Source organism: Perca flavescens, chromosome 16, assembly GCF_004354835.1.
Source record: "Perca flavescens isolate YP-PL-M2 chromosome 16, PFLA_1.0, whole genome shotgun sequence".
NCBI classification, from domain to species: domain Eukaryota; kingdom Metazoa; phylum Chordata; class Actinopteri; order Perciformes; family Percidae; genus Perca; species Perca flavescens.
The window spans coordinates 18,157,626-18,260,608 of record NC_041346.1 but is presented as its reverse complement, the minus strand read 5'-3'; the positions used below and the strand labels follow the sequence as shown (position 1 = coordinate 18,260,608).

At 40.6% G+C, this 102,983-nt stretch overlaps 7 protein-coding genes across 11 annotated transcripts in view; 5 read left to right on the top strand and 2 right to left on the bottom strand.

The window, feature by feature from the left end:
- Window positions 1–4,779: 4,779 nt before the first annotated feature.
- Window positions 4,780–16,804, top strand: brd10 (bromodomain containing 10). 2 transcript variants are annotated; one of them, XM_028601931.1, is made up of 10 exons: window positions 4,780–5,358; window positions 5,919–6,651; window positions 7,167–7,367; window positions 7,442–9,030; window positions 9,218–9,279; window positions 10,384–10,473; window positions 10,907–11,022; window positions 11,559–11,776; window positions 11,974–13,986; window positions 14,244–16,804. In XM_028601931.1, the coding sequence occupies exons 2-10, from the start codon at window positions 5,930–5,932 to the stop codon at window positions 16,052–16,054; spliced, it is 6,822 nt and encodes a 2,273-aa protein (XP_028457732.1). In that variant the 5' UTR covers window positions 4,780–5,358; window positions 5,919–5,929; the 3' UTR covers window positions 16,055–16,804. The 2 variants fall into 2 exon arrangements, with proteins under 2 accessions (XP_028457732.1, XP_028457733.1); XM_028601932.1 differs by lacking the exon at window positions 4,780–5,358 and adding an exon at window positions 5,369–5,484.
- Window positions 16,734–23,666, bottom strand: mlana (melan-A). 2 transcript variants are annotated; one of them, XM_028601933.1, is made up of 5 exons: window positions 22,955–23,666; window positions 18,588–18,680; window positions 18,310–18,406; window positions 17,883–17,990; window positions 16,734–17,124 (listed from the first exon to the last, which is right to left on the bottom strand). In XM_028601933.1, the coding sequence occupies exons 1-5, from the start codon at window positions 23,023–23,025 to the stop codon at window positions 17,056–17,058; spliced, it is 438 nt and encodes a 145-aa protein (XP_028457734.1). In that variant the 5' UTR covers window positions 23,026–23,666; the 3' UTR covers window positions 16,734–17,055. The 2 variants fall into 2 exon arrangements, with proteins under 2 accessions (XP_028457734.1, XP_028457735.1); XM_028601934.1 differs by lacking the exon at window positions 22,955–23,666 and adding an exon at window positions 19,885–20,680.
- Window positions 22,909–44,412, top strand: LOC114571120 (nipped-B-like protein). The gene is given in 48 exon segments (XM_028601930.1): window positions 22,909–23,153; window positions 24,210–24,358; window positions 24,894–25,059; window positions 25,552–25,652; window positions 27,808–27,916; window positions 28,002–28,144; window positions 29,453–29,571; window positions 29,664–29,754; window positions 29,886–30,407; window positions 30,510–32,072; window positions 32,292–32,414; window positions 32,673–32,819; window positions 33,130–33,201; window positions 33,299–33,388; window positions 33,486–33,586; window positions 33,698–33,784; window positions 33,911–34,130; window positions 34,386–34,537; window positions 34,642–34,722; window positions 34,857–34,957; window positions 35,072–35,201; window positions 35,295–35,377; window positions 35,496–35,628; window positions 35,740–35,883; window positions 35,979–36,065; window positions 36,324–36,538; window positions 36,639–36,741; window positions 36,833–36,931; window positions 37,216–37,362; window positions 37,736–37,870; window positions 37,967–38,065; window positions 38,164–38,217; window positions 38,345–38,453; window positions 38,569–38,705; window positions 38,983–39,123; window positions 39,241–39,334; window positions 39,662–39,816; window positions 39,911–40,001; window positions 40,135–40,308; window positions 40,442–40,632; window positions 40,789–40,896; window positions 41,340–41,540; window positions 41,655–41,801; window positions 41,938–42,146; window positions 42,148–42,312; window positions 42,422–42,596; window positions 42,684–42,872; window positions 43,351–44,412. Coding segments are annotated over 47 exon segments (8,121 nt in total). The 5' UTR covers window positions 22,909–23,153; window positions 24,210–24,294; the 3' UTR covers window positions 43,705–44,412.
- Window positions 44,413–45,846: 1,434 nt separating this feature from the next.
- Window positions 45,847–60,515, top strand: nup155 (nucleoporin 155). 3 transcript variants are annotated; one of them, XM_028601907.1, is made up of 35 exons: window positions 45,876–46,038; window positions 46,310–46,465; window positions 47,373–47,510; window positions 48,227–48,323; window positions 48,499–48,569; window positions 48,656–48,748; window positions 49,693–49,956; window positions 50,046–50,119; window positions 50,241–50,332; window positions 50,446–50,543; window positions 50,641–50,808; window positions 50,982–51,082; window positions 51,885–52,055; window positions 52,168–52,278; window positions 52,513–52,607; window positions 52,696–52,781; window positions 53,012–53,153; window positions 53,265–53,331; window positions 53,450–53,565; window positions 54,006–54,109; window positions 54,314–54,447; window positions 54,623–54,814; window positions 54,989–55,127; window positions 55,219–55,354; window positions 55,455–55,608; window positions 55,700–55,804; window positions 55,963–56,117; window positions 57,363–57,492; window positions 57,584–57,697; window positions 57,800–57,920; window positions 58,006–58,116; window positions 58,492–58,628; window positions 58,776–58,882; window positions 59,556–59,699; window positions 59,977–60,515. In XM_028601907.1, exons 2-34 carry the CDS (start codon window positions 46,336–46,338, stop codon window positions 59,692–59,694), a joined length of 4,092 nt encoding a protein of 1,363 aa, XP_028457708.1. In that variant the 5' UTR covers window positions 45,876–46,038; window positions 46,310–46,335; the 3' UTR covers window positions 59,695–59,699; window positions 59,977–60,515. The 3 variants fall into 3 exon arrangements, with proteins under 3 accessions (XP_028457709.1, XP_028457708.1, XP_028457707.1); XM_028601908.1 differs by having other exon boundaries at window positions 45,847–45,931; window positions 59,556–60,515; XM_028601906.1 differs by having other exon boundaries at window positions 45,877–46,038; window positions 59,556–60,515.
- Window positions 60,516–61,743: 1,228 nt separating this feature from the next.
- On the bottom strand, window positions 61,744–62,871 carry ora5 (olfactory receptor class A related 5). Its single transcript, XM_028602249.1, has one exon. It carries the CDS (start codon window positions 62,869–62,871, stop codon window positions 61,744–61,746), a length of 1,128 nt encoding a protein of 375 aa, XP_028458050.1.
- Window positions 62,872–63,831: 960 nt separating this feature from the next.
- On the top strand, window positions 63,832–75,381 carry zdhhc8a (zDHHC palmitoyltransferase 8a). Its single transcript, XM_028602077.1, has 10 exons — window positions 63,832–64,195; window positions 70,454–70,575; window positions 70,675–70,832; window positions 71,286–71,458; window positions 71,558–71,660; window positions 72,531–72,622; window positions 72,711–72,840; window positions 72,966–73,080; window positions 73,428–73,540; window positions 73,655–75,381. Exons 1-10 carry the CDS (start codon window positions 64,092–64,094, stop codon window positions 74,945–74,947), a joined length of 2,403 nt encoding a protein of 800 aa, XP_028457878.1. The 5' UTR covers window positions 63,832–64,091; the 3' UTR covers window positions 74,948–75,381.
- An 18,727-nt stretch (window positions 75,382–94,108) lies between these two features.
- Window positions 94,109–102,983, top strand: part of arvcfa (ARVCF delta catenin family member a) — a 9,057-nt gene continuing 182 nt past the window's right edge. Inside the window, exons 1-13 of the mRNA XM_028602248.1 lie at window positions 94,109–94,565; window positions 94,653–94,836; window positions 94,933–95,050; window positions 95,814–95,979; window positions 97,000–97,017; window positions 97,162–97,233; window positions 98,193–98,320; window positions 99,198–99,348; window positions 99,431–99,623; window positions 100,013–100,124; window positions 100,525–100,612; window positions 102,218–102,294; window positions 102,498–102,983. The exon at window positions 102,498–102,983 is cut by the window's right edge and continues 182 nt beyond it. Coding sequence (XP_028458049.1) covers window positions 94,109–94,565; window positions 94,653–94,836; window positions 94,933–95,050; window positions 95,814–95,979; window positions 97,000–97,017; window positions 97,162–97,233; window positions 98,193–98,320; window positions 99,198–99,348; window positions 99,431–99,623; window positions 100,013–100,124; window positions 100,525–100,612; window positions 102,218–102,294; window positions 102,498–102,590 — 1,857 coding nt within the window. The 3' untranslated portion in view covers window positions 102,591–102,983. The remainder of the gene's footprint in view (window positions 94,566–94,652; window positions 94,837–94,932; window positions 95,051–95,813; window positions 95,980–96,999; window positions 97,018–97,161; window positions 97,234–98,192; window positions 98,321–99,197; window positions 99,349–99,430; window positions 99,624–100,012; window positions 100,125–100,524; window positions 100,613–102,217; window positions 102,295–102,497) is intronic.

The window sequence follows — 102,983 nt, the reverse complement described above, 5'->3', positions numbered from 1 at the left end:
TGTTTCAGCAGATCATAAGGTCTAACTTACCATGGTCCATGGCTGAAAATACAGATGAGCAGTAGTTGGCAGCTGTGAACTAAATATAAACAATAAGTTGACCTGAAACACTACTTTTTAAGCTACTTTTGTATGCTCACCTTTTCTTAAATGCAGGGCCACATGGAATCTGAGGATGCAGAATTCCACAGAACTTTCTGCTAATTTTTAAAAAATGAAATAAAAAAAAAATAATAAAAAAACTCAGAATAACTAACATTTCCACCCCAAGCAAAAAAAAGGCAGCTAAATTCTGCAGATTTTCCTTCTGGATCACCGCTTAAAACTGTAAAAAGAAAAAATAACAATAATAATTTGCAGATTCTGTTTGGGTCTGTTACTATCCGTGGATTCAGAAGAGAAACTGCTCCTTCCATATATTGGAAATACACTTGGAAGCTTTACATAAATTACAATATAAGAATTTATCCACAACAAGGAATACCAAGTCAGACAGTTATGATCTTACAGAATAGGACTTTTTTACCTTTTTTTTTTTTTTTTTTTTTTAAGACTTTAGTTGTACATAATTTCTCAAATATTTTGATAATCTTTTTTTAGATTTTTTTTTTTTTTTGTTTAGATGCTGCTCTAGTGCCACAGGTTATGTAACAACTGGACAGATAAAAGCTTATCGTTACCATGTGATGATGTTTTATCTGTTTGATTTGAGACACCATCACGTATATTATACAGCCCAAGTAAATTTTTTTTCCTTCTGTTTTCTGTCTTGAGCGGCTGACACAGATTTGCATCTTCTCCAGTGCTGTTATGGTACTTTAAAATGTCTAGGGTTGGCAGGTCTGATAGAACTAAACAAAAAAAAATCCCACAAGATCTGGACAGAGGTCACCATAATGCATCGGAAACAGTTTGAACACTTGAGTTGGTTTTGTGGGGAAATGTAGCCCTCTTTCATTGACTTCATCACGTTCACCTGTAACAGCCTTTGAGGCGTAGCCATGTTTAGTGTAGAGCTGGGACAATGGCAGATAACGCGCTGCTGTACACGTCAGTTTCTTTCTGTTCTGTTGACATTCAGATCCCCTTTCATTGGTCGCCTGTTTGTTTGTGGTAACGTCCTCGTTTTTGTTCAATCATTCAGGATTTTCTTCTCTTTTAATCAACAACATGCAAGTACAAATGCTACTATGGTCTTTAAAGCTAACTGTGATGTGCATTACTTCCACTGTTGCTCAATCTTGTTCAAAGATTATTTTCTCCCTGCATTGACTGGCAAGCTAATAGTCCTCGTTTATTTCTCTGCTGTGACTTTCTCTCCCTCTCCTCTCTCTCTCTGCTGTCCTCTGCCCTCCGTGAACCTACAGTACTAACACTTTTTTAGACGTCTTGTGGACGCTTGGCTTCAGTGCTGTGTTGTTTTTATTTTTATTGCACTGTATTGAAGAAAAAAGAAAAGTCGCATTTAATTTTTCTAGAATGCTTACTATTATCTATGTCTGTATGCCATTTTTCTACCATTTTAGTTGCTTCTCTTTATTTTAATCATTAGTCATTTTTATGTGGCAACCTCAAACATTTGCAGCATATTCCAGTCTGAGGAGTTTCTTTGCTTCATATTGTGATCTGAAATTTTATACATGTCATAATAATACTTGATATGTACCTAATTAAATATTTGGATTCCAGAAAAAAAAAAACCTGCTTCTTCTAATTTTGTCCTGTATCTTACAGATTGCATGAGGCTGATGACTTCTATTTTCAGTGTAAAATGTGAAGTCCGTTACAGTGACGGACGCTTATGTCCGCACCATGAAATTATATTCATAACTAAAGTGGTCAAGCAGACCATTTCCACTCCCACTCCTAAATTAATTACAGTCATGTTAATCACAGCTCTCTGACTAGGCTAACTAATGATTTGTTTTTTTTCATAGAAGATTAATAGTAAAATTCAACGGGAAAAGCAAGAAAAGACTTTTTTCTACTTTGCAGAAACACTATATTATACTAGATATTGTATTTTCCATCAAACTTCTGGTGGCGGATAGTTTGTTTTCATAGCTATTTGAGATCATTTTTCATGATTATTTCATGATCCTCTTTTCTTAATACAAATGGTAAATGTCTATTTGTTATGTTTCCTCCATAGACAGTCAGTGTTTCTTTGCCATGTTAAAAAATAAGTGAACTTTAAAGTTTTTTTAGGCTTTAAACGACTACCGTCTTCTGTCAAAAAGTAGTGGGAAAGACATTTCAAATGAAGCAGGTCTACAGCAGACACTGTGCCTACATATGGCATCACATAGGGGAAAGTGGGGTGAGTTGTGCCAGTTTTTACTCAAAGTGACTTTAAAGTGAAGCCATGACGGTAATGCCTTCAACTTAAGGATGTACATATATTTCAGGATGTGGTGCATGCCTGAGAACAATAACTTTGGATCTGAAATAAATTGTTTCAGAAATGTAGTTTTGGGAAAAAAGTGGTCTCGTGGCACAACTTGCCCCTGATGCAGGGGAAGTTGTGCCTTTGGGGGAATACATTGGGGTAAATTGTGCCAGTGATTTCTGAAGTAAAACAGAACATTTTAATGTTATGAACTGTAATGCTATATGAAAGCAAGACAAATTCAATACAAAATTACTAATTTAAGGTTTATTTAGATATTGTCACCCTATTAAACTCTTGGAATAGGTCACATTTTGTACAACTTAAATACACAATATATGATATTTGTGAATCATTTCAGGCAAAAAGGCTTTGGCAATAGATGCCTGTTGACATACATAGAATGCTGTCTGTCTATGTAACATAAGAATAAAGTGTATGGCTAATTTCTAAACATCCTATTGTGACTTAGGCAACTTAAAAACTTAATAAAACTTCTCTTTAATAACATAACAATAACACAAAACTGAAATCAGTGTTAGCTAAATTAAACAAATGGCAGGTAGGCCCAAGTCAAACACTGATGAGGCATGCCCATCTCCTCACTTCTCCAGATTATCCCCTGTGAGTATGTAGGTGTAGGTGGTCTGGATCTGGCCTACTACTTAACATCCCACTTGTCAATGCTGCAGGGGAATATAAACTTCTGCTCCCTTCTGACTGTACCACCAAGTTTTTGGGGTGTGGGTAGTTTCTTGAGCACATCACCTCTAGGGATGATTCCTTCATCACTGGCACAACTTAACCCACGCCCTTTGGCACAAATCACCCCAGACCCACAAGTTTGAAAAACTAGCATGATCCAGCAGTTAAGAGCTAACATCATGCTAACTCTCTAGACTCATTGTGTAGCCTGCTAAAGCACTAAAACGTGTGAAATGTTTTCAAACTTGTCTATAATTGTTCAGACACTACAATCAAAAAAACCTTAATTATAGAAATTTTACTTTGAAAGGAGCTAAAATGTGCTTACTTCTCATGCCATGTGTCTCCCTTCTTTGGAGGATGAGTAAAATGGATGGCTTGTGTATATATCTATGGCTTTTCAAAATGATGTGGTCACATCACAAATTTCTTCTATGGTTTTCCAAAAACAAGGGGTGGATCTACTTCACCCCCTGGCACAAATCACACCACTCTCCCCTAAGCATCATGTACAAATTACATTAATGTCAATCTTTTCCAATTTAACAACAATAGCCCTTTTATTACAGAATATATTTTGACTTGTCAGAGTAGGTAAAGCACATGTGTAAATAAAACAAATAATGGCTGAATTCCATTTAGCTGTTTCAGGGTCCTGGTATTGTGCATGCTGTCACACTGGTAGTATCATGACTTACTGGGATGCTTGAATTGAACGGAGCCATCGTTAATACTATTAGCAACACCTGGGCTTTTCCTACAAGTCAAAATGGCTGTGAAAAAGAGCCCTGTAAACAATTTTGCCTTGAGTTATTATTCCTGATCACACTTCTGCTCAGGTTAAAGGTATGCAGAGCAATGTTGGGAATAACATGAGGTCACCAGACTACTGTACTCATAGATTTCAGTTGTTCTGCCCCAAAAGGTGAAACAAAGATAACAATGGAAGACCCACCCTATCAAGCACACTCTGCACACATACAAAAAGGTCTAACAAGCCAAATCAAGAGTGTCAGCCAGGCTCCCTCAGTTCTTACTGTAGTTCAGGCTTCCTGGGGCCATGCGTTAAGCGGCATGTGTGTATGACTAATGGATGTATTAAGAGAACCACTGCACATCTTACAGTGATGCAACTTTAAAATCAGTGTACTGTGCCTCCTAGTGGCGCGAAGACACGGCGCATGCTCTGGATGTCAGCCCTGCTGCCCTTTTGTAAACAAAAATATATGGCCGTTGTTTTAAAACGATGTGGGTCGCTAAATAGATCCAGGGACACTGTTTTAAATCATTCTGGTTAACAATTAACCCACCCCTCAACCTACAGCAGTCGGTCTACAGCGGCAAAAACACAACGATTAGTGCCCTAGGGTACTAATAACGATTAGTGACTATAGCGACATCTAGCGGCTAAAAGTAAGTCATGCGTGCTGCTGAAGTTTACACTGTACGTGGAGTTCCCGTGTCTTCTGTAATTGAAAGACACTTAAGCGCTAAAGTTATGAATGAGAGTTTACAGTCTGATGCTGCTGATTCGTGCACAGGCGCCTTGCCGATTATGTGCACTCTTGTCATTGTTTTCGAATGACCGCTGTCTCGAGATGCTCCTCTTTGAGTGAAGATGGTGACACAATCACAATAAGGTTTATAATACAGTGTAAAGTGTGTGTGCGAGCGCGTGTGTCAGCAGTAGTTCCAAACCAAAATAACAATTTGGTGTGACATGCGATTAGACAGCTACGTCAGGCTGCGCACATTTGCATCGGACGCACGCAGGGTGGAAGTGAAGTGAACGGTACAACAACGTTAGTCTTTAAGCAAGCCAGACAGAGTAGTCTGTTATCTTTTTGTAACCCATAGGGTTCAGATGATATCTGACACATGGCGCAAATGTGTCTCTAAAGTGAACCTAGATTGTTTTATTTGTCTGGCTGTCAACTTGCAAACCTAGCTGGTTAGCCAAATGGCTAGTGATAATGAACTGTTTTGTATTGTCAGATAATCAGAATCAGTGTTACTTCGGCTAATGCTCCTTTAGCCATCTTGCTGTCACTGACATCACTCTGTGCGCTGACGACTTGAGATGTCTGCATACATTTTTATTTGCTGGACATTGAATTGCTACAAATGATTCATTATGGACAGCGAACGCAGCAATTGCAGGCCCCAGATTGGAGACAATAGCAAGCTAACCTAGCTAGCAAGCTGTCGTGGCTGCTAAGCTTGCTAAAAGCTGTCTTGTCTGCAGTTGCACTGACAACGTCGAGGTATGTTATTTAACCAGCCAAACTCTGACTCTGGTCAGTTTGTTTTGATCTTAATTTGCACGTGACATGAGACGGGACGTGATAAGGGAGTGCACTGTAGATCTCTCTATGACCCAGCAGAACAAAGTTTGTTTACTTATTGTTGTTTTAACTACCTTTAGCTAGCTCGCTAATAGCTAACGTTAACTTCAAGCTAGCTCGCCATTGATCCAGGGAAAAGGAAAAGTTTTCAAAGATTAAACAGGCATATAAAGTGAGTTTAACTGCTTGTAAGTTGGACACAATCACATTGTGATAAACATTCCAGTGTTTAGAGCATAATGTGGCTGTAATAATGTGAGCACCTGCCATGACAGGAATTGTAACCAAACTTAGCCTAGCGATCTTAGGTATGTTCCATCTCGGATCCCTGCTGTAATTTATTTTGACCTTGCAATATAAAATTCTTAGTAAGCACTGTTTAATTGTCTTGGTTTAGTTTTCCCTTGCATCAAAACTATTTTGGAGAGTTGTTTGCAACATCAATGTTCACCGTAGGTGACACCTGTTACCCACTTCAGGTGCCTGTACCATGGATCAGGTGGATATGACAGACCAGATCACCGCAGCTTGTAGCCAACCGTTGGTCCACAGCCAAGACCTGATTGTGGCTGACCAACACTCGGCACCCCAGCAGCCCAGCTCTGACGACATGTCAACACAATCCAAATGGATGAGCAGCTGCACTGAATACAGTGACCTGGTCATAAAGGAGGATAGGCTCAGTAATGGCACCTGTGAAGTTGAGACTATGGTAGCATTACACTGTCCTGGCGACAGTGGAGATGTAACTGCTGAGGGTGACCGCCTTGCACTGAGCAATGATGGCACACCAGAGTTTTCTAACAGTGACCTCTCTCTGCCCGAGGTGTGCATTTCCACCAACAGCAATAGCTTTGAGGAGGATATGAACTATGAGGTACAGCAAGCGTATAGGATATTCACTGGCTTTCTCTTGGACAAGCACAAAGGAATCACCAGCCCATTCCTCCATCCCATCGGCCACCAGGAGGCCCAGCATGGTATTGGAGGGGTCCGGGGCCGGGGTCAGGCACAGCTCAGGCAGTCGATGTGCTTGCGGAGGATGGAGGACAAGTTTATCAACCAAGAGTATGAGACCATAACAGAGTTTGTTGCAGACTTCAGGCTGATGTTGGAGAACTGTTATCGCTACCATGGGGTGGACCACTGGATCTCCAAACAGGCTCAAAAGCTGGAAATAATGCTGGAGCAGAAGCTCACATTGCTATCCAGGTAAACATAATGCAATTACACTGTTGAATATATTGCTTAGGCAAATTGGCAAATGTATAAAGCCATTATACAGCAGCAATAATAGAGGGCCCAACAGGTGTTTTCTATGTCATGTGCATCATAAGTTAATGTTGCTGGGCAACAAATGTTTGTCTGGCAAGGTTAGCTCACAAACATTTACTGAAATAGAAGATGCAATTTTTAGAAATAGCAGTATAATTACTATATTGCCATCTAGTATTTCTACATAGCATACATGTAAAGTGTCTATATTAGGGTTAGTATAGTAGATATTATATGTAGTATTTATTAGTATTATAGTATTTATTATTATCAATGAAAAAATGGGAGTCTGTCAGTACCATACTATGATCTCACAATGATGATTTGGGATTTACTCAATAACTTGTTTTAAAATGACTACAAGCTAATTCTTAATGCATTTTGAACAAATATTTGGCTGTTGGGTTACATCAGTGGTGTACACATTTTTTTTCCCTCTTCTGTCAAACCAGGACGCTGCGAGAGAGGACAACCTTAGCAGTGACTTCTAAAGGACGTTTTGGTGCAGAGGAGGAACGGGGTTCAGGGGGCACCTCCACAAGGAGGAGGTTGGCACCTCGTAGCCTGGCTACCATCATTGTCGGTGGGCATGAGTCTATCATGGTCCAGGCCCTACGGCTGGAAGAACAACAGAGGGCGAAGGAGGAGAAAAGGTAAGTGAATATTTGAGAGAGATTAATAGATGCTGTCTCGCCAACAATCTACTGTATGTTTTCTGACTTTTCAGGCAACGTGAGCTTGAGAAGAAAGAGGCAGAGGAAATGTCAGCCAAAGAGGTGGAAGAATGGGAGCAGACTTTGCTGTCACAGGCTTCCCCCCACACTGTGCACACACTTTGGGAACTCCCTGCTATAGGGCACTTCCTCTGTCTGGCTCAGACTGCCCTTAACCTCCCAGAGATTGTATTTTTTGATCTGGAGCGGTGTTTGCTGATGCCCCGCTGCAGCTTCCTCCTGTCAAAAATAATGTCTTCCCTGCTGTCCCCACCCCAGCGGAGGGCCACTCTGCACCGCCGGCCTGCCCTGCCTTACCGCCGTTGGGAGTCAGAACTCAGGCAGCGGGTCATGGGCTGGTATCGAGCTGTTGGTGCCTCCAGTGATCAGTCAGGTCGGGCTGAGCAGCTGGGACTCTGCCACCAGTTTTTCCGCACCCTTGGGGAGGTGAGTCCTTTGGAGGAGAAACCCTTTCACTTGCTGCCCTTCTACCAGCGAGTATGGCTTCTGAAGGGGCTGTGTGACCATGTGTATGAGACACAGAAATGTGTGCAGGATGCTCTCCTGGCCCAGCCCATCCATGAATGTAGAGAGTCTATTTTGGGCTATGACAGCAAGGAGAATGCCTATATACATTTTCCACATTTCTGTGGAGCAGACCTGAGGATCTACTGCCAGAGCCCCAGCACCCCCCCAGTCTTCCGTTTCCCTTCTGTATGGGTCAAACGGGTTGATATAGAGCCAGGGACAGAGGGTGAAGAGTCGGATGGGATGAAGGAGGAGGGGGTTACAAGTGACAGGGGCTGTTATGGAGGCTCAATGGACACAGAAGAGCCTGATGATTTAGGAAAGGGGAGAGCAGAGGTACTTGGGGGTTTCAAATGGGAAAATGGGGATGGAGAAGAAGATAAAAGGTTTAAATTGTGGTCACTGAAGGAGGAGGAGGGGTCTGAATCAGGGTCCTCTGATGGAGACTTAAAAATACACACTAACTCCTTATCCCTTTCACACACTAGTCCTGTTGGAGGAAGTGGTGTGGAAATGATTATGAAGGAAGAGACTGTAGAGTTGGAGTATCAATCCAAGCGACTCCCATTAAAACACGAGCAGGGCTTCTCATTGGGCTCAATGCGCACCATTAAAGCAGAGACACAGGAGCCCTGTCTGAGTGTAGGGGAGCACAGCTACACAGGCAGGTCACCTGCTCGCTTAGTAAATCTGGCCTCCCCAACCAAACCAATCAAAATGGAGGGAGGAAGTCCCAGTCAGGGACACCAAAGGTCTTCCTGTGTGGATTGTTGTAAAAGCAAAACTAGTAATCTTAAATCTGAGGAGCACGTCTGCTGCTGTGGCACATCAGGGCCAGCAACGCAGTTGTCTTCTGAGAGTTCTCAAAACTCAAGTGAAGAGAGGGTGAATGACAAAATCTGGACTAAAAAGAAAAAGCAAGGGAGGGAACAGCTGCCAAGGGCGAAAGGAGAGCAGAACCAGCTGCAACACGTGGCTAGGATGAGGCTGTCCCCAGCTGAGACTACCAAGTCTGCAGTGCGGAGAGTTGCCACAACAATCAAAAGAAAAGACAAGAAGAAAAAACATAAAACGGGTAAGAAAAAGTTCAATGTTGATCTTGGATTAATAGTTTCTTTTGGTATAACATCAAGCTCATTTGTGTGCATTCATAGCCAAAATGCCATATTGGATATTATCCTAATTTGCTTTAATGTTAAGTTTTTATGTTTTTCAATAGTAACTTGTTGGTTCACTGGTTATATCTGTTATCTTGTTGACAGGAAAAAAGCTTGAATCTTCAAAGAAAATTAAAGATGAACCTCCAGTTGAGCCATTATTTAAGGTAGTCACACTCATGCTGAAATAAACACTCTTATTTATTTAGCAGTCTATTTTAATGATGTGTATAATATATAAAATGTATAATAAGTAGAGCCGGGACTTTAACGCGTTAATTAAGATTAATTAATTACAGACTTTAATGCGTTAATTAATTACACAAAAAATAACACGTTAAACATTTTTTACGCATTTTAATCACACTTATGTTTGCACCGCGGGACGTTTCTCACTGGATGAGTTTCGGCGGACCGATTATACTGGAGCACCAACTAGCGTTCATGACTTCAGACCTGCTTCAGATGCTTCAGACAACAACAAACCACAGTGAACATGAACGAAGAAGCTGACGAGACCGCTTTGGTTGGCTCCGTGGATGGGAAATTTTGTTATAAAAAACGAACGGATGGAAGCGTCGATTAGAGCATGGTTGTGTGCAAGCTATGCAACAAGGAATTCGCATGTCACCGCAGCACATCGAGCCTCAAGTATCACCTCGACGCAAAACATTTAGCAGCTAGCGTGGACGTTAGCCTGACTCCGAGTGTTGGGACCCACACCCAACCTACACTCCACCAGATGACTGGTTTAAGGACCAGGGTAACTAAGTCTGAATGTACTTGAAAGTATTGTGTTTTACTTAAAAAAACATAGTTTACAGAAGGTCTACCTACCTATAGGCTACCTGAATTTTTGAAATGTACTATATTTCTAAGTATGCTATTGCTACACTTAATGGCAAAAATTGCACTGGTCTGCTGGACTTGGTTGAACAAAAATAAACAATATTGTGTTGCTTAAGCTTATGTATTGTCATTATTCAATGGTATACTAAAAATCCATGTGAAAAACATTACTTCTCACTGTTCTCAGGTCAAATATTTATGGAATTAAAATGCAATTAATTTCGATTAATTAATTACAAAGCCTGTAATTAATTAGATTAATTTTTTTAATCGAGTCCCGGCCCTAATAATAAGTAATCATTTAAAGGTCATTTTATAACTATTTTATAGTCATGATTTAAGTCTCGCCATTCTTCTCTCCCTCTTTTTTTCATGTCTCTCTTTATCAAGATTTTCTTAATTGATTTATTTCTCCTATGTAGTTGGTATGCAGCAGTCTTGAGGAGTTGCGAGAGCTGATCAGTAAGACAGAAGATGAGCTTGATGACTTGGAGAGCACCAAAAAGAGATTGGTAGGTGGAAATCATAGTTCTACTGAGAGGATTTGCTCACATGCTCCAAAGCCTTCTGTATTTGATTCAAGATGTTTGTCACACCAGTTATAAAAGTACAAATGTGTGATTATGCTGGGAGGCTCCTTTTTAAAGAAAAACAGTAAGTAGTAAAGGGTCATATTAAAATATAATCAATTATAGTATAACAATTCTTAGAGGCAATGAAAGAAAAACAGTAAATATAAAAAGACATAGAATGAAAATATATAACAAAATATAAGAAGCAATAAAAAAAAAAAAATATATATACACACACACACACACACACACACACACACACACACACACACATTCAAGGTATGTGGTGAAGAGTACAACGTGGTCAAACATTTTCTCACATTTTAATGTTGGTGACTTGACTAAGGTTTCCTTTGCATGTTTGAACTGACAGGGTCGGTGGTATTATAGGAGAGAAGCAGTGAAAGACCTCCACAGCACTCTAATCCGACTACTGAACGAGCTTTCACCCTGGGAACCTAAACTTGTTAAGGCCTACCAAAGGAACAGGTACAACTCATTTGACATTCAAACGATGATTTAATCAAACCGCCATACTATTTTTTTTTTTTTTTTTTTTTTTTTTGTCAAAGCTATGTCCTGATAAATATTCTTAGTCTTGTTGAGTTTGAGCTCAGCTGACCAGCACAAAGCATAATGACCACATTTTCGATTAATGAGCTCTTTGTGGGATAAAATTATTACTGGACAGTAGACAAATTCTTTTAGGGCTGCCCCCTCTTAGTCGTTTAGTCGACTAATCGGTTGTTTTTGTCTTAGTTGACTAAGAATTATTTAGTCGCCGCTTAGTCATTTCTTATGCTTTTTTTATACTGAATGACTTATTTATAAAAACATTTCTCTGGTAAACCCAAGATTTAAAGTGGTGCTTTTGCATGATTCTTTGTGGAGAAACTCAGTTTTACAGATTTGTCGACAAAATCAACTAATCTATTGGTCGACAAAATCACATTGTGTTAGTCAACTAAGAATTTATTTTATTTTTCACTGCCCTGCTATGTTTTCTTCTCTTGCTTCTACATCAGGCTTCGTTTGAAGAAGGAATTTGATGATTTCAAGAAGCACCCAGAATACAATAACTTTGTGCGTGAGGAGTGTATTTCATCATCATCGTCGTCTGACGATGATGATGAAGATGAAGAGAGGGGTTTGGGAAAGGATGTGTGTTCACTCTCGGACCATTATAGAAGATCAGAAGAGGAGGACCTGGAACATATGGTTCCTAGAGGTCTTTGGAGAGGAGGTAAAGTAATTAAATTAGAATCTAACTTTAGTTGCTGTAATGTAGTGATAAAAGAAGCTCCTAAAGGCTGCATTTACACAGTTTGAGCTTATTTAACTGTCCTAGATGGCTTTAAATAAATGTGACTACCTGTCTGTTGACCCTGTATAGATAATTGATCAGTGCATTCTTAACAGCCAACTCTATTATGTTCCCAGCCAGCACCAGGGAGTTTGTGGTTGAGTCTACAGGAGAAAGAACGGTGACATACGTACCTCCCAACCACCTAAAACACACTCTGGCCAGCACAGAGAAGCACGTCAGTCTGCTGCCAAGAAGTCAAACTGGCAGCAGTAGCGTTACTTCGACCTCTGACTCTGGGCCACAGTCTAGATCTGAACTGAGACCATCAAATCAATCCAGGGATTCAAACTCAGCATGGGCAGCAAGGGTGCCACCCCAGACTTCACTGTCACCCAAAACCCCCATCCTCTATCCCACCACTGGACTACCTAAGGGCTACACGCCCATCCCCACCCTGCTGGCTAAGAGTGTGGGAAACAAAGTGACCTTAATGAAACGGCCTGCTGATTTTACAGGTATCAACAATGTAGATAGACAGAGCAAAGGTTCTTTGGTCTCCCTGCCTACCTCTGCAGTGACTAACACAAAACATTTAAAAGCACAAAGTTCTCCATCCAGGTCCCAGCAGAACTCACAACAAATGCAGGCACAAGGACTACAACAGACAGAAGTACTAAGACAGCCAGGAACAGAAGTACTAAGACAGCCAGGAATGGCTACAGTGATTGCAGCTCTTTCTAAATCACCACAAGCCAAACCAACCCAGACTGTCCCAAAAAAACCTGTCCAAGTGGTGTACAAAGTACCTGAGAGGCTGGGTCACCTTGTAAGGAAAGACAGCAGCAGTCCAGTCAAGATCTCTGTTCATCCTGTCGTGGACCAGAACACTAGGGAGAAGATCATGCAGCAATTGGTGATCCTGCCTTCTAACCTTCTCATTCACAAAACTGATGAAAAGGTGTCTTCTTTACATAAACAGTCTAAGGGCATCCAGGTCCCAGTTTCTAAAGTGGCCAGCCCCTTCTGTATGTCCACCAATGTGCCTGGTTTCACTATTCCCGAAAACAGAATCCCTATTCAGCATGTGGCTCCCTTAAAAGATCCCAGGACAATGAGAACACCTTCCCCTCATCTGAAACAGGGTGCCCTAAACACAGCAGGGCTAAAGGGGGCACAACTCTGCAGTTCCAAAGTTAGCACACCACAAGATATCACGCCAAACCCCTCACCCATCACAACTCCCTTTAGCGCAGTTTCGACTGAGCCTCATAAATCTACAGACCCTAAACAGGAGCTCAAGACAGTGTGTATCCGTGACTCACAGTCCATCCTGGTAACAACTAGAGGAGGCAACACAGGCATCGTCAAAGTCCAGACATCCTCAGACCAGAATGCGCTTGGTTCTATGCCCACCAGTCCAGTCATCACCATCTCACCTCAGTTTAAAGCCTTCCTCGTATCCAAGACGTCACAGACTCTCTCTCCTTCTGCTCCCTCTCAGACTTCCCCTTGCACCATCCCAGCAGTGACAAGTATCTCATTGGCCCAACATCAGAAGCAGGTTCCTTCAGTATTAAAGTCCCCTTCCACTTTCACAACTCCCATGCTCACTGCAGTCACTGGTAGCATTCCTGTTACAGGCCCAGGAAGCCAAACTGCAGGCACTACAGTTGCCTCAGCTGGTGCTGGTTCTACAGTTGCAACAAAGATTGGCCAGCTAGCACAGACACCTGCTACTGGTTCTCATTTCCAAGCTTCATTAGCAAAAAACACTGTTGTTGTCCCATCACTAAGTAGTTCTGGTGGTGTGAAGCGGGCCAGTACAGATGAGAGATCCCAAGTTACTAAATTTATCCTAGTTACTCCCTCTTCTTCCTCCGCCTCAAATGTATCCCTTTCAAAAGGTACACCCTCTTACACAAAATCACTTACTAGTTCAAGAGTCATGTTCATCAGCCAGCCCACAGCAACATCGTCCACCATCTCTATGGGAAGCATTCCAAAGCAGGCAATAACAACAGGGGCTAGTGAACAGCTGCTGACTACTTCATTATCAAGTCAGACTCTAAAGATGGGATCAAGCACAGGCCAACCTGTTGTCAACTCCGAAGCATTGTCAAAGATCAAGCACATAACTCTGCCCTCAGGTGGGTTTGATGTGATGTTTTACCGGTATTCTTACGTCTGCTGTATCTTGTGTTTGATTCAGTATGTAAAGATTGCAACAATGGGACATTATCAATTTGTACATGTAGAATTCATAATGTAGTTGAAGGAATGTGAAGATGCTACAGTATTTAGTAGTTTCAGTATTGTTTTAAAGCTCTAATACTGCCCCATTATTATTCAGCCCCATTATCAATCTATGTAGCTATTGAATAAAATATCTCTTGTGTGTCTCCAGGGGTTCAAATCCAGTTGTCAGGGAAGACAACAACCATTGGACAGACCATTGGTGCCCTGTCACGTTCCCCTTCCAAGAGCACAAGAATGTCTGTCTCAGATACAGGTCGTCCGACAGCCACCACCATTGGACTGGTCACGGTTACAAGTTCAAATACCATCACGAGCTGTTCTGCCCAGATTGCCTCTTACGCTTCTCCAACCACCAGCTCTCAGCTCCAGGGTATCCCTTCCTTTACCATGATCTCCCAAACATGCTCTTCCACATCCACATCTGCTGCGGTCACTTTGCCTGCAGGAAACGTGATCAAGAAGGAACGTGGTATGCCTTCAAGTATACTGTCCAGCAACTCTCCTGCTCAGGTAACTACTACTGTGCAGAGTAGCCCAGCCCAAACCTCCACATCCACTCTTGTCCGTCAGCTTTCAAATATCCAAAGTGGCATTGGTGAGGTAACCATTTCCTTATCTTCCTCTCAACTTGCTCTCAATAAAACCCCCATCTCCTCTGCAACAACTGCCAATACCCCATTTATCACTTCTGCTACTGGAACAATCCAGCAGAGGATAGTCATCAACACCTCTACGCCCCTTGCTGCTGGCACACAGATTCTTCTTAACAATGCATGCTTTGTAGTCCCCCCCCAGGGTTTGGGTCCAGGCAGCCATGTCCTTATCATCTCTAGCCCTGCACCACAACAAGTGCCTACTGCCACTCGATCATCAGTACCTCCCCAAGGGGTAAGTCATGTCACTGTAGCCCCTCGAGCACCAGTTTTACCCCAATCCCCAGCCAGGCTGCCCGGTGTACCAGCTGTAAGTTCTCCTTTTGTAGCATGCACACCTGCTGTTGGTCCATCATTGCTAGCAACCACTCCAAATGTCACGCCAATTCAACTCACAGGAACTCCTAGCCTGGCGTCAACGTGGTTAACCAGTAAAACAAATGTAGTGTCTGCTCTGTCTATGCCCATGCCTGCTGTATGTTCATCCACCATTTTGCCTGCATTGTCAGCACCTATATCACCCATGCCTGTTTTACCCAGTCCATTAGCTGTTGCCCTGCACAACCCTGTCATACCAGTTCCCACACCCCTCTCCTCAGCTGCATCTCCTGTGGTAGCAGGCACACAAACTTTGCATTCTTCTCTTCCTGCCCAGCAGGTGGTTTCAGTGACAACTCCGGGCCCAGGCATACAGCCTCAGCTGACAGAAGTTGGTATTGCAGCACCCTCCACTGCTCTATCACAGGCACTAGTGCATATGGGACTAGGCAACAACACATTAGTCAAAAAAACAGTGCCTGCCGTAATGCAACCTGTGCTTGCTAGCACAAGGAGACCGGTATTGCCAACAGTGGCTGTCCCACCAATTGTAAGTGCAATGTCTAGGGTGCAGATGTTGCCCATTGCTACGGTTCCACCAATCGAAAACACTGTCAATACCTTGGAAACAGCACCTGTGGTCACAGGGTCTTCATCCAGCAGCACTGTAATAATCCGTCCACCTCAACCGATCACATCACTGAAGACAAACAACACCATCCACCCACCTGTCATTCTGACCAATCAAGCACTTGGAAAGCCCTGTCTGCAGACCACATCCTTAGGTATGCATACCAATGTAGCATCCAAGCTACTCATTAGTCCTGATGGCGCTGTTTTGAACCCAGTTCAGTGCCAGGTCAATGCAGTTGAGCTGAATGCCTGCCCCAACCCGCTGGATGCACTAGTGGTTTCCCCCAACAGTTCCACTGGAGCACTACACACACATGATTCCTCTTTACAGCCTTCACAGGCAGACAGAAAGTAAACCAATTAACTGAGACTGTGCCAGTGAGGACTCAGACACAGCCTTTCAGCTGCTTAGTTTTACCAGGGCGCATATCTATTGCTTGTAGTAATCCTGGGTTTAGTTGAAGAACTGCTTTCCATCTGTAGTTTGACTTGTAACATTTAGGATACAGTAGTAGGTTATACATGCTGGTTAGATCATCTTATAGGCAAACTGTATGCTCTATCAGACATACTGGAAATGTATACTGTGATGGTTTTCTCAAGTGAAAACCGGTGAGGTTGCCCTGAGATGAATGTTATAGACTTACTGATTTTTCGTTTACTTTATCACCAGTAATGGCACCTGTTAAAACAAAGCAGTAGAACGAGAGGGTAGATAAAATAACAAAATTTCAACTCAAGCTTTTGTAATACTTTTCAATGCCATTAGATACTGCTTCAATAAGTAACAATTGGGATACTATTCATTGGTACAACTAGCTCTACTTTGTCAGTTTGAACAATACAACTGTCTGTGTCCAGGTTCTGTCATATCGTCCTTTTTTCAACTTTGAAAACTACGTTACTTTTTAGAAATATAAATAAACTAATTGATGCATTTGTACTACATGTTTGAGCCCATATAAAATGTTTTGAAGTCACATTTATTTATTTTTACCATTTATAGATTTTTCAAAAATATTTACTAGGTACATTTTCATTGAACAAATGTGGACATTATTGCATAGGAATAAACAATACAACGGTCCCCAAAAAGTGTGTTTGAGCTGCTTCCTTATACACAGACTCTTGTGAAAGATTTTTTTTTTATTATTGAAACAACCACAGTATATACATTGTGTTCGTTAATGTGAATAATTTTATAAAGTGAGGGATAAAATAGTTTTACATATTGGTTTTGTTTAGCTACGAAACATAAGGAACCATATTGACAGTGACATTAGAAGAAGTTTAGAAGTTGTTCTCCAGTGTCTTCCTTTTGTCTTCAGACAACTGTCCGTCTACTACCGAAGTGCTTTAGGGGGAATAGGGTGGAGGCAGCGTCCCTGAGGAAATTTTTTCATAGGCTGGAGGAGCATTTGGAACCTGGAGAAAAGAGGAACAAATTCATCCATATGAAACGGCTGAACATTTCAGAATTTCCCACACTGATAGGGTCACATACAGTAGTGAATACTTAAAAAGATGTTGCCTTTTATTATGACTATATTATTCAAATGTACACATTAAATTCGGCATCATTTCTGGAAACTTTAGGGATTCTCTGTGGGTTTAAACAATATTGGTCTTTATATTGATGGACTCAACAGTGGGTCCAGCAAGATTAAAATAATTTTCTCTCTTAGAACTCCGGTAACTGCTGCAGTAATAAAGGATGGGAATTGTTGAAGGACATTGTGCTTTTGCAACTTCATCTCACATGTGAGGGTGCTGATCTGATCCTCCCTTCACGTTTCCTGTACACATGGATACACATACCTCCCTTGGGAATGAAACATAATACCTACTCCTAGTCTGGTGACACAATAATCTCCCCTTCAGGCATTCATTGCATCAGCTTCAATTGCTCTACATTGTGTTCAGAGCCCTGAGGCTTTGTACTGAACAAGTACCCTCTGTACTGTACAGAGTTTAAGTCCAACCACTAGTTAACTGTTGATTGGTGATATTTTATGGTGATATTTTAAAAATGAGAGCTACACTTTAAGTAGGCAAAATAATGTACTTCCTGTTTTTGACTGTTATCAATATTTTTTCTGACATAACAAATACTTGACTTGGGGACAGGGAGATATAATAGAGGGCCGGTAAAGTCAGTCATGGGGTAACTTCTTGTCCCTCACCGGAGGTCGAAAGCTGCCGAAGTCAGTTAGAGCCATCTTGTTATTTGCGGAAGATCCTGCCTCTGAGTACTGGCCTCCTGTGTGACCTGGTGACCCCGATCTAGGGCTCTGCAGGAGTTGTGAAAAAACAGCAAAATAAAAATGAGTTTAGGGTGATATATTGGGGGAAAATAGAGAACAGCAGAGTGAAACAATATACAAAAAGAAAAAGATATTTGAAAGAAGTTGTAAATCAGATTAAGACAGCATTTTCACATGAATATACCATATTATGTCAATGGAAATCACTTTATAGCATGTATGGAGGTTTGCAGAAAAATGTAATACGTATTTTTACTAGTTAGAATGGCTGATCAATTCTTGCTTTAAATATAGTTTAAATTAAATGTCAAGGCTATGCCTCATTAAAGGAGTATTATGGTCTCACCCTGATTATTTTGTAGCCACTCCTCTTCTTGAAGTACCAGCATCCCAGGATGAGGAGAGCTGCCAGGATGACCACCAGCAGAACTATACCCACTGCCCTGTGGTTCACAACACAATTCACAGAGAGAGATTTTATCTTACATTATTTTGGCATAACAGTGTTATGGTATACTACAATATAGCTACAATAGATTCATATAAGGAAGATGAGAATATTAAAATCTATGGTACAACCAAGGAATTGATCCCTGATTTTCAAAATAAAATAGATACACATACTCCTCAGCTCTGACGTATCCTCGTCTGCTGCTGGCAAAATAAATGTTGAATTCTCCACGAGGCATCCCGTCTGTACAATTACGCGGCATCAAGCTGAAAGTGAACAGAAAACTCACTTATAAACTGACCAAGTACATTGTAGTAACATAGTGAACAGTTTTATAAGACCATATTTCTTTCAGCGCATCAAATCATATTCCCCTAACATCAAGTAAATAAGGTTAAAGAATGGCCTTAATAATAATTAAACTAGAGTAACATATCAGGTGTCAAACCAATCTGTTGTATTGAACATTAAATATGACAATCAGGAACATTATTCACACACCAGAGTGCATGTACATAGTCCAGGCACACACCACCATGAAGCTAATTGATTTGTTGCCCTTTAGAATATAACTCTTTTTATTTTTGTAATAATAACCGAATAGTTTTTGTATTTCACTTGATAACTTTATAATTTTTTTGACATACTATAATATGACTTTTTTTGACATACTATAATATATACTATAGGCTACTATGACTTTTTTTTATTATAATTTTTTTACATAGCCTACTATACTATGACTTTTTTATCACTTTTTTCGAAGTAGCCTACTAAGACTTTTTTTAATCATTTTTTTGACATACTATTCTATACATTTGAACATTCAGATAAAGTTCAATTTGTTCTGTTTACTGAAATAAAATGGGCTACTTCATGGATTACTGCCCTCATAGATCCATACGCGTGTCCTGTTGCATTTTCATCCACTCTCTCTCCTAGTGTTAACTGATGTGCTCTCGCCCAGTGCTAATAGGCGCTTAAGAGTAGTCTTACAATTGGCTGACCAATGCTTGACAAATATGAGAATGGGCCTCCATATAGCCTACACATTTATAAGTGAATAACGAAAATGTGTATTATATTTAGAAAAAGTTTAATTTTCAACTAAACTTAGGTTGCATAAAATGTGTAACATCCGTAAACGATGTAAATGTAAACGAAATCGAGTACGAATCAACAGGTTGTAGGGTAAGATAGACTTAATTGATCCCACATTCGGGAAATTAAATAAAAAGTAATTTGACAGCATCACCTGTTGTAGCAGTATGCAAAGTATTAATTGATGCCATGCCAGTCAGTCTACTGCAGCATCAAATCTGTTTGTCCTGTCTGATCAAGTAATAACAATTTGGACTTCAGCTGACAGTAATATTCATTAAAGTTAACTCTGCACAATACAAAATATTCTACAGCTTATAATAGGGCTACATCTGCTATAAAAAAAACAACAACACACCATTAGCTTACCAAATTGGATAATTAGATGGCAGAGAGCAGTTCCTCTGGTTGGGATTCCTTCTCAGACAGACTTCGTCTTGAAGCTCTGTGTTACACTCCTCAAATATCTTCCCTCAGTATGCCGGAGAGCAGAGAGGGGCAGAAAACCCTCATGACCGTCACGGGTTAGAGGCTCATGGCTTAACCCATTGAAGCAGAGTAATTACCGTGAAACCCCGCGGCCCTCAACGCAACATTATTATCCACTCGTGAAACTACAGGCGTCAGCTGCTGGTTTTTCATAAAAAAAAGTGTGTGTGTGTGGCTGCAAGAGTATTGAGGCCACAATCACCCAGCACCAACTGCGTTGGTTGGGGCATGTCATAAGGATGCCCTACAACCGTCTGCCCAGCAGAGTGCTATATGGCCAGCTACACCAAGGCCAACGCTCTGCTGGAGGCCAGAAGAAACGCTTTAAAGACCAACTGAAGACAGCGCTTAAGAGGTGCAAAATCAAACCTGGGGACCTGGAGAACATGGCTGCTGACCGCAAGACCTGGCGGCAGCTATGTCTAGATGGGACCCAAGCACTGGAGGAGGAAAGGACAACAAAGAAAACAAAGAAGGCTCAGGAGGAACACACCCACATCCACACCCATGAAAGACAGTAACACCAATATCATGTATACATGCCCCACCTGCAATAGAACCTGTGGATCCAGGATAGGCCTATACAGCCATCAGAAAACTCACCGTTAAAAGACAGAAATGGATGTCATCATTGGATTCGATGGACAACTACAAGCAAGCAAGCAAGTGTGTGTGTGGTATTGTTATTCACAAATATCCTCATCCAAGAGCTATAGTAAAATTGGGGGGTCAGTATGCTATAGTTTGATGTTGATATTGATATGAAAATGAAGATTGTATCACAAAATATAGACAAATACCATACAAATAATATTGGGTAATATGGGCATCCTGCACAGTTAAAAAAAAACACTTTATTTTAGCTATTCTCTTATGAAAGACTGAACAAATTAATATACATAAAATGTTAGGCCTTGATATCAAAGTGATAGACTATCATCTTTTGTCTGCAAACAAGAACAAAAAGCAAAATACTTTCCAAACACGAGTGAAACACAACACTAAGCAATAGATCATCTTGTCTTTCTAAAATAATTGTAGTCTCAGTGGGAAATACTAGACTACTGCTGGAACATGTTATCTTCATACTATTTCCCTTTGAAACAAATTATTAATTCACCTTCAAAAGATTTATATTAAAGAAAAGAATGGTTATTGCCTAGACCGACTGCCAAGCCCTCAGTCTACTGGCATATTATAACTGAGACAACTTGTAATAGTACAGTGATATAAAACCAGATCATGATTCAAAAAAATGGAAATTTTTGTCACCACACTCTCATAAACAATGCTGTTGCTCAAGGCAGTTGCTGCTGCTTATCCATATATCGAGCAGTTTAGTGGCATTTAAATCTCCAAAAAGTAAGGTCAACCTTTTAGGAGAGATTGAGGCTCAGAATGGTCTCCTTTCTACTCATTCAATCTTTGAAGTGTCAAGTTGATATGGAGTAAAAAGTGATTAACTGTGATTGGTGCAAAAGAATGAAGTCTGCCACTCCATTTCAAAAGAGGAAAGGAAGGATATCCAGATGACTTTTATTTCCTCAGTTAACTGTATTGCTGTAGCATAGAACATCCTGAAGGCATCCTTTTGTTTGTTTCAGATAGGATTCAGAGTCTCATACTTCCTTTGCTCCTGGATAATAAAGTCCATCCTCTGACTCATGTTGCAGCAGCTCATTATAAATTATAAAATGTCTCTTATTGTTTTTGTTTGTTTTCATCCTTCAAGCTGTGCGAAAGAAGAACTGTTAGATGTTTTCCTCAGCTGATCAAAACAGGAGTGTCACAGTCTGAAAAAGGACAAGCTGAACAAGGAAGCATTCAGTCTGGAAGATAGGAAAACTTTGCTTTAGTTTGCAAAACTATTTAAATGTTTCTCCACAAGAGGGAGACCAAAGCCTGTTTATGAAATTGAGTCAGTATTGATTTGTCTCAAACTGTAGGCCTACTTCAGCGCTTCACCCAGTAGGCCTACATGTTGATCTTAATCTTTTAGGTACTTCGAATTAGTGAGTATTTTCAATTGGCCTTCGTGTTACAGAACTACACCTCTAAAGTCCTGTATCGTTTGGAGCATATGAAAAGAAAACATAACAGGAGGAGACAGCTTTGAGTAATGCTGGGTAAGTTTTTTATGGGAAGCAGTCAGCTGTTTGGCCGATTGTTCTGTGTTGATTGTGATGTCTACATACGTCACCTTTCAGCTGACCAAAGATTCTCTAAACCGTCTCTGACAAGACCAGTTTAAAAAATAGAGAGAACAAATTACCAAACTAAAATTATGCTAAACCTGAAAAGAAGACCATTTTATCATTACAAGATTTCATTATTTTCATGTAAAAAATCTTTTCTTTGTAAAAAAAAAAAAAAAGAAAAAGATGTAGCCTACCAGCGAAGTAACAATCAATGATCCCAATAGGTTGCAGAGGCTTACCAATGGTCATAGACGTTAACGCTAATTAGCCTGGCTCCTCACCGGTTTAGCGAGTTATTCCCTTTCCCGGTTGTTCCGGTCGGCATTTTGAAAGGGAGAGAAAGATAAGGGGGTAGACAATGTGGATCCCCCTTTTATTCTGTTCCTCAATTGTTTTCACTCTAGAAAATTAACCGGTAACGTTACCCACAAACATAACCTCCACAGTCTGATCAAATTCTCGCCTGATTTAAGGCAGGTTGCTCTCCCCCTAACGTTACCCAGTGAATGTTCACCGTGTGAAAGAAGAACCCCCCCCCCAGTCCTCCCGACTCACAAGAGCTGTTTGAATAGTGGGACGGAGAGGGAGCTCGATACTCTTCTCCTTCTCCAGCTCCAGCTGCCATCCTACTCCTGCTCCTCCCCCTCCTGCTCCTCCTCCACCAGAACCACTTCTCTTTCTCATCACATCCAGAGCAGAGGTAAATAAGCCAGATTCAACAATAACAACCTCTAATCAGACAAGTCGTTTACCTTCCTGAGTGTTTCCGGTTTGTCAGACACATCGGGCAGCCGTTGGGAACCGTAAAAGGGATCTGAATCATTCTGATTTGTGATGGGGTCTTTGCTTTGTACCCCAGCTGCCTCCTTGGCGTTGGGTCGGGGTTACGCTTCCTAAGGCAAATCCGAGGTCCGAGGTTTGTGAGCTAGAGATGCGTCGACGAAGGCCATAGTAAGTGTGAGGTGAAAATCTAAATCCATACACGACCAGTACGATAAAAAAGAGATACTAGCTAGTATGCTAACTGGTTTTGATGCACTCCCGGTGATGCTAGCTTAGGCAAGTTACAGCGCTTTGCCAGTTAGCATACGTTAGCTAACCAACGTTACACCTCCAGTTGTTGCTAGCCGGCTAACCCCGAGTTGATTTCAGTCACTTTAACATACGTTGCTATGCCGCTTTTAGCAAATGTAACGTTATACAACGTCATGCTAGTAATACATGAGTAATAATACAGTCACATCTGGTGTTAAGATAAGATAACGTAATTTCGTTGTTATGTGTTTGGACATCCCCGGAAACCTTAACTGACACTGTAACAAAAGAAATAATTTGAGATATAACTACAAGGTTTCTGACTTGCCTTTTGCTAGTAACGTTAGGTATCAGCTACGACAGTTGATATAAATCTCTCAAATACGCGTAGCGATGCGTAACGTTAGAGATGCACAGAGAGAGACAGAATCGTTGTAACTTTTTATCATTATTATTTTTATCAGATAGCAAGCTAGTTTGTCACCACTCGAGTCAACTTGCAATGCAAGACATACTGCATTCCTAAGAGAGCTAATACTGTTGATTGTATGTTTCTGCAGAAATTACATGCTCTTGAGCAGGTTGAAATATCCCAGCCAAACAATGCACACCCTGACCTGGAGCTGTGTGTCTGTAAAGAGGAAAAGGAACCAGGCAACAAGATGGTTTGGGCACCAGAAGCTGCTACAAATCAATATCTTGTAAAGGCATGCCCAGGCTTGCTATAAGGCCGTTATAAATTGTCTAGTCAGAGGTGCAGTTATGTTGGCAATGTAATAATGCATACTCATGAGCTGACACATTTTTAAATCTCCATCCCAGAAAAAGCACACTGTAGTTATATGGAAAAATCTTTGGCTATTTCTTAATACTCATAATCCCAATGAACAGTGCTGCATGTAATGGCAGCCATACCTTGTTGACAGTGTACATTCTGTAAAAGTGTATGTTGCCACTTTTTTGTCTTTGCAGTATTTTGGAGATGTGAGGAATATAAAGAGATTGGTGATATTGAGCAGCCTGTACATTGACACGACCTCTTGACCTCATCTTCAGCATGAATGGTGATATGCCTCATGTTCCCATCACTACTCTTGCTGGAATTGCTAGCCTGACAGACTGTAAGTGCAACATCATCTCTCTCTAATGCTGTTCACACAGCCTAAACACTAACACTCAAACCAAGATGTGGCAAGGTTAAAGAATACCTCACTGCCAAAATGTTATACTATGTGTAGTGTTTTAGTGTGTCTAGTATAAAGTGTAGAACATACAAGAAGCTAAATACTCGTAATTGTGATGCTTCTCACTACTGGGGATTCCAGCGCAGACAGAACTTTTTTTTTTAAAGTTTTGCATGTATTCTGAGGCCTTCAAAATGTTTATTCTAATTAGAAATGTTGTAATGTTTACCCAAAAATGTATACATAAACTATATCAAGCTGAAGTTACTGTAACACATCCAAAGTGTACACTGTCTAAAAAAAATATATAGAGATTGGGCCAAGATGTTTTTTTTTTTTTTTTAATTTAAATCCTTACATGCACAAATATTTTCACATACTAATCATTTTCCAAAAGACTTTTTAAATATCTTTTTCCTATCCTGCTTCCTTTTTTCATCAAACCCAACTTGTCCATCCATCATCCTTTTAGTATTGAACCAGCTGCCATTGCCTTCTCCTCTCCCTGCCACCACTGCTAAGAGTCTGCTCTACAATGGAAGGATCTCCGAAGAGGTCAGCAGCCTGCTGGTGTGTCGGGACGAGAATCTGGTAACTCAGCTGGCACATAGCCTTAACCAGGTCTCTACTGAACACATGTAAGTAACACTCACAGATATTTCACATCTTTCGAGAATTTAAATGTATTAGAGGAAAGCTTGCCAGTAGTTTATACTACTACTACTACTACTACTACTACTGTACATTAGGTTTTTAAAAGTGTGCTAACTCTAACATTAGTTTTGAATTGGGGAAGAAATCATTGTTAAGTCAACTTTGTTGTCAAAATATTACTAAATGTAAAATAGTAAATGCTTTACAAAGCGTTGTTTCACTGTTTACTTTAACAGTGAATTCAGGCATTGATGTTTTAATTTCTATGGTCACATTACTGCCACTGCTTTACCAGATAGTTCAGCTCATGTTCTGGGTTGTCAGAATCATGAAGGGCTAGTCTAAACTGAACGGAAGATGGTAATTGAGACTGGTAGGAATCAGAATGCATTAGTCAAAACTGGATTTAGGTCCAGTGGGCAGCTATTGGCTGCAATATGACTGTGGACTATACTGTACTTTTCTTTGCTTTCCAGAGAGTTGAAGGACAACTTGGGAAATGATGAACCTGAGGGTGACATGCCAATACTCCTACAAACGTTGCTGTCCAGGGACCCCAAAATCTTCAGGGACAAAAGTATGCCAACCCAGTACAAGGTTTGGGGTGGTAAGGAGGAGGCAATGAGCTGCGGTTGACTCTTCAGTTGAGCCCAGTGCATGTTCTTTCCCTGGCTGTACTCTTGGTTTTCACTGTAACTAGTTATTCACCTAAACATTTCCTGGATCAAATGCGCTACTGGTGCCTAGTTTTACTACACTGGTGGTTCCCTAACTGGGGGCAGAGCCATTGTAGCAGGAAAAATGTAGGGTGAAACTTAAGTTGAATAAACCTTTTTCACAGCAGACCTTTCAACCTGTAAACAGATGTGTAACTAATACCATCACAGCATTATTATTTTTGTATTTCATTGCAGTAATGACTGGAACCTGGCCATCATTGCTGTTATTAGTTCCACCTGTATTTTTTCTGCTATCACAATTCAAATTAAATTTTCTTGCTTCTAAAGGGATGACATAAAAATAAAGTAGTTCCATTTAAACCTGTTCACAATGCAGTTGCAGTAACCTGGACATTGTTTGTGGAAAGACACATTGCTCTTGGTTAAAAAAAAAAAAGAAAGAAGGGGTTTTGGGCATTGTATGCCTTTATTAGACAGCACCAGTAGAGAGATAACAGGGGAGAATGAAGGAACAAAGGTCCCCAGCACCCTAAACTCCGGGTGCACCTCAATGTTGAATTTTTTAAATGTCATTTTCCAGTGCACCAAAATGGAATTCCATTCATCTCCATCGTATTGGGGAGGAGGAAGAAACCAACCCTTAAAATATGTGTCTTTACACACAGAGATTAAATCTTCTATTGTTCTCCAAAGGAAAGTCTCCATGGGTTGGAATAAAGCTTCTTGTACAGTTTAACGTATTATGGTAAAAACAGCTTGTTGTGATTTTATCAACAGAAAAAATATTTAAAAATATATTTTCACATGAAATCCATACACAGCTCTTAAAGTCTTAGCTGTGTTTGTTTTGCTATCATAAATTATATCACTAATTGCCATGAACAGTTGCATATTTGTCTTTTAACCTTTGTTCAGAAAAGCCTTCTAGTTTTATGAGCAGCTGCACTAGATTGCAATTACAGGTAATTATAAGTACATAGTTTGCATACACACTTTCATATTGAATCGTTATTTGTGCAAAAGAGGAAAAAAGAGAACAGATTTGCGCAGTGTGTATTGTAGAGCTAGAGGTGCTGGCAACTGCAAGAAGATTAGAAACACCAGACAAAACTGCACACTCAACCCACAAAAATATATGATCAAAGATTAGATAATCAAGGATTATTTATGAACAATCATACATGAGCCTGTTTAAGCACTGAGCAAAACGTGTTGATCTTAATATTTTTTGTGGCATTTTAGCCGGCGTTAGAAACTTTGTGCTTCTGATTCAGGCAAATCCTGCCCAAAATATGTGCTCAATGTGTACGTGTCATCAGACAGGATCCACATAAACCTGCACCTTGGTAACTCACCATTCTCCTGCAGCTATAACTTCCTCCTTCATCACCCTGAACTACAAATAACTGTTGTGGTAATACATTTTATTTTCAGAATAAAAAGTATACAAGATGACCCCACATCTCCAATTATATGTATACATTACAGTGTATATATCACTGAAAGTATTACTTATCAGATATGTAACCCTATGTCACTACGTTTGCAGTCCTGAGGTACATACAGGGTTCATACGTTTTGAAAAAAACTGGAAAAGTTATGGAATTTGAAAAAGGCAAATTCCAGGCCTGGAAAGGTTTTGGAAACATAAAAAGACCCAGAAAGTTTTGGAAAAGTCATGGAATTTTTTTAACATAATAATGCATAACAATATGTCATTAATAAATGTTTTTTCACGTCATCTTAACCTCAACATTCTATTTGGGGAGCGATATTATGAATCCCACTATGAACCACATAAATTGTCATTCATTTTATAGTTAAACGTCTGAGGGTAAACTTCAACACAGATCTGTATTCTTATTGTATAATGTCCACTGACATTTTCAGGAACACATAGTCATGGAAATTTGCCATAAAGTCATGGAAAAGTATTGGTTAAAATGCGTATGAACCCTGTACATAGGCAAGTTTTCTTGCTGTAGAATTGTGTATGTTCAGCTCCTTGTTTGTATGACCTAAATGATAGATTTTATTATTCTTTTATCTTAGGTGTAATGCAACAGCCAATGATGCAACAGTACAAGGTGTCTCAGAATCAGGTTCATGGGAGTCCAGGATCAAACTATCAGCAAACCACTGTCCCCCAAAGCCCCCCTGGGTAAGGCAGTGCCAGCATACAGTCAGATGATGAGGACTCAGAAGTATCTGTATTTTTACTAAGACTACTTCTTACTCCTTCACAGATGCTTTACATCCCCACAGTCTGGATCAGGTGCTCGGTTCGTACAGAGCAGCCCTATACCCAGTCCCTATACTCCTCAGAGTCCTGCAGACTACATGCAGTACAATCCACCTAGTTATTCTCAACACCAACAGACACAGCAAGGTAAGTACAAAGTCAACTCAAGAAAAATGTGTCATTAGCTGCCTGCCACACCTCTGTGAGGAACAGTTAATAGCAAAGGTTTAATTTTAATGAATATCATAGAAGAGTTGTTGAATCTTCATTTTCTGTGCGTTTGTACTGGTTAAAAGAAACCAAGCTGGACAGTATTCAGCAGGAAAAGTACCTTGTAGTGATTGATGAACAAAAAGCCGTTCACAGGAGACTACATATCTTATAGTACATATTCAGAGTGTGGCTCTGAGGCGGGGATCACACATTGTTCCCTAACATAGGGGATACGCCTTATCCTTAAGTTCCTCCAACTATTCTTTGGAGGAAAACAGTTATTCTTTTTAAGATTATGTCTTTGGCATTATACCTTTATTTGACAGAGGACAGTGTAGAAATGTGGGAGAGAGAGGTCCCTCAAAGGTCCCAAGGCCAAGATTGAAGCTGGGACGTTTCCGTTATATGGCATGCGCTGTAACCATTGGCTACCAAGGCGGTCCACAATTATTATTTTTTTTTAAATGACACCACCTGCATGGTGTTTCAGACCTAGCAGGCCACAAGCCAAATGCTTAACTAATCCTTTAAAGGTCCCATGGCATGAAAATTTCACTTTATGAGGTTTTTTAACATTAATATGAGTTCCCCCAGGCTGTCTATGGTCCCCCAGTGGCTAGAAATGGCGATAGGTGTAAACCGAGCCCTGGGTATTCTGCTCTGCCTTTGAGAAAATGAAAGCTCAGATGAGCCATTTTGGAATCTGCTTGTTATGAGGTCATAAGGAGCAAGGTTACCTCCTCTTTCTCTGCTTTGCCCGCCCAGAGAATTTGGCCAACCCATGAGAGAGAGAGACATCATGGCTTTCAAACGAGAAAAGTGGCAGTTGGTCAAGGCCACACCCCCACCCTCCACCTTGCCCCTCCCACTCTCCTCCTCAATAGCTTCAGACACAGAAATGGCACATCCTAAGGAAATCTCATTGTGGGACTGGCTCTAGTGGCTGTAATTCTGCACCAAGGCTGAATTTCGGGAAAGAGACTTCAGATACAGTATTAGGGGACCACTAAGGTCTATATAAAAGCATCCAAAGAGCACCATGTCATGGGACCTTTAACATCACTAAGTTTTATACACACTTATGTGGAGTCAGTTGATAAGCTGACTCTTTCTTACTGTAAGATGGTAAAACTACAGCTGTCTCTAAAGGTGAAAAAGAAGGTATCTATCTCTCAGGGAGACGGGAGGCATTGCACGTCACAAATAATTTAACTGGATACTTTATTTCGCTCTCTGTTTTAGTTAGAAACATCCATGACAACAAGGTCTCTGGTCAGCTATCAAGTACTTCATCTAATCACAATGCGAGACTAGGCTCGGATGAAGACTACATCAACATGGCTCACAGGCTGGGAAATGAGGTAATGCAGAGAATCAAGGTATCTTGAATTGGATCTTGAACTGGCATATGTGGACTGTTTAAAGGGATGATAAATGTCTTGTGTTCCAACAGGAGAATAACCCCTCCATGAGGGTTGCCACGTTTCCAGTTAAATCACCACAGTCTGTGTGTTCCCCTGCTGGGAGTGAAGAGACTGCAAAAAGTATGCTGCCTTAGCAACAAGTCAATTCTTCATTTTGTGGATCAACAATAATGCACCGCTGTACAACTCATTCTTTGTAAAGATTTATTGTGTGCGCTGATTTTTTCTTGAATTTATTTGTGTTTCAACAGGGTCCAGGCCTCCCCTTATCATGCAGTCCCCTCCACTTGATGTGCCGCCAGGTGCAGCACCTGACCGGCTACTCACCTCTGCCGACCGCAAAAAGAAGCAGAAAGAAAGGAGTAAAGAAGAAACTGAGCATATGGACACAAATGCCTCATATGACATTGTCAGTTCTCCATCAAAAGAGTCCGCCAGGCTGACTTTAAAACTGTCCCGAGTGAAGTTTTCAGACATGGATCAATCTGCAGACCTTCCTCTTAGGCCATGTGTCGACTCAGACCATGAAACTGATTTGATGAATAATAGTAATCAATTGTCAAGGACTGTCCAGGACTTATCACACACAATTGGTGCTGTGGAGCAGGCAAACTGTCAGCAGGTTCCTGTTCGGCCAAATACCAAGGAGTCTGGAGTCGTCAGTGGGGTTGTGTTTGAAGATGCTGAGATAGACACACTTGCAGAGATTGAGAGAATAGAGCGTGAGTCAGCCAGTGAGAGAGAACGGTGGTCTAAAGAAGTCCAGGATAAAGGTATGGTGTGTCGCCCTTTGCCCTGTGCCTTCTTAAATTTTAGTCATGGCTAGATTTGTTTGTGTTTGTAGTAGATCTCAGCTACATTTTTCTTTATTGCAGATAAGCCATTGAAGAAACGGAAGCAAGACTCATATCCTCAGGAATCCGGAGCTGAGTCAAGTGATGGGCCTACTGTACAAGGGGGCAACACTGACAGCAAGTTGACACCCAAGAAGACGAATGCCGCAAGTAACGGTGCCAGTCGGCCTGCTTTGATGGTCAGTATTGATCTGCAGCAAGCTGGCAGAATGATAGGACAGCCTGTAGTGGTCCTGGAAGCACAGAAGTTGTGTGAGGACCACCTACGGCAACTAAAGTCAAAGACTGATGGAAAGGTAGATAAAGTTGTTGAAAACAGACCTGGGATCATCAATCAGCATGCTGACAGCCCCAGGAAGTCTGGCTCAGATGGGCAACCAGAAACCCCCAAACAGAAGCAGGAGGTTCGACGTGAATCCAAACACAGACATGACAGCAAAACTGTCAGTGGCAAGGGACACTCCGTTGACAGACGGCCAGACGCACCACGTCAGAAACATGACAAGCATTCAGACTTGAGCCACAAAGAGGAAAAGAACCACAACAGTCACCGATTGCATGTCAGCCAACCTGAGACTCCAAAAACCATGAGCAAGGCGGAGCGTAACTCCAAACATGGAGAAGACAAAGTCAGGGATAGAGATAGGGCTAAGGACAAAGATAGAGAAAGGGATAAGGATAGAGATAAAGACAGAGAAAGGGTTAAGGACAGAGATAAAGAAAAAGATAGAGATAGAGATAGGGTTAAGGATAAAGATAGAGAAAAGGATAAGGACAGAGATAAAGATAAAGACAGAGAAAGGGTTAAGGACAGAGATAAAGATAGAGATAAGGACAGAGATAAAGAAAAAGATAGAGATAGGGATAAGGACAGAAATAGAGATAAAGATAAGGATAGAGATAAAGACAGAGAAAGGGATAAGGACAAAGATAAAGACAGAGAAAGGGATAAGGACAAAGATAAAGACAGAGAAAGGGATAAGGACAAAGATAAAGACAGAGAAAGGGATAAGGACAAAGAAAAAGATAGGGATAAGGAAAGGGAAAAGAAGCACAAGATGTTGAGGGAAAACTGCAACAGACCCTCTCCTGACCGGCATACTAAACCTGACAGCCCTAGAGTGAAGCAAGACGGAAGCAGAAAATCCACTGACCTCAATGGTCGACAGAGGACAGACAGTTCCAGCCTTCAAAACTCCCAAAATAAGAAAGAGAGGAAAAGTGGGGATGGCAGCATTAGCTGCCCAGCTGGAAACAAACAGCAGTCTTTGGAGACAAATCTTAGTGAGTTCCCCTCGTACCTGCTGGGTGGCAAGTCAGGAAGTCTGAAGAACTTTGTGATTCCTAAATTGAAACGGGATAGAAAAGATAAAGATCCCCAACTTCCAGACCAATTGATAGAGGGCTGGAGCATTCCCCTGGTCAGGCTGGAGAGAGTGTCATTGGTAGATAACTTAAACAAGGGAGCTAAACCTGTTGTTGTGCTCAACAAACTCAGTATTGATGAGGTAAAAAGGATCATTAAGGAAAGCAAGAATGCACCCAGCTCCAGATCCAAGAACTTCTTTGAGAAATCAGGGAGAGGTATGATTTACTTTGTTTATTAAATATGTACGCAAAACTGTAGGGGATGGATATGTGCAATGTGACTGTGCCCAACTTTCGGATTGTTGATTTTAAACCACTGTTTCACAGTGTCATTAGTCCCAAAAAATAGCTGTAGATAAATGAGTTACCGATTGTATTTCTTTTGAAGTATAGATTATTCTGTGCTGAAAACTAACTTCCCTCTTGTGCTTACAGAGATGGTTTTTTGTGAGAAGACGAACAAACGAAAGCACAGCATGATCAGTAAGAAATCCAAGTACACTGAGGTGGATGAACATGAAGATGATGAGAACAATGATGATGACTCTGACAACGAGTGTCAGTATTAAACCCTTAAACTTCATATTTGTCGCACATCAGACTAATAGAAAATCTGTCAAAAGCGCTGTGCTGTCGCCACTTTGGACCGAATATTGTTTTACCATGCAGCAATCCTGAAGATTAAACAATATGTACCTCGAAATAACTTTATATTGTAGTTATTACATTTGATTTATTTATTACAGCAATACGTGGTGCTAAAAGCTTAAATAACTTGATATTTTCTGAATTATAATTTCTCTGTTATTGTTAAAGCTGCAAAGAAAAGGTACAAGAAACATCACAACAAGGCATGGAAGCCGGAAGAGAGGAGGGGTTCTGGTGATCACCGGGGGTCTGGTAGCCGTCACCGTGAACCAAGTGATTCGGATGAAAGCTGTCCACCACCAAGCCTGAGTGACGGTACGTCTTTTTTGCATAGGCAAAAGAAAATATATAAATAAATGTTGTAGACAACCTAGGCAAAAGGCAAAATATTTTAATAAATTATTGTTAAGACAACCTAAATGATCATTTTATCAGAGAATGCAAATTTTGATTCCTGTTTCTGATGGCTGTCATTCAAATCATTGCCACTTGAAACCAGTGATCAGCCAGACCTATTCCCTGGATAGTTGGATTACTACACCCAAGTCTTTCCCCGTTAAATATTCACTGCTTTAGGGTGAGTTGCTGCTGTCAAGGATTTGACTAATGTTTTCTTTTTGTTCAGCTGCCAGAAAATCAAAGAAAAAGGAGAAACAGAAAAACAGGAAAGCATACGATTCCAAGCTGACAACCGAGGGTATTGTGATACTACCACTTTGAGTTATTTTACAAATATGAATGCATTTTAAAACTAAATATTTTTATGAATCAATTTGTTTGCATTTGTTAAACAGAAAAGATGGATTCCTCCACATTTAAGAGATTCACGGCCAGCATGGACAGCATTATTGAGAGCCTTGAGGACGTGGACCTCACTGCCACAGGTAAACATAAAGTGCGGCACAGTTTCCAAAGTTCATGACAATTGCTGAAGTGTTGAGTTTAAAAAAGTTAACTATATAACGTTGTGCCCTCACACAGATGAGGATGAGATACCTGAAGAGCTCTTACTTGGAAAACACCAGTTGAGCGAGCTAGGCAGTGATTCTGCTAAGATCAAAGCTATGGGCATCTTTCACAAGGTTTGTGCAATGTCACATGATTACACTCAGGTTGATATTTAGCTGTTGTAAAGACCATCAATTCACAGCCGCATCGTTGGGAAAGTAATAAATATTTTGTTATACCCACAGTTTCCGTCTAATAAACTGGTGAAAATGTTGAATATCCTGGAGAAGAACATTCAGGACAGCGTCAAACTTTCCACACTAATGAATCATGTAAGTTGCCAGTTGGATATTATTTTTTAGCAGCGGAAGTGATGTTATTTTTCTTACCTGATTTTCGGTTCGAGCTTTCCACCAAGTTTTTTTTTTTTTTTTTTAATTGTTTTTTGAAATCTGTAGGATAATGATTCCATGGATGAGGAGCGGTTGTGGCGTGACCTTATCATGGAGCGGGTGGCTAAGTCTGCTGATGCTTGTCTGACTGCACTCAACATCATGACATCTCCACGCATGCCCAAGGCTGTTTATATAGAGGATGTGATTGAGAGGGTGTTGCAGTACACCAAGTTCCATCTGCAAAACTCTTTGTACCCTCACTATGACCCGGTCTACAGAGTGGGTCAGCACAGTTTTCTTTTGTTCTTCTAAATTGTTCTACAAAATATTGCCAAGATCTTGAGCTTTTTTGTGTTTGCAAATTAGCAAGCTGATTAGGCTGATCCATGTTGATTATCTTTGCACCTATTTAAAAAATAGCTCTAAATGGGGGAGCACCATTGTTAAAAATTGGCGTTGGTAATTTGCTGCTGATGTTTAAAGTGGTTTACTTATCTTTTATTCAACTCTTATTTTCCCTTTATCTTCCTAACCTAAGGTGGCATGCATACTTCAAAGTCCAAGAGAGCAAAGAGTTCCACCCACAAACAGAAGGTGGTAGTCATGCTCTACAACAAAGTGTGTGATATTGTCAGCAACATCGCAGAGCTCCTGGAGATCCAGCTGTTAACTGACACCACTATTCTCCAGGTGAGACTCTTAATCTGGTCTGACGTCATTCAAATTCATGACCCCATTTAACCTTTGACTCTTGATTTCTAACATACCTGACTGCTTTTGTGCCTGACTTTCAGGTGTCCACCCTGGGTATTACACCTTTTTTCGTGGAGAATGTCAGTGAACTGCAGTTATGTGCGATCACACTAGTGACAGCAGTAAGTCTGCCATGGCATGCAATTTTCGAATTATTTTAGCAGTGAATTTTGCTATTGTTTTTTTCCGATAACACGCTCCTGCACAACATCTTGTTATGTTTTGATTAAGTTCTTTGAATTGTACTCTTCCGCAGGTGTTCTCTCGTTACGAGAAGCACAGGCAGCTCATTCTTGAAGAGATCTTCACCTCCCTGGCTAGACTGCCTACTAGTAAACGCAGTTTAAGGAACTTCAGGTAACTACATCTTAAATTAAAATTTGCTCAATAAAATTGCATGAATTAAGAAATTGATCATTGAAGTCCTCTGCTCAGTAAACCTAACGATACTTATGTCTCATAATCCCCCAGGCTAAACAGCACTGATTCGGATGGAGAGCCCCTGTATATCCAGATGGTCACAGCACTCGTTCTTCAGCTCATCCAGTGTGTGGTTCACCTTCCCTCAGAGAGGGATGCAGAGGATGAACATAATAAGAAGGTTACTACCAAGATTGAACTGATATAAACCACATTTATCTAATAAGGTGTTTTGATTTAGAGATTGTTTTACATATTGGGTACTTTTTTCTAGATGGATAAAGATGTCTTTATCACAAACACTTATGAAACTGCCATGAGGACAGCTCAGAACTTCCTATCAGTGTTTCTCAAAAAGTAAGTCATTGATCTGAAGACTATTAAAGGGGGGATATTAAAACTGAGTGTCCTTACACTTTTTCTTCTGCTGTTCAAACACATATTATAATAAAAGATTGTATTCTGTACGTGTCAGGTGTGGCAGTAAGCAGGGAGAGGAGGACTACAGGCCCCTGTTTGAGAAGTTTGTTCATGATCTGCTGTCCACAGTCAACAGGCCTGAGTGGCCTGCAGCGGAACTGCTGCTCAGTTTACTGGGCCGGCTGTTGGTAAGTAGCATACCCCACTCCAAAGTCTCATCACCCATCATCTGTCCAGCAGAAACAGCTGCTGATGTTTGTTTTCGTTGTGACCTTCCCTTTCCCCTTCTTGTGCTCCAGGTGCACCAGTTCAGTAACAAGCAAACAGAAATGGCGCTCAGGGTGGCATCGCTGGACTACCTCGGCACTGTCGCTTCTCGCCTGCGTAAAGACGCTGTCACTAGCAAAATGGACCAAAAGGCTATTGACCGCATCCTTAAAGAGGTAGACTAGATAATTACTGACTTATTATAACCGATGCAAATTAACAGATCGTGTTGAACTGCTTTTGAGATGCTCCTGGCTTATTGATCTTACAGACTGAAGGTAGTGATGAGATCCAGCAACTCCAGAAGGCCTTGCTGGACTTCCTAAATGAGAACATGGAGACAGATCCCTCTCTAGTGGTGAGTGTTTCATTTTCGTGTAGCTGTGTATTTACATACTGTAAATCATTATGGTCACATTGATGATTCCTTAAGGACTGGATGCTCATTGTATACATGCAGTAATATGCACTCCTTGTACTCCTGTTACTTAAAACTGTGTCTGCTTGACACAGATGTATTCCATGGTTCCTTGGTGTCAAACTGGTATTCAGCTCTATAGTGTGCCTTAAATGTTCAGCGTTTTTCATTACATATGTATGCATTTCTTTCATATAGTTTTCCAGGAAGTTTTATATTGCCCAGTGGTTCAGGGACACTATAAGCGAGGCAGAGAAAGCGATGAAGTCTCAAAATGACGATGAGGACTTGAAAGGTCGACATCATTCCATGGACGTTGACTCAACTGAGGAGATTATGCAGAGGGCTGAGACACGAAAGAAATTCCTGCGCAAGGTCATGAAGACGTCCCCATCACATTTCAGTTCTCTGGGGTAAATAATACTTCACTCTGGATCATTGCACCAATTTGTTACACAGTTTGACTTTTTCACCAATCCTGGTATTAAACGGTCCTCTTGACTTTTCTTTCAGGATAAACTCCAACACAGTGGACTATGTGGACTCATGTCTGATTGTCAGATATCTGGCCTCCATGAGGCCGTTTGCACAGAGCTTTGATATTTATTTATCACAAGTAAGAGGATTAAATCAAATGAACGTCAGTGAGAGATTGTATTGTGCTGGCTGTCACAAACATTTTTTCTCTTACTGTTTCTCTTGTATAGATTCTGAGAGTGCTGGGTGAGAGTGCTATCGCAGTCAGAACTAAAGCCATGAAGTGTCTGTCTGAGGTAGTAGCTGTGGATCCAAGTATTCTGGCACGGGTAAGTCATCCTGTATTGGCTGCTACACATCGCTCAGACCACTGGATTGATATCACTCAATGTTTTTTTGTTTGTTTTCTTTTACCGATAAAAACATAATTTCTTTGGAAAATAAATTATGTTTTTATCGGTCCTAACGGGACATTCTGTTATAGCCTGTAGAGTGTTAGCCTGGTGTTGTGGCATTACCAGGCAATTTGCCAGTTTACCACAGTCACACTTGCAGCCATAAGATTTAGTAATGTTTATCTGTGCTTGACTAATCTCCCTTATTTGCTTTGCAGTTGGATATGCAGCGTGGGGTTCACTGTCGTCTCATGGACAACTCCACCAGTGTGCGAGAGGCAGCCGTGGAGCTACTTGGCCGTTTTGTGCTAAGTCGACCGGAGCTCATTGAGCAGTACTATGACATGCTCATTGAAAGGATATTGGTAAAAAAAAGCTTCCCTCTTCACCTTTATTTAAAACCTTACTGTGAGCTTCTGTACCATACAGAAATGTAACCGTTTTTTACCAGGTGGTAAAGTTTAAATTGATTTGGCCACATCACGTGCCCTCTTAGGGGTTTGTGGAAAGGAATAGGCAACATGTATCATAAGACAGACTCAAGTGGAAGTTGACTTTAGCAAACTGACAAAAAAGTTGATTTAAAGTGCAAAAGTTCAGCCGAGGTTAAATAATCTTTTTCCCACACTGCCACCTAAAGATCAAATGAAGAATTGCAACCATTTGGCAGTTAAAAGTACAATTGAGGAATGTATTTCTTCTTGTCTATATTGAGTTACCCATTTCGTCTTTCCACAGGACACCGGTATTAGTGTAAGGAAGAGGGTCATAAAGATCTTGAGGGATATTTGCCTGGAGCAGCCTGACTTCCACAAGGTCACCGAGATGTGTGTCAGGATGATCCGAAGGGTCAACGATGAAGAGGGGATCAAGGTTTGTGTTTATTTTTCTGTGAGTGCTGCTTACAAGTGTTAGTTTTTAGTTTTTGATATACAGCTTATATACATAAATATGTTTTTTACCATGCAGAAACTAGTGAACGAGACATTCCAGAAAATATGGTTCACCCCCACACCCAGTCATGACAAAAATGCCATGACCCGGAAGATCCTGAACATTACAGATGTGGTGCGTACTACCTAGGCTTGTGACAAAAAAAGTTCATCATCCAAATAAGAAATATTTTGGTGTAATCTGACTCATGTCATGTTTTGATTTCATCCCAGGTGTTGGCATGTAAAGACACAGGCTATGACTGGTTTGAGCAGCTTCTCCAAAATGTGAGTTGTTTAACTTGTATGGCTGTTTGATATCTCAACTTCATCTTGTGGGTCTTTATGATAGCTAAGCTGGTATGTACATATGTTGTCGGGCATCTTATCTAACTTCTGCATGACCTCTGTTTAGCTACTGAAGTCAGAAGAGCAAGCTTCGTACAAACCTGCCAAGAAGGCCTGTGTTCAGTTGGTGGACAATCTAGTGGAACACATACTGAAATATGAGGAGTCTCTTGCAGGTAATACAAATAAGTGTAATAGTATGTTTGCTTACAAAATTTGTATTGCATTGTTATTGTGTTAAACATTACTGTGCTGCGACAAATGTCATTGTTTTCTGCTTTAATGTTTCAGACTGTGAGGACAAAGGGGATAACTCAGGTCGTCTGGTATCATGCATCACCACTCTCTACCTGTTCAGCAAGATCAGAGCACAGTTAATGGTCAAACATGCCATGACTATGCAGCCCTACTTGACCACCAAGTGCAATGTAAGTGCAACATCATTTTGTTTATTATGTTTTACTCGTATCACAAATTATTTGTTGAGTCTGTTGCCCACAGGACAAAAATGAATAACACCAACTTTTATGTTGTGCTGTAGAGCCATCTAGTGGCAGCTAAATGAAATCAACACAGGGTCCGTAAAACACACACATTCAGGAGCTAAAAGGGGGAATACAATTAATAAAGCAATTAGTCGTTATACGTAAGTTATTTTCCACCTCAGCTATTGACCGAGCAGCTGTCTCTGTATCGACATTTCAGACTCAGAATGACTTCATGGTGATATGTAATGTGGCAAAGATCCTGGAGCTGGTCGTGCCTCTGATGGAGCACCCAAGTGAGACTTTCCTCACTACCATAGAAGAAGACCTGATGAAGCTCATCATCAAATACGGCATGACGGTCAGTGTCGTTCACAGATAGCTCTAAAAAAACATGAACAACATGGATGTAAAACTACTCCTCTGAACATACAGATTTTATTTGAACATTATGTCATTTTTTGTGTCCGCTTCGCAGGTTGTACAGCACTGCGTAAGCTGTCTTGGTGCTGTTGTCAACAAGGTCACGCACAACTACAAGTTTGTCTGGGCTTGTTTCAATCGCTACTATGGTAAGGCTTACTATATATACATCCATTTTTAATATAAACATAAATGTCCTTATACCAGAATTATTATAAACCTTGATATGGAATGATTTGCATTTGATATTTTAATAACATGTCGATGGGGCTTGTAATTATCAACCTGTTCATTTACCTTTAAATGAGAAGTTACATTATGCTCATGTAACCGCATTATACTCATGTCTCAATTCACATCCAAATAAAAAATTTTATTGAACACACACCAGTTAGTGTTTTATTGTCAACATTCTTTGTTAGTTCACTGTAGAAGAACATAGTTAGTTTTCACTGCCCACATGTATTATTCTATAGGAGCTCTGGCAAAACTGAAGACACAGCACCAAGAGGACCCCAACAGCTCCACTCTGGTTACTAACAAACCTACTCTCCTGCGCTCACTCTTCACTGTGGGGGCTCTCTGCCGGCACTTTGATTTTGACCAAGAGGAGTTTAAGGGTTCTAACAAGGTAAACACCGGCAATTTGCTTAAACTATGTGAGCAGGACTAACTGTTGAACCTGTTTTGATGACTGACTCACTTTCTTCCACTGTGTCTCTTAGATTGTCATCAAAGACAAGGTGTTGGAGCTTCTGTTGTACTTCACCACTCATAACGATGAAGAGGTCCAGATCAAGGCCATCATAGGTCTAGGTATGTTGCACCTCATGTCAGACTAACATAAGATGCAATTACTGTCTTTTATACTGTTATTTATTGTTTTCTTTTTTTGTCCTTGGCTTAAGTTTTTTCCGAATTGATTCTAATAATTTTCATTTGTCTCAAGGCTTCCAGTTCATCATGCACCCAGAGCTCATGTTTGTGCAGGATGTGAAGGTTCTGTATAACAACACTCTGTCAGATGAAAACAGTTCGGTCAGTCTGAAGATCCAGGTGCTAAAAAACCTGCAGACTTACTTGCAAGAGGAGGACTCTCGAATGCAGGAGGCAGATCGCGAATGTAAGTTTAACAAATCCATTTTATACTTAGGTGACTAAGATTAGAACTGTATGTTCAGCAGTGTTAATCTACATTGTTTATTATGTAGAACATCCTCAGAACGATTCAGCTGATGTTTTTTTTTGTTGTTCAGGGAAGAACCAATCCAAGCAGGAGGATCTGAAAGAAATGGGGGATATATCATCAGGTATGAGCAGCTCCATAATGCAGATTTACCTGAAGCAGGTGCTGGAGTCTTTCTTCCACTCACAGTCCACTGCTCGGCACTTTGCCCTGAATGTCATTACACTGACTCTCAGCCAGGGCCTCGTCCATCCTGTACAGGTATGTTCACAGTCTCACCCAAGACTAAGATATATAAAGTACCTCTTACAAGCAATATCTGTGTGTGATTTTCTTTTATCTCATAGTTGCAACATTCTCTGCTGTTTTGAATGCATCATGAGCTATTCACAGATTTGGTAAACATTTTTTTTTTAGTGTGTGCCCTACTTGATTGCCATGGGAACAGACCCTGAGCCAACCATGAAGAACAAAGCCGATCAACAGCTGGCGGAGATTGACAAGAAATACTCAGGCTTCATCCATGTGAGTGGCTCGCTGGTTTATGATTGCCAGGACGAGGTGTAAAAGTGTATATTGACGGTTTGCTTTAACAGCGTCTATGGGCAGTGTGGGTATATTTTATTATGGCGGGAGAATTTTAAACAGTTAACGCTTCACAACACTTTAAATGCTATGAGCAAGGAAAACGTATTGTTACTTAAGGTTACAGAAGCATAGAAACATATTTCTTTATATATGTTTGTTATATATATATATATATATATATATATATATATATATATATATAAAAAAAAAAACATATATAACATTTCATATTGTACTGTACTGTAGTTCAAGTTCAGCTGATCCTAGACTTGTAGTCTAGGAAATACAGGCTTCACAAAAATCGTATTCATGGGTAGGATTACAACCATCATCATTTTATCTACATACATGCTAAGTTGTATCTCTCTTTGAATTCACAGATGAAGGCCGTAGCAGGGTTGAAGATGTCTTATCAGGTACAACAGGCCATAAATGGATCCAAAGGCGCAGTGATTCGAGGTTTTCGTCACGATGACTCAGACTCTGCTCTCTGCTCTCATCTCTACACTTTGGTCCGAGGGAACCGACAACACAGACGGGCTTTCCTCATTTCCCTGCTCAACCTGTTTGATGACAGCTCCGTAAGTTCACCTTTCTCCTTCTCTGTGTGTTGATGTGTAGGCTTGTGTGTCTCCAACCAGCCGCTATCCAAGCTTCAATGCTGGTCACGAAGTTTTACATTTTGTCCTCTGCAGAAAACCGAGGTGAACATGCTGTTGTTCATAGCAGACAACTTGGCCTGCTTCCCCTACCAGACCCAGGAGGAGCCTCTTTTCATCATGCACCATATAGATATTACTCTGTCTGTCTCTGGTAGCAATCTGCTCCAGTCTTTCAAGGAGGTGAGAAACTTTGTTAAAATTTGTATATGACTTTAACTTTTAGTTGTTTTGTTCATCATGGGATGAAAATCCAATCTTGTGTAATATATCCGCTGTATATTTGGTCTGTGTTTGAGAGGTTTTGTTCTCTGTGCAGTCTTTACGGAAAGAGCCTGTACAGCAGGAAAAGAAGATGGAGACAAAAAAGAAGAAGAAAAAGAAGAAGAAGAAGAAGAAGCTTCAGAGGAGAAAACACAGCTCTGATGAGGATGATGACGACGAGGACGATGAGCAGAGCAGTAGCTCATCCAGCAGCAGTGATGAGGATGATGAGGATGATGAGGTGGTCCACAGGCGAAAAAAAACCTGCAGCTTGTGATTCTGACGGTGACATGGAAGATGAGGATGTAGTGATGGACCGTCTACCCGAAAACTCCATTCCTCTGCTGGACTTTGCCAGTTCTTCACAGGGTATTCTGCTGCTGCTGGTGCTAAAACAACATCTGAAGAATCTGTATGGCTTCTCAGACAGGTAGGCCACAGCAAAAATGCCAGTCAATAAATCTTTCATCAACTCTTTCTTAGTAGTGCAGTCGTTTGCATGACACAAACTCAACCAAACTTTTTTCTTTGCGTCACAGCAAAATCCAGAAATATTCCCCGACGGAGTCTGCCAAAGTGTACGACAAGGCAGTTAACAGGAAATCCAAGGTGCACTTCAACCCTCGACAGACACTGAATTACCTGAAGAGTGACCTAGCCAACACGGATCTCAGCCACGACACCAAGAGGAACATTGTGAAACAGTATTTGGATGTAAGCATTCTGTGCTACGTTACGAGTTTATGTATGTATTTTTTTCAGTCTCAGGAATATGAGTAATATGTCGCTTTTATCTATTAGTTCAAGGTTCTGATGGAGCACTTGGATCGTGACGAAGAGGACGAGGAGGGTGAAGCAAGTGCTAATGCCAGAAACAAAGCCATTACTTCACTGCTGAAGGTCCCAAAATCTTTGAACCACAACCACCATAATCACACTCCTCCAGTGGAGACAGACGAGGAGGAGAGTGAGGATGAAGAGCCCCCTTCGGTAGGAATTTTAAAACTTTAGAGTCAAGATTACCCATAGGATTTCCATGTTAACTCACCTGTAATCAAAACTATTTCTGCATATAAACTGTTAACTCTGGGCATTAGTGAGGTCATGTGGATATCATATCCCATTTAAGGTACACAACAGAAGGGTGGATGCGGGTTAATAAGAAAGAGAAGAGAAAATGTTATACTCCGTTTAAAATATATATTCTGTATACCTAAACCGAATGTCAATATGACATTATATGACCTTCTAATGCCTATCACCTTCACAAACCTCATAGCGGTGTTTATGGATTTTACGTTTCACCTCATTGTTGTAGAGAGCCGATCAACTCTGCTGGCATTTCTACTGCAGCTGCTGTTCACACATTATCCCAACATGGAATATGTCTGTAAGATTTCTGTGTAATGCTTCCTGTGCAAGAAGGGTTTCTTCGTGTCGGAAAACACTCTGCTTCTTCTGTCCACAGCGAAAACCAAGGAAAGGCAAGGAGTCCGCAGAGGATACAGGTCACCTGAATGAGAGAGTAAAGGCCATGGACGTCATTGCCATCTGCTGTCCCAAATACAAAGACAGACCACAGATTGCCAGGGTCATCCAGAGGATCAAAACTGGCTACAGTATACACTGGATGACTGGATCTTATTCTGGGCCCTGGGCTGAGGTAAAGAAACGGGACGGTCGCAAAAAGGTGCCTTGGGTTGACACTATCAAGGAGTCAGACATTATTTACAAGAAAATAGTTTTGACAAGTGGACACAAGCTGACGAACAAAGTGGCACAGACGTTACGGGCGCTATACGCTGCCAAGGACGGGGACTAAAAGAATGAATCAACTGAAATTACTCAGACAGACACCCCTCACAGCCCAAATCTATGTGGATCCAATATGTTACAGAGAGAAAATGAAACATCTTTAGTTTTAAGGACCAGATGGAGGAAGAGTATTGTGAACACTGATCTGTTTTAATACAGACATGTTTAAGTTAAACCCAAGAAAAACATAAGAAGGAAATGTTTAGGAAAACATTGTGTGGGAGTTCCTTCGCTGTTGTGCAGCAACTTCGTTGTTTGATTTTTACTCCCACTGTATCATAGTTTAACTAAACACATGTTTATATCTGAACATAATTCTGTAAAAAAAAAAAAAAACTGAATGTTGGAAATTAGTGTATTGATGATGTTCTTAATAAAGTGTTTTTGGAGTTTAAACTAACACCAGATGGATTTATTCACTATTCATTGTTGACCTGAGCTCCAGGTCAATAATGAAGCTCCAACAACTTTTATCTTTCTTTTTTTTTTCTTGCTTTGAACATTTTGTTGTTTACCCACACTGTGTAATGGAGTATCTTTGATATAATTTATTTATGTCAAGAGCAGTGCAGTATCTGTGCCTATATGCAGGGGAAGTTATATTGTTTTTAATATAGATTTTGATGTTATACTGTAGAACACAGCAAGAAAAAAGTGATCCCTCGCTCTTCTGGTGGAACAAATACTGCAATAAATTTTTCTTATGTCTTTGTTACTTGTTTTTGCTTTTTTCCCCTCATCAGAATATTTATTGTATAATTTTCAAAGTCATCAGGCTTTATTTTTTTGACTGTACTGTGATTTCCTCAACTGTGTGACAGAGATCAGGGGGAGTGAAGCAAATCCTAAGAATTTATTTTTTTTCAGTTCTAATTGGATGGCAAACAGGTCAGAATCAGAATCAGAAAGGGCTTTATTGCCAATTACGGAATTTGTCATGGTGTTGTTGGTGCATATCACACATTCTCAAATATAAGAAGGATAAGAAAATTTGGAAATAAGTCTGATGGTGTTCTTCCCCTGATGTTCATGAGCTCTTCTCTGATGAATGAGATCCAATTACCATCGCAAAAAACAGTTAAAACACAAAACAAAACAAAGCGCACCAACACAACGTGGCACCCTTCATCGGCGCCATCTTGAGTTTATCCATGCCTCTGAAGAAATATTACCAGATCCTCTTGACTGGTTACTTAAGTCTCTACTCATGGGGCAATGTTTGCCATAACAAATAAACCCAAAAGATCATCTTGAAGTTGAAGGTGAAATGTCTTTAATGTCCCCGAGGGGCAATTTGATTCACAACATGTAGCCAACACATAAACATTAACACAAAGAAAACACATAAAACCTAAAATAGATAAAAACAAATACACATGTACACTACACTTAAAAGATGACAAGTATATGCTGTAAAATTGCAGGGATGGCAAATGACCTTACCCCACACTAGTGGTTGATGTACTGTGCACAATTTCTCTTTTCACTTTAGGATTTTTTGCATTTTGGTAGAGAACGATATATCTAAAAAGTTGTAAGCACCACATGTCTTGTACTAACGGTTCCTATATGAAATCAAGTTAATCAAGATTCATTTTTAACATTTTGAACAATCGTTATAACTAGTGGTTGATTGTATGTATTGTATAATACAGACATTTTTAACAGTAACATAAACATAAAAGGGGATATGAAAACATGCACATTTACACCATCCACAATTGTATGAATGTGCGTATGGTGAATGAGAATGTGAAGCGCTTTGTCCGGTAAGGTAGAAAAGTGCTATAAATACAGACCATTTAACAGTAACATACAACAAAGAGTAAATACCAAAGGGGTTATATTATATGTCTTGTTAGGGGAATTATATTTTTTTTATTTTTGCTGCTGAAATGATTAAAAACCAACTGGCTATATTTTTAGGAATGGAAAAAAAACTATTTATATTGGATAATGTAAGAATGAAAATGTAATGTATGATACATCTTTACTGCATTTAGGTCAACTGGCTATGTTGAATTCTACTTCTTTTTTTGATTGAATATGGTATTTTTAATACATTTTTAAATGTATATTTAAAACAAATGGTGTGGTAAATATTTCAGATAAAATTACGTTGACCGGTGGGTGGCAGCACAACGTTTCACGTGGCCCAGTCTGCGAAAAATTAAGGAGACGAAGAAGATGATTCACCGGAAAATAAATCTTTCACGTCCGCCGCTGTGCATGAGGTTGGCGGGCTGCTAGTTGTACATATTTGTTTAAATTCTGCTGCTCAACTGGTGAACAAAACTTCTTAGTCAAATACCTCAATATCACGCGGAGTCTTTTTAGTCGGGTAAAGCAACGAGTTCACTTTAAAACACTTTATTTTACACCTAGCTAGCATTTAGCTTGCATGCTAAATAATAAGGTTTCATGCTAGTAACGTTAGTCGGCTAACTAACCGGCGCTCTTCTTCCATCAGCTTTCTAACATTAGCTAGCACTAAACAGAAGATTTAACTTGCTATGAAGTTCGTAGAATATCACTCCATTATTTACAAGTGACGCCTCGCCTAACTTTGCTAATTCTCTTGTTGAACTCTGTTTTAACGGTTTAATCTGTAGGTAACGTTAACGGTGGTAGCTCAGCCATGCCGTCCAGCGCTGGACCCAATATCCTCGCCGAAGCGCTGGAAAACTCTTCCCGGCTGATTGACAGGCATCTTCAAGATGACCGCTGCTTTCCTGACCTGTCGGAGCTGCTCAGCGTCCCATCTCACAGTAAGTTACGTGGAGCGATTGAGCAGAAGAGAGCGACCTAACCGTAGCTATCAAACTCAGGTGTTTCTGTTTACACTAGGGCTGCCATTCCAAAGTAAATTGTGGGATAAAGTAGGAGGCTGGACGAAGTTTTTTTTACCACAACGTTGATTAAAAAGTAATGCATGTAATAAAGTATTAATCTTAATACAGACAAACGTTGTCATTGTTGGTGCTTTCACACAGATATAAGCACAACATAAGGAATATTTGAGTCATGATCCTGTGTAATGGAAAATTATGACGAAGAAGATAGAGATATTCACAGTCTAGTTAAGTTCTGAGGGCAATATGATTTAATTGTAATGCATCAAAAGAGGCAGTTGCCATTCTTGGACGAAATATTTTAATATGGCTTAAAGAAAGCAGTAGTTTGCAAGATAGATCAATGTATTTTCCATATATCAGCTCAACTGTGAAAGGATGAAGACCAAATACTTACGAGATTCATTTGCAGAAATAAATCCTCTTCTGTTTACACCTGTGTCATGCCGACATATTTTATGGCTTTCAGAACCTGTTTTCCTCTTGAGCATACCAGTTTTCTGGCACAAAGGGGAAATGGTTGAATACTTATGTTGACATTAAGCAGTTATGTCTACCAAAAATGACTTTCTCTATAATTTATCCAGAATAGACTACTACAAATGGGTCACACATTTGAAATAATGGCACAAGTAGCCTTGTAGCTCAGGTTATACAGGGGAAACAAATTTCAACTGAAGGAAAACGCAAGGTGGCAAAATATGTTCCTCTGACTTTTTTTTCTTTCACTGTTTGCTCGATGGTGGAATATGTTTGTTTACAATAGAAATGTATTATGATCCGAAAGTGCATAATCAGTCTTTAACTTTGTTGTTGTTGATAGATATGCCGTCCCTCTCTGGAGTGTCGGACATGGACTACCCCCTCCAGGGACCAGGTTTACTTAGTGTGCCAAATCTCCCGGAGCTCAGTGCAGTCCGCCGAATCCCTCTGCCACCTGAGCTGGTGGAGCAGTTCAGCCGTATCCTTTCAGTCAATCGGCAATTGAATGCTTTCACTTTCATCCCATTTGTTTTCATCAGACATAAGCCGAGGAATAGGTCCCGACATAGTTCGGAGTTTTCCTTTCAAACACGTAGCATAGAGCAGGAGATTGTCCGTGTCAGATTCGTTCTCACTTAATTGAAATACTTTGTTTGGTTTAGACGAGGGGTTGCGCTGGGTAGAGTGGGCAGCAGACAGGACATGACACGGATTACACCGTTCATGGAGCCGGTAGTAATTTGGTCATAAACAATGAAGTGTCTTGCTGTTTGTTGAATTTGTCTCACAATTTTGTCTTTGGCCCTTACCGACAGAAGTTGCAGATTCTCGTCTGTCCAGTTAGATATTTTCGTTGCAGTCTTCCTGTAAATCACCCTTGTTCTTCACCCTTGGGTACGAGCCGCATGTAACGTCATTTACACGCCCACTCGCTTGCAGTGAATTCTCCCACTTTGGGCTCAATCGGAGATTACGTGGATTTCATACTAGGGAGCTGGCAGGGTAAACAGTGTTTGATATCCAATCCAACTGATAAAGACATTTGCATTCTCACATACAGCTCTGCTGGGTAATGTCTAGATAAATTCCGGTTTGCAGTGCATGTGTGAGTGCTGCTATATAGAATAAATGTTAAGTTGATTGCTTTTGTTTAGTTTTAAGTTTAATTTGAGTTTCAACTTAACAATTTTACAGATATGCAATGTAATTGCATGATGGGAGTTTTTCCAGAGATCTCTCGAGCATGGCTTACTATTGACAATGACATATTTATGTGGAATTATGAAGATGGGTGAGTACATTTACCTTACTTGGGGACTGAGTGGCAATGTTCATAATGAGCATACATGAAACCAACTGAAGTGTGCACACACAGTGCACTTAAATGCATTATTAGTATTCATTTTTAATGAGTTGATGAATCTGGAGTGCAGACAATTATTTATTTTCTGCTATATTCCTTGCAGAGGTGATGTGGCATATTTTGATGGCCTTATTGAAACCATTCTGGCAGTGGGCCTTGTAAAACCAAAACAAGGTATGTGTAAACACTTAAACTCAGCACTGATTAAAATATTTACATTTAATTTGAGTACTGTTTATGAGTTGTGCTTTTCTTCTTAGGAATATTACAGCCACACATTCACTACCTCTTAGTATTGGCCACTTCTGTGGATGTAGTAATCCTCGGGCTGAGCTTCCCCAAGAGCCAGGCTGGTGAGTCCTTCCTTCATTTCTTATCAGTGACACTGCATTTGACTTGTTCCCTGTGATTATATTGATGCCATTGAGAAATATTCTCATTACGCTCATTAATTGAAATTTTAGCTTTAAGAGTTTAACCTCTTATTCTCAGTCCTCTGGGGAATTCTGAAACACGATAATCGTATCATGCTGCAGTACGATAAGATGTCCAACTGCTTTAAAGCTGCAAAGAACATGCATAACATGGCAGCTGGCAGCTAAATATTAGGGGTGGGAATCACCAGAGGTCTCACGATACGATATTATCCCGATACTTATGTCACGATACGATATTATTGCGATTTTAAAGATATTGCAATAGTCTGCGATATATTGCAATATATTACCTTTTTTCCAACTTCAGATTTTTCCCAATTTCAAATGATGTCCCGAAAGGACAATTTTGTCAACATCTGTTGTATCTAAAAATATACATTTCTCTGTTTGTTCATCACACTTCAGTTTTATTGGTGCAAAATGTGATTGTCAAGCAGACAAACTGACCAACACATATATCATAAAAGATCGATACTTGGCGTCTGTGTATCGATACAGTATTGCCAAGAAAAATATTGCGATACTATGCTGTATCGATTTTTTCCCCCACCCCTACTAAATATGTTGTCTTACGTAGTTAAATATGTACAAACAAGTGCCAGATATTCATAAGCTAGGCAAATGTGCTAGATAAGGATAGCCGCTGTACCATAACACTATCAAATTGTAACTATGTCTACCTTTAGACATGCACGCTGTCAAGAATCGGTACATAGATAAATGCTATATTTGATTGATATGGTACTTTTATAGACCTCAGGCAGATATGGAGAGAACTCGGGTGTCATATCCCACATATATTCATGTACTTGTATTGGTTTATCTGGGTAATCTTTGTGTCTCTCTTTCTTTTGTTATAGGGTTGAATGACAGCATGTCTGGTGGGATGCAGCTGCTACCAGACCCCCTCTTCTCAATCCCCACAGACAACACCTACATTCTATCCATCACCTCCACAGACCTGGGACGCATCTTCATGGCAGGAAAGGACGGCTGCCTCTATGAGATAGCTTACCAGGCTGAGGCTGGATGGCTGAGCCAGCGCTGCAGAAAAATCAACCACTCTAAAAGCTCTCTGTCCTTCCTTGTCCCCTCCATGCTCCAGTTCTCCTTCTCTGAAGACGGTAAGAAGAGGGACACAATTCTATTTGGAAAAATGTCCTTGATTAAATTAAACTTAACTGTAACCTTTTGTTGTCCTTGTGCTCCACAGACCCCATTGTGCAGATTGCTATTGACAACTCCCGCAACACACTATTCACACGCTCTGAGAAAGGTGTCCTGCAGGTATGACTTTTAGTAAATATCATGTCAATTTTTCACGTGTGGCTGTTTCTGATTACATGAGAAACAAATATGTGGTGGTTGTCAGTGTGCTGAAATAATTAACAATTTCTCTGTGTTTTAGGTGTACGATTTGGGGGCTGATGGGCATGGTATGAGTCGGGTGGCAACCATGTCACAGAACTCCATTGTTGCGGCTGCTGGAAACATAGCCAGGTATTTCTGGGTTTGTTGAACTTCAAATGTGTTTCTTTCACATCTGTCATTAATTCTCCTTAAAGGGAAGTAAGAATTTCTTTTCTTTCTCTTTAAAACATCGTCTTTTGCAGGACAATTGATCGTTCTGTCTTCAAACCTATTGTCCAGATCTCTGTGATTGATAGATCAGAGTCCTCAGATTGTCACTTGCTCGCCGTCACTCATGCAGGTAAAGATTAGTGAAGATGAGCAAACCGTAGGATACGTGTAGTGTAACATAAAATGTTTATACTTCATGTGTGCCTGTACGTATTCTGTTTCTGTAGGTGTGCGTCTCTACTTCAGCACCACACCTTTTACCCTTCCACACCAGAGACATATGGCAGTTCGACCTAGCCTGCTAGCTTTGGTCCATGTACGTCTGCCACCAGGGTTTTCTGCATCCTCTACCCTGCAGAAACCTGCAAAGGTCCATAAGGCACTACACAGCAAAGGTAAAACTATTGTCTGCTACTCATCAGTTTACCAGAAATACCCAATTGGAGTCAAACATTGTTTTTTACTTTAAGTTAACGTTCAGGTCAATGGTGCCCAGGCCCACCAATGGCAAGTATCCAGATCTGCCTGTAATACCATTTTTTGTCTTTTCTTTGTTTAAATCTTGCAGGTGTTCTGTTAATGGCTGCTTCTGAGACAGAGGACAGTGACATTCTGTGGTGCCTCAACCATGACTCCTTTCCCTTCAAGAAGCCCTTGATGGAGACTCAGGTTGGCACATAAGTAAATGGATTAAAGGTGCTCTAAGTGATGTGATGTGTTTTTTAGGCTACAAAAGTTTTTGTCACATACACATCTGCCCCACGAACCATAACAGTGTTCAGCCAATAACTGATAAGAAGGAGCTGGTTGAGTCATGAACGCACATTGTGGAAGTAGCCTACGTTCCAACGCTGCTGCAGTGATTGCTCAACCAGCTCCTTCTTGTCGGTTATTGGCTGGAACACTGTTTGTTATGGTTCGTGGGGCAAGTTGGCGCAGTTAGTTTTTATTGCTGTTTGTGGAGCCCAGTGTTTCCCACACAGACTATTGTGTGACGGTGTGCCTCACTATCAACACCGGCCACCGCACATTGCGTTTCGTTATTAATTTTTATTTTTTAAACTCTATTTAAAATGTGTTCTTCTGCATTTCCTTTCCCTGCTCTCCTCCGTCTCTCTGTCACTTGGGTCTCACTCACATACACACACGCACACACACACACACACACAGCTCCTCCCACTGTGCGGCGTTGGGGTTTTTTAAGCCCCGAACAGCGCGGCAGTTTGCTGTATGTGACGAAAAATGTTGTAGCCTAAAAAACGCGTCACATCACTTAGAGCACCTTTTAAAATTGTAGGTGTCAATATAAAGTGTTTTACTACCATTGGTTGTCGCTCTGTAAAGCAGATTGTGTATACAGGTGCTTTGGTCAGACCTTTAGCTGCAGATTGTTTTACCACCAAAAAGCCAGGCTACACTGTTTAATAGAAACCCTACAATATGCCTCTCTTTCTATTGTGTTCTTTTGCAGATGATGTCTAATGTAGATGGACACTCTTGGGCTCTTTGTGCTATTAATGAGGAGAGACCATCCAAGATATTTACTCCTCTGAACAAGGAACAGATCCCCATCACTGAATCACCTGTGGTTGTCCAGCAGCACAATATCCCTCCGCAGAAGTTTGTCCTTCTCTCTGCAAAGGTTAACTACTGCTTTTATGACCTGTCATGTTGCACACATGTTCAATCTTGTTGTCTGACAAAACAATGTCTTAATGTTGTATACTAAGTATAGACTCCTTGCTGTCTTGCAGGGCAGTCATATCTTCCAAAAACTGCGCCCGGTAGACCAGCTCCGTCACCTGCTGGTCAGCTGCGCAGGAGGGGAAAGTGAAGAGGTTGAGCGTTTCTTCAAGCTACACAGGGTACAAAGCTAAGATCTTCACTGTCTAATATTTCAAAATCCCCATATCATGGCCTGTAGCCTTAAACATGTGTATGATGTATGCATCGTTTTAGGTTACACGCTGCCAGCCGGCAACCTGCATGACAGACAAACACCATAACACAGGATTAAGGCATGCAGCCACAGACCAGTGTGCAGGCACACACTCACACTCACACAGTATATATTTAAGTTGTTGATCTGTTCTGTACAGGAGGAGCAGGCTTGTGCCACAGCACTGATCCTGGCATGTTCCAGCGCTGCTTGTGACAGAGAGGTTTCACAGTGGGCGACCAGAGCCTTCTTCAGGTCAGAAAACATTGTTTATACACTCACAGATTTACACTTACTCACACTGTACACAAACTAAAAGCAGTTTTTTCATTGTCATGATCAGATATGGAGGAGAAGCACAGATGAGATTCCCTGCAGCCATGACATCTCCCAGTACTGTTGGACCCGTGATGAGCTCTCCAGCACCAGGTAATTTATTAGTAAATACTGATATATAGATCAAGATTTAACGTGGCATCTTAAACTCTTGTGACATGGTGTAAAGCCTTATACACACATTACATTACCATGTCTGCAAGTATTTGACTATTTGGGTAAACAGGATACACAAACCAAATGTATTGTTAACATATTTCAAACATTACATTTGATAATTCTATCATAAAATACATGCGTAAACTTACTTACTCTCCCCTCAGGCATCGTGCCCCCAGCTTTGGCCACACCTTTCACACCAATGCATTCTGGGTCTGCCCCCATCACACCCATGTCAGCTGGCCCAGAGGTGATTTTCTCAGGGAAACACAATGGCATCTGTGTCTACTTTGCTCGCATTCTTGGGTGAGTAAATCTGGTCATTAGTTGTCACTTTTTAATCTGGTTTCTGGGTGAGAACAACATTTACTGAAAAATGTCTTTCTCCCCTGTTCCTTGCTAACCTCACTCCAACAGGAATATTTGGGATGGGAGTCTTGCTGTTGAGAAAACCATCAGTAAAGGAAATCAAACTGTCAACATAGTAAGTATCATAATTAAACCAGGGGTTTATTCAACCCTTTTTTATAGTGATTGTACGTTTTTAGAATAATGCTAGTAGTGGTTAGTTTAACACTAACTGTTATCTGTTGTCTCCACAGTTGGAAAGCAGCGTTGGTTCGATTGATCTGGAGTCAGTACTTATGGAGCTCTGCGGTCTGCGGGAGTTTCTTGATAAAAACTCTCAATTCAGTCCATCTGCTCTTGGTGCTGCAAGGTAAAAGCTCCTTCTCTGCTTCTTTAGTCTTACATTTTACTAATTGGTGTATTAATGCCTCAATAGGTTCTGTTAGTTCTCAAACACATTGGCACACACTTTTCCTCACCCTTGCTCAGGTGTCATCACGTGACGTACAGGACTTAGGTCATGTGATACAGGTGGTTGTATTTCTAATTTCTGGCCTGATCTAATGAGAAAGAAATCCATACTGCATTTTGATGATGAAAGCCTTCTCAAACTCATTATGACTGATTATGTGGCAGATACTGAAAATAAATATTTTTCTCATATATTACTTACTACTACTTTGTCACTGTTAGTTTTTTCTACATGAAAGTTGAACCTGCAAAGACAAGATTCAGATAGGCAAATACTCTTACTGTAACTGAGTCTTGTTTCTCATCCCCCTGAATAACATCGGTTATGCTACCTGTTAGTTTCAGCTCCCCTGCCAACCTGCAGCAAAGGCTGCTGGGATTTATGCGTCCTGAAGGAGCCAACTCTCAGCAGGTCCAGCAGGAACTCCAGAGGAAATATCACAGTGAGTTATGAGTGCAGGTTTCCACATTTTCTGAATATTCTCATGAGAATCAATGATCTTTTAAACCAACATGAATAGAGTAAATGTGGAACTTTGATGTACCAGCAAAAGACGAAGAAGTGGTTTACTTGGTGTTTCACTCTCACTGATGTGTTTATTCCTTTAAATGCCTGTAACTGTTTGTGTTTGCGTCTTTGTATCCAGCCAAGGCTCAGGTCTATGAGAAAGTATCGCTGCAGGGCATCCAGCAGTTAGTGCATCGCTCCTATCAGACCCTGGCCCTTTTGAAGCTTCTCTGTGATCATCAGTTCAGCCTCATTATGTCTGAGCTGCCAAAGGTACACGTGTGCACAAACACTTCTCCTGTAGACAACTGCATATGCTCATACGTCATCACTGCAGTATTCATCCACATGCCTTCCTTAATGTGATCTTGTTTTTAGCCAAAAACCCAGTGTACAATGTGAGCGCTCCCCTCATTGCTCACTCTGGCACCTTTTGCTGTGTTTGTAGGAGTTTCAAGAGCAGATGAAGGGAGCAAGTTTTAAGGATGTAGTGATTCGGGGCAAGGAGCTGTCTGGAGCGCTCATCACAGCACTCATTAATGTCTACATCAAAGATAATGCCTCTGTGGAGGCCATCAGCAATCACCTCCGGGACATCTGTCCCCTGCTGTATAGCAGCGATGACAGCGTTTGCTCCAAGGTACAACGCTTTTTTTTTTTTTTTTTTTTTTTTTTTTTTTTCTGAATTATCTTAGAACCTTTTAAAAGGTTCTAGATATAGTTAAATGTCATCAAAGTCATTAAAAGGTATTGATGTACCCACATTGATTAATGTGTCTTAATACGAAATTTGTCGCTTTTGTCTCCCACTCAGGCTAATGAGTTGCTGCAGGGCTCTAAGCAGATTCAGAATAAAGCAGATAAAGAGCGAACACTGAGGGAGTCTCTACGGCTCTATCAGCAGATCAGTCAACACACAGATCTGCCGCTGGTCTGCTCCCAGTACAGACAAGGTAGGGACACACAAGACACACTTTCTTTTTTTGTGTAGCTAATATGTGAAATAATGCTGTGATTTATTTTTTTGCTATTAAATTGTTGCAGTGCGTTTCTACGAGGGAGTCCTTGAGTTGTGCCTCACAGCAGCGGACAAGAAGGATCCACAGAGACTGGGGCCCCACTTCTACAAGAACGGAGAGCCCGAGGAAGACGGAGTGGGACAGCAGGCCTTCCAGGAAAGGTAAAGAAAGTAGAAAGAAGAAGCACACAGATGTGCGTCATTGATGGCCACTGTAGCCGATTGTCACAAACATTTATCACCCCTCCTCTGTCTGCTCCAGACTTTCGTGTTATAAGTGCATCACAGACACCATGCAGGAGCTGGTGAACCAGAGCAAAGCCGCTCCTCAGTCTCCCAGCGTCCCTAAGCAGCCTGGGCCTCCTGTAATGACCTCTGACCCTAACATGCTCAGTAACGAAGAAGCTACAGCTCATGTGAGTAAGAAGGTGACAGCAAATGATTATTTCTTGCCACAGCAGTGTACATGATCTGCATAACTGATGAAAATATGTTGTTCCCTTGTAGTTTGAACAGATCCTTGGGCTGGCCCAGAGGTCTCAGGATGAGCTGTTTCACATTGCTCTGTACAACTGGCTGATTCAGGCCGACCTGACTGACAAGCTGCTAGAGGTAGTGTATCTTTTATGAGTCTAGTTTTAGGAGTCTTCCAGATTTGATTGCCCCATACACCTACAAACTGTTTTCTGATTAATTGAGCTTGTGTAATTACATTATGTAAATACATGTGTAATCTGATAGCTGTCCTTTATCTGTCCATTGTTGTCCAGGTGAATTCTCCGTACCTGGAAGAACATCTGATGCATATGATAAAGCAGGATCAGAGTAAGGTGCACAACATGGACCTGTTGTGGCGCTACTATGAGAAGAACCGTAACTTTGGCAAGGCAGCTCATGTACTGGCCCGTCTCGCAGACATGCACAGGTTTGACACCCATCTACTGGATAATAAGTTTAATTCTCGTAGACCAAGCAGTCGGCCAAGAACTAGTGGCCAAAAAAAACAGCCAAACCAAAAAAAACTTGAACACACCGCAAAGACTACAACCGACGGCCAACCAACGGTCCGCTGCGACCTCTGGCTAGTAAGCTAAATTTAGCTTGCTAATTCCACCCAACATGCCTTCATGCTTCACTGGTTACAAAACAATGTTGTTAAATTTACAATTTAATGTACAACCTTTCTGTTTACATATTCTGTTATGTTTTGCACATTCAGGAAGTGCCATGCGCTCAGTGCTGTAGTTTTATGTAGCCAATTTATTTAGTATTAGAGCACTGCAGAATGTTTTTTTTTTAAGCTTGAAAAGGTATGAATTAAATATCCTATATGGCTTTAAAAGAAATGTATTTGATGCATCGAGATATTGAATCACTGACATGATAATCGTAATCGAATCGGGAGATCATTGAAGATTCACACCTCTAGTAGATACCGGGCACCGGTGTTATATTAGCACTGTATTTTAACATGTGCTGTTAACGTGAACAGAAAATTGCGTTGCCTGTATGTTATCATGGCAAACGCATGTGTGTGGAAAGCGGTTGCACAGCAGCTTAAATGTTGTGTTGCGCATGAACGTAGTGTTTAAACTTTACTGAGACAACCAAATAAAATATTGACTTCTTTTGAAATAAGATTTTCCTGTTTTGGTTGCCAAAGGGGGCACCCGTTACTGTCGAGCCCTGCTTACACAAGTAGTTATGTATCTTGTTGTAAGTTTGCCCTCTTATGGACATAAAGTGCAAAAAAGTTATAATATTCGAATGTCATTTTTGGCCCTATGTGTGTATTGCATTGGTCAGATGAAGCTGAATAGCCAATCAGATGGATTCCTCGCACCGACACTGACGCGGCCCAAAAAAGGCAGATGATGGCCGACGCGTAGCGACAGTGCGTGACATACCGCAAAAACTAGGGCGACAGACACTCACCCAACTTGGACTGACAGCCGACGATGTCCTTGGTGTTTCAGGACCTTAACCTATGTCCAGAAAATAAATTTATGAACAACCTCCAACACTGACTCTTCAGCAAACCCTGGTTACCACACATACGTTTTTGTATACCAGGTATAGACTTGTATGGACTCTTCCATGGACTCTTGCTAACTGTTTTTTAAAGTGAAGACATAAAAAAGTACTTACTGTTCATTCTCTTATTATGCAGCACTGAGATCTCATTGAAGCAGCGTTTGGAGTACATTGCCCGAGCCATCCTGTCGGCTAAGAGTTCCTCCTGTATCTCAGCTCAGGCATCTGATGGAGAGTTCCTTCACGAGCTGGAAGAAAAGATGGAGGTACGTATGCGGTGGTGATCACAGTGAAGGTAATCTAGGAGGGATCCGCCGTTGTAACCACTCAGTTCCTGTGTTTGGTTCCCCTTCCCAGCTGGTGCGTATTCAAGTACAGATCCAGGATACCCTGATCAGACAGTACTCCCATCATCCCTCAGTGAAAAATGTCATCTCTCAGTTGGACTCGGAGCTTATGGACATCACCAAGGTAAAGCTCAGCAACAGAACAATGATAAGGAGTTGGGGATTATAAATCATTTTCAAAGTGAATGGAAAATGTTTATAAATGCTAAATTGTTTTCTGGTGTAGCTCTATGGGGAGTTTGCTGACCATTTCAAGTTGTCTGAGTGCAAGCTGGCCATCATTCACTGTGCAGGCCACTCTGACCCAATCCTGGTGCAATCCCTGTGGCAGGAGATCATGGAGAAAGGCAAGTGAAATGTCAACACTTCGCAAAAATGTACCCATGCCATATATGATGTTGGTGTCGGTTATGATTGCTTTATCTTGTCTAGAACTTGGAGACACCGTGGCTATGAGTCCAGCAGACAGGATGAGGTCTCTCAGTTTGAAACTGGTATCACTGGGAAGGATTTACGCCGGAACACCGAGATATTTCCCTCTGGGTAAGCATTCATACCTTCCTGTGATTATGTTCCGTTTTTCTCTCGTTTGATTTTTCCAGCTAGCTGTTGACTATTTTGTTAACGTTAACATAATTAGATTTCCCCTTTGCGTCATTTATGTCAGCATGTCTCAGTGGTACAGGCCTGCAGGGTCATGCTGGTGCTCTAGGGGATTGCTTAATTATCCTCTCATTACAAGCAGCCTGATCAAACTTGTCTTATCTGTGGAGACAAAGATTAATTTTATGTACAGCCTTGGTATTTGCACGCATGCACAGGGTCAATTATGTCTGATGCAAAACATTTTTCCACAAGTAAAGAACAAATTGCTGAGTATGCAATGCTAACAAGTGCCGATATGTCCTGTGATTGTAGAGTTCCTAGTAAAGTTTCTAGAGCAGGAGGTGTGTCGACTGAACTGGGACGTGGGCTTCGTCACCTGCACCATGCAGGAGATTGGTGTACAGTTACCGCGTCTTCTGGAGGTCTATGACCAACTCTTCAAAACTCGGGTACGTGCTTCAGATAAAATATCATATGTCAGTGTATCACTTTTGCTTAAACTGATGCATATGATTATAAATAGCATTTGCATTTTTTGCGGAATGAGGATTAAATGGTCTCTTACTTAATCCACCAATCTGTCTCATTGCCTGTAGGATCCCTGTTGGCAGCGGCTGAAGAAACCTCTCCACCTGGTGGAGTGTATCCACGTGCTCCTGTCAGGATACGTGGATGATCCCAGCAGAGTGCCAACCTATGACAGGTAATCACTGGGCACTGTAGGGTTGGGCTTGTGTTTACAGAGCCATTAGCATGAGCATATGGTCCCTGGTTAAAATCCCTGTGACAGCCTAATGCTTACCCTACCAAAGTGTCCATGAGAAAGACAAGAACCATTCCCTACTTGCTCACTTTATTGTAAGCTTCTCTAGATAAATGAACTGTAGCTGGACAGATATAAAACCTTACTATGAGCTCCACATGCCCACTAATGTTTGTCCAAGCTTGATGCTTATTGATTGTGTCATGATAAATACTCTGAACTTCTCGTCACAGGGGTTATTTAAAGGGTCACATGTATTCAAGTCTTAAGTCTCATTGTCTTAAAATACTCACATGCCCATATGTACACTGAAAGTTTTATAGGTTGCGGTAATTGTTCCTCCTGTGCATACTGGCTGTGAAGAAATCCCTTCCTAAGCAAATTCAGTTTAAAAGATGATAGTTAGGGTCCTTTAAGTACAAATTTCTCTCGACCACAGCTCAGTAAGTAAACACTGTCTGGGAAATACAAATGGGGGATTTTGGAACAACCCTGCTTAATTTGATTAACTCAAACTATTAAATTATTAGTTTCAGCAATGTGCCTAGTGTGTTACTGAAACTGTCAAAACCTGCAATAAACCTATGGTAAACGTGTTTTCCCTCCATTTCAGACGCAGATTCACTAATGTGTGTCTCGACGACATCTGTGGATACCTCGTGGAGCTGCAGTCTCTGAGCCCAAACTCAGCCCTTCAACAAACCATCGGCAACTTCAAGTCACTGCAGGCGAAGCTGGAGAATCTCCACTGACGCTGGTAAATGACGTTGTTCACAGGACAAGGGACAGGTGACCTCTGGATCTTGCACTGTTGGCCTTAATTAAACAGTTGATTTAAAGTGTGATTACCTGATCAGCGCACTTTTTTGTAGTCCACTGTAGTTTGCCTCTTGTCCCCTTCAGTCTGATGTGTTGCAGCTTAGCAAGTGCTTGTTGTTAAGGGACAGAGGGAGCAGATGACTGTAGTCTTCTGATAAAGATGAGGTAGACCGAAGAGACAAGTTTTAGAACTTATTTAATACATTTTGTTATAGGTCCAAACAATGCTGAAATACAACTTTGGAAGCAAGACACTATTTGTCATTTGCATTGTGTGCAAATAGCTGTGTCTTAAAGATATCTAATCTATCGGTGTTTATAAAAACATGAAATCAGGTGAGTTTTCATATATGAAAATGCACTTATCGACGATTGATTTGGGATATTTTCATATGAATCTACTTGATGAATATACTGGACTAAAGCTTTTTGATCACAGGAATAATTTTTATTGTTCTACATTTGCCTCCAAACTAACAGTTAAGTGTTGGATGTTGTAATTATGTACATAATAACTTGGCCATAATGTTGTCTCTTCTGCCAAAGCTCATGCACACACTTAAACCTTTTTTCCCATATGTATTATTTACAGTGAGCATTTTATCTTCTTGGTTGATACATTTAACAGTGCTTTTGTAATTGTTTTGAATGTGAAACACATTTTTAACGCAGTTCACAGTACTACACTGAAAATTTTTGAGAAAAAACCATAAACATTTTTTTTATAAAGAAATAAATCTTGTCATTGCTTTTGTGTATGTGGATGTTTTGAAAACACTAGTTGTCACCTGTGAAACAACAAACTTGCGTTCTTAGGTACAGTTTTGTGTTAAATTTTACAAATGCATAAACAAATTGCTGTGTGTTGATAATGTGGCACTGCAGAGGGAGTGCAATAATGGACTAATGTCTACGGTTTGTGTTGACATGATTATCTTTAATTGGAAATGGCACTTAGGGTTTCTTACAGTCATCACTAAGGCAGTAATTGCTAAAGATTTTTTCCAATTAGCTGTGCACTCAACAATTACGGTTTGCTAAATTTGTAGCCTCATGAAAAATAAAATATCTTTTACTTGATGCGGGGTTGATTTCTCTTAATTACGGAGTGAGTTGAGGGCCAATAAAGTATACCATGCATAGTTTAGCATTACCAGACCTATCTCCTCAGCACTGGAGAAAAGTCTGGCTGTACAAGTTAACACTGTGGGATAGTATGGCGTTATATATGTTTTATTTCCAATCTCAATCGTCTTGGGCGGCACTCAGCCCCGGCTACAGTATGATACCTTTGCCAAATAGCAGAAGGGGAGGAGAATGCTGGCTGAAATAGCTGGCCAATGACAGGGTTTATCCCAACAGTACCCAATCTGGGAAGTCGGACTGTACCATACATAACGTTAACCAGATAAGACTAATATTGGAATCCGTGTTGACAATCCCACCTCTTCCATCAAATCTACGTTCACTTTTAATGTTTATAGTGTCTTTAGGCATCTTTGTGCACAACCGGTAGCTAGAACTCATTTTATGTTTGTGCTTTTGTAATCTGCAGTGTGAGCAGCAATATTGTATTTTAACCTCTACCTCTACCATTATGGCTGTCTGACAAACAGTTGAAAATTCTAAAATATTCAGTTTACCATCTCATAAAACAAGAAATGCAGCAAATGTCACCACTGAAAAACTAAGGAATGTTTATTTTACTTAAATGAATAATTGATTATCAAAATAGTTTAAGGGTTCATTTTCTGTTGATGGACTAATCTGTTAATCGACTAATCATTTCAGCTCTAAAGTAATACTAAAAAAAACTGGAATTGTAATAAGAGAGATAAGCTCCTAATGGGCAATGAGTTTTGCTCTTGAGCCACGTGTTCATCCCCATCTCTTCTACAGTTTCTTGTTCAAGTAATGCATGCTTTCATTTATCAAAACGGCCACTTTTGGCAGATTTGGATCTAGCTGTGATGTACACCTTTCTATCTTTTCCATGAGCAAGACATCCTTTTCATTCCGAACAGGAATATGTAGGGGATGATGCAGGTGTAGGCGGCTCCAGTATAGCTGGCCACCTCCATTGCGATTGACGAGGTGTGAACAGTGTTGGTGATGCGCACAGCCAGATGAGTCAGCCAGCAGACCAAGAACACGCTGGCTACAGCCAGCACACTCTTGGCTGCCCTCACCTGAGTGGTCGAGCTCGGACTAGGCTTAGCTGGTGTTTGGCTGGGCCTTGGAAGATTTGGTGGAGGTCCAACTCTGCTCTCAGTTTTTGTTACCCTGTTGAGGGGAGAGCTGTGACCTGACAGCCCTCCATTGGGACAGGAAGAAGCAGGCACATCTGTATAAATGTGGGTTAGGGATGCAGAATCTTTGGGATTTTTTGAGGTGCCTGGACAAGAAACAGTGCTGACATTTCTGTTTTCAATACTCTTTCTTTCATCCTTAACCTTCTCCTTGGTAGGGTCAGAGGTATGACCATGTATACGTCGCAGGTTTTGGAGCAGAGTGATGACAATCTGGACACTGGTAAAAACAATTCCAGCAACAGGGATAGCATTAGCCAAGGTTAGATAAAATATGTCATAGGTTTTGCTGTCAATCCCATTAGGGAAGATATCTTTACACTGTTCATAGCTCTCATTTGTGGACTCCGCTGCGACAAAGAAAAAGTGTGGGATGCTGAAGACCACAGCCAATGTCCAGCTCCCAGCCAGCAGACAGCCCACCAAGCACAGGCTATCCAGCTGCGCCGGTGCGCCTCCACGCTTCAGGGAGCCGACGAGCTTCTGGTGCCAGAAAGTACAGATGAAGAGGGTTGTGTAGATGCTGCTGGTTTCAGAGAGGTCGGAGCAAAAACGAAACACGAAACAAAAGGTTTCCCCTAGGAACCAACGTCCAGCTAAATATGCCATGGTGTCGGGAAGGTCCACCAGGTAGTTAGTGATGAGGTTGGAGACAGCCAGGTTGATGAAAAGGACCTCATTGGTGCGGATGCCAGATTTCTGCCCATGCAGGGAGCATATAGCCAGCCAGCTGTTTCCCAGGATCCCTCCTAGAAACATGAGTGCTCTGATGATGAATTTAATTAATAGATCTGCATCCATTGTTTCACAAAATCATGTGACACCACTTCAACTTCACTTGATCTTCACTATACAGTCAACTGGTCTCACAGTTTCCCAAGTTTGTAATGTGGGATGCTTGGGTCTTTGGATATTTATAAAGGAGGGGGAGAAGCCATAGCCAATCACACTGTAGAGTTTATATCTTAAAGGAGAATGCCGCCCATTTTAGCATTTCACCGTTGTTGTTCCTGCGCTCTGGTGCAGTTCAGTTTAGGCTTCTTTGCAAAATATGACAAAACAGACCATGCAGATTACCTGCATGCAGATCTTAATTTAATCTCAATTCTTTTTTTTGTGTGTGAAAAGTAAACATATCATTTTACATCTGCACAAAGTGAGCCCCCCCATTATTTCTCTGTGCATCAGTACTTGATTTTACACCCTGGTGATTTAATCTTTAAAATGAACAAACATTGATGCAGTGTCTGAATATTGTGCCTTTCCCCCTTTACATTAAATAAGTTTCTGTCTAATGCCAGCAGAACTTTTGGTACTACTTTCTTTTTTCTTTAATAAAAGTAAAACAGTAGCAACTAACTAAGGCTATTATTAATGGTTAAAGAGCAGAGGATGAAAGTAAGTACATTTATATTTAATACATTTAATATTTATGAATATTTAATTTTTAAGTAGGCCTATATTTTGATTATACCTAATACCTTTGTACGTTTACTTCAGTAATATTTTGAATACATTACTTGTAACTAAGTATTTCTACACTGTGATATTGCTACCTTAACTTAAGTAAAAATATATAAGACAAGTTCAGTAGGGTGCCAGGAAATAACACTGGGCAATGTCATCCTATTTTTTCTTTTCTTTTCCAGATCCCAGCGGGGTCTCTCAGTGGAGCGTAGTAGGCCCTAGTGCTCACCATTTTATCGAGTCTATGAGTGCTCCACGTGATTTATGAGTAAAAGCTCCACCTTTAGGATAAACCAGAGGCGGCATCTGTGCACTGCTGCCTGTACCGGGGCAGACGGACAGACAGGACGGGATGCGGCAGTGAGCAGTCCCGCTGCGGGGTTTGGCTTTCAGGTTTTTTCTTCTTTTTCCTCCTTTTGACTATGATTTCAGTTCTCCGGCGCTCTAAGGTTGATGAAGGGCTTCGTCCGGAAAAAAAAGATACACAAACAAACAGGTGTGTTTTGCCGTCGCTTTCGTTAGTATGAGAGCCTGATGAGTGCGGAGAGGACAGGATGCCCGCCAGCGGCGCCGACTCACTGAAAGCCAGCGCCTTCATCCCGGTGTGCACGGCCGCATGCCTCCTGCTCGGCTCTACCTCCCTGTTCTTCGTCTTCACGTAAGTGCGACCGTGCGCGATGTAAATGAAAAGTTGAAGACACGCAGTAATGGTTTGGTCCACAGAAAATCCATCCATCCATCCATACATCTATTCATCCAGACAGCCATATCTCCTTATCCACCATGCATCAGGTATTCTTTCATTCAAATATGTTTATATTTTTGCATGTGGAGTTGGATTTTTAGTATAAAAGGTTAAAGATGTTGGCTAACATCTGACCTGGTTGGCTCTCAGTGTGGGCTAGCCTGGGTGCCTGCCCAGTGCACCCTGAGGACTCAGAGTAAGCACAGTTTAGGGGATAAGCCATCCACAATCAACATGTACCAAAGTAATTTTAGCTGTAGGAAACCAAACACACACCTCCACAACAACGTGGTTCGTGTCAAGATCAGACAACCTGGTTTAAAATTGAAGTTGTTATACAACATTTGGTGAAAGTGTTTTAAATATTTGACCCATTTGTGAGGAACTAGTGGGAGGCAGAAAAGACTGCACTCAAGCCAACGCTAGCATGCAGGAAAAAAATGAAATATATCCCATAATACCCTAGAATACAATTTAAATGAGGTCTAGTTAGATGTATATTCAAATGCTTTACTTATGTACATCAAAAACCAGAGAAACCAAAGATTAAAACAAGCAGACCAGTGTCAGATAATAAAGTACCCTACTTTCTAAATGAAAACCTCTCTGATATCCACCGATGACTAACTGATTGAAGGCTCCCACCTCATCAGCTCAATGCCAGTCAACTGACCCTTGACCTCCATAGCCATATCTGCCCTAGTTTTCCCCGTATTCTCCAGCAGTGCTCAGTTTCCGCTGGAACCTGACACCAGATTGGGAGTATGGGGATTAGGAGCATCTTGCCTATGCCATGTGATCCCCACACATCTGGGATCATTACATTTGCTATCAGCAGAAATTAACATTACCCTTTTGGAAGCTACTTTCACTATGAAGTACATGTTCATTCTGAAATTTTAACACTGCTCCGTTATGTTTTGCTGAGAGTTATAGATATCAGCAGAAATATGCACCCTTGTTTGTTTGGGGATCCTCAAAAGAAGAAAATGTTGTGAAATTGCGTTTAGTTTTTAGTTAATAAGGTTATTGCAAACATGTAAGAAGCACTGTACAGTACAGGCCAAAAGTTTGGACACACCTTCTCATTCAATGCGTTTCCTTTTTATTTTCATGACTATTTACATCGTAGATTCTCACTGAAGGCATCAAAACTATGAATGAACACATATGGAATTATGTACTTAACAAAAAAAGTATGAAATAACTGAAAACATATCTTATATTTTAGATTCTTCAAAGTAGCCACCCTTTGCTTTTTTTATTAATAAAGGAAAAATTCCACTAATTAACCCTGACAAAGCACACCTGTGAAGTGAAAACCATTTCAGGTGACTACCTCATGAAGCTCATTGAGAGAACACCAAGGGTTTGCAGAGTTATCAAAAAAAGCAAAGGGTGGCTACTTTGAAGAATCTAAAATATAAGACATGTTTTCAGTTATTTCACACTTTTTTGTTAAGTACATAATTCCATATGTGTTCATTCATAGTTTTGATGCCTTCAGTGAGAATCTACAATGTAAATAGTCATGAAAATAAAGAAACACATTGAATGAGAAGGTGTGTCCAAACTTTTGGCCTGTACTGTATATCCACCACTGTTCTCTACTTTGGGGTTGTTTGTACAGATGTATTGATCTGCCTCATTATGTTGTAGTTTTATTATACAAATTACTTTGAAATGTATTCATTATTATTCATTCATTCATTATCATTTACACGTTCAAATTCACAGCGGTCTAATAGATGAAGGCGTGAGACCTTTGGGACGTATAGACAGGCTCACAGGCCAGAAAAAGTAGAGAAAACCAGATGAACCCCTATTTATTCTCTGTAAGAAGAAAAAAAATCAATGGCCTGCTGACGTGATAGATTGAGTAGAGACTGCTTAATTGAGACTGCATTGCTAAACCTGCAAAACCAGGACACTGCAAATGATTGAACGAACAAGTGATGAATCTGCTGCTTCTTATGGGACAAGAGTTGCCTTTTAGCTGCAATGTCCTTATAAACTAAAACTCTTTTTAATTAACATAGCCCAGTAGAATAGAGCTCATGGCTTAAAATGAACCCACAGTGAGTCTCTGCACACCCTGGCTACTATATATCAACCTTTAAGGAAAGAAGTTTCAAACCTCACTGTCTGACTGACCAGTGAGTGTTTTTACTAGCTTTGTTTGCCCTTATGGAGTGACTTCTTTCCTCCAATAGCAGAGATGGACAGGTGCCCCACCTAAGGGACACCACTTGTCATGTGCCATAACTTCACCTAGGCCTTTATCCTGGTTACTGTGAATCATGAGAAAAGGTGTGAATACCATCCAGTCAGATCTTGTGGCCTTAAGTTTTGTCACTTTTTATATTGATAAACACTTAGCCTCAATTTTATTCATAAACCCTGTAGCCATATAAAACCATAGTCCTTTCCTCTGGTAACATTCATGCAATTATCTGTGTGTGTGTGTGTGTGTGTGTGTGTGTGTGTGTGTGTGTGTGTGTGTGTGTGTGTGTGTGTGTGTGTGTGTGTGTGTGTGTGTGTGTGTGTGTGTGTGTGTGTGTGTGTGTGTGTGTGTGTGTGTGTGTGTGTGTGTGTGTGTGTGTGTGTAGAGTTAGAATACACCCTTTGAAATTGTGGAGGCTCTTTTGTTTTCCTTTGCCTGATAAAATTCATTTGTTACCGGTTTCCTGCTTTTGTTCCTCTGACCATGAACTTTTGTTTGGGCTAGTTCTTAAGGTTTTGTGCATTGTTAAACTCAGGCTGGTTGCCTACGCCTAACAAACACGGCAGACATGATAAAAAAATGTCCCTTGTTAATTAAGTTATGTTTCACTCTACCCTGACGAAGGCAACAGTTTCTCACAAATTGCTGCTGCAAGAAACTGTAGATTTAGGATATCATTCTTGGTATGTGAAAAATTGTACATGTGTTGCAGTTCAGGTTGAAACACTTAAAGGGACAGTTCACCCTAAAATAAAATAAAAAGTCCTCTTACCTGTAGTGCTAATTATAAATCTAGATTGTTTTGGTGTGAGTCGCCAACTTTTGGAGATTTCGGCTGTAGAGATGTCTGCTTTCTCTCGAATATAATGGAACTAGATGGCACTCTGCTAGTGGTGCTCAAAGCGCCAAATATACATTTGAAAATCTCAACAGCAAAAAAATGATGTCCCGCTTATCAAGATTAATTCACATACCTGGTTGTGAGCAGTTTCAAGTAGGAACTATTTTCTTTCTACCAGACTACACCCGCCAACTGTGTTATTTGTCTGAATTTGGCTAACATTAGATGAAATGTGGATGACAACGCTTGAACCCACGACACTGTGAGCACACGCCATGAGGAGATTTATTGTAGCCTACAGTCTGTGGATATTTTCTGTGCTGATATGGTGTCTAGAAATCTGACAGATCACATGGCTGTGATGTCACTTATGTAACCGTGACAGTATTTCACAAAAGAAGCCCTGGCTGCCAGCAGTAGTGAACTTTCCGCTTGACCATTATCGTGTGGCGTCTGCTGTGCCACTGACCCACTGTGAGGATGAGGGCTATGTGCAGATTGCAAGAGCAGCTTACTGTTCTGTGTGATTTAATACAGCTCTGTCAGGGCTGTTTCATTAGGTGGGGCTTGTCTTTGCCACACTGCATTGTAATGAACTGTTTCTTCCTACAGTCCAGATGGCCTCAGAACAATAATGGAGGCTCGCCGTGCATACAGAGGCGTCCACACTGTAATCTGGTCAACAAGAAATCAGTCAGATAAACTCTATCTATCTATCTATCTATCTGAAGAGGAGAAAGAGGAATAACAAGATCTTTTGTAGAATGATAAGTAGAGTGATGCAAGTAACCAGCTCCAGTTACACAGATTAATGTATCTGATCAGCTATGACAGTTTAAGCACATGTCAAACATGACCATGTTTAGTAAGAAGAACTTTGACACACATCTTGAATAGCAGAGACGGGGGGGGGGGGTCATGTTATGCTCCTTAATCTTTTTGTCACATATTTACTGCCTCTTAAGGTCCTCATAATTTCATAATGCTAAATTTGCCTACAAAGAAATTCTTGTCCTATTTCCAGTTTTTCCCTCAGCACCTGTTGTAAGAGGGAGTCCAGTTCCACTACCAGTAGTGAATCGATTGGATTTATGTCATGATATACAGTATATGGTAGCATGCTGTGTAATATGGTGACTGCACGATCTGTGTTTAGTATGTAATATGAGGAATGCACTGGACTGTCAGAAAAGGTCTGTAATCCAGAGATCCTAATCCAGGGATTACTGGGTTTGCAGCTGGCATAGCATCAGCAGGCGTTCCTCTCGAGGGGGTGGACCCCTCCCCCACAGTCTAAACTAGCCGGGGGTTTGGGGATTGGAGCTGTGCTGGGATGAAGTTCATAATTGAGGCGGATGAGTCTTAATTTTGTCAGCGTTTTCACTTTCCATTAGACTTTTTGTTTAAACACTCATATGTGTTGACGGTTAATTTGCCCATGGAGTCCTTTTTGAAAGAAAATGCATGGATTATACTATTTCCATTCAACAGTCCCATAGTACATGCTTTTTTTTCTACCTATACTGGTACCATACCAACAAAAAAATTATCCAAAAAGGAAAAATTCCCATACAGTTTATGTATGTAGGTTAAACATGTGATGTTCAATCAAACACTGTTAATATAATCCAGTGAATTCCTCTGTGTCTGCCACTGTAACCTGATTACACTGCCCCTCCCTCTAATCTCACACAGTAGAGACAGAATCATACTCTCATTCAGTACAATTCAGTATGCACACACACACACACACACACACACACACACACACACACACACACACACACACACACACACACACACACACACACACAAACAAAGTCAGTTGAAGAGATAAGTGATGGTTCTCAGAAAAATGAAAGATGTTATTCTGGTTAAAACCCCTGACAGGACACTTTCAATACTGTGATAAGTATAATAGTTTGACATTATGTTATCCGTTTAGAAGCATCTAAATTTAATTTAACACCAATTCCACAGATTTTAATTTATCTTCTTTCTTTCGTCTTTTTGCACGTTTCCTTAACTGGACAGTTTTTAATTATGACCATATGACTGCTTATTATGGATCAGCGCAGTGATAATATGCAAACAACAACAAATGCCTCTCAACATTTTACCAAAGTCCAAGGTGACATTTTAAAAGTCCAAAATATATTCCATTTACAATCTTATAAAACAGAGAAAATCAGAAAATCCTTACATTTTAGAAGCTGTAGCAGGTAAATGTTTGGCATTTTTACTTGAAAAATGACTTTGGATTAATTTTCTATCAACTGACTAATCAATGGAATCACTTAATGAAGCTGAAAGATTTGGATGATTTTTGCTGGTTCAGGGTTCTCAAATGTCAGGATTTGCATCTTTTGTCTGTTTTATATATCATTGTAAGTTGAATACATTTGGCTTTTGGACAGTTTGTTGGATAAAACAAGCAATTTTCAATGTCAGAATAGGAATAAGGAATTTCCACATGCGTCTTTTATTATTGTCTGACATTTTATAGACTAAATAATTAATCGATATTGGAAAAAAGGGGCTGTACTCAAAATACTAGAAAAAAACAGCGGGCTAGGATTGCCTCCACAGGGCTTTCACAGACCATTCCTCAGTACCTGGCTTCATTCTCTGCTCAGGACGCCATTACTCCACTAGATCTTTACATAGCAAATGTTTGTTTGCTGCCAAAGTAATGTTCTGAATGTCGAGTACAGCCTTTTTAAGTGTCCAGAGTTGCTCAATTGTGCAAAACAGATACAGTTAGTTGCATGCTTTAACTGCAGGGTGCAGAACCTCTTTGCCAGGAGAGACCCCGTCATTTAATCCTTTGTGGTTGGCACTGTTGAACACACACTAATACACGCTTATCTTTCACTGTAAACAATTACTTTTGGGATCCACCGCTCCCATGAGAATGAATGGGATGAAGATTATCCCTTAAAATCTTTGTTGTTAACCTCAACCTCTAAGGGATGGATGTTTGCAAGGCTTAAAAACGCTGTACAGTAAAACCTTTGATTTACAACATGAATTCTGTTTTGAATGAACACTCAGTTACAAGTACAGGAAATGTTTTTTCTTCCCTCCCTGTGTTTTGTGTATTCAGATGCCCATGGTTGGCTGTGGCCATCTGCCCTGCTGTGCCACCATGCTGTGCCGTCCTCTTCCTTTTTGTGCTTGCCAACTTCACCATGGCAACCTTTATGGATGCTGGTGTGCTCCCAATTGGTTAGTAATCAAAGTGATGTTATGCTTAGGATATTTTTTTATTTTAATTGTTTATTTGTGTGAATTTTTATTTAACCAGTTTCACATATTGTTTTCCAGCAAACGAGGACGAAGACAAGGATGATGAGTTCCGCGCTCCGCTGTATAAGAATGTGGATGTGAAGGGTGTCCAGGTGCGGATGAAGTGGTGTGCTTCGTGTCATTTCTACAGACCTCCACGCTGCTCCCACTGCAGCGTCTGTGATCACTGTGTGGAGGTTAGTGCACGGACAGATTTAAAGCCGAGAAGAGACATGGCATTGGCAGTTTTAGTAAGAAAAACTACATACAGGGGAGGAAAACAAAACAATTTAAATGGGGAAAATGAGTGATAAGGGCATGAAAGGACAGATTGGGGGAGAAAAGTGAGTAGCGCTTATGAGTGAGGGTTTCTGCAGAGTAAATAATGACTGTGATGGAGGGAGAGAGATCTCATTAATCAGGTTAATCCTTTTCTCAGATCCTTTGTAGTCTCAATAGAAATGCAATTTGAAAAAGGGTCAGACAGCCTGCATTAAACAAAGTGTATTTAAATTTGGTGGATAATCCACAAGTTTTTAACCAATTGCAGGACTTTCAGTTCTGCTGATTATTACTCAGTGTGTCATGTGTGTGTTTTTCTTCTGGCTCTTTCATTTTTTAATCTCTCTTTTCCTGCAATCTCCCTTTAGGACTTTGACCATCACTGTCCCTGGGTGAACAACTGCATTGGGAGGCGAAACTACCGCTACTTCTTCCTGTTTCTGTTGTCACTGACAGTTCACATGATCGGTGTCTTCACTTTTGGCCTCATATACGTCCTGCACCACATGGACGAATTATGGAAGCTGCACTGCACTGTCACGTATCCTTATACACACATAATACTGCATGGGTTGTAAACGTATAAAATCTTTGTCAACTGGGACTAATATGAAGCAGTTTTCCTTAACAGCATACACAGTTTGGTAGTGATCAGTATATCAGGACTGTTTCTTATCCCGGTCCTGGGTCTCACTGGATTCCATTTGTACCTGGTGTCCAGAGGACGCACCACCAATGAACAAGTCAGTTTGATTTGATTGAAAAGTATCAATAAAGTAGATTTTTAAGACTTATTTTGATGGGGTTTACATCTGTACAATAATAAATTATTATTTATTTATTTTACCTTTATTTTACCAGGGAAAAGAATCACATAGAGATTACAATCTCTTTTACAAGTGAGCCCTGGCCAAGAAGGCAGCACATAGAGGATACACTTTAACAGACAACAAGTAACAGACAGACAGGGATGGACAGGAATAAGAAATAAGAAATAAAAACAGAAAAATCACATTTTAAAAACAAGTGCAGACATGTTGATATATTTGATTTAGGTAGGACTTGAATTCATTATGTGAAATAAAAACCTGCTGATTCTGCAACTCATTCCATGAAGTTGGAGCACAGTAACTAAAAGCAGTTTTGCCAAACTCTGTTTTAGTTTGTGGAACACCATACAGTATGTATCTACTTGATCTTAGATTGTATTCAGATCTACTAGGTGCTAAAAGTGTAGTTAAATATGAAGGAGTGTGTCCAGTTATTGATTTGTACACAAAGGTCAACCAATGTTTGAGCCTTCTTGTGTTGAGTGAGGGCCAACCAACCATTTCATATAATACACAGTGATGGGTAGAGTACTTTGCATGCATTATAAATCTCAGTGCTGAATGATACACAGAATCCAATGATTTCAACAGGGTCTTTGTGGATATGTCCATAGTCTAAAACTGGCAAAAAGCTTTTTCCTGACTTTCTGTTTGAAGCAAGAACTGTTTCTGAAGTAAAAACCCAGCTTTAATCTCACTTTAGTGAGCAACTGCTCAATATGCAAATTAAAAGACATGTCTTCCTATATACAGGTGTATGTTTATCTCTTTATTATCCAACAGGTAACTGGGAAGTTTCAAGGAGGAGTTAATCCTTTCACACGAGGTTGTTGCAACAACCTGGAGTATCTGGTTTGCAGCCCCATCTCTCCAAAGTAAGAGACATTTCTTCTACTTAATCTTCAGTTTGTCAGGAAGCCTTATAACTCACTGGCTGACACCTTGTTTGTCATGTGGTACCAGCTACACAGCGAGGCCCTGTAAGAAAACAGTGATCCACATTCAGCCTCCATTCCTGAGACCAGAGATTGACAGGCAGAGGCTAGTGAAAGTCAGGGACAACGGGATACAGAGTCAGGACCTCCAAAATAAAGTATGCGTGAACAAATTACATGTCAAATTCAAAGTTAAATATTCTCTCACACATTATCGAAGGATTGTGACATCAGCTGTCAAGATCTGTCTGTCATGTTTCTCTGTGTTTCTTTCTCCTGCCAGCGAACCTCAGCCGGAGCTGTCGAGCTGTCGGACATCAAACAACTGAAAACTCTACCACCGCTGCCACCAAAACCAGACCACGGCCTGCTGAAAAGCCAACTCGCTGTTATGGATGGTACTGTAGGATGACACATAAATACTGTGATAACCAGACTTGTATAGAGGCAAAGATAGGAAACATTAAGGATAAATCAAATGTATCTGCTGAGTCAATTTAAGAATACATCTGGGGAGATTTTATATTTTTCCTATTGTTGGCAAATCACATGAAAATACCAAAACCAATAAATTAATTAATCCTAAAAACAAGTATTTTTTTTATTTATTGACAATAACATAAATATAGCGTGTCGCCAGCCTCATACTTTAAAACTGTCCTTCGTGTCATTGCTGAGCTGTTTCTCTGGATTCAGTATGAATTCTGTATTCTATAATTCATCACACAAGTGTTTTCTTTTCCAGAGATGGGACACCATACCAAATCTATCATTCCTGTATCCATTCCCACTGTGCCGCAGCTAAGGCCAGTCCTGGAAGCCATATCCAGAGGATCGTCACCCATTCCTCCAGAGCAGGTGTTTTTCAGTCTAATATTAGTTTGTTATGTTGTTTCATCGTGATTCTCAGTATTCAAGTCCTGGTTTTGATCCTTGTCTGACAGGCATTGCCATCTGGTTTTTGTTGTTTAGTTGCTGAAGACATCAGAGCAGCAAGGGAACCACAAAAGTCCTGACCTCCGCTCTGAGTCTAAAGAAAGCCCTGGGAGAGGCAGCCAGCAGGCCGGCCTTCCTGTCCAGACCAACACCATCTCCAGCTCGGTGGAGCTTAACTCTCTCACGCTTAACTCCCGCTCTCTCACCCTCAAACACAACAGTCGGCACAGCAGCAAATCCCAGCTACCTGCCATGCATAGTGACAGTTTGGGAAGCAACCCCTCACCACCGGGCATCATCAGCTCTTCCAACCTGCTGGCCAACCACAGCAGCAGCCTCTCCTATGACCTTATTAACCCTGCAGACCCTCAGTTCCTGGCACAGAGAGGGGCTCCTCCAGCCGGCTACCACCCTCACTTCATGGCTCTGGGCACAGATGGGACTGTGTTGCAGCGGCCCCCTTCTCACGGATACAGTCCCGTGTTTATGGGCGTCACAAGACAGTCTCCTCAGCCTCGGGACCCCTCACCTTCTTTGCAGGGCCTCACCTCAAGGGATCCCTCACCTTCCTTCCAAGGTTTCATTCAAAGAGACCCTTCTCCGGCTTTTAAAGGGCTGATGCCGAGAGACCTTGCATCCCAAAATGTGACATCCCGAGACCTCACCCCTGCTGGTCTTGCAATGCGAGAGATGACCTCTCAAAGTTTTCGAGACAACCTTCGCGATCTCACTCCACCGGGTTTGACACCTCAGAAGTCTGCCGCTGCACGCTATGACAACTTTTCAAAAACTATCATGGCATCTATCCACGAGAGACGAGAGATGGAGGAGAGGGAGAGGATGCTGCGTCTCCAAGCCAGATCCCAGGCCCTCTATGGCCCAGATGTGGGGATCTATGACATCCCCAGCAGGAGGAGTCTACCACCAGATAACATTCGACCTCCAGGCTCTCGTGGACCAACTCCTCCAGCCTACGGCTCCCGGGAGTTTCTGATGAGTACAGGCATCCTCGGTTATGGCATGAGGACCTCACCTCTCTCCAGCTCCTCCACGTCGTCTCTGACCCGAGGCCCAAAAACGTCCAGCTCTCCTCTGCAGAGCAGCAGCAGCAGCAGCCTGCAAAGCAAGGGCAGGTCTTCCTCTCCGGGTTACTGCCCTCCTGACAGACAGACTCAACCACTTCCTTCCTCTACATCCACTCTGCCCCGTTTACCTTCCTCCTCCACCTCCTCCGCCCCTTCATATGCCTCCTATGCCACCGCAAAACGATCCTCACTCCCATATTCTTCCGAGGGGAAGGACTCAGTCACACTGGGAGCCCTGAAATAAATAAGAATTACTCCATGTTTCTGATGGTGTGAATGAATCATCTATGCAGTGTTAGTCTCAGTCTTCACAGCTCCAAAATACTTTGTAAATAAGAGGCCATATGGGATGTTTCTGTGTGGGAGGGTGTGTGACAATACACAGTGAAGGATAAACTCAGAAATAGTGTCATGCAAGTTTGACCAAATCCAAAAAACGGTGAATCTCAGGAAAGTTGTGCCTCCTCTTACAAACAGAGCGAGCTCTATAAACTTAGTCAAGCAGAAGAGCTATGTGAAGAATACAGATTTACTTATTATTTGTTTGTATGTATTTTGATATTGCTTTTGTGAAACAATGTAATACCATATCATATGAATATGTCTCCTGCTGCAAAGTACCCATTTTAATAGAATTTTGTAGTTGTTTATATGAATAAACTTATTTTGTAATTTTCATTTCTGATTTTCTTATGCTATTTTTTCATGTGAATGACTGCCAATGAAGGCACCCGCACAGGGCTGCAATAGAATGTAATGAATGTGTGAATGAGGCTTTACATATTTAAAGCACCTGCTGCTCTTAGCAGCAAAAGGAAAAATGCATTTTACTGTTGGTTATCAATCTTGCTTCAAACATATTATACTTGGGCTAAATCTTCTTTTTCCAAATCACAAGATAATTTAACTCAACAGATGGCACACTTCCTGGAGATAGAGGCACAATGCACTTATAGTCATTTCAATTTAAAACTGCTACAATGCATACATTTGTATAGCAGTGATGAAAGTACTGCTGAAAGAAATAAAATGATGACACATAATGGGGAGTTTAATGAAATATAACACTGGTAGAATGATTCACTCTGCAATGCCAGTTTCTGCATTGAATTTGTATATGGCACCCTCTAGTGAACCGTTTCAGAAGGTGGTGTGATGTTGGTTAATCAGACAGATCCAGTAGATGATGCTATTGTGTGTAAAATGCCAGAAAACCGCATGTTGTTGATCTTAAGGGCTACAAGTAATAGAAAAGACCAGGGGAGGAGGCTTCATAGTGTGCCCTATATTCCAAAAGGTCCATTTCACACAGCAGTTTATTATCATTACAAAATAATAAAATAAGATAAATAAGGTAGTTCACAATAAAATAAAGCAAAATCAAGAATAATATAAAAACTTCACTAGGCAAAAAAGCATCTGTGTAAAGTTGTTTTCTATGTTTCAATGGGGTCGGATGGGGATTCCAGTGACATATTTTACATTTGTCTTTTTTTCAGGCAGCTTCATCTGCTCTTCTGGCTGGCCTTGAGTCTCAGGACTCGTGAGTCATTCAGGGTCTTTGCGACAGAAATATTTTTAATAAGAACTTTCGTTACCTTTAGCTGTTGGAATCACACATTTTTTGTTTAGGCAATACATGACAAGGCTTGACACTTTGAGGTTGAAGCTTTTCATGTGAGTTATTGCTGGACTTGACCTTATAGTAGGTGAGAAGTGTGAAAGGATTGACGGATTTAAACAGGAAGGAATTTATAACTCAGCTTTATAACTGGCAGATATCCCACTAGACCGGTAAATTCAGTGTGATGTAAAAACAACTCACTCCTACATGGCTTAGTTAAAGACCTGACAACAATGAAAAATGTAGAACATGAATTAAAAACCCTCTCACTTAAGAGTGCGAGAGCAACAAGTAAAGTGTAAACAACATTGTTCAGGACTCATTGAAGCAGTTGTTCTTGCAAAAAATGTCTTACAAGATACTGGTTAATATCACACAGTCTTTTCACTCACGAGATTGTGGAAACAATTCAAAGGAGAGAGATGAGGACAAAAACAGGGCCTCCAAAGCATTGTTTGAACCTAAGAGGGATGTGAACAAGCTTGCAATTTACATGAGTCATTGACGTCCTCCCCTCAAATATCTGTGAGTCAGAGCGCAACAGATTTTTGAAAGTTTTGTTTTATTTCTAATCTATTCTTTTCTTTTTACAGGAAAATGTATGCAGCATTGACCACAAACCACTGCAATCATTGTCTGAGCTACAGCAGTTTGCAACGCACGTCATTATTAAAATACACAAAGAAGAAGAAAAAAAAGCCCCATGAGGCACTGATCTCCAATGACTACATGTCGGATCCCTCCATAACTGCTTCAGTGTGAATTAAAAAATATCCTATATCCTATTTCCTTTATTAAAGGATAGATTCCCAGTTTTTCACATGCCCACAGATTAGCCCTCAGAGTACATTGAAACAGTTTTTGGTCCTTGCAAATGTTTCTCCTGTCGATACTGGCTGTAAAGAGATCCCTTTCTACTACAATTCTAATGTAAGAGATGTTTTTCTCGTCTCACAAAAGGGCTTTTCCAAAATCATCTCCAAAGTGGATGAATCTTAGAGTATGTTAAAAGATTTTTCTCCTTCTTTCAGTCCTCTGTCCACACTAAAACAGTGTTTTTATCAACCACAAATGGAACTTTCCAAAAACAGTCATTACAGTAGATGCATCTTAAAATGCTGATTTAGGGTTTTAGTGCATACCCCACATAGCCCAGTGAGGTTTGACGAAATGTGTGGCTGTAAAGATAAAAAGAACTTTACAGCCACACATACGACTTTTAAACAAAAGTAAGACAGAAAACTTTTCTATATCAACAAATAAATCAATTACACAAAAAAGCATTACTGATATGGCTCCCACTCAGTTTCTTTAAGGTTAGCTTCAGAAAGTACTAATGAGTTTCCTTATGGTCAAAATGTACACCATGAATAGAAAGAAGCACATCACAATCCCATTATGAGACAAAGGAACACATTTCAATTTTGCTCTCCTTCACAGTTTGCAAATCCATTTCCTAAAACATATATCTGTTATGTTGTTTATCATGTAGTCTATGTTGTTATCCTGTAATGTTGAAGCACGTTGTTGTTTGTTTCAGGGAGGTAATGGTGTTGAAATGTTGAAATTACTCTCCTTTCAAATCCATCACAATCAAACCGTTTACAATTCAGTGTTCACATCCACATTTTTGACCACCGCTTGACTTTTTCCAGTTTGCTAAAACAAAGCCAATATTGTAGAAATTACTCTGTCAGGATAGACATTTGGATGTTCTGATATTTTTCTTCCTTTCTCTCTTCCCTGTTGTTTACTTGTTGTTTTGCTCCCCCCTTCCTCCCTCTCTCACCCATCCCAGTTTCTGTAGCCGGGGGTAAAATGGTAATGCCGGTAATGACAAGGCTGCTGTGCACAGAGGGATTGCAGGTCGTTGACTTAGAGAGGAGTGATCAAAAGTATTCTGTGCAGAATGTGGTGTCTGAGAAGCCCTCCGTCTTACATCATGCTATTTTTACAATTTGTCTCCATAACAAATTTGTCTTAGAAGAGACTGGTTGCTTCTACATTTGTCTCAAATATACCTCAAGCTGGAAGAATGATGCTATAGCAATCTATATCTACTATCTATAATCTATTTACCACAATGCATTTGGTAGTTTTGCATTGTAAACATTAGACATTCCTTAAAGTCCAACTGAAATCACAGTTAGTAATTTCTTTTTTGCAGTAAAAAGTACATATATGGCAGGCTGAGCCCCTGTACTGAACAAGAGATAAAGTAAACAAATACAGTTTACAAGTCATGGGCATACAGTGTTTTGTGGAATCAAAAGCATATATGAGGTTTTATATGTCTGAGTTAGACAAATCAAGGGTGTCTTCTAACGTAAGACAAAGTAAGTATGAATTTCATATTAAAAAGTAAAATACCCACTTAGACTGTTGATTTTGTCCTCCATCATCAAGTACGGATGTCTTCACAGCCAGTCTGAACAGGAGGAATAATTACAGCCACCCATAACTCTTCCTCAAGACAATGAAAAAACTTACCCTGTGAAATATTTCCAAGACAGATATCTCAAAACCTAGGCAAGTAAAACCAAAACTATCAGTATAGCTGTACCACTATAATATGATTTATTTTTTTTCTTTTGTATTTGTGTGAACTGACCCACTTATAACATTACATAGAAGGAAAATTGTTATAAAACGTAACCTTTATGTTTAATTCTTAACCAAGACTAATAAAAACAACATAATAATCAGTGATAACCGTCCAATTGTTCAATCATATTCAGTTTATTTGGCCTCTGGATCACAGATTTTTCTGCGTTGCCATGGTTCTTCTTGTATCTAGATGCATGATATGATAAACAGAGCAATAAAAAATAAGCAAATAATAACGTGAGGCTTCATCTGAGGAATATGGACTCATACATAACCTCTTGAGTAATTTAATTCTGATCAATCTCCCAGTCCCCTAAATCTTTTAAGATACTTCTACAGATGCTGCAGACTGACCTACATTTGTGCCACCCCCCCTCTCTCTCTCTCTCTCTCTCGCTGCCTCTCTCTCTCTCTCTCTCTCTCAGTCTCTTTCTCTCAGCTCATTGATATGCCTGATCATCAGAGGCATCACTGAACTGGCTGATTGTCATTTTCAGCTGCAGTGCCACTGATGCATTTCATTTCCTCCCTGGGCTCTCTGTTGGTGTGATTAAGCACTTGCTGCAGTCAAACTTGACAAAGAGAAGTTGGATTAATAGCACCCTGGTTTGTTTATTGCTTAGAGGCATATTTTATGATATTTAAATTATTCATTAAATCCCTGTGAAGGGATGTATTGTAGTGCTGCATTAGGATAAGTTGTTTTATTCTATATGGGTGATCCTGACTGCTATTGCTGTTCCTATAGCTCACCAAGGGGATGCAGCAATAAGTCGATGTGAAAGTCAGAACGTCAGGTGTTGCTTTGTCATTCATAGTCTGAGGGCAAACTCTCAATCTGACTGGACCCTTACCAGAGGCACAGATTACACTGATTTCAGGTTAACTTTCGGCAAATTGATGTTACGTATATGTTTAGATCCTCTTTGAATATTTGAATATGAAAATGAGATGTGACCTTTCTCTTCTGAAACCGAATTTGGTGACCTTTTCTGGTATTTCCAGTGTCATCATGTGCTCTATGTGTGATGGTGCCATATGAAATACATGCAACATTCAAACCAGTCACTGCTGGCATGCACCCTAGTTTTTAGTTAACTCTTGATAGATGTTGTGTCTCCACATTAAATTAAATTAGCCACAGCTCCACATGCCAGCTTGAACAGAGCAGAGGTGGGCAGTGTGGGGGTTTAATTAGGACGACAATTTGCACTGACTGTGCCTCTGTGTGGCAGAGTCTACAGGAAAAGGATGTGAAATGCCCCGCTGAGCACCAAAGACTGTGTGGGCATTTCATTGCAATTAATACAGCACCATACATGCCGTAATATAATATGCCTTTTTCTATGTGGGTGTTTGTCGACAGATCTTGTGTATTACACTTTACGGTGCCTGCTCTCTTCATCCTACTGTGTTTAGATAATGGGCAGCAATAATTACATTCATCTCTGTCACATGGTCGTGCTAATGTACGATGCAGTTACTGTGGTGATGACAGCTGCAACAAAACAGCATTTACACATAAAGCTGAGGTGTGTGGTTCCAGAAATGTGTGCCTGTTAAGGTTAGGTTTTTCTTGCTCTTTCAAATTCACCAATACAGTCAGTAGAACAGGATTCATTCTTGCTGTTTATTATAGAGAAAATAGTTTCCTGTGTATGTGTGTATGTGTGTGTGTGTGTGTTTTAATGGTATCAGGCTATATAGGAGCAGAGAATAAATCATAGACTGTAGAAAAGCAACAAAATGAATATGCTTCCTGAAATAATAGGTGTCCAGGAGAACATGGCCTTAAGTAAAAACAATTTTTTTTTTAACATTTTAATCCCAACACAGAACGTCCTTGGTGGCATGCATAGTAGTCACTGCTTTTTCCTTTAAGGCATTTTGCAGCCTTTTTATTAGTTAGTAAACAGATAGTAAACATTGGAGAGCGCTAAATATAGGGGGAGAGAGAGAGAGAGAGTGAGAGGGGTGATAACATTCAAAATGGTCCCCGGCCAAGGACGTTGCACTCATATGAATACAAAATACACAGTATGCAGCTTTTAGACTACAAAACCTCCCAACTTGCCTAACTTCTTTCATGTTCTGTATTGTATTTCTTCAGGAAAGAACATTTCTTTGTACATTCAGGTGCATGACACCTTCTACAAGAACTTGTGTGCAGTTGTTTTTGAACAACCCTGCACAAGTTACAGAGAAAGAAAGATAAAGGGGAAAAGAAGGGAGAGAGACCAACAGCAAATGCAGCAGGTTACATGAGGATAATTAAAAAAAGAAAAAAGAACAAATTTTTATTAAATCTACAGTGTGCAGATCCTGTTTGCTTAATATTTCTCCATGTGTCACGCATACTGTACATACAGTTCACACAGTACACAAACAAAAAAGTCTGCAGGATCTGGGTGTTATGGTTTTACTCTAGGCCAGTTGGCCTTCGGAAGTTTAGTTTAGTTTATTTAATTTGACCTTGTTACAGTTTTTGAGTTCTTTGTTCTTGTGATTATCTAATGTGTCTCTGTTGTCCTGTCAATCATGTCTACCCTTGTCAGCCTGTCTTTGTGTTATGTTGTCTATTCAGTTTCTCTGTTTTGTTTTCCTTATTCTATCCATGTGTATGTTTTATGCTTCAGTTTCCTGTTTTACTTTGTAGTGTCTGTTTCTCCTGTGCCGTGTCTTTCTGTACTTCCTGCCTTGTGTTTTCCCGCCTCTGTGATTGTCTGCCTCACCCTGATGTGTTCCCCCTGGTCATCAGCCCTCATGTCATCTGCCTCTCGTTACTACCCTTGTTACCTTGTGTATTTAGTCACTGGCCTTTCTTTGTCTCTTGTTGCTTCATCGTCCCTCCTCCCAGTTTAATTCCCTGTGTCGCTTCGTCCTTGTGGTTTTGCCGTTCCTAGTCTTGTGTTTTCTAAGTGGTTTTTGGATTTTGCGTTGGATTCCTTTTGCCTCCCTGCCTGCCTCTTGAAACCTTCTGTTGTAAGCCTTTTTATGTTGATAAACCTTTTCACTGCCTCCTCGCCTCCACACTCGGCACTTTTTGGTCCAAGCCTGGTGTTTCCTCAGACATGACACTCTAGTTCTTGGCGTGGTTTAAGACTGCTAAAACCCTTAGAGAGTAAAGTAATCTCAGTGAATATAAAGTCATGTTGTATTATCATTGCCATCCATGGTAGGTAACTGTAGGCTCATGCAAATGCCAAGTTAAAAGCAATTCAGTAAAAATGACAGAGCATGCAGGCAGACACACTGGAAGATGTGTGTGTATCAGGTGGATAAAGATTTTGTGTCACAGCAGCTTTAGCTGTCGTTGCAACAATGAAGCAGTTTCTTTATTCAGCCTGTGGAGACGATGCAGAAGGAAGTCCTTGGAAAAAAAAGGTTGTGGATTATTTAACTTGTCCATGGGTGAAATTTGTTGCAAAAGGGGAGCATGCATGTGAAGTGGTATTAGGTAAAGTTTGCCAGCCGAAAGTAGAAAGACTCATAATGAATAATAAATTAATTTTGGCTCGCAGATCTATACAGCTGACATTTTGTAATATTAAGTGCAATAAACTCAAAGTAATTTCCGAAAATCTACACTCTGAGGAAATGTCAATAAATCCAGTATAATTCATTTTAAGTATAAAAAGGTCTCATCCATCATGAGTGACATTTTCAGCTATCACACTAAAAGTGTCATTCCCCGCCATCTCACCCTGACTCCCAATCAGTGGGTTTCTTTTTAGTTTTTTTTACTTCACTTCTTGCTTGTTTTGATGGACTCATGCAAAGTTATGGGGAAAGGAAGTATAGATATTAAATCTGGTAATGTAAATTGTTAAAATTTCAGACAGAAGTGATGGAGCTTGCTTAATCAACCTTGATCTTAGTTACTGTTGAGAATGTACAGTATAACAAAAACCAAAAAACATTTGATATGGTGGAAAAGCCAAAGGCTATAGCTTATAGTGCACCTGTACTCATTTTACATCACAATCATTAAAACGCCAAATCAGAATCGAAAAGGTTTTATTGCCACAATAAGTACACTTATGTGGAATTTGCCTTGGTGTAAGGTGCATACATAAACAAACATATTAAACATTAATATAAAATAAACAAATACAGAAAAACAAATATAGACATACAAAGTAACTGTTTCATAAGAAAAAGCCTGAATTCAACATTTTCAAAGAATATATAGTATATGCAATGGGCAGATGTAGTCCAGGATAAAGGTTAGTGTAGTGACTAGTGAAGAGGGGGGGTTTAGAGTAAGTGGGGGTCTGGGACCTTGTGATGTAATTTCTTGTGGAAGAATGGTTTCATATCCTTCAACAGATTTGCTCAATAGGTTATCCACTGCTCGTACATTCTGGCCTTTGTTTATACTTTACTTTATACCATGGTATTTCACCTTGTTTTTAGCCATATGCTAGCAGCATGACTCAGTGGATGGCAATGTCAGTCTGGTGGTTCACTGTTTTGGTTAACATGCTGATGTTAGCATTTATTTTTATCGCATATTCTGCTTTCTAAATGAATTTTATTTAGTTAGAATATGAAGCCGTTTAAAAAAAATTATCTAGTGTGATGAAGCTGCTCTGGTGTCTGTCAGTGACCCAAAACCATTAAGACACTTAATGTTGGCCTTTTCCATTTGATGGCACTTTGAGTGTGGAGATGGAATGGTGGGAGAGCAGTGAACAGCAGTCCTAATATCTAATGTGAAAACATGCTGTTTCATGGATGTTGCTTAGATTTCACTCTGGAAGGATCAAAGAGTTTTTTATTAAAGGTGATAGCTATTCACTTTGATGGAGCTTTTTAACTGATTTGCTGATGAGATGTATCACTTATCTTTAGATGTCTGAAACAAAGAATTCAAGGTTCTTTAAGTGTTACTTCACCATTCTCTGTTACTGTACTGCTGTGTATATTCAGAATTATATTATCAAGCATGTATCATAAAGTGAAAGATAAACCAACCACAGATTAGATTAAATGAAAATGAGAAAAGGCTAACTGAACCAAGGGGTTTAGTGAAACAGACCTTAAAAATGCAAAGGTGCTATCTTAAAAATGACTAACTGCAGTCTATTAGCAAAGTTTAGACAAACCGAGATAAAAGAAATACGGCAGAGGCCAATGAGGATTTGAACTGCTCCAGGATCAATGATATTGAGGGGTGCTCTTAAATCAATAAGAGACAGCTGTGAGAGAGCACTGGTCTGTGGATGATAGCAGATCATTTTTTACTTGGCTTATTGCTCAGTCTCTGTGAAAGTGGTCTGATGGCAAATTAGAAGATGTCCTGGAATGTTGCTTTTTTTTGAGAAAGCAAGGACTTCCATCATGGTCTAGTATTTAGTGCAGTGATTTTGTCTCAGTGCATGTGCTTATTTCAGACCACTTCATTAAGACTCCTTTGGAAATGATTCAATACCTGCTGCACTAGAAAAGAGCCAGTAGCTCACACGAAACAATAAGTAAGTAATTTCAGTGTTATGGTGATGACATCTAAATAAACACCTAAACAGGTGGAGCACTTGACTATCAATTCCCTGTTTACTGTACACAAATCCTTCTTTAGTTTTATTTCTATGCTTGTACCAAATAACAATGCATTGAGGAGGTGCTTTATGAAGATGTGTGGGCAGACACACACAAAAGCTGACAAGGGGTTTGATTTGTTTGGCACAGTTTGCAGAACAAAGCTGGTTCAGTAAGGACTCTCTTCCTGGTGCTGCATACAGTGTTTATGCACCTTTCCATTCCTCGCCCTTTACTATGCTGCACATGGGTGACACAGGACCTAAGTAGTGTGGGCTGCTCCAGCTGCATCTGCTTGTGAGCCCACTGGGAATGGTGTGTGCGTGTGTATTCTGCCTGTGCACCAAGGCTGCCAGAAAATATGGGGAGAGCACAGGGATTGCAGGGCTCTGCACTTACCTAAGCCATTCACAGGCTCAGCATCACACAGTTGATTCAGCACCTTGCTAATAGCACACACATTAACTGCAGCACAGATCAGAGGAGAAGTGCAGTATGAGAGAGAGCCCGGCGTTTATTGCTTCTGTGTGTGTGTGTGTGTGTGTGTGTGTGTGTGAACGTCCGTGTTGAGCAAATGTGTGCATGGTGCGTCTAGTGTGCGTTTGTGAGAAAAATAGAGGCAGGGAGAGAGTGAGGGAGAGAGAGGAGAGAGAGGAGAGAGAGAGAGAGCGGACGTGTATTAGTGAGAGCTGGGAGGAAGGATGGCTGCTCATGTTTGAACTGCCTCAAATGCTCAAAGGGAGAGTCCAGGCAAAAATTCAGCAGAGGCGGAGAAACAGACGTCTCACTTGGGGACGCATCTTGTTCATCATTTGTGGGGAAGCAGAGAAGATTTGGCAATGCCTGCTGAAGTGAAAGAGGTAAGTGTGTGGTGGAATGGCTCTATTTGCTCTGTACCCTCCTGCTTTTACATTATCAGTTTTTTTTTCTTCTGCAGAGAACTGTAGCCTTCCACAGCTTTGCATTCTGCCTCTGTCATGATGAATGAAGGAGGCATCAATCGCTTCACCTCCTTGCCTCTCACTGCTGTTCGGTGCAGTCTCCTTGTGTGCATGGGGACATGATGCTAACATCTTCATTGTGTGTGTGTGTGTGTGTGTGTGTGTGTGTGCATGCACGCGCGCATGGCAGTGCATGTGTACAAATGCATAGGCAAGCTTATATGGGGAATAATGTTTGATTACATTATGAAGATAATTGTTGTCCCTTCATGGGGAAAATGCTACACACACTCTGTTAAGTGTATTGCCATGATGTATCAGAGACATTAAATCTGACCATGCAGCATTTAACTATTTAAGGATCAGTGGATTGAAAATATGCTCCAAATTGAAACTTTGCAAATGAACACCTTTCCTTTCTTTTTTTGGAGCTGTCATTTTCAATCAGCATTTTCTCTAAATAGACCCGCCTGGTTGAATTATGACTAAACAAGATGTATTGTATAATGGACAATGGTGTCTCTGCAGGAAACAAGTCTTAAGAAAAATCTTTTAATGCATTCCAGTGCCATTTTGATTCAGTGATACATTCTGTAGATTTACAGCAACCAATATGAGCATCACTGATTCAACATATCATATTGACATATTATCACATATAGTGGCGAGCAGATGAGTTGTGACAAAGTTGTGACTAACGTCTTCTGACATCAGTGGGCTGATGTCATGTTTTATTATCCACTGGAAGCATTACTCTTTCAATCCCACAGTTTGATAAAGACAAACTGCCTCTTAATTCAGATTTATTCTAAGTTTGATCACTACAAAATGACTTTGCCCCACTGATTCGATTGCAATACAAAGTGCTCATTTTTCAAATCTTTTCTTTCTGAAATGAATTTGTGACCAGTTTGAATCATGGCTTGTGCCTGTTGTGCCCTTGAGCTGGTCACCAAAATCTGAACTCACTCTGCATTAGATCAGACTCTGTGTCTCCAAAAATAATACCCTGGCTGCAGCTGGCCTCAATACTGAGAGTTGACGGGAACAAGATGCTAATCATGTCATTCTGTCTCCTGCATCGCTGCACCTAACATCTATATACTTTCCTTTGTTTTTGTTTTTAAAGCTGAAGTCAGATTCAGAAGCATCATCTCGACCTATTTGTCTGTGTGAGCACACTTAGTTAGTGATGGTGCAATGAGTTATTTAAACGAGCTTTGACTCACAGCGGCCTGGCCTTCCCTGGAGCTTGAATCAGACGGGGACAGCACACAGGCCCCAGTCCAGCCTATTATTGTCCTCCAAATCCTTAATCAAGCTGTCTGTAGAGGAGAGTAGTACCCCGTCTTTCTTTTGGCCTGGCGTTCATTTAGTGCTGCCTAACAGTAGCCAATCTACCTCCCCCAGAAGTGTTCAAGCTAGGATCATCTCCCTGTTGCCAATTTCTCCTGTGTGCCCCTTTCAACTCCTCGTCCCTCTGACACATTTTGTACATGGATATGAGGGGCTCTTGTGTTTGGTGAGGTGTTTAAAAAGCGAATCAAGCCCTCTACCTCCACATTCAGCTGTTCACTGCAGCCGTCTGATTTAATGCAGTGGAGTTGAGTTCTCAGCACTTGTTTGGTTTAATGCCGCAGCCTCAGAAAAAAGATAGTTTGGGGAAATTTAGCAGCTTTTTTTTAACTGTGCATCATTCAGCATATTGTGTCTGTGCTATTGAGTGATAAATATCAGCTGATATTATATGCATTTGTTCTTAAAACAAAAATTGATTTAGAGAGTGGATACGCAATTCCAACCATAAAATGGGTTATAAAAGATGCAGTGGAATTGATTTTCTCCACAATAAAACCCTTTAATTATATTTTTTAATGTTTTGATGGGTCAAGTGTGAAAAAGGTGTATCGGATATTGATTGAGATCATTAGAGCAGCGAAGCAAATTTTTGTGGAAAAAGTTTTTTTTTGGAAAATCAGCATAAAATGTGTTTAGAGTCAAACACTGCCTCCAGTTCTTTCTCGGACCAAGATGCTGAATAATTAATCCACTCTGGTTGATGAAACCCATTTTGTTGAAAAAGAGAATTTCAGTTTTATACTCGAAATACACAAGTGGAGTTTAGAGAAATATCAACATGTTGTACCAGAGCAGCAGCTGGGTTATTGATTCAAGTGTCAGTGGTGGTAAATCAGGTCTCACACCAAAATAACGTGATGCTCATATCCAGTCCCATTACAATCTTGCTGTATTTTGTCAAGGGTTTATTTTTGATACATGCTTACATTTTCCAATGGGGAACGTCAAAATCTGTTTAGAGGGAATGAAGCATAAAAATATGTCTATGAAATGAACAGTGTTTGCAAAGGTCTGCTCTTGGATATTTTGGCCAATACAGATACAGATATTGCTTGTATTGTTTCATCTCATGTATGATGTTCCCACCAGTCGAGTTGACCTACTAAACTGTAACTGAGGAGCCCGGTGCAGATTTACACTTCAGAAAAACACGGCTTTACCCCGTCGTGATTTATTACCAAACCCTGTTTGTGTCTACATTTTGTTTCTTCTTCTTGTTTTGTTACACAGCAGTATGGTCTGTGAAATCCTCCCTGTCTATCAGTATTTGTACATATCAAAAGAAGTAAACCTGCTCCCTGAAATCATTACAAAGGTTTGAACAACTAACTCTATCCATTTAAAATTGGCCAGTGACAAATTCAAACAGAAATTGAGCCAGAAAGTTGTATTAACAAACCAATCATGCATGCATAAATGATTCTGATATATCAGGAATAGTTTCTTTCTTATGTTGTACTAATAACATACTTTGAAGAAATGATTACCTGGTAGAGATAAGCTAACTGATATAGTGTGCATCCTAGTCTGCACATAAGGATATGACACCGGAGAAACCCTACAACCACTTAATTAAATAAGTGGTAAATTGCATCTCTCATCCTTTATTACATCTGTGTGTAATTCTGTCTACACATGATCCCTGGCTAGGCACCAGCTATGGTACAGTTGTCCTATGGTCAGATTGCTCAATTAGATTACAGCTCATCAAATCGCTTAAACACAGAGAAATTGTCTCTGAGTTCCCAGACATATATTAGTCTAACTTAAAAATAAATGTACATATTAGCATTTTACAGCGTGAATTCAACAGATCGTGTTTTAAATTATACAAATTATATGATAATGGAGTGGAAATGAGTTGTGCTGTCAACACTGACTTTGCTCACAACCCTTCATCAACTGCAGCTCCCTCATCCTGTGAAGACAGCTTTAATGACATGGTATGCTTTCATTTGTGCTGGCTACCCTGTAATCATTCCCCTTTTGTGTATAATGTAAACATAATGTACATGTGCAGCTCAGCCTTACTCATTTCTGTCTCTGTGCTTTAGGAGCAGAGTTCAGAGGGGCCTCCTCCACTATCTTTGTCCCAGGAGGCTAAAGAGGCAACTCTGGATAACCCCACCACTAGTGACGAACTGGACACGCCCACCTCCCTCGCCTCGTTGATGACCTCGACCAATGAGAGCTCCACAGAGACCGACACCCCGCATCAGACAGACACTGAGGTGCATTATTTTATGTTTGGTCACACTTTGTCACCCCTGACTTCAGACAGTTTGACTTAAACACTGTTAAAACAAAGAAGTTTAAAGGCCACTAAAAATAACTTTCCTGCCATGATAAAGAAATATGGCATGGATGTATTTTCTTTGTATGTTTAAAAAAGTAATTTCACTTAATTTATAATTTAATTAATTGATTCCATTATCCATTATCACCAACATGTGGTTTAAGAAATATAGAAATACATGCATCCTTAAGGAAATTTTCCAAAGATTCACAACACAACACACACTCATTGAACAATCCCGTATGAGTCTGGTCTCAGACGGGGCGTCACACTGAGTTACATTGACAAGCAGAGCCATTTTTTTTTCCCTCTGGGGCAAAAATACCATGAAACTGATTGCAATTGTTCTTAAAATAATTTTTCTCACACTCCACTAGGAAAGTCAAAACCAAATTCAGTTTGATAAACCAGACAATTAAATGTCCTGCAATTTGCCCTGCATCTAAACAATGGCTAGACCTCAAGTTGTTTCATCAGAGTCCAATCTAAACTAATTTTCAACATGAGGAATTCATTATTGTTTGGCAGGAAGGGAGAATTAATTATTTACTGGTGGCTCGAAAAGCCAATGAAGTGCTGAAATGATGACGATTGATCATCACTACAGGCTATGAGAAATGAGCTGGGGTGGGCTGTATAGGTTAAATGATAAACAAACACACACTGTAGGTAACAGAAGGTACATGTTTGGTCTATTCAGTAAATTAATAATAAATAGTTCCTGGGTCAGTGTAACGCTTATCAGTTCAATTTTCTAAACACAAACGGACATTTGGAAAAACAGAAAAATGGGTTCAAATATCCAATTTTTAATTTTTTTCCACCTTGACAAATTAAAAAATTGGATCTTCAATTTTTTCCAGTTTTCTGTTTTTTATTCAGAGGATCAGAAATTGAGAAAATTACAAAATTGCATCTGAGCTCCAATTATTCAATACTGCAATGGTATTTTCTTTCTTCTCTGCTTTGCGGAATATGCAGGTCATTAACTGCATATGGACCAAAAAAAAAAAAAAAAGGATAGGCTTTGGGTTCAGAGGTGCTGATGGTTTCGAGTGGGGGGGCGGGGCGTAGCTAGGCGGAACAAGGGAGAGAATACCATTGCAGTATTGAATAATTGGAGCCCAAACGCAATTTTGTAATTTTCTAAATTTCTGATTTTCTGAATAAAAACAGAAAATTGGAAAAACAGTTTAAAGATCCAATTTATTAATTTGTCAAGGCGGAAAAAAATTAAAAATTGGATATTGGAACCTGTTCTTGGAATCTGTTTTTCCAAATGTCCGTTTGTGCTTAGAAAATGTAACCGATAAGCGTTACACTGACTGTTCCTACTATGACAGTAAACACACCAATTTGGTGGCATGTAATTGGAGAGAGGAAACCTCAGACAAATGGGATTTTTAAGACTAACAGAGGTTCTGATTAGATTTTTGCAGAGATTATAGTTGTGGTGCATCCATCCTTTTAGGAGTCAAAGGCCATGGAACAGGAAGGCGAACAGGCCCCCAGTGAGACCCACAAGTCCTCAGAGACACAGCAGGAGAACTTCCAGACACCAAACACACCTGATCTCACATCGACTCCAGAGGTCCAAGATAACACCCCTATTGAGCAACCTATTCCTGAAACAAACAGTCAACCCATTGAGTCTGTCACACCAACCACGCCAACCAGCAACTCAACCACAGCACCCCCACAACCTCAGATAGTACAACAGTCTGAGGAGCCTCAGCCAGTGAACCCAGACAGGCAGAGCAGAGTGTACACCCTCCCTGAGAGCTACAGAGGCATTGGGGGTGACTTATGTGCAGGGTATGGAAGCCTGTCCCGTGCCACCCTCCACGGCTACTGGCCTGCCAAGAACTTCCAGCCCGGGGCTCACTACACCTTACCCTTCCTCAGGGACAGTTACGCTCCTGCAGGCCTGAGCAGCCAGACAGAGGAGGATGGCCTCAGCGAACGGGGAGAAAACCCTCTGGACATGAAGACTGACCACCCTGCTGCCAGTTACCCAACACTGGGGGGAATCCACCAGTTCAGGCCAATCACCACAATGGAGCTCCTCAGGGAGCCCTCGAGAACCAGGTAAGAGGACGGTACATTAGATGAAACTTTATTGATCTTTCAGAGAAACTATGTAAATGGGTTTCAAGTATGTTTATGGTTTCCATGGTACCTAGATGTAGGATCTAATATAGATCAGAATCAGCTTTATTCGCCAGGTTTGTGTAAACAAACAAGGAATTTGACTCTGGTTAATCTTTGCTCTCAAAGTACAACACTCACTTAACATATGAAGAATAAAAACAGAAAGGACAGTAAGAAATATGAAAAAAATACTGTTAAGTATACAGTATAACAAAACAATAGAATTTACAAATTTACAAAAAATATACAATCTCTACAATTGAAGAGAGGGAAGGAATAGTGCAATATCAGTATAGTCTGAGATTTAAGATTTAAATATGAATATAATGCAAGGCAGTTCAGTGCAATGGTAATATATTAATAACAATATTGTAATTGTAAGATTGAAATATACATGAGGTAGATGAGCAGAACAGTGTTGATTAACTTTGTTCAGTGTAAGGGTGGGGGCTATTTCTGAGCGTTCAAACAGAGTGACTGCTTGGGGAAAGAAGCTGTCTTTGTGTGGGCTGGTTTTGGTGAACAGTGACCTGTATTGCCTACCAGAGGGAAGGAGTTTGAACAGTTTGTGACCAGGATGTGAGGGGTCTGCAGAGATTTTTGCTGCCCTTTTCCTGACCTTGGACCAGTACAGGTCCTGGATGGAGGGAAGGTCCGCTCCAATGATCCTCTCTGCAGCCCTAATTGTCCGTTGCAGTCTGGCCCTGTCCCGTTTGGTGGCTGACCCAAAACAGACAGTGATGGAGGTGCAGATGACAGACTGAATGATGGCTGAGTAGAAAGTGGTCAGCAGCTCCTTAGGCAGATTAAACTTCCTTAGCTGTCGCAGGAAGTATAACCTCTGCTGGGCCTTTTTCTGGACAGAGTCAATGTGGGGAGACCATTTTAGGTCCTGTGAAATGGTTGATCCCAGGAACCTAAAGGAATCCACAGTGGACCCTGTGTCGTTCTGGATGGTGATGTGTCATCTCCACAGTCTTCTTGGGGTTTAACTCCAGGTGGTTCTGACTGCACCATTGGACCAGCTGTTCCACCTCCTGTCTGTAAGCAGACTCATCACCATCCTGGATCAAACCAATGACGGTGGTGTCATCTGCAAACTTCAGGAGTTTTACAGATGGGTTCTTTGAGGTGCAGTCATTAGTGTAGAGGGAGAAGAGTAGCTTGGAGAGGACACACCCCTGTTGATTGACATGCTGCTGCCAATCAACCAGAGAGCTGATGATCCACTGACAGGTGGTGGCAGGCACTGAGAACTGGGTAAGCTTCTGATGTAAGAGTACAGGGATGATGGTGTTGAACGCCGAGCTGAAGTCCACAAACAGCATCCTGGCATACGTCCCTGGGCAGTTGAGGTGGTGCAAGATGTATTGCAGTCCCATATTGACAGCATCATCCGACCTGTTTGCCCTGTAGGCAAACTGTAGGGAGTCTAGCATGGGTCCTGTTATGTCCTTCAGGTGGCTCAACACCAGTCTTTCAAAGGATTTCATGACCACAGACTTCAGTGTGACAGGCCTGTAGTCATTTAATCCTGTGAGGATTTTTGGGGACTGGGATGATGGTGGAACATTTGAAGCAGGAGGGCACTTCACACAGCTCTAGGGACCAGTTAAAGATCTGCGTGAAGATTGGCGCCAGCTGTTCAGTGCAGACTCACAGACAAGAGGGGCACACACCATCAGGTCCTGGAGCCTGGAAAATATTAATACGGTGCCTGATAATGGGATCACCTGTAACAAAGGCTACCAGACAGCCAATAGAAAGCCAATTTACCTTTGACATTAATAGCATAAATAACCTTACAAATAACCTTATTTTTTATCATTGTTGCAACAAATGTTATAAGTAAATGTGACCAAATGCGTGGACACCAAGCTATTTAACTCTATGGTGCACCTCTGTACCTACAGACTGGATTTCATAAATTTCATTCTATCAGTTCAGATGTGATATGGTTTTTAAAGCTTTGAATGAACAGATGTCTAATCTATGAAAAATTAAATTGCAAAAAACATCTAAACATAAATGTCTTTCCATGTGTGGTCCACATTTTGCCCAATAAACCAACTGAATTCCATTTTGTTTAAAACATCTGAGCTATGGACAGAGATTGAGAGGTCTGGCACCAGGCTAACAAATGAAAGAAGAAAAATGTAAAGAAAGCAAGACTTTGTTATGGAGGTTATGTGTGTACAGTGCTATAAACTGCCACAGTAGCAATAGAAACAATGTACAAATCAACACTAACATTATCACAGTGGTCCTGCTGTGAACATTATATATCAATCTTTGTAGCTACACAGACACCCTCTAGTCAGCTCTATCTTGGTCCTGTGAGTCAGCCTGGAAAATAAACATATGGACTGCTGTTAAGTAGCAGCTGGTATCAATCATGAATGGCAGCCTGCTGCAAAGTCTATAAATAAGGAGGTTTCACCTGTTATTGCCTGCCAGAAGCTGTTCCTTATCCCATATAAAGTGACAGAGGTGTTCACAAAAGATACAAGCAACTCACGTATGCTGTTAAACTCCCTGAAGCCCAGTCCCCAATCCAACACTCAACCACTCAACCTGTTGAATATACAGTAAAAGGAATAGTTTTTTAAAATTTTGGGAAATATACTTGTTCACTTTCTTGCTGAAAATTAGATGAGAAGATCAATACCACTTCATATTTGTCTGTTAAATATAAGGCTACAACCTTATTTAGTTAGCTAAGCATTAAGACTGGAAGCAGAGGAAAACTGCTAGCCTGGCTATGTCTAACAAAAATATCCGCCTGGAGCATTTTTGTCAAGAGTGATGGTTGTGTTTTTAGTTCTGATCCCATTATGCATGCATGATTGTCTCTGTCACTTCAGAGGTGGATACGATGACGCCTTCATGGCCCAGCTGGAGGGGAACCTGAATCCTTTCTTCCAGGCCATGTGCCGAGCACAGACCCTGCAGTTCTCCCACAAACGCAGCAGCATGGTCAGCCTGGACAGCATCCGCAGGGACCCACGCTGGAGAGACCCCAACCTGCATGAGGTGATCTCGATGCTCAGCCACCCAATGGATCCAGTCAAGTCCAATGCTGCCGCCTATCTGCAGCACCTGTGTTATGAGAACGAACGCATCAAGCAGGAGGTGCGCCAGCTTAACGGAGTGCCAATTTTGGTAGAATTACTGGACCACCCTAAACCTGAGGTCCACCGCAAGGCCTGTGGTGCTTTGCGCAACATATCCTACGGAAAAGACCATAATAACAAAATGGCCATCAAGAACTGTGATGGCATCCAAGCTTTAGTCAGACTAATGAGGAAGTCTAGCAGCATGGAGGTCAAAGAGTTAGTCACAGGTACAGCTCAATACCTCACTCTTCCTGCAGCCATAACCTGCAATCCTTAATTTCATCTCTACAGCATTTGTATTGTTTCCTTTGCAGGCACTCTGTGGAACCTTTCCTCACATGAGCCGCTGAAGATGATGGTAATCAACAACGCGCTTCAAACACTGACTGATGAGATCATCATCCCACACTCTGGCTGGAGGAGAGATTCAGCTGACCCCTCCAAACTGCTGAGTGCTGATTGGACCACAGTCTTCAAGAACACCTCTGGCTGTCTGAGGTAAGCTTTGCTTCTGTCATGGAACAAATGACAACCAAAAGCTGACTTGTCACGGGCCGCGTTCTCGCAGCGTTGCTAACAAAGTTGTTTCTGCAGGAACGTCAGCTCAGATGGGGCGGACGCTCGACAGAGGTTGAGGGAGTGTGAGGGGCTTGTGGACGCTCTCCTGCATGCCCTTCAGTCAGCAGTTGTCAACAAGGACACTGACAATAAGGTTTCTGAAGTCATCACAATGACTTAAATTTAGAGACTTTAGAGCTTTAGTGCGTAACTTTTTGATATTAATGAACGTCCGTTACATTCAAGCCATTGCCAAATGAGTTGGTACAAAGCTAATTAAGACTATGAGCTCCACACAACTCTCTCTGTATTTGTCAGTGTGGCTGTGTTCAGAAGATTGTGAAGATTGCGACTTTCGCGCTCAGAAACTTAAGTGAAGATAATTACATCTTCTGAAGAGTCCATCACGTTTATTTAATCCTCCATGTTCTCCTTGGCTACTAGCAACTGCATGGGGGAGGGGTAGGGGCGGTGCGCGATCACGGAAGGCTTGTATCATGTGGATGCGCTGACAGTTTTGTTGTCGTTACTTAGAATTCCTCATGGGGGCGACAGAAACTACGCACTATAGCTTTAAGGAAAAAATTCAACCCAAAATGTATTTTAAGCACAATTGCTGGTTAGTGACTATTAATTGTTTTGGTAATTAAATGCTATGTTGTAATAACGACTTTGGATTGATTAATTTCTTTGCATTAATTTAAGTTAATATCATGTACACAATTGCAATTTGATTCAGAGATTAAATTCAAGTCACCAAAGTAATCAAAATAGGGTTCTCCAAAGTGTGACATTACTCAGAATTTCAATTTTGACAAATCATCAATACATTTTATTCTGAAAAGTCAGTGTAAACACTCGGATGACTCCTACTGCCGTATACATTTCTGATTGAAATCTCATTATCCTCCATTCAGTCAGTGGAGAACTGCGTGTGCATACTGCGAAACCTATCCTATCATGTTCACAAAGAGATACCAGGAACCGAGCGATTTCAGGAACCCCATGCCAATCTGATGAGATCAGTGGGGAACCAGAAGAAGAAGAATGAGCCTGACTGTTTTGGAGGGAAACGACCCAAAGGTGGGTAGGCCATCATAGTCGATAACATCACAATAATCATTACTGGTTGTATTATTTCAGTTTGGGTTGCTTTGATTGAAAACATTGTTTTAATTCAATTATAATTCAATTTCTCAGGTTGATTCATTTGCTTACTAACAAATCAAAACCCACATGTGGGGACATCTATCGTATCTTGGGTGTTTCTCAAGATACAGAAGATAATAATTAACCCCCCAAATTAAAACTTGAATATGCTCTATTTAAGACTTGAGTCTGATAAGGGCTTAAAATAGCAGTTTGTGCAGTGCACTCTACTAAAACAGATGCACTGATGTCTATGATTATACAAGCACTAGCAAGTCATTTTCAGAGGGTTTTACAGTTTATTTTGTTTTAATCTTCCTCTCCTCCCATAACACTCCACATAAACTTTTTAGTTTTCAATAGAATCTGTTTTCTGAGTATACTTTGCTTCGAGCATCGGTTTCAAGTTTCTTGCCCCTTTTTTATGCCAATTAGAGCCTGAATATTTCATATCCCTGCACATGCAGTAGCTGATGATATAATTTTCTCTGCCGGAGGAGTGCCAGGTTCCAAAATTGAAAAAGCATGTTTATACTTATAGCCTACTGTTTCATCAGTTATGTGATTTTTACACCATGCAACCGAGGAGGATGTTTTGAACTGTGAAAAACCTTTGGTAGTGATGCTGCATAAACCATATAAGTAACATTAAGTAAATTACAGCTGATGAATAGTAACTAATAGGCTGCAGCAGTTTGTGCTGCAGGACACAGCCTAATAGAGAAAGAATAAGGTTAGAGTTAATTGTGATTTAAAGTTTTATGGCTTTTCACCACTGCTAACCTTTCAGCTAATTGCACAACATTGACAAATGCCTCTCTGAGCCGAACATCAACCTGATACTGTCAGTTCCCCCCCATGTCTCACCACATGGAGCAGCTCTGTGTTTTCTGCTGCTGTATAATCTAATCTTTAACATTGTTCTTCTTTTTCCTTGAAAACTATATTCATCAGAAGAGTGGTTCAATCAAGGTCAGTCTGCTTGTTACTGCTGAATATTTTCATGGTAGTAATATTAAGATGTAATACCACACTGAATTTGCTGACATTATCTGTCTGTCTACTGATATAATGAAAACCGGTGTTTGTGTGCATGTATGTGTCTGTGATGTACAGGTTGGAAAAATGGATTAATGGACAGGAAATACGGTACATTGGATTTACCAAAACGCACAGAACAAATGAAAGGTATATATTTAAAGAATGTCAACTTCACATAAGACAAATTCTGATTGTGGTATGACTCACAGTGACATTAGTAATTAGGCTATACATTAGGCTAACTAATAATAGAATAATAAGCAGACCTTCCATCAGTACCTGCTTTCTGTGTTATGTTATTTGCTTTGTATGCATGACGTTGGCATGGCCCGGAAGATAATTCATTTAAATGCAAAGCTGCACTCCAGCACCTGCACCACTTGAGGAGAGCTTCATTACTAAAACAAAATGACCGTCCAACTGAAAGACATTTTTATCTGGCAACATCTAGAGGAGGAACATTTCCTCTGCAGGCACTGGAATTTGCTCAAGATACTGCATGACACTGAAGTATCTTTATTTGCCTACGGCTAAACTATCTTTACCTTTTGTATAGCCATATGGCTGTTTTTAGCCATGAATGCATTCTGTATATGGAAACTATGGGCACATTTTTTTTTTTTTTTTACTTCTGTAGGGCTGAATATCATATATTTGGTTCTGGTTGCTGTTTAAACAGATCAAAGCTAAGCTCATGCCTCTAACACTCCAGCCAGTGAATGCAAATAAGTATAACAAGCATGTTAGGGTCCGGGGTCAGTTTTATACTACTTGTAAGCTGTCTAGCAGCTACCACTGGCTCTCTACAAAAAAAGCTCTGCAAGAGTCTGACAGAGTTTTTTTCTCATGTAGGGTTTTATTTATCAATTTATTTATCAATTGATCAATATACAAACACATATACTTATGTTGTTTTACTAACCTGCCTATCTACTGACTTAAACTAACCTAGATAGAAGAAATTGTGGACCAATGTTGATATATTTGCATTTGATACTGACACTGATAATAACACCATCATTGAAGTCTTTAGCCGCTGATGGTCATGCAGGCACTTTTCCACTGCTTGAATATCATCCTTGACTTTCTCTGCCTTTCTGTTAAAGGCTTGGAGCTGCTGTACCAGCCAGAGGTGGTGAGGCTCTACCTCTCTCTTCTCACCTGCAGTCACAACCACAACACCCTGGAGGCAGCTGCAGGGGCACTGCAGAACCTCGCTGCGGGACACTGGGCTGTGAGTAGATGGAATGGTTGCCAGTTTTTTCTTACACTCATCACTGGGTTGTGACTGCGACAGAGGTTGTGATTGTGACGTGTATCCCAAACATAAAAATGGTTTCTTTGAGTCTGGAAATGGGAACATTTAACTTTAAATTAATGTACTTATTAAGTGACACTTTGTTGGCTCAGGCTATATCCAAGTAAGATCGCCATGACTGCTGTTAGTGTCCTTATACATGTCTATGGAGCAGATCCAGGATTTGTCTCTATATGACATCATTATCATCTCTCTGCTCTCAGCTTAAGGAGAGACTTGACCTGTACCGTAAATATTGTGTAGATAATATATCAACCTTCTAAGTCAGTCTGCACTGTGCAGGGTCAAACAAGACAACCTCCCCAGGCCCTTACATGGGGGCCTCCATGACTACAGCTTTTTTCAGGGCTGGTTTGGTTGTATTTCTGATGCTGCATCAATGTCTATTGAAAAGTGTGCAGAAGGAGGGAGATGTGGGATCAATCATCTTAATTCAACCAGACTTTCTAGATTGACTTTGTCACCACCCTTTATGATCAAAAATCACTTTTACTGCTATGTACCCCAAGTGGTTCCATAGGGCTGTCAAATAATGTGCTTTGCCAAGATATACTGCGCCATGAATGTCACTATAATTTAACCTTAGCACTGAGGCCACGCTCAGATTAAAAGAATTTTTAAAATCAAGTTGCATCGTACACATGAGAGCAGTTGAGAGAGCAGAACTTTGTTCATGGTATGTTCTTAGTGCACTTGAGCTGAGTTATGAGTGGGTAGTTAAGATATGAAGAAAACATAAACTCACAGATACTCCCAAACATCACTCAGCTGTATTTTCTGTTTGCTCTTGTAGTGGTCTAGCTACATCCGGGCCACAGTGAGAAAAGAGAAAGGGCTGCCTATTCTGGTGGAGCTGCTGCGCTCAGATGTGGACAAAGTGGTGCGAGCTGTGGCTATTGCTCTCCGCAATCTGGCGATGGATAGAAGGAATAAAGACCTAATAGGTACAAGCTTGTGACTCTTATCTGCATACGCGTCTCTACACTTGCACACTAACTTTGCTATGTTGTCTCTCTGTCATTACAGGGAGCTATGCTTTGAGGGACCTTGTCGGTAATCTGCCATGTGGGCAGCAGCACCCAGCAAAGAATCTTGAGGGAGATACGGTGGTGTCTATTCTGAACACCATCCACGAGATCATCACGGATAGCCCAGAGAATGCCCGGGCGCTCATACAGGGTCATGCTGTGCAGAAACTGGTGGCCATTAACAGGTCAAGGTACTTGAATGTCCTTTAACTAAATTATAATTTTCAAATCTTTACACAAGTTTCTAAATATGTACTGCATTCCAAACTAAACAATACAATGTTGATTCAATATTAATGGTACAGCTTGCTAAACAGAAGTCCAAAGTCAAAGTTTCAGATCTTGTCCTTTTTTCAAAATAAGATTGAAACAAGACCGAAAAAACTGAATTGGTATTATAGTATTTGTTGCTGCAACTGCTGAATATCCGTTTATACTTCAGACAGCCTCGATGCAATAGCTCATGATATTATAGGCATCAAATCCTAGGGCAATCAGATATGGATTTTAATCATCTGGACAGTATTGTCTCAGGGCTGTCCTCTGTGGTTTAAAATAGTGTCTAATGATTTATTGTCAGCCAATCAGCACGGGAGACCAAGGCTGCTTCCCATGTGCTCCAGACAATATGGGCCTACAAGGAACTGCGAAACACACTGAACAAGGCTGGGTGGAACAAGAGCCACTTTAAGGTATTTGTTTCTATTTCCTAAATGTGGCATGACTATACAAACCACTTTACACCTGGTAGTGTGAGTTGAGAAATATTTGTCAAAAATGCATAATGAAAAAACAAACAACATATGTTCAACTGTGAAATCTGTCTTTTGTCAGATAAAAAGAAAAGTAGGGAAAGTGAGATTTGGGCTTGATCTGAACCCAGAAAATCGTGTGCACAGTAGGCTGTAGGCTACTGAGGACCCTTTATCCTGTTACATTTTAAACATGAAGAAAAATACAAGGTGTGTTACTGTCCAACACTCAGTAAATGTTATTCTAACCAAAACCAATGTAATACCCTTTTTTAAATTACAGGAAAGCCTAAAATTCTGGTTGTCATAGAGTAATGTTATCCTTTTTTGTCTTTCAAAGCCAACAACTACCGGAGTGACTAAAAAATCCAAGAGTGGAAAGCAAGGCAGCGATGACATCACCTTGCCTCTCATGGACAAAAACCAAGGTCAGCAAATCGTTGCATGCATTCTCTCAGCAAAATGTTATTTCACCATCATCTAAATTAAAAAAGTGTCCTTTGGCTCAACTAAGAAAAGCTGTTTTTAAACATAATGAGGTTCTTATCATGTCAGGGACAAATACATGGGCATTTCCAGTCCCAGACCATATTCTTCTCAAACATAGCCTTAAACCAATGATGTGCTGCCAGGGTTATCAGTGCAGAGACTTGGCTTATTTGTTATGGTTTTGGGGTTTGGTCTTATTTTGGTGGTCTGTTTTCTGTTTTGTATTTTGCTCTGTTTCCTGTTTTGTTTTGAAGTCTGTGGTTTTCTGTCTTGTCTTGTCCACTTTACTTCCTGTCTTGTGTTTTCCCGCCTTTTTTGATTACTCTGCCCAGCCTAATGTGTTTCACCTGTTTCCCAGCCCTTGTGTCACCTGTCTTGTGTTTTCTCATTAGTCTGTGTATTTAGTCTTTGTGTGCCTATCGTGTTTCCCAGTGTTTGCTTGTGTCTGTTTTTTTGCTCCCTGGATTTCTTTTGCTCTGTAGTCGCTAGTTTGTTTTCTGCTCTTGTTTTTTGGATTCCCTGCTTTTTTTTTGTACACTCTGGATTGGTTTTTTGCCTGCGGCTTTCAGGACTCCCTTTTTTTTTATGGACTAATAAACCTTCCACCTCTACATTCTCCTGCCTGCCTGCCTGCCTTTGCATTTTGGGTCCACCATTCCCTACTCCTCCCTGCTGAACCTAACATTATTAGCCTGAACAGGCTCTCCCAGAGGCAGGGCGCACTCATGCATCACCAGTCACATTTAATTTTAACGTTTCAAAAGGACTCCTGCTTTCCCACATCAAGAGCGACCTCTAGCTTTGCACAAAAACAGGGATTTTCAGTGCTTCTTTATGAATTATGAACATAAACACCCTTTGAACTATGAACTACTTTCCACTAATTATTTCATTGCATTTGCCTGTTTCTCTCACTGGTGTTTCAGTCTAAATTAATAGCTTCTCCAATGTGAGGACTGGCCTGTTGTTGAATTGCTGTTGTTGTAGAGTTTATAAGCTTCTGTAGACAGCAATACAAGTAGCCTAATAGCATGTTTCTTTTATTTCATTGTTTTACTTTGAAATGTTTCAGAAATTGGTGCTTGGAGTGAAATGATCAGATAGACCTTCGTTACACTACAGGCTAGAATTGAGCCACATTCAGGCCTTATTGAGTAAAAAGTTAGTTTTGTCAACCTCTGACTATGTAGCCAGCCAATTTTAATAACTCTCCCTGAGTAAAGTTACCCATGTAACACAATTAGTAAAATGAGGGATAAGTCACACCACGTAGCATCCAGCTTCACTAACTTACTGATATTGTTATTGTTAGCTAGCACTACTGTTAGCCAAGCTACTAACCCTGGGGTTCCTTATTCAACCATTTAATTAGATAAATTAAAAATAATTAAGAGTTTCAGATTTTATTCTATGAGCAGGCTTTTTACAGGTTGACAAAGGTTTCCCTAAACTGATTTACATGTTCTTTTTCTCTGTGTAAGATTCATCTTTGCCACACAATGCCATATTGTGTACTGCTAGTATAATTATAATTTCCTTTGCAGATGTATATTCCAGTTTAGAGCCAAACGACAGAGTTGGAGATGGAAAAGGGCCTGTTGTGGAAAGAGACACTCTCCAGGTAATCTTCCATTTGAATGTACTGAATTTGTTTACATTATATTTACAGACTTCATGACCTATCCCTGGTATGGAGGAATTGTATCCGTTGTTTTACAGGATTTTGTTTCAAATTATTACTTTCCTGACTTGCGTTTGTAACTGTCAATGTTTTTTTCATGCAAATTGACTAACATTGTCTGCATTTTTTATTTTTTTACCTAGGCAATAAGTGAGAGAAAACACTTCATCAGAGCTGGCAGGCCTGCAGTGGGCCTCATGGATAACAAACCTCCACCATTGGACTCCTGGGTGTAAACATGACAACACAGCCAGTCAAACCGGTTAAATTCTGTAGAGACACTTTACATTGGTAAAATATGGGTTTGTGCCATTTGCTCATTCTTGTACACAGAAACATGTTCAATTAAAAATAATTTCCTTTGTTTACAGGAAATAGTGTGCCAAACATTTACATGTAATTATTATGGAGGTTATTTGGCAAAAGATGTAATTAATTTTGTCATTTAAGATGATATATTGTATGTCTGAAACTCATGATGGATTATGTATGACATCTGAAATAGCCTAAATATGCAAACTGTGGTGACTCATGACTCCAAAGAATATATGACATGTACAATTTGAATTTTACTGCTACATGCTACACACAAGTATGAGATAATTTATAATACTTGTAGTTTGCCAAGC

Excerpts from the sequence above, each read along its gene's own strand:
- brd10 (XM_028601931.1), top strand. The coding sequence starts at position 5,930 with ATGGATCAGGTGGATATGACAGACCAGATCACCGCAGCTTGTAGCCAA. Across the intron at positions 9,280-10,383 it reads CAGTTGAGCCATTATTTAAG|TTGGTATGCAGCAGTCTTGA; the intron begins GTAGTCACACTC and ends TCTCCTATGTAG. Across the intron at positions 13,987-14,243 it reads GCACATAACTCTGCCCTCAG|GGGTTCAAATCCAGTTGTCA; the intron begins GTGGGTTTGATG and ends GTGTGTCTCCAG.
- mlana (XM_028601933.1), bottom strand. The coding sequence starts at position 23,025 with ATGATTCAGATCCCTTTTACGGTTCCCAACGGCTGCCCGATGTGTCTG. Across the intron at positions 18,681-22,954 it reads AACCGGAAACACTCAGGAAG|CTTGATGCCGCGTAATTGTA; the intron begins GTAAACGACTTG and ends GTTCACTTTCAG. Across the intron at positions 17,125-17,882 it reads TCGGCAGCTTTCGACCTCCG|GTTCCAAATGCTCCTCCAGC; the intron begins GTGAGGGACAAG and ends TCTTTTCTCCAG.
- nup155 (XM_028601908.1), top strand. The coding sequence starts at position 46,336 with ATGCCGTCCAGCGCTGGACCCAATATCCTCGCCGAAGCGCTGGAAAAC. Across the intron at positions 47,511-48,226 it reads GCTGGTGGAGCAGTTCAGCC|ATATGCAATGTAATTGCATG; the intron begins GTATCCTTTCAG and ends ACAATTTTACAG. Across the intron at positions 50,120-50,240 it reads CTGAGAAAGGTGTCCTGCAG|GTGTACGATTTGGGGGCTGA; the intron begins GTATGACTTTTA and ends TCTGTGTTTTAG.
- ora5 (XM_028602249.1), bottom strand. The coding sequence starts at position 62,871 with ATGGATGCAGATCTATTAATTAAATTCATCATCAGAGCACTCATGTTT.
- zdhhc8a (XM_028602077.1), top strand. The coding sequence starts at position 64,092 with ATGCCCGCCAGCGGCGCCGACTCACTGAAAGCCAGCGCCTTCATCCCG. Across the intron at positions 71,459-71,557 it reads AAGCTGCACTGCACTGTCAC|TTTGGTAGTGATCAGTATAT; the intron begins GTATCCTTATAC and ends CAGCATACACAG. Across the intron at positions 72,623-72,710 it reads TGCAGCCCCATCTCTCCAAA|CTACACAGCGAGGCCCTGTA; the intron begins GTAAGAGACATT and ends ATGTGGTACCAG.